The sequence below is a fragment of the Xenopus laevis genome, chromosome 8S (assembly GCF_017654675.1).
Source record: "Xenopus laevis strain J_2021 chromosome 8S, Xenopus_laevis_v10.1, whole genome shotgun sequence".
Lineage (NCBI taxonomy): Eukaryota > Metazoa > Chordata > Amphibia > Anura > Pipidae > Xenopus > Xenopus laevis.
The window spans coordinates 98,854,448-98,960,076 of NC_054386.1; the positions used below are offsets into that span (position 1 = coordinate 98,854,448).

General features: G+C 41.6%; 4 protein-coding genes across 8 annotated transcripts; 2 read left to right on the top strand and 2 right to left on the bottom strand.

The window, feature by feature from the left end:
* Positions 1-2,080: 2,080 nt before the first annotated feature.
* On the top strand, positions 2,081-29,001 carry LOC121397573 (CD48 antigen-like). The gene is made up of 7 exons (XM_041574485.1): positions 2,081-2,218; positions 7,701-8,027; positions 16,777-17,049; positions 21,329-21,433; positions 26,749-26,861; positions 27,339-27,453; positions 28,105-29,001. Coding segments are annotated over exons 1-7 (996 nt in total). The 5' UTR covers positions 2,081-2,157; the 3' UTR covers positions 28,107-29,001.
* Positions 29,002-41,838: 12,837 nt separating this feature from the next.
* Positions 41,839-51,537, top strand: LOC108700368 (SLAM family member 9). The gene is made up of 4 exons (XM_018233496.2): positions 41,839-41,944; positions 43,426-43,740; positions 45,838-46,095; positions 50,789-51,537. Exons 1-4 carry the CDS (start codon positions 41,899-41,901, stop codon positions 50,962-50,964), a joined length of 795 nt encoding a protein of 264 aa, XP_018088985.1. The 5' UTR covers positions 41,839-41,898; the 3' UTR covers positions 50,965-51,537.
* Positions 51,538-56,097: 4,560 nt separating this feature from the next.
* LOC108700607 (major histocompatibility complex class I-related gene protein) lies at positions 56,098-64,968 on the bottom strand. The gene is made up of 6 exons (XM_041574486.1): positions 64,846-64,968; positions 63,435-63,707; positions 62,915-63,199; positions 59,754-60,026; positions 58,067-58,174; positions 56,098-56,479 (listed from the first exon to the last, which is right to left on the bottom strand). The coding sequence occupies exons 1-6, from the start codon at positions 64,901-64,903 to the stop codon at positions 56,475-56,477; spliced, it is 1,002 nt and encodes a 333-aa protein (XP_041430420.1). The 5' UTR covers positions 64,904-64,968; the 3' UTR covers positions 56,098-56,474.
* A 15,905-nt stretch (positions 64,969-80,873) lies between these two features.
* Positions 80,874-99,806, bottom strand: LOC108700369 (major histocompatibility complex class I-related gene protein). 5 transcript variants are annotated; one of them, XR_005963767.1, is made up of 8 exons: positions 99,613-99,806; positions 92,641-92,904; positions 88,111-88,392; positions 86,525-86,797; positions 85,138-85,248; positions 82,592-82,682; positions 81,262-81,310; positions 80,874-81,116 (listed from the first exon to the last, which is right to left on the bottom strand). XR_005963767.1 is itself a non-coding variant. In XM_018233499.2 (7 exons), exons 1-6 carry the CDS (start codon positions 99,698-99,700, stop codon positions 81,303-81,305), a joined length of 1,026 nt encoding a protein of 341 aa, XP_018088988.1. In that variant the 5' UTR covers positions 99,701-99,806; the 3' UTR covers positions 80,874-81,116; positions 81,262-81,302. The 5 variants fall into 5 exon arrangements, 4 of the variants coding, with proteins under 4 accessions (XP_018088988.1, XP_041430421.1, XP_041430423.1 ...); XM_018233499.2 differs by lacking the exon at positions 82,592-82,682; XM_041574487.1 differs by having other exon boundaries at positions 80,874-81,310.
* Between the last annotated feature and the right edge of the window lie 5,823 nt (positions 99,807-105,629).

Sequence of the window (105,629 nt, forward strand, 5' to 3'; positions counted from 1 at the left end):
CTCACACAGGAAGGTAAAACAGTCAGTCACACAAGAAGGATCAGCAGTCACTCACACAGGGAGGTAAAACAGTCACTCACAGAGGGAGGTAAAACAGTCACTTACACAGAAAGTTACAGCAGTCACTCACACAGGGAGGAAAAACAATCACTCACTCAGGGAGGTAAAACAGTCACTCAAACAGGAAGGTAAAACAATCACTCACTCAGGGAGGTAAAACAGTCACTCAAACAGGAAGGTAAAACAATTACTCACACAGGGATGTAAAACAGTAACTCAAACAGGAAGGTAAAACAGACACTCAAAGAGGGAGGTAAAACAGTCACTTGCACAGGGAGGTAAAACTGTCACTCACACAGGGGGGGTAAAGTAGTCACTCACACAGGAAGGTACAACAATCATACAGGGACCTTCAACTGTCACTTACACAGGAAGGTCCAATAGCTGCTGCTACAGGAAGGTCCAACCATCAGTCACACAAGAAGGTACAACAGTCACTTACACAGGAAGGAATAACAGTCACTCACACAGTAAAGTCCAACAGTCAATGACATACATTTTTAGTAACGTATTTATATATATAATCTAGTGCTACCAATCTTTAGTTCTGTAGAGAAAATGACAGCAGAGCAGGCAGTAACCCTTCCAACATTCTCCTCAGAATTTCTTGGAAACCGATCACAATAATCAATTCTGAAGACGGCAGCCCCATATTGTCACTCGTTACTAAATAATGGAGAATTACACTTCCTCTTTAAGTGGCTGCCGTTGGCCAGGATTAACCGGGAGCTGTGCCAGCTGAACGCGGGGAGGTATCTGATGTGCCAGGGAATGCTCTGAGCACTTTGGGAAAATGAAAAAGAAATGCAGAATTATTATATTTCCCCTTAATCACTTCCATCCCAGAAGAGCTGACAAGTCTGGAAGAGAAGAAGCGGAAAATAAAGCAGTTCATGTAAATGGTGGCTGCCCCATAGAGATGACAGTTAGGGCCAACCTTACACTGTACATATAAGTGCAATACTGACACCTAGTGGCCACATTTTGAACTTCAGTTGTATAAAACACAGAAATCAGAGACAAAGAAGCAGTTGACAGTTGCTCGGATTCTTTTTTTTTTTTTTTTTTTATTCCATCTTTATTTAGGCACAATTATACAGATTTCCTTCTTTCCATGTAAAGGTCCACTACTATTATACATACAGGTGAACCAATGACACAGCCATGTTTTAGTCTATAAAAGACTTCCTTGTGCTTGAAATAAGCAGCATTAAAGGATAAATAAACCTTTAAAATAAGTGAAAGTAAAATTGATGAGAGCGCTATTCTAAAAATGAATTTTGTTACAACAGCGCCACCTGCTGGTCAGTTTCCCACCAGTCTGACCACCAAGTAGTCAAGGAAGTTGTCAGGAGAAAGAAAGAGGCTGATGTTCTTCTGCTTAGGAAAAAAATCTCAAATCTTTCAGAAGAACATCAGCCTCTTTCTCTCTCCTGACAACTTCCTTGACTACTTGGTGGTCAGACTGGTGGGAAACTGACCAGCAGGTGGCGCTGTTGTAACAAAATTCATTCATATTAACAGTACATGTATCCCTTAATATCTTGGAATGAAAAAAAAAATAATGAATGTAAATGACAAAAGTGCTTAGATTAGCACCCTCATCAATTTTACATTCACTTGTATTAAAGGTTTACTTTTCCTTTAAGGGTAAACAACCATATATATATACATTATACTCTCAGAAGTTAATTGTCCATAATTATCACTTTATGTAGTTTCCAGCCCTTTAACTTTCACAGTGTCATTCTGTAATTAACCCAAGGGATTATCTCAGGTTGGAAGTCCCCTGCGTGGTCTTTTCTTCGGCCCATGTAGTAACGGGGGCTCCCTATTGATTCAGTGTTGGCTGACTGTATGACTCACGCTCATTACAAAAGGACTGAGCAATCATTTCATATAAATGATATCACAGGTATTTCCTCTAATTATTTGATAAGGTGGAAGTAGCATGTGGGGAGAATAAAAGAAAGCATTTCATGTTTGTTTATGCAAAACTGTATCTGACATAATGGGACATTTTTTTCTCATACTTACAGGAAAAGCCTTCATAGCTGTTGTACAGAGCTCGGTGTTACAGCAGTTTGTGCCACAGTTATGTGTTGCTTCAGCTACTGCCTCCTCCTCCTCCTCCTCCTCCTCCTGTCTCTAGACTATGGTAAGTACCAGTCTCACTTCTTAATATTGTATAAAGCCCTTAGAAGAACACGCATGTTAATTGGCTAAACATAGATTAATGATCAGTAGAGCTTGGCTTAGACAGTACAGTATGAGGGTATAGCTTATTGTGTGCCCACAACATTCCTTCTCTGTATATTTGTATTTATACATATGGGAGGAGGGAGGTGCCATATTGATTCCCTTAGACAGTACAGTATGAGGGTATAGCTTATTGTGTGCCCACAACATTCCTTCTCTGTATATTTGTATTTATACATATGGGAAGATATGCTATATTGGTTCCCTATGATCCACTGAGGGTAATAATCTTTTTAAGAGGCCACTGTACCTTTAAACTGTCTAGTAGCGTTGTACTTTGTACAGCTGAATTACTGGCAGTGTTTTAAAGGTATCGCTGTGTGCAGGCTATGAGAAAACATCCCTAAATCTTATTGAATTGTGCTTAGTACAGGGAATACCTATGCTGTCATAGTTTTATGGGATCTCTCTGTACAGACTATGAGCAAACTTAGGGGCTGTTCCTGCTGAATTGTGCTTAGTACGGGGGAATACCTATGCTTCCATAGTTTTATGGGATCTCTCTGTACAGACTATGAGCAAACTTAGGGACTGTTCCTGCTGAATTGTGCTTAGTACAGGGAATACCTATGCTGCCATAGTTTTATGGGATCTCTCTGTACGGACTATGAGCAAACTTAGGGGACTGTTCCTGCTGAATTGTGCTTAGTACAGGGAATACCTATGCTGTCATAGTTTTATGGGATCTCTCTGTACAGACTATGAGCAAACTTAGGGACTGTTCCTGCTGAATTGTGCTTAGTACAGGGAATACCTATGCTGCCATAGTTTTATGGGATCTCTCTGTACAGACTATGAGCAAACTTAGGGGACTGTTCCTGCTGAATTGTGCTTAGTACAGGGGAATACCTATGCTGCCATAGTTTTATGGGATCTCTCTGTACAGACTATGAGCAAACTTAGGAGCTGTTCCTGCTGAATTGTGCTTAGTACAGGGGAATACCTATGCTGCCATAGTTTTATGGGATCTCTCTGTACAGACTATGAGCAAACTTAGGGGACTGTTCCTGCTGAATTGTGCTTAGTACAGGGGAATACCTATGCTGCCATAGTTTTATGGGATCTCTCTGTACAGACTATGAGCAAACTTAGGGACTGTTCCTGCTGAATTGTGCTTAGTACAGGGGAATACCTATGCTGCCATAGTTTTATGGGATCTCTCTGTACAGACTATGAGCAAACTTAGGGGACTGTTCCTGCTGAATTGTACTTAGTACAGGGGAATACCTATGCTGCCATAGTTTTATGGGCTCTCTCTGTACAGACTATGAGTAAACTTAGGGGCCTGTTCCCACTGAATTGTGCTTAGTACAGGGAATACCTATGCTGGTATATTTGTATAGTATCTCTCTGTACAGGATATGAGCAAATAGGGGGCTGTTCCTTCTGAAATGTTCTTAGCAACAAAAAATACACAGGCCTGCTTTCAGAAACCTTCTCTTTCCTGTGGGATTCACTAGAGTGGAACACGTAGGACCCCTGGGACATATATTGAATTTTGGTTAAAAGTGCTACAGAAATAAAGTGGCCCCAACAGCTGTTCCTCCTGTAGCGCACTGATGGTTGTTGTGGGAATACCTATCCTGACAAGGTCTGATGGTAAATGTACGTTCAGTCCATGAGTAAACTTAATATATTTATGGGATTTGGCCAGTCTATACTTTGTCTACTACTTTTATTTCTGAATGAAACTTATGACCTGTGTTATCCCACATACCTTGTTTGTATGGGAAAATGTTCATTCAAAAGGGATCCACTTCTGCCAAGAAGGCACTCAGCCCATAAAAGAATTACACCTCTTTGCTAGGGATGGGCTGCACCTCAATGATGATGGGGCAGCTGTTTTGGGAGAGAAGATGGCTAGAGGGTTGGAGGAGATTTTAAACTAGGTGTGGGGGGGGGAGGGTTCCGTAAAAGATTCAGTGGTAGACAGGTTAGATGAGATAGTGGGCAAAGAAAGGGAAAATGGGGGAGGAGATTTGGCTGGGGATACTGTTAAGGATAGGGAGGACCACATGTCATATGTTCAATATGGTGCCAGTATTAAATGTATGTTTACAAATGCAAGAAGTCTGACTGGTAAAATGGGAGAGCTGGAGCTGCTGGTGATGGAAGGAAAATATGATGTGATTGGTGTGGCCGAAACATGGCTGAATGAGTCGCATGACTGGGCAGTAAATATCAGTGGCTATACTTTGTTTCAGAGGGACAGAGGCAATAGAAAAGGAGGAGGGGTATGTCTGTATGTTAGGCAGGATTTAAAAGCTCATATAAAGGAGGAGGATATGTTAGAAAATGAGGGGCCAGAAGTCGTATGGGTGGAGTTCTTCACCAATTGTAAAGAATCCAGCAAATTAATTGTAGGAGTCGCTATAGACCCCCTAATGTAAGTGAGGAGGAAGAGACAAAGCTCCTAATGCAAATAGAAAAGGCTGCTAGTTTAGGTAAAGTAATGAGAATGGGGGATTTTAATTACCCAGATATTGACTGGAGCAACGGTACTGCCAGATCAGTTAATGGGAACAAGTTTATAAACTTATTGCATGACAGTTTTTTAGCACAGGTTGTTGAGGAGCCAACCAGAAAAAATGCTATTCTTGATTTAGTGATCTCAAATGACCCAGAACTTATAGCAAATGTGCAAGTCATTGAACCCCTGGGTAATAGTGACCATAATGTTATATCATTTAATGTCTGGTGCAAAAAACAAAAATATACTGGGGCAACAAAAACCATGAATTTTGCCAAAGCTAATTTTAGTGCCTTGAGGGCTGCCCTACAGAGCATTAATTGGGGCATTAGGTTTTCAGCTAAAAACACAGAACAGAAATGGTTGTCCTTTAAAATGATATTAAATCATTACTGTTCTCAATTTATTCCCTTAAGGACTAAACGTAGAAGCTCTAAGAATCATCCTGTGTGGCTTAATACAGAGGTAAAGATGTTAATGGGAAAGAAGAGAAAGGCATTTAAAAACTACAAATCTGTAGGGACAGAAGCTGCATTTAATGAATATAAACACTGTAATAAATGTGTAAATCAGCAATCCGGAAGGCTAAGAAAAGAAATGAAGAGTTAATTGCGGTGGAGGTGAAAACTAACCCTAAAAAGTTTTTTAAATATATTAATAGTAAAAAGTTGCAGGTTGAGAGTGTTGCTCCATTAAATAATGGTACCAGTATGGTTGTAACAGATACAGATAAGGCAAATGTGTTAAATCAGTTCTTTTCATCAGTGTATACAATAGAGGAGTGTGAGTTCACAGGCTCACTTAATAACTGCACGAATGGTTCAGCTCAATCTAGTCAGTGGCTGACTCAGGATATGATTCAAAAAGCTTTAATACAAATTAATGTAAACAAGGCTCCAGGGCCTGATGGCATACACCCCCGGGTTCTAAGAGAGCTTAGTTCAGTTTTAGACCAGCCCTTATTTCTGATTTTCTCAGATTCACTGTCATCTGGTATGGTGCCTATGGATTGGAGAAAAGCTGATGTTATTCCAATATTTAAAAAGGGATTACGATCTCAGCCTGGCAATTATAGGCCAGTAAACTTGACATCTGTGATGGGCAAATTATTTGAAGGCTTGTTAAGGGATCACATTCAAAATTTTGTCCTAATGAATGGCATTATGAGCAACAATCAGCATGGCTTTATGAAGGATAGGTCATGTCAGACGAATTTGATTGCATTTTATGATGTGGTAAGTAAGATTCTGGATAGTGGGGGGGCAGTAGATGGGATCTTTTTGGATTTTGCCAAAGCGTTTGATACTGTGCCCCACAAACGACTGCTTTCTAAACTAAGGTCTGTGGGCTTAATGAAGTCGTTTGCACGTGGATAGGAAACTGGCTACAGGATCAGGTACAGAGGGTGGTTGTTAATGGGACATTCTCTACTTGGAGTAAGGTTCTTAGTGGGGTCCCCCAGGGCTCAGTATTGGGTCCACTTTTATTTAACTTGTTCATTAATGACTCAGGGGAGGGTGTTGTAAGTAATGTATCAGTGTTTGCAGATGACACAAAATTATCAGCCCAATTAATTCCATCCAGGATGTGGCACTTGCAACAGGATCTTGACAAACTGGCAATCTGGGCAGCTAAGTGGCAAATGAGATTCAATGTTGATAAATGTAAAGTCATGCACCAGGGATGTAACAATATCCAAGCCACTTATACCCTTAATGGGACTGCACTAGGCAAATCCATTATGGAAAAGGAGCTTGGAGTCCTTGTAGATGATAAACTTGTCTGTAGCAAGCAATGCCAGTCAGCAGCATCAAGCGCAAATAAGGTCTTGAGCTGTATTAAATGGGGCAGAGAGTCACGGGAGGAGGGGGTCATTCTTCCACTGTATAGAGCACTGGTAAGGCCCCATCTAGAATATGCCGTACAGTTTTGGTCTCCATCACTCAAACAGGACATTATTGAATTAGAGAGGGTACAGAGAAGGGCAACTAAGCTGGTAAAAGGCATTGAAAATCTTAGCTATGAGGAAAGACTGGCCAAATTGGAGATGTTCACGCTGGAGAAGAGGTGCTTAAGGGGTGATATGATGACTATGTATAAATATATAAGGGGATCATATAATAATCTCTCTAATGATTTATTTACCAGTAGGTCTTTCCAGCTGACACGAGGTCACCCATTCCGATTAGAAGAAAAGAGGTTCCACCTAAATATTCGGAAGGGGTTTTTTTTACAGTGAGAGCTGTGAAGATGTGGAATTCTCTCCCTGAATCAGTTGTACAGGCTGATACATTAGATAGCTTTAAGAAGGGGTTGGATGGCTTTTTAGCAAGTAAGGGAATACAGGGTTATGGGAAATAGCTCATAGTCCAAGTTGATCCAGGGACTAGTCCGATTGCCATTTTGGAATCAGGAAGGAATTTTTCCCCCTCTAAGGCAAATTGGAGAGGCTTCAGATGGGTTTTTTGCTTACTTACTATGTTACTATGTTACTATGTTACTATGTTACCTATCAAGTCATTTCTTAGTATGGAGAGCCATAACTTGATTGTCCTTGCTGAGGAAGAGGTTCCAGGACTAGAAGCCCTGAGCCACTTTGGACCTTAAGCAATGGATTGGTGGTGGCCACCTAGAAAGCCATTTTGGTTAGGAACTTATATGATCTCCTGGATAGTCCTTCCTAAAGGTCAGTTAGGTGGATATTTAGGGAGAATACTTGTATACTTTACTGGCTATATAGAAAGATAGCTGATAAGACAACGCTTAATGTAGAACCTTGCTAGGACCTACAGGAATGTTGACCAAATGTTGGCCCAAAAAGGAAGCTTTAACCCAAAAACTCTCTTATCCCATTCCCTAGTCTTGCAATGTGGTTCTAACTGAGCCCTTTTTTATTCTTTCTCCCATAAAGGTTGTACTAATTACAATGGACAGGACAAAGAGTACAAGACAATAAAAGGGACCATCGGCAAGCCTCTCTATCTTCCTTCTAATATCACAAATCCCAATCTGAAACACTGGCTGAAGAAAGTGACGAACAATGCCAGGACCAAAATATTACTGTATGATCCAAAGAACAAGGAGAAATATGTTTCCAATGAGGTTCCATTCAGATTCAACACCAGTAAGATGGTATTTGAGATTCTCAGGGTGCAGAGAAAGCACGAGGGACGTTATATCATCATAGAAGAAGGAGATGGAGAACTTGAACTTGACAAATTCCATATAAAAGTTTACGGTATGTTTATTTGCTGTAATTACAAGATGATATGAGGAGGTGGGACTAAGAAATTGTTGTTGACTGAAGGCCTTCGGCCTTGTGCTTTTATATTGTCATGAAACTCCTTGGTGACTTATAACAGGGTCGGATTGGGGGTTTCGGGGCCCACCGGGACTTGCTTTCCAGGGCCCCCCTCTGTACCCCCTTTACCCCCTATCCCGACTCCACACAAAGCTGCACATGTGCACAAGAAGCGCATGCGCAATCGGAGCTGCACGGAGCACATATGCACACAGAGCCGCACACAGTTGTGTGGTGCCCCAGATTGGTTTTTATTTTAGGATCAGGAGATCAGGAGAGGGGGTCTGGCCCAGTGGGGGGCCATGAGGGCCGGGGCCCACCAGGGTTTTTCCCGGTATCCCGCCGTGCCAGTCCAACCCTGATTTATAATATCCTTATATTTTACAATAAGGGGTACTTTATTCACTATATATACAGTATATACTTTATATAGTATATAATACACAAAAGACATGAATATCTTGTAAATTATATCCTTATAAACGGTGAGTTCTGATGTCATCAGTTATAAACGGTGAGTTCTGATGTCATTTCTGTCACATGACTCACTGAAACTTGTGTATTATAATAAATAAAGTGCCCCCAGTTGCAAAATATGAGGATATTAGAAGTTACCTTGGAGTTCCATAGCCTCGTGTTTTTATATGGTCATGAAACTGTCAGGGAGCCGGGAGCTCCCTCCAGGGAGGTTGTCTGGATCAAGGAGGAAGCCCTCTTGAGGGAACAAGGTCGCGGTATCCAAAGGGTTAAACGGAGAGTAGTCAGGATCAGGCAAGAGTTCACAGGCAGGCAGAATACAAACAAAGTCCAAAGTCCAGGCAAAGGGTCAGGATACAAGGCAGGAACAAGATTAGGCAATAAGGCACACAGGAAACCCAGGATATGCTTCAGGAAAGTAATCCTATTCTTGGGCGCCATTCTGGCGTCTAGTTGGCGTTTTTATATTCAAATTTGGCGCCATTCTGACGTCATTGACGCTCTTGCGCCGACGTCGGCGCGCTGACGTCATCGCCCGGCGCCGCTACCCACGTGGCGGCCATGGGCGCCGCCATTTTGGGAGCGACGCCGGCGAAGATGGACGCGCCGCCCGGAGCTCCTGGGCCTGCTCCGGGCGGCGATCGTTACAGTACCCCCCCCCTCACGGGGGGCCTCTGGACCACCAGGACTTGGCTTCTGGGGAAACTTGGAATGGAACTCCCTCACCAGACGAGGAGCGTGAACATCACGGTGTCCTTCCCAGGAGCATTCTTCAGGGCCAAAGCCCTTCCACTGAATGAGGTACTGAAGGGACCCTCTGGAGATTCTGGAGTCTAGGATTTTCTCCACCTCGTACTCGAGTTGACCCTCCACTGAGATGGCAGGAGGAGGAGACTGACCGCCAGAGAACCGGTTGGTGATGGCGGGTTTCACCAGAGACACGTGGAACACGTTGGGGATTCTCATCTCTGGTGGAAGCTGGAGTCTGACAGCCACAGGGTTGATTATCTCCAAGATGGGAAATGGACCCACGAATTTTGGACCCAACTTGGGAGATGGTATCTTCAACCGGATATTCCTGGAAGAGAGCCAGACATTATCACCCACCTTGTAGAGAGGAGAGGATCTTCGACGACGATCCGCGAAAGTCTTATGAACAAGAGCACTCTTCTCTAGGTTCAACTTGGTCGCAGCCCAAATAGCAGACATATGGGCTGCGGAGTCGTCAGCAGCCGGGACGTCAGATAGCACAAAGTCTTGGGGAAAAGCTTGAGGATGCTGACCATACACCGACATGAACGGAGACCTTCCTGTAGAGGAATGACAAGCATTATTATGAGCGAATTCCGCCCATGGGAGGAGATCAGACCAGTCATCCTGGCAGAGGGATACGTGGTTCCTCAGGAACTGCTCCAGGGCTTGGTTGACACGTTCAGCTGCCCCATTCGTTTGCGGGTGGTATGCAGAAGAAAACTGAAGAACAATTCCCAGGTCTTTGCATAAGGAACGCCAGAACTTGGCAGTAAACTGGGTGCCTCTATCGGAGACGATCTCCACCGGGAAACCATGCAGGCGGAAGATGTACTGGATAAATAGCTGGGACAACTCCACCGCAGAGGGCAACTTCTTCAGAGGGATGAAATGGGCCATTTTGGAGAAGCGGTCAATAACAACCCAGATCACAGTATTCCCACCGGAGGGAGGAAGTTCGACAATAAAGTCCATAGAGAGGTGCGTCCATGGACGAGAGGGTACCGGCAAAGGCTGTAACAACCCACTGGGGCGGGAATGGCTAGGCTTAGAAGTGGCGCAGACATTACAAGCAGCCACAAAGTCCTTTACATCCTTGCGGATATCAGGCCACCAGACTAGGCGCCTCAAGAGTTCAAGGGTCTTAGCCGAACCAGGATGTCCAGCTTGCCTGGAGCAGTGGGTTTGTTGCAGGATGGCCAGGCGAAGTTCTGGAGGGACGAAGGCCATGCCAATCGGAGTATCTTGAGGAGCCGAGGACTGCCCAGCCAGAATCTGGTCGGCAAATTGGGGATACAGAGAGGCAATGATCTTGACTGGTGGAATGATTGGTTCCTGTCTCTCAGGGTCACGGTCCACCGGAGTGAAGCTACGAGACAAGGCGTCGGCCTTCAGATTTTTGGAACCTGGGCGATAAGTCAAAACAAAGTTAAATCGGGAAAAGAAAAGGGCCCACCTGGCTTGTCTGGGATTTAGCCTCTTGAGGGACTGTATGAACTCCAGATTCTTGTGATCAGTGAAAATCTGGACAGGAATTTCAGAACCCTCCAGGAGGTGACGCCATTCTTCAAGGGCAAGCTTGACTGCCAAGAGTTCTCGATTCCCGACGTCATAGTTCTGCTCTGCGGATGAGAACTTCTTGGAGAAAAACGCACAGGGGTGCAATTTTCCATCAGAGGAATGTCTCTGAGACAGGATAGCTCCGGCTCCGACTTCAGAAGCATCAACTTCGATGCAGAAGGGTAGTGCAGGATTGGGATGTCGAAGAACAGGAGCGGACGTGAAGGCCTCTTTCAAGGACTGAAAAGCTTCTATAGCAGATGGAGGCCACAGGCTGGGTTTACCCCCTTTTCGGATGAGGGCCAGGATAGGTGCAATGCGGGAAGAGAACCCCCGGATGAACTGTCGATAATAATTAGCAAATCCGATGAATCTCTGGATTGCTTTGGTACTCAGTGGGAGAGGCCACTCCTGGATGGCCGACACTTTCACGGGGTCCATCTCAAATCCCTCTGGAGAGATAATGTATCCTAGGAAGGGGATCTTGGATACCTCGAAAACACACTTCTCCAACTTGGCGAAGAGAGAGTTCTTCCTCAGACGAGAGAGTACCTCCTTCACCTGGGAGCGATGACTTTCAAGGTCCTTGGAAAAGATCAGGATGTCGTCCAAGTATACGACTACGAACCTTCCTAGGAGATCTCGGAACACATCATTCACAAACTCCTGGAAGACGGCAGGGGCATTGCATAGGCCGAAGGGCATAACGAGATATTCATAGTGCCCATCCCGAGTGTTGAATGCCGTCTTCCATTCGTCACCCTCCCGGATGCGAATGAGGTTGTAGGCCCCCCGGAGATCCAACTTGGAGAAAATCTTTGCCCCTTTCAGCTGGTCAAAGAGCTCGGCAATCAGGGGCAGAGGGTATCTGTTTTTCACGGTGATCTTATTCAGACCCCGATAGTCTATACAAGGCCGAAGGCCTCCGTCCTTCTTCTCCACGAAGAAGAACCCAGCCCCTGCAGGAGAGGTAGAAGGGCGGATAAACCCCCGCTGGAGATTTTCTTGGATGTACTCCTTCATAGCGGTAGTCTCTGCAGGAGAGAGAGGGTAGGTGCGCCCTCTGGGGGGCATAGCTCCAGGCAGGAGTTCAACCGGACAGTCGTAGGAGCGATGTGGGGGAAGGAATTCTGCAGACTTTTTACAAAACACATCGGAAAATCCCTTGTAAGTGGAGGGCAAAGTCTTTAATTCCGCAGAGGAGACATTCACCTTCTCGAGGGGCTTTGGCGGAAGGCAATGTTGCAGGCAAAATAAACTCCAACGAGAGATCTGCCCAGTGGACCAGTCTATGGTGGGGTTATGCAGACGTAACCATGGAAGACCCAATATCACTGGAGTAGAAGGACAGGGGATGATGAAGAATGAAAGTTTTTCTTGATGCAGCGCCCCAACTTGTACAGATAGTTCCGCCGTGAACTTTGTGACGAATTCAAACTCCAGGGGTTTGTCATCTATGGCAGTAATTCGCAGGGGAGAAGACAATGGAAGCAGAGGAATCTTCATGCGTTCGGCAAAAAAGGCATCCATGAAATTGCCATCCGCTCCGGAGTCAAGGAAGGCCCTTTCGAAGATAGACTTACTTGCCAGGTGAATCTGCAAAGGAAGGAGAAGCCTGCGTGAATTTTCTTGATACTTCTCCAGAGAACCTCGAGTGATGCCCCCTACATGAGAAACCTGAGACATACCTCGGGGTACAAAACTCTTGGCTTTGGCAGGACAGGCGTTGGCAAAATGGGAATGCCCACCACAGTATAAACAGAGACCTGCCATACGTCTTCGGAGTCTTTCCTGCTCGGAGAGGCGAGTCTTTCCTACTTGCATGGGTTCCTCCAAGGGAGACGTCGACACATGGGTCACAGGAACAGCGGGTGTTTGCAGAATCGGCCTTTGAAAGCGAGGGGCCAACATGGGAGAAAATCGTCTACTGCGCTCTCTCTCCACCTGGTGCTCTCTGAGACGAGTGTCCACCTTAATGGATAGAGCGATCAACCCTTCCAGGGTGTCAGGAGTCTCTCTGGAGACGAGATCATCTTTGATGCGGATGGATAGGCCTTGGTAGTATACAGCCTTGTAAGCGTCATCACACCAGGAAGTCTCCGCCATCAGTGTTCGGAAGTCTATAGCATACTCATTGACACTGCGGCTTCCTTGCCGGAGCTGCAAGAGACGGGCAGGGGCGTTCGTAACCCGACCTGGAGCATCAAAGACTATACGAAAAGCTTGGAGAAAGTCTTTAACATCAAAAGTCAGCGGGGAATTCTTCTCCCAAAGAGACGTTGCCCACTCCAGTGGCTTGCCTTCCAATCGAGACATCACATACCCCACCTTGGAACGCTCGCTTGGAAACTGTGTGGGTTGGAACTCAAATTGAATTTGGCATTGCGTGGCAAATCCCCTGCAGGCTTGTGGGTCCCCACTGAAACGAGGGGGAGGTGGAATGCGAGGCTCACCTGTCGGGTAGCTTGTGTTCGTGGGGGCTGCCGCCATGGGGGGATCCCCAGTAGGTGGAGCAGTGGAGGACGCAGAAGGCACTTGAGCCAGCAGGACATCGAGTGCTTGCCCAATGCGAACCTGCTGGTTTTCGTAGTCCTCCATGCGGGATGCCAGTCCGCGGAGCGCTCGTCCGACATGAGGTGTGGCTTCCTCAGAAGGATCCATGGCCCAAGAATAATGTCAGGGAGCCGGGAGCTCCCTCCAGGGAGGTTGTCTGGATCAAGGAGGAAGCCCTCTTGAGGGAACAAGGTCGCGGTATCCAAAGGGTTAAACGGAGAGTAGTCAGGATCAGGCAAGAGTTCACAGGCAGGCAGAATACAAACAAAGTCCAAAGTCCAGGCAAAGGGTCAGGATACAAGGCAGGAACAAGATTAGGCAATAAGGCACACAGGAAACCCAGGATATGCTTCAGGAAAGTAATCCTATTCTTGGGCGCCATTCTGGCGTCTAGTTGGCGTTTTTATATTCAAATTTGGCGCCATTCTGACGTCATTGATGCTCTTGCGCCGACGTCGGCGCGCTGACGTCATCGCCCGGCGCCGCTACCCACGTGGCGGCCATGGGCGCCGCCATTTTGGGAGCGACGCCGGCGAAGATGGACGCGCCGCCCGGAGCTCCTGGGCCTGCTCCGGGCGGCGATCGTTACAGAAACTCCTTGGTAACTTATAATATCCTTATATTTTACAAGAGGGGGTACTTTAATCACTATATAATATAAAGACAAATAAAAGTCATAGATAAAAGGCAGCAAACCTGGAGAGGTCTCATTCCTTCTTTCTCCCTAATAACACCCTTTGTTGTGACTGCTTTGTTTTAAAGATAAACAAAATTCCATTATGGACTATCTGTGCACTGGGAATCTAATTGTCTAGCCAAACTTGGAGAAGCTGAAGTTTTCTTGTTCAGTCTATTTAGCACAAGAGAACAAAAAACATACATTTCGTAAAACGTAAGTTTAGCACCAGCCTGATTCATTGCACTCGTGATTCACAACGGGGGTCTACTGTTTCTTTAAGCTTTTTGGTTGTTTGAGTATGTGCGATATAACTGAAGCGTGGGTCTTGTTTATCATGTCAGGAAGTACGTGCGGATTGCTCTACAGCACCGACATTAAACCACATAAAAGGATCCTGTTATTATTAGAAAAAAACATTTTCTGAAAATAATTTCCTCCGCACAAGTGGGCTGATTCCATCCGCGTCAGACTTGTTTGCTGAATGGCGTCTACGCTTTTATTTATCTTCACTCTTTATTTAATGTTTTTATACGGGTTACAGACAGTGATGGGCGGAGGTGACCCGTTTCGATTCGCAGGAAAATGCATGAAATTTTTTTTCAAACAACGCAACTTTTTTTTAACTATACAATAGAATCTATGGGGGATATTTTCTCGGGGCGAAACGCGGCAACATTTTTTTTCATCTCTAGTAACACAAACTATCTAAAAACAAGTATGAAGTAGTATTAGTTCTATGATCATTGCGCCATGTTTATTTTTAGGCCCCCCGTACTCCGCTTTATCTTTTGTCTATAATGTATTATTATTTGTCTTGTTTACATTGGGGCTTTCACACACTACTGTCGGGCTGTCAGATTGTGGATCTGAGGTGCATGATCCAAAGTCAGACTGTCCAATGGGTACCACTTCCATTCAGCACAGAAGAGCCCTTCAATATGGAATCTTAGGGTGTTATTTATCAAAATCCAAATTTTTTTGATTTTTTACATTAAAAAACTAGAATCCACAGTTTGATCTTATTAAATATTAAAAAAGCTTGATTTAATTGGTTCAGTTAAAAACTCAATTTTTTTCAGAGTTTATTCCCCCAAATTGCTCTATTTTTTCAGGCTTTCTCCTAACCAAAAAACCCAATTTTTTTTGATTTTTGTTCGGATTTTCTTGTTTTCCTATATCTTTATTCCCTATTAATAACATTGGGATCATATCACTGACCTTCATATATATTTATCTTTATTCCCTATTAATAACATTGGGATCACTGACCTTCCTATATATTTATCTTTATTCCCTATTAATAACATTGGGATCACGGACCTTCCTATATATTTATCTTTATTCCCTATTAATAACATTGGGATCACTGGCCTTCCTATATATTTATCTTTATTCCTGGGATCACTGACCTTCCTATATATTTATCTTTATTCCCTATTAATAACATTGGGATCACTGACCTTCCTATATATTTATCTTTATTCCCTATTAATAACATTGGGATCACTGACCTTCCTATATATTTATCTTTATTCCCTATTAATAACATTGGGATCACTGGCCTTCCTATATATTTATCTTTATTCCCTATTAATAACATTGGGATCACTGACCTTCCTATATATTTATCTTTATTCCCTATTAATAACATTGGGATCACTGACCTTCCTATATATTTATCTTTATTCCCTATTAATAACATTGGGATCACTGACCTTCCTATATATTTATCTTTATTCCCTATTAATAACATTGGGATCACTGGACCTTCCTATATATTTATCTTATTCCCTATTAATAACATTGGGATCACTGACCTTCCTATATATTTATCTTTATTCCCTATTAATAACATTGGGATCATATCCCTGACCTTCCTATATATTAATTTTTTTCCCTATTAATAACATTGGGATCATCCATCATTTTTACCGGCCAAATTGCTCTATTTTTTCAGGCTTTCTCCTAACCAAAAAACCCAATTTTTTTTGATTTTTGTTCGGATTTTCAGGCAATTTCCAGCGCAGGCCACAGAAACTTCCAAATAGGATAGGGACCTCTGCCATTGACTTATACACAACCTCACCAGGTCTGAGATGGTGGATTTTCATATTCGGAATTTTTGCTGCATCGGGCTTTAAAGGATAAATAAACCTTAAAAATAAGTGAATGTAAAATTGATGAGAGTGTTATTCTAAGCACTTTTGCCGTGTCCATTTATTATTTATTTTCTTTTAATTCTAAGATATTAAGGGATACATGTACTCTTAATATGAATGAATTTTGTTACAACAGCGCCACCTGCTGGTCAGTTTCCCACCAGTCTGACCACCAAGTAGTCAAGGAAGTTGTCAGGAGAAAGAAAGAGGCTGCTCTGATGTTCTTCTGCTTAGGAAAAAAAATTAGAAACCTCTCTCAAATCTTTCCTAAGCAGAAGAACATCAGAGCAGCCTCTTTCTCTCTCCTGACAACTTCCTTGACTACTTGGTGGTCAGACTGGTGGGAAACTGACCAGCAGGTGGCGCTGTTGTAACAAAACTCATTCATATTAACAATACATGTATCCCTTAATATCTTGGAATTAAAAGACAATAAATAATAAATGGACATTGCAAAAGTGCTTAGAATAGCAGTTTAGTACCTAATCCCCAATATCACTTGTTACAGAACCAATAACCAATGTATCGATTGGGCAGACGGAAACCCCTATGATGAACGACAGCTGTTTGATTACACTCAACTGTACGACACTGGGAGGAGATGATGTGATCTACAACTGGACCCAAAACCGGGAATATTTACAGAACAACAGCAGCGTCTTAGAAGTCACTCTATTACCTGACAGTGCCAGCGTCTCTTATACCTGCAGAGCCACCAATCCGGTCAGTCACGGCTTTGCCTCCATCAACCCCCTGGCAACCAGATGCAGCACTAAGTCAGGTAATGGGGGGGCTTCAATTCCTTGCATAAGCAGCAAATCTACACAACAAGGGTTAGTTGACTATACAGGAGAATTTATATGAGTATTAGCCTCTTTCAGTCAATAGAGTATAATGAGAACGAGCATCAAGCAATAGGTTTTAGATATGGTAATATTGGTTTAAGAGAAAAAAATTTGAAACTTTGGTCTCCCTACTTTAAAATTCTGGAGTCTGAAGTTTTTATGCAGTTTATGTATAATTCTAACATTGAGCTGTTTTAGCAATCTTAGGCTATTGTTGGGTGTGCTCTGACCTGGTGCCAATGTTTTCACCCTGGAATGTGACTGAGGGTCCAGGTGATCTCTACATATCGCCTGCATTGACCCCACATTTTGAAAGTATCGCTTGCAATTATGGCAGAATTATGGAGAAAAGTTGCATTGTGGGCAGAAAACATTGTTCAGATATTTCGCTTCCTTCGTTGAGGTTATATGACATTTCTATATTCCTGCTCACAAATATTTCCATCTAACCAATGAAACCTTCAAATTAAATAACCAGACTGAACAACAAAACTTGTGGAAAATAAAAGGGACCAGAGGTCACAGCTATATTAGAATATTTTATTACATTTATTAGAATATTAAGTCCCCTCCACCAAATGTGGCCCAGTTGACATCACATGTAATTTTTTTAAAGGAGAAGGAAAGCTACCAAAGCAGTTTATTGCCAATAGATTAGCCACAATAGTGCAAATTATAACACTAGATTTATTGTAGAATGCTTTACTATACCTGAATAAACAGCTCTAGAAGCTCTCTCTGTTTGTTTAGGATAGTAGCTGCCATATTAGTTTGGTGTGACATCACTTCCTGCCTGAGTCTCTCCCTGCCCACTCATAGCTCTGAGCTCAGATTACAGCACGGAGGGGAGTATAGGAGAGAGAGGAGCAAACTGAGCATGCTCAAGCCCTAGCCCTGGAGGTTTAAGATGAAAACAGGAAGTCTGATACAGAAGCCCATGAGTACACAATAGAAGGAAAGCAATTTGTCCTGCTCTCCCTCATTTCTCTCTTCTCAGGGCGCCACATACCCCAGGTTTCCGCACAAGCCTAACCGTACGATCACAGCCTGCTAGCCTGGGCATAGCCTCTACCCTCTGGTGCTTTCTCTGTCCTGCTGCATTCCGCCAATTAAAAAAGAGGGAATTCTTAAACCAGATCATGGTGCACACTCTTTTCTACCCCACTACCAAACCATTGCCATTGACCTCAATGTGCTAGCTGTGCCTCTGAACCCAAAACCTTCTCCATTCCATCCTGTAAACTGGCATTAAAAATATCAAAAACAAAAAAACGAAATGGTTATCTGGCCCCTCTCCTCCCCACCTCACCTTATAAACTTTAATCTCCTCTCCTCTCATACCTGCCTTGAGCCAAGGGTAGGGGATTGACAACAACCAACTAGACAGACCCCACCCCCTCCCACTTGCAGTCAGCAACCCCGTCCTACTTGCAGTCAGCAACACCTACCCAAAGAACAATGGGTCTCATGGGCCTCCATTTAAAGAATTGCAGCCTTCTTTATACACAGGCAGCTTGGGCCTCAAGCATGAAAAGTTCCAACAAGGTATTAACGCATGTGAATAAAATATATATTTTTTTAATTATACAATACAAGGGCTCATATATGATCCCTAGGAACAAACTGGCAGCCACATAAATCATATATATTATAGTGCCTACTTGAATTTGGTGTCTATGTTGTGCCTGTAGGTGCTTCTAAGATGTGCTGTTGAGATTGAATGCAAACACTCTCCCAGAACCCCCAGCTTGCACCTTGTTTACCATAATGGGACATTAAATTCTTAATTATAGTAGAGGCCCTAGAAGCCATGGTTTCAATGTTCCATATAGTTATCTTTTATTATAGCAGCTCATTCTTTGTTGAGAAAGGAGCATAATTCATACAAGATAACATATTTATATGTTTATTTATAGTCTCACACTTCCTACTGCTGGTAGGGTTGCCACCTTTTCTGTAAAAAAAATACCGGCCTTCCTATATATTTATCTTTATTCCCTATTAATAACATTGGGATCACTGACCTTCCTATATATTTATCTTTATTCCCTATTAATAACATTGGGATCACTGACCTTCCTATATATTTATCTTTATTCCCTATTAATAACATTGGGATCACTGACCTTCCTATATATTTATCTTTATTCCCTATTAATAACATTGGGATCACTGACCTTCCTATATATTTATCTTTATTCCCTATTAATAACATTGGGATCACTGACCTTCCTATATATTTATCTTTATTCCCTATTAATAACATTGGGATCACTGACCTTCCTATATATTTATCTTTATTACCTATTAATAACATTGGGATCATATCACTGACCTTCCTATACATTTATCTTTATTCCCTATTAATAACATTGGGATCACTGACCTTCCTATATATTTATCTTTATTCCCTATTAATAACATTGGGATCATATCACTGACCTTCCTATACATTTATCTTTATTCCCTATTAATAACATTGGGATCACTGACCTTCCTATATATTTATCTTTATTCCCTATTAATAACATTGGGATCATATCACTGACCTTCCTATACATTTATCTTTATTCCCTATTAATAACATTGGGATCACTGACCTTCCTATATATTTATCTTTATTCCCTATTAATAACATTGGGATCATATCACTGACCTTCCTATATATTTATCTTTATTCCCTATTAATAACATTGGGATCATATCACTGGCCTTCCTATACATTTATCTTTATTCCCTATTAATAACATTGGGATCACTGACCTTCCTATACATTTATCTTTATTCCCTATTAATAACATTGGGATCACTGACCTTCCTATACATTTATCTTTATTCCCTATTAATAACATTGGGATCACTGACCTTCCTATATATTTATCTTTATTCCCTATTAATAACATTGGGATCACTGACCTTCCTATATATTTATCTTTATTCCCTATTAATAACATTGGGATCACTGACCTTCCTATATATTTATCTTTATTCCCTATTAATAACATTGGGATCATATCACTGACCTTCCTATATATTAATTTTTTTTCCCTATTAATAACATTGGGATCATCCATCATTTTTACCGGCCAAGTGGCAACCCTAACTGCTGGGCACAATGCAGAGAAGAGGCGAGAACTATTTCATAATGTGGCAATTTGGTTGTAAGTCCCTATTTAGCTATTTTTGCCAATTTTAGATCAACATTTGGACAGAGGCACTATACAAGTCTATCCTTTGGTATAGAAATGGGTGAACCCACCCATGAATGCCTCTCTTGGCAGGGAATTCCTTAATCTGACAGCCCCTGAAGTAAATAACAAGCTGATGATGAAATCTCCTCTAGTCTCGGCAGATGTTCTCTTGACTGCCACAAAGTATAACATTCTGCACATTTGCACCTTCAATGTTGTTGATGATATAAAAGGCCTTGAAAAGGGAGATGTTCCTATTTTGAACATTTAATATCATGGCCCTTGGTGAAAAGGTTTGCTTACAGGCAGCTGCTTAAAACATACCTAGAGTTTGCATTTATATAGTGATACCTACAAGAAACTCCGATATACTGTACGCCTCCCTAACCCCTTCCTGCCTCCTCCAGTCGCACACTGTTTAAAAAGGGACTTTCTTTTTATAAAACCTCCAACATCCGCCCCAGGCAGAGGAACTATATGAAAGTCTTTTATTTCTTACCAAAGAAAACACAGCAGAGATGAGGGAAATTTCTGAGCTGATAAATTCAAGATAACAATCATTCTCATTCATGTAACACAATGTCCTTATCCTCTCCCCAAATTATATCTCCTTATAGCAATTCATAGATGTCAGACTAGAATTCCTTGAGCAGTAGGAACTAATGACCATTAAACAGTGCTGTTCATAATGTATCCATGGTAGGCTTTAGTCAGTTTAACAATGTAGGAAGTTAAAGGCAATAACAAAAAAAAAAAATTTTTACTTTGACTTTCACAGCTGTTGTGACACATAAACCACCTGCCCCACAATCGCTGTCTAACTGTACATTTATTTACATCTCCACAACCCACTAACATACATTTACTCCCAAACTCAACAAAAAGCTCACCTAAAGCACCCATGTCCCATTAAGGTTACACTGAAGCAGTTTTTGACTTCCCAACCATATTGTTAGGGCAGGGGAATTGTATTATAATGTATGTAGCAAGATAATATTTTGAAACTCTGTCTTTCTATCCCTAGAGCAGAGATGGGACATACTTCTAAAAGTGGTTGTTGCAATTCTATTGGCAGTTCTTGCGCTGACATTACTTACTGTCCTTTACATATATCAACCAACAAAGAAAGGTAAATTAAATGTGGGTGGGCTGTTTTGTGTCTAACCAGGTCTATGATACTGATAAATTAAAATGAAGAAATGAGTCAGTGGGTATCTTTTTAAAAGAGAACAAGTACTAGACCTGGTGCCAACTGTTCAACCATTGCTGGATTTTAAGGAAGGCCTAAACATCCCCAAACCTACACCAATTAAAGTTCTACAACAGAATATTATAGGTATTATACATGGAATTGGCACTGTATTTATCATGTTATGTGTTCTGGAGTATTATACATGGAATTGGCACTGTATTTATCCTGTTGTGTGTTCTGGGTATTATACATGGAATTGGCACTGTATTTATCCTGCTGTGTGTTCTGGGTATTATACATGGAATTGGCACTGTATTTATCTGCTGTGTGTTCTGGGGTATTATACATGGAATTGGAACTGTATTTATCTGCTGTGTGTTCTGGGGTATTATATATGGAATTGGCACTGTACTTATCCTTCTGTGTGTTCTGGGGTATTATACATGGAATTGGCCCTGTATTTATCTGCTGTGTGTTCTGGGGTATTATACATGGAATTGACACTGTATTTATCTGCTGTGTGTTCTGGGGTATTATATATGGAATTGGCACTGTATTTATCCTGTTGTGTGTTCTGGGGTATTATACATGGAATTGGCACTGCATTTACCCTGCTGTGTATTCTGGGGTATTATACATGGAATTGGCACTGTATTTACCCTGCTGTGTGTTCTGGGGTATTATATATGGAATTGGCACTGTATTTATCCTGTTGTGTGTTCTGGGGTATTATACATGGAATTGGCACTGTATTTATCCTGTTGTGTGTTCTGGAGTATTATACATGGAATTGGCACTGTATTTATCCTGTTGTGTGTTCTGGGGTATTATACATGGAATTGGCACTGTATTTATCCTGTTGTGTGTTCTGGGGTATTATACATGGAATTGGCACTGTATTTATCTGCTGTGGGTTCTGGGGTATTATACATGGAATTGGCACTGTATTTATCCTGTTGTGTGTTCTGGGGTATTATACATGGAATTGGCACTGTATTTATCCTGTTGTGTGTTCTGGGGTATTATACATGGAATTGGCACTGTATTTATCTGCTGTGGGTTCTGGGGTATTATACATGGAATTGGCACTGTATTTATCCTGTCTTGTGTTCTGGAGTATTATACATGGAATTGGCACTGTATTTATCCTGTTGTGTGTTCTGGGGTATTATACATGGAATTGGCACTGTATTTATCTGCTGTGGGTTCTGGGGTATTATACATGGAATTGGCACTGTATTTATCCTGTTGTGTGTTCTGGAGTATTATACATGGAATTGGCACTGTATTTATCCTGTTGTGTGTTCTGGGGTATTATACATGGAATTGACACTGTATTTATCCTGCTGTGTGTTCTGGAGTATTATACATGGAATTGGCACTGTATTTATCCTGTTGTGTGTTCTGGGGTATTATACATGGAATTGGCACTGTATTTATCTGCTGTGCGTTCTGGGGTATTATACATGGAATTGGCACTGTATTTATCCTGTTGTGTGTTCTGGGGTATTATACATGGAATTGGCACCTTATTTATCCTGCTGTGTGTTCTGGGGTATTATACATGGAATTGACACTGTATTTATCCTGCTGTGTGTTCTGGAGTATTATACATGGAATTGGCACTGTATTTATCCTGTTGTGTGTTCTGGGGTATTATACATGGAATTGGCACTGTATTTATCCTGTTGTGTGTTCTGGGGTATTATACATGGAATTGGCACTGTATTTATCCTGTTGTGTGTTCTGGGGTATTATACATGGAATTGGCACTGTATTTATCTGCTGTGCGTTCTGGGGTATTATACATGGAATTGGCACCTTATTTATCCTGCTGTGTGTTCTGGGGTATTATACATGGAATTGACACTGTATTTATCCTGCTGTGTGTTCTGGAGTATTATACATGGAATTGGCACTGTATTCATCCTGTTGTGTGTTCTGGGGTATTATACATGGAATTGGCACTGTATTTATCCTGTTGTGTGTTCTGGAGTATTATACATGGAATTGGCACTGTATTTATCCTGTTGTGTGTTCTGGGGTATTATACATGGAATTGGCACTGTATTTATCCTGTTGTGTGTTCGGGGGTATTATACATGGAATTGGCACTGTATTTATCTGCTGTGCGTTCTGGGGTATTATACATGGAATTGGCACTGTATTTATCCTGCTGTGTGTTCTGGGGTATTATACATGGAATTGACACTGTATTTATCCTGCTGTGTGTTCTGGGGTATTATACATGGAATTGGCACTGTATTTATCCTGTTGTGTGTTCTGGGGTATTATACATGGAATTGGCACTGTATTTATCCTGCTGTGTGTTCTGGGGTATTATACATGGAATTGACACTGTACTTATCCTGCTGTGTGTTCTGGAGTATTATACATGGAATTGGCACTGTATTTATCCTGTTGTGTGTTCTGGGGTATTATACATGGAATTGTCACTGTATTTATCCTGTTGTGTGTTCTGGAGTATTATACATGGAATTGGCACTGTATTTATCCTGTTGTGTGTTCTGGGGTATTATACATGGAATTGGCACTGTATTTATCTGCTGTGCGTTCTGGGGTATTATACATGGAATTGGCACCTTATTTATCCTGCTGTGTGTTCTGGGGTATTATACATGGAATTGACACTGTATTTATCCTGCTGTGTGTTCTGGAGTATTATACATGGAATTGGCACTGTATTTATCCTGTTGTGTGTTCTGGGGTATTATACATGGAATTGGCACTGTATTTATCCTGTTGTGTGTTCTGGAGTATTATACATGGAATTGGCACTGTATTTATCCTGTTGTGTGTTCTGGGGTATTATACATGCAATTGGCACTGTATTTATCCTGTTGTGTGTTCGGGGGTATTATACATGGAATTGGCACTGTATTTATCTGCTGTGCGTTCTGGGGTATTATACATGGAATTGGCACTGTATTTATCCTGCTGTGTGTTCTGGGGTATTATACATGGAATTGACACTGTATTTATCCTGCTGTGAGTTCTGGGGTATTATACATGGAATTGGCACTGTATTTATCCTGTTGTGTGTTCTGGGGTATTATACATGGAATTGGCACTGTATTTATCCTGCTGTGTGTTCTGGGGTATTATACATGGAATTGACACTGTATTTATCCTGCTGTGTGTTCTGGAGTATTATACATGGAATTGGCACTGTATTTATCCTGCTGTGTGTTCTGGGGTATTATACATGGAATTGACACTGTATTTATCCTGCTGTGTGTTCTGGAGTATTATACATGGAATTGGCACTGTATTTATCCTGTTGTGTGTTCTGGGGTATTATACATGGAATTGTCACTGTATTTATCCTGTTGTGTGTTCTGGAGTATTATACATGGAATTGGCACTGTATTTATCCTGTTGTGTGTTCTAGAGTATTATACATGAAATTGGCACTGTATTTATCCTGTTGTGTGTTCTGGGGTATTATACATGGAATTGGCACTGTATTTATCTGCTGTGTGTTCTGGGGTATTATACATGGAATTGACACTGTATTTATCCTGCTGTGTGTTCTGGGGTATTATACATGGAATTGACACTGTATTTATCCTGCTGTGTGTTCTGGGGTATTTTACATGGAATTGGCCCTGTATTTATCTGCTGTGTGTTCTGGGGTATTATACATGGAATTGGCCCTGTATTTATCCTGCTGTGTGTTCTGGGGTATTATACATGGAATTGACACTGTATTTATCCTGCTGTGTGTTCTGGAGTATTATACATGGAATTGGCACTGTATTTATCCTGTTGTGTGTTCTGGGGTATTATACATGGAATTGTCACTGTATTTATCCTGTTGTGTGTTCTGGAGTATTATACATGGAATTGGCACTGTATTTATCCTGTTGTGTGTTCTAGAGTATTATACATGAAATTGGCACTGTATTTATCCTGTTGTGTGTTCTGGGGTATTATACATGGAATTGGCACTGTATTTATCTGCTGTGTGTTCTGGGGTATTATACATGGAATTGACACTGTATTTATCCTGCTGTGTGTTCTGGGGTATTATACATGGAATTGGCCCTGTATTTATCTGCTGTGTGTTCTGGGGTATTATACATGGAATTGACACTGTATTTATCCTGCTGTGTGTTCTGGGGTATTATACATGGAATTGACACTGTATTTATCCTGCTGTGTGTTCTGGGGTATTTTACATGGAATTGGCCCTGTATTTATCCTGCTGTGTGTTCTGGGGTATTATACATGGAATTGGCCCTGTATTTATCCTGCTGTGTGTTCTGGGGTATTATACATGGAATTGACACTGTATTTATCTGCTGTGTGTTCTGGGTATTATACATGGAATTGGCCCTGTATTTATCCTGTTGTGTGTTCTGGGGTATTATACATGGAATTGGTCCTGTATTTATCCTGTTGTGTGTTCTGGGGTATTATACATGGAATTGACACTGTATTTATCCTGCTGTGTGTTCTGGGGTATTTTACATGGAATTGGCCCTGTATTTATCTGCTGTGTGTTCTGGGGTATTTTACATGGAATTGGCACTGTATTTATCTGCTGTGTGTTCTGGGGTATTATACATGGAATTGGCACTGTATTTATCTGCTGTGTGTTCTGGGTATTATACATGGAATTGGCCCTGTATTTATCCTGCTGTGTGTTCTGGGGTATTATACATGGAATTGGCCCTATATTTATCTGCTGTGTGTTCTGGGGTATTATACATGGAATTGGCACTGTATTTATCCTGCTGTGTGTTCTGGGGTATTTTACATGGAATTGGCCCTGTATTTATCCTGCTGTGTGTTCTGGGGTATTATACATGGAATTGGCACTGTATTTATCTGCTGTGTGTTCTGGGGTATTTTACATGGAATTGGCACTGTATTTATCTGCTGTGTGTTCTGGGGTATTATACATGGAATTGGCACTGTATTTATCTGCTGTGTGTTCTGGGGTATTATACATGGAATTGGCCCTGTATTTATCCTGCTGTGTGTTCTGGGGTATTATACATGGAATTGACACTGTATTTATCCTGCTGTGTGTTCTGGGGTATTATACATGGAATTGGCACTGTATTTATCTGCTGTGTGTTCTGGGGTATTATACATGGGATTGGCCCTGTATTTATCCTGCTGTGTGTTCTGGGGTATTATACATGAAATTGCCACTGTATTTATCCTGCTGTGTGTTCTGGGGTATTATACATGGTAACATAAAGTTTTTTTTCCATTTAAAGGATCATTTTCGTTGGATCCACAAAGACAACATCCAGTGCCGGAGCCATATCCAGAGCCGGAACCTGTGCAAACAGAAATTAACACAGTCTATGCGGCTGTACAGAAAATGCAGGTAGGCTTTGCCAGCAGAGAAACTTAACAGGAGGCCATTCAAACCCATTCATTATTGCTACCAATCTGTATTTTGACTCTAGTGCATAATGTAAATACGGTGCTGTGCTGCAATGTATATTGCTGCAATATAAATTCCTGCAGATAGCAGCTCTGTGCGCAGCATTTTCCTTGCTTTCAGTTCAGACTCAGCCAGAGATAAATAAACCCACCTCTTCCTGTTATTGATTAAGCATTAATTCTGAGGAATTAATTGATTTTATTTTTAAAGGACCACTGTGCCTTCATTTTCTTCCCTATTTCTACGTATATATATATATGTATAGGGATACTTAAAGACTGCTATAATACAGCAGATATTCTCCTGTTTGTCTAGCAGTTCTATAGAGAATCTGAGGGTATAGTATCCCTTTAAGGATTTATATTATAAATGTTTCCCACCAATGATAATAAGTTCTCATTATTTTGTTTGCTGAAGGCTCCAGTGCATTCACCAACTGCAGGACCTTGTACTATATATGAGCTTGCAGGCCCAGTGGGGAATCATTCTCACCAGTCCGCGTACCCTGAAAGAACCAGCGGCTTCAACTCATGTAAGAAACTTGTTCTAGTCTATTGTAAAATGTCTAAAGAGAATCCAACAGTTATTTTATTTGAGTGTGAAGGTGTCAGGCTCATAGCAAAGGTGATGCCTCAGTAGAATAGCTGAGCTGCTACTAAAAAGCCTACCCAGCAACCTCCTGCTACAAAATAATGCTTGGGGCTGTTTTTAAAATACCAACTTTATTTTTTGTTGATAGTGTCCCTTCAATGATTCATGCTTTGCCTTTAAAGGATTCTCCCTTGGTTCCCGCTCATTGGAGCATATAAAAGCCACAGATATAGCAGAGGAGGGAGTGACACATCTCTTGGAATCAGTGAATGTTTATAGTAAGATACATTTAAGATCACCAAAAATAAAACTTCAAAGGCAAGTTAAATGCTAATCTTTGTGCTCAAACCCTGGTGGAAATTTAGAGTTGTTATAAACAGGTGGCAATCCCTAGGAACCTTTTTTCATGCTTCTGTTGCTTCCAAACTTATTGCTATATTTTAATGTATTTCATATATTTTAATGTGGCTCATGGTTTAAAAAGGTTGGGGACCCCTGGACTAGAGCCTTGCTCTTACTTGGGCTTGATTTGAGCCAAATTGGTCTCATATACTGTTTCTATATTTAAAAATACTAATGATGTCCCTTGCAGAACTGGCTCTCTGAACAACATGTCCAGGTCAAGACACACAACTGGTATTTTCTTCCTTCTGAATTTTGACTTCTTCTGACTGACTTCTTCCACCGACAATTTTGGGAATCTGATCCGTTCTGAACAGGATTTACCCAATGGCCTATAAGAATTGGATGCAAGAGAAAGAACTGGATTACCCTGATTGGATACTCAATATCCAAAAGATCAGCAGAGGTTGTTTAGGCCCCAGGCCTAGAACTTGAGCACCTGTATGAAGTGCCTACTTGTGCATCCATGGCTTCAGTACTGTACCCCCTGGTGTTCAACATACACTGTGTCCTGTGGAAATACTGTACATAATTTAGGCACAACTCTCTTACAAACACTCTGAAATGGCCGGGAAGGTTTCAGTTCACTAATGGTGGTGTCTTGTTGTCCCCATGTAATGCGACTGGTGTCATATGGTCTTCTTTGCCTCTACTGGGATAATGGTGGGGTGGTACACAGGGGACAGTAATCCAGAGGGACTTTCCTGTACTTTACTTACTGGGAGTTGTGTGCTTAATCACATGGCAATATATGGGATAAATTTAGGGATTCTAGTCACTGAGCCACACTGAGGCCATTCATGAGATGCCTCTTTTCAACCTCCAAGTGCTGACCTTTCCTGTCCCAGAGTGGTCCGGTGGGGGGGCTCTTTTAAGAGGGCTCTTAAAGTTTTTTTGCTGACCCTGGTAACTTGTGGGGCACTGCCACCTGAGTCATGGCAGGAGCACCCTTGGATGGTAGTGATGTGTGGGTCGAGTTTTTCACGACCCATACCTGACCTAGACCCGACCTCCCTCAATCCCAGCCCTACTTCCCCCTTCCTTTTATAGACCAGCGATGACATCACAAAAGGGGCAGGGCGAGCAGGCGCACGTCTATAAAACTGGAAGTCGCAAATGGGGGAGCGAGGTCGGCTCGAACCCACCGACCCACTGGTAAACCCGCAAGTATCGGCCCGGCATGCACATCACTATTGGACAGTTTAAACAAACAGAGCTCTTCCAAATGATTAAAACTAAAAGGTTTCTATTTCTCGGAGATCTTATGGTACTTCAGACAAAAATGCTCTACCTTTAGCTCACATCAAAATTTGCCCATGTTCTAGACATTTGTGCATGGGCTAATGGTACCAGTGGCAGAACTAATGAAGTCTGGCTTTGGTTCAGGATGTGCTACTGTCGGGGCCCCTAACTGCTATACTCATGACACTTGCGTTGTATAAACGTCAAAAATCCCAGGCCCTCCCATCTGTGATTTGTCTATTCCAGTGGGCCTCAAGTAGGTGTGGGCCCAGGTGCAATTCCACCCCAGATAATTATGCCATTGGGTGTACTGCAAGTTGTAGCACTGTGTGTTTTCAGCTTTAATAACTTCAATGAGTGGAGCATCTCCCAGAAATGATAGACTTTATTTTAGCTGGAGGAAGAAATGTGTATATATGTGTGTATTGCTTTTCAAGGGTCAACCCAACTCTTTCAAACAAATGCAGCTGGAAAACCTGAAGCATTACTCATTAGGAACCACATTGTGCCAGATGCTTCACCAAAAGTCGCTACATCATTACTACCTCATATTTTCTCTATAGATTTTTTACGAGTCCAATTCTTGATTAAAATAGTTTTTAATATAGTTGACTGTACAAATGAGTGACCCATTCTTAAAAGCCGACACTTGTTAACCTGTCAGTCTACAGCTATTCGTTAGCATGTGGCTCTGTCTGGTGCATAGGACTCAACCACCTTATTTTTAATGCAATGAACGAGTTTAGGACCAAAACAAGAACAAAGATAAAATGTTGGTGACCTCCCTTTTCATAAGATCCATCAATCTTCAAGCTTCTTGGCTTTGGTCCTAATGCATCACCTGCTTTCCCTCTAGAAGGGCAGCACTGTTGCCCTTAAAACAAAATTCCTGTTGGGATTTAATATGGGCAGAAGGCCGATCTACTCTCTTAGATAAGCCTTAAAGTCCAGCTTGAAGGAAATTTAAAGTGATATTTTTGGCTGAATATGTTTTTTGCTCCCCTGGATTCATGAAACTATGGTTGAATGACTAATTCAACTGTACTAATTATACAATACTGTCCCCTTGTAGGATGAATCACATTCTATTTTATCCTGTAGGTAGAAGAGAAAATCGAATTGCATAAGGCAGTAGGTACCAGGAAATGTAAGTTTCATATAGAATATATACATTACTAGTATCTCAAGTAGAGACAGAGAACATCAAGGTCACGAGCAGTAGTACTATGAACCAGTGCATTGCCCCAGTTTCTCAATATCATTTAAGATCATTTACGTTTCAACATGTGTTACAGTGACTTGTATAAATTTTATTATAATGTGTACTTGCTTTTTAGTTCAAGCCCCCCTTTAACGTCCAACATTGAGGCAGGGCCCCCTTTAATTTATAGTTCCAAGAACATTTAGGTCAGGAGGGAAGTTTTCACTCTAAATCTCACCCTAATTGACCTTTAAGGTGGACTTTCAGATGTATCTAGCAGGCATTTTCCCCAAATATCACCCTAAGTGTCATTAAGACAAAGTCCCTCTTGCTACTACTGCAAGTCCTCTAGTTTGGGAACCACTGACTTATACATTAATTAAATAAATAATCATAGCAATGTATACGCTAAGTCTACTTGATGTTTTTTTCTGTGCTACGACTTAGCGGTTGTCTTCTCTGTCTTGGCCATGACCTTGTCTAAGTCCAGAAGGATTTAATGTGAGATTAGTGGGATAGGGCCGTGTTTGGAAATATAAAACTCTAGGAGGAATAATTCACCATATATCTAGCATCCCAAGGTTCCCTCTGCCCATTTATATCTTTTAAAATAAGGATGGCATGACAAAGCAAACGCTAGCCTTGCATCTTGGTAGGGTGGTGTCCATGGTATGTTTTTGACTAGGGATCTATTTGAGTGGACTTTATATGTTCCCCAGCTAGGGTTTCTTCATGGTGCTTTGGTTTCTTCCTACAGCCTAAAATCATACTGATGAGGATGTTGCTGAACTGCTGAGACTGTATTTAGTTATATGCACTCGAACTCTCAAAGGTTGTAATTGGTATGGTGGCATTTCCCAGACATTGAATGCATTAGTTGGTTGCACAAGAGTGAAAATGTTCCGTATCACTCTGGTGTTGTAAATATCCAACCAGACTTTGTAGATTTTTGTATTTAAGTCATCTGCCCTTTAGATGGATGGAATTAGAGGCTGAGCTAGACTTCCTTGGGTGACCTGTCCTAGACTCCATGACCAACCCTGTACCATGTTTCCACTATAAATGAGCTACAGAATATAAGCTACAATAAGACGGTGACTGTGTAGGTCATGTTGGTGTCAGAAACACTTTATATTAGTGTTGCCCAACCTGTGGCCCATCACTCATTGTTAAAGATCCAATGGCAGGACAGTCCTTTTCCTTCCAAAAGCCTCAATAACACACTGTTACGATTGGTATCCCAAACCCAGAACAATTCCCAAGGTCCCGTTGCGGCTCAATCTTCCGCCTATAACAGTCACCTTTGGCTTCAGGAGGAGCCATCTGCTACTCGGGTGCTACCATGTCTGAGAGGACCAGGGAGAGAGTTCTGGCAAGGCAACAGAACCTCATCCTTGCACGGAAGCGGATTGTTGCGGCACGGGGGCCACAGGATGCTTTACTTCTGGGGTATCTGACACTGCATAGATGCCCTTGCTAAAACACAGATTATTTTCTCTTCTCAACAAGAGCTGAGAACTAAACCCCACCCCACATGCACCCTGGGTGCTACTCCGCGCCTGATAAGCACAGATGTGCACATGTTTTGAAGTCAAGTGATTTCTGATCAGCCCCGAGGAAACAAATCAAGATACACCATGTGGGGAATCCACAAAATTATAGAAAGCATTCCTCTGCAGTAGTCACCCACAACAACCAATCAGGACTTGCCTTTCATTGGTATTACTGCAATAAAACACTCAAAGCTGTGTCCTGATTGATTGCTGTGAATACTCTTGAGCAAAGCTCCACCCACAGGTAGTGGTCAGCTCTACCTATTGTCCGGCCCATGAGGAGCAGAGGGGAGGAAGTGTTTGGTGCAGGATCAAGTTCCAGTCCTGTTGCAGACTTGAACACATTTCCAAAGGGTCTTTATTTTCCAGAATAGTTGCTGTATCCAGGGCTTCTTCTACTGTATCGGAGATGCTACTACAACCTTCAATTAACAGACTGGTGCACAGAATATAATATAATATTAGGGCTGTTTAATGCAACATAAAATGCTGAATACAGACCCAGGGACTTTCCGTCTGAGTGAGTGTCTGGGCGGCTTCCAAAACTCAAAGGCGAGAAACCAATGTAACCCAGCAGATATCCTGCACCTGCCACTTGTTTGATGGAGCGAGTCGGGGGGGGGGGGGGGTCTGGGGGATAAACTCAAACACTGCCGCTAACTTAAAGGGAAAGTATCACCTCAAATATAAATAGGTTGCAGAAATTCCCCCTGGTATTTACAATCCATGGTACCTGGAAGAGTGAGACAAGTGTTTGTAAATGTTGATCACACTACAAAGTTTTTTATAGGATTATATTCAAAGCTGGGAAGGGAATCTGTTCCTCAAACATATATTTAAAATTGCACCTCTGTTGTTCTGTTGCTGTTGATGTAAGTGGTTTTGCTGCCAGCGGTGGTGGAAAGCGGTACTGCACGTCAAACAGGTATCTTTCAAATATTATGGACAGAACAGCAGGGAAGCATTGCTAAGCAACAGATCCCCTTTTTTTAATGAATAATAAACACATTATCAACTGGTTTATCAATATAGGGGGCTTAATAGCATAAGTGCAGTTGCAACTGTAGCACCAATCAGATCATTGCTTTGATTTCTTGTGCATGTACAACCTACATACTAGGGATCATTTATGAGCCAATTACAGTCATGCAACACTTGCAATCAGCACCAATGCATCTGTCCTGCCTCTGCTTCTGAATCACATGTAATAGCACCAGGGCCGCCATCAGGGGGGGATAGGGAGGACAAGCGTACCGGGCCCGGGCATGAAGGGGGGCCCGGCAGTGCAGCATTTTTTGAAGATCGGGGCCCCCCTTACGAGAGCCCGAGCCGTAGGTCTTGCCTCTGCGTTGCCGAATGCGGAAGTGCCGAAAAGCCGATGCGACAAAAAGACCCGAAAACAGCCGAAGTCCTGAAGCGGCTCAAAGACCCGAAGTCACGAAAGGAGGCGAAGTTGATTTTTTAACTTTTAAGGGGACCCCTGCCACCAATGTTTTTTTTTTCCAAAAAAAAAATGTTTTTTTACATTTTTTTGGGGGGCCCCAATTTGTTTTTAACTTATAAGGGGGCCTCTGCCACCAATGTTTTTTTTTTTTCCTTTAATTTTTTTTTTTTAATTTTTTTTGTTGGGGTCCCAAGTTTTTTTTAACTTATAAGGGGGCCCCTGCCACCAATGTTTTTTTTTTAAAAAAAAAATTTCACTGTATTAGCGCTGATGTCTGTGTGGTCTTTTAACTGCGATGTGGAGTGGGCGGGATATGGGGTGGAGCTTGGGCATCAGTGTGGGCGGTGCCCAGGGGGCCCAAAAAATTTTGTTGTACGGGGCCCCGTGATTTCTAATGTCGGCCCTGAATAGCACCAATTCATGCAGGGGAACCCTGGAGCAACTGCCACCTTTTAGCTGCCAGTAATTCTAAGGTTCCCTTTCAATGGGAACAGCAGACTTTTGCTCAGAAAATCACATGCAAACGTCATAACTATGAGCCCTAGAAATAATGCAATCCACTCTCAGACTAATGACAATTAAAGGCACACACAGTGGGAATATTATAGGTGCAGGACACCGTCTCCTTCGGGTCTGGACTATTTTGGCCAGAGAATCAGTTTCATAGGCAGCAGGCTGACCCCAAATACATGCTCAAAATAAATGAGCCACTAATAGAGGATAAAAAGAAACAAAAATGTAAAATACAGGTATGGGACCTGTTAACCAGAATGCTCGGGACCTGGGGTTTTCTGGATATCGGGTCTGTAATTTGGATCTTTAAACCTTAAGTCGACTAGAAAATCATATAAACATGAAATAAACCCAATAGGCTGGTTTTGCTTCCAATAAGTATTAATTATGTCTTAGTTGGGATCAAATATAAGATATTGTTTTATTATTACAAAAACAAAAGTAATCATTTTAAAAAAAAATTGGATCGTAATGGAGTCTATGGGAGATATCCTTTCCGTAATTCAGAGCTTTCTGGATAACAGGGTTCCGTATAACCGATTCCATATCTGTATTGACTATTTGTTGCTTCTTGATGATTTGACAACCTCTGCAGTTTCATGTTTTACCACTAGATGGCCTGAGATACCTGCACTTGTATTTTTCTGTACATAGTAGACTAGTACATTTTATTATGACTCTCACTGATGTCTATTCTGCCCTGAACAACAAGGTGTTCTTTTCAGAGAGAATTAATGGAAAATCTGTTTTTAAAGGGGAAGTCCAAGTTAAAATGGCATTGTGTTTAGAGAAAGGGATTCAATTATGATCTGCTAGTAAATTAAAATAGGGGACCAAGGTTCAAATAACACTGTGGCCCCCCAGTTTCTAGTTACACCACTGCTCTGGGGCAGTAATTGAGATGGATAATTAACAGTGGAGCAGATGGAGCTGCAGCTTTAGATTTGGATCTAAAAAGCCTGACACTCCCAGGCACAGGGGGTACAGAAATCAAAGGGGAATCAGGGGGAGTGTGTGGTGCAAAGAAGAGCTGATTACTACTAACGTATTGTTCCAATGGTGTATGTAGTCAGAACCAGCAGTGCAAGGAATGGCACAGGACACACAGATGCCACAGTCGGTGGCAGCTGAATACAGTGTTTAAAATAAAAGAAAATTCTAGTCATATAATTTTATTCCATTCAGGTAGGGCTACTGGGCCGGTTTCTCCTCTGACAATAATGTGAGAGGATTTGTTACACCAGGGCCCCCCAACCTATTGTACCCATGAGCCACACCGAAATGTAAAGAAAGTTGGGGAGCAACACCAGCATGCCAAATGTTCCAGGCTGTGATTGGCTGGAATTAAAAAATAAGCACCTGCTTTGAGGCCACTGGTAATAACATCCAAGGGGTTGGTGAGGAACATGTTGCCCACGAGCTACTGGTTGGAGAAGAAACACTGGTTACACCATTAGAATTCAGCCTCCTGTGTAAGAACAGACCTAAAATCTCTCCAGTGTCGACCTCAAGGAGCTGAAATATGTTTTTCATCTTGGCTGGTTTGTCAGTATAAAAGGGGGGTTGTGGGAACAATCCGAAGGCTAAGTAAAAATGTATTAAAGTATAAAGGAAGTGCGACTGATTTGGCCAAATTAACCTGTAATACAGAATATATGCCGTGTCCGTGTGCTCACAAAGACAGGGGTTTTTAGTTATGATCATAAAGTTGATAAGTCACCATATCACATCAAGGTAAACCCCACACGGTGGTCCCTAACTTGTTTACCTCTAGTTAGTGTATAAAGGGTCTTGTGCCTCTCTGCATAGTATAGTAGCATTCATTGAAGTAAATGTCTGCGGAACGTTGGTTTCAGCAGGTTTCATGAGCACTTCCATTATACTTTAATACAGTTTTACTTAGCCTTAGGAGAGCTCCCACAACCCTCCTTTGGTTTGTCAGTCGGCAGCTCAGCTTACGTGAATATATAAATGGATATCTTAACAAGCAAGGGAAAATTCTATGTATTGGAACATTTAGGGATTATTTAGTAGCAATTAGTTCCTGGAGGAGCCAGTGCTTCATGTGGTGTCAGCGGGTGGGGAAGGATGTTGTGGTTCATTTATAAACCCGTTTTCTTTGCAGAGCGAGTCTGAGTAAGAGAAAGACATTCACAGAAATATCACCCCCTGATGTTTTCCGATTTCAGAGTCTTTATCTGGCAAAAACAAAGATTTCTAGTCAAGTGTGAGGCTTTCAGTTTCACGCAATACACCATCCAATAGAGTGCTAGCCTGCAGACCACAGACGGAACCTGTCATTTATGAGCAGTCACTCTTGGCAAAAACAAAGATTTCTAGTCAAGCTTTCAGTTTAATGCCAGACACCATCCAATAGAGTGCTAGCCTGCAGACCACAGGCGGAACCTGTCATTTATAAGCAGACGTTGTTGCTGATAAGAAGGTGAGAAGGTGACACGTGATAGTGAAAATAATACTTAATACTGGGTCTGGGTTTGGCCACAGGTGGAAGCAGAATTTTTAAGTTGAGGTCCCCAAATGAGAAGATCTCTCCCCGATATGCCCACCTTGAGGTGGGCAATATGGGGCTGTCCTGATTGTGGGCCCTAGGGCCCAATGCTTGGATCACAATGAGCAGAATACAGTCAGTCAGGATTGAGGACCTTCACAATCACGGTACTTCCAGCTGCAGATGATTTCAGTGAGTCGCTAATTCATTCTTTCACACAGGTTTGACTAACAAACCAGCACCCGCAAACACCAACTAACACCCCGAAAATTCATTCTCTGCCCCCATCTATCATTAACCGGAAATATGAACCTAATATGGTTATTCCCCATCTCTCTCTAACAGGTCCCAACTCACAATACACCAATGGATCATTGTAATCAGGGTTAGTTCCTAGTACTCCAGCACACAAAGAGTTATTCAGCACACACACAGATTAGCGTTTCCATTCAGCAGGCAGAGGGTTAAGGCTCACAGTTACACACATCTGGGCTCGGTTAGTTTAGAGCATCAATGACAAACTTATTCCATTTTATATTTAATATTATAAAAGATATAACAGTGCATTTATACAAAATAATGACACAAAAAGAACGTACAGTAAAATACAACAAACAGTTAATAAAATAAAATGGACAAAAAGCTGAAAATCTATTCTAAATATAGAATTTCCCGGTCCTGGAGGCAAGTGGAAACAAACTGAATAAATCCCCCATGGAAATGGGTCCTCCTAAGTAAATCCAAGGGTCTAGTCAGAAGAGCTGACTATTTATCAATGAGTTTGGGGTATCAGGTAATCAGGCACTCCCCTTTCCCTCGAGAACGTCAGGACACAGACTGAGCTTTTTATAGCCTCCTGTGAATAGGAACTGGACCAAACATATAATTGCCATAATCCTTACAGGAACACTGAAGAAAATGATATAATATGTAGTGGCCATATTTCTTCCTACTAGATACCAAAAATCAATACTGTGTGACCCGACCCTGTTCAGATATTCCCATCTGATAAACCAAGAGCCAAACCTGGTCATGTTTTGGACTCGTTTGGAAGCTAAAGTGGCACATTGAATCCATAACCAGTTTCTTATGGTGTTGGTACAACAGGTCTGGATTCTGGGCTGATAAATATGTTTAGGTTATAGTGTGACCTTCACTTCACCTGTGAGGGGCCTTCCTGTGAATTTTAAGTTCCCTATCCTTGGCTTTCACCCCTCCACATGGAATGTCTCCTATCAGCCAGGGCTTGGAGCAGTGCATTACAGACTGTGACCCCTTTACACATGGTTGATTCCAGACCTTAGTGAACAGAGGCCCGTTACTTACCATATATACTCGAGTATAAGCCGAGTTTTTCAGCATCCAAAATGTGCTGAAAAAGTCTACCTCGGCTTATAATCGGGTCAGCGGGCAGTAGCTGAGATTGCAGTCACTTTTAATCATTCCTATACCAACAGTTCACTTGGGGAGAGACTGCAATATCCCACAATGCCCTCTGTTGGTTATATGAAAGAATAACAGTGATGGCAATATCACACAGCACCCTCTGCACATGGTAGTGGGACAGTGGGACAATGCACACAGTAATCCGTTTGGCAATTCTCTGTCACCATCAACTTTGCAAAGAAGTCCGGTTGATTGCTGGGGGGGGTCGCTTTGGCAGAATGTGTGCTGCTGGGAGACAGGGCTGTAGTTGTGTCTAGGCTTATACTAGAGTCAATAAGTTTTCCCAGTTTTCGTAGGTAAAATTAGGTACCTCGGCTTATACTCAGGTCGGCTTATACTCGAGTATATACGGTATCTGATTTTGGAGACTACATGTTTTTTTCACTCTAACAGGCCTGTATCATGACAGGACCGCATCAGAGAACCAATGTGGAGCAAACTTGGATACTGCTTCTCCCTCCTACTCCTGAAAAGGGAAAAACAGGTATTCAGAAACCCGTTACCCAGAAAGCTCCCATAGACTCCATTTCATCCAAATAATCCATATTTTCAAAAATGATTTCCTTTATCTCTGTAATAATAAAACAGCACCTTGTACTTTATCCAGACTAAGCAAAACCAGCTTATTGGGTGTATTTAATGTTTAAATATTTTTATTAGCAAACTTAAGGTATGGCGATCAAAAATATGGAAAAGACGCCTTACCTGGAAAACTCCAGGTTCTTAGCATTCTGGATAACAGGTTCCATACCTGTGAAGAGATTACTCTGTAAAGTGTTTATTATGCAAGCACTTACAATTATAACAATCTGCAGTCCATATGAAGACTAAAGTGGGGCTGGTGCCATTAGGAAAATGTAATATTATATATATATATATATATATATATATATATATATATATATATATATATATATATATATATATATATATATATATATATATATATAGTCATATTGTTGAACCAGCACTCACCATTAACTAGTCATATCCCGGGTGCTTCTTCAAGAAAGAGCATATAGAATGGTTAAGAGCACTCACGGGTATTGTGACAAAAAGCTTTTATTGGAGTATTACAATCTACCCCACATCAACGTGTTTCGGTTCTCTCTGAACCGTCGTCAGCCAGAACCAGTTCTTGTGAAACTGTCCAAGCTGTTGCATCTGTAGAAGTACAGAGAGAGCCCATCCTGTTCCCTGACAAGCTGCTAGAGACTCAGGAGGTGAAAGGTGCCACTGGTGAGATTGATCCTGCTGCAGAGCTGCCTGTAATCTCCAGTGTGACTGCATCTGAGGGCACCCCAGTGAGTGAGCCACCCAAGGGAGTATACTGGCATGGATACACGCATGGGGCTCCAATTTGAGGACAATTCTTGTGCATTTACCTGCTACGTGGGAGCGGCTTTTAAGTTCCAAAGGGATAGGTACTTTTGGGAAAGGTAGCGCTACCTGGGGTATAAGAGCTCTGGGGAAGGGACATTCTATTTGAACTGAACTGTCTGCTTATTAACCCCTTCCAGAGGATTGGGACTTTGATAATAAAAACTGTATTGGAGAAGCAGTCAGGTACCTAATAGTGAGTTAGGTAGGTCCCACATGTCCCCAGTGCAGGAGTGTATTGTGTATTAGATTGTCCAAGCTCTTTCACAACTGTTTTATATAATGTTTATATCTGTTTCATTTTCAAATTGTGTGTTTTATTTTTCCTAGTGGAAATTCCCTGAGGTGTGCTCCTCAGTGCTCCCTAGGTAGAAGCACTGCACTGTAAATCCCAGTTCCCAGTACTTTTCATACGCAAAAGGGACTCAGGGCCCCTAGATTGCTACGGGTTAATTGCAATTTAAAGAGACAGCAACCAAATTAGGATTACATATGTATGCTACAAAGAGCTCATGTCTTTATCATGGTTTGAGTATGTTATTATGGCTCATCTTATCTGAATTCAGATCAAAGGAAAAGGAAGCAATACCCTGCCTAATAAGCACTGAAGGTGCCAGCCGCAAAGAGAGCACAAATAGAGATAATTAGGTCAGAGGCCCACTGTGCAGGGGGTGAATAGAAACAACATCTTTAAAATATCTCATCAAGCCTTGCCTACATTAAAAAATAAACAAGTGAAAAGGGAGGTATATGTAAAGATGAGGAGGGCCCTTTAAATGACATGGAAAATGTTAGAGGCTTGAAAATTGTTCCACTTTAAATAAGATAAAGCTAACTGATATCAATATTTGGGTTGTACACATTACTTTTTAATCCCTCACTGCAGTGCTTAGCATGAAAAGAAGTGTTACAAAATGTTTTACAATAACCAATAAATAACCGAGAACTAAGAAAAGTCTCATATGGGAACCCCAAGCTCCACTTGCAGAAGGACACTTCCCTCTTCAGCTCCAAAGATCAGTGTTTTATTTTGCTCACAGTGTATAGAGCAGATGTCATCTTACCAGCGCCGATCCGCGCCTTTATGCCGCCTGAGGCGGCCTTCCATTGCTGCCCCGACCCCTCCTCACGGCGCTCACATTTTCTGCGCAGGAGGGGGTCGGGGCGCTGCACGACGCTAGTGCAGAGAGCGCAATTGCGCTCTCTGCACTAGAAGAGCAGAATTTTGGTAACCAGGGGGGCGCTGCCGCCTGAGGCGAGTGTCTCAACTCGCCTCATTGGTGGAGCGCCCCTGCATCTTACCATTACTGGGAACAAAGCTTTATTAGGCTTGATATATATCACCGCCATATTCCCTAGTGCAGGGAATAGTAGCGCTGCATGGACTGGCCCAAAACTAGTTGGTGACAGGCCAACATTTTTCCTTGGCCCCTTGTTACCCCACAATGTCAGCTCCATCTGATTCCCCTCTTGTTCTGATGGCTTATTTATGCTCGAGGTGAGAACATTGCCCCACTGAACCAGCGTAATCCTGTTGCATCCATTCCTGTACAAAAGTCAAATATTCAGTTTAATATGCATTATCTGTTTAGCATTGGGCAGGGTATTGAGAGAGGCTGAGGAGGAGGAGGAGGATTTTTAAAGAGGATACCCTTCTAAAGCAAATTAACCACAGTCAAACCTGTTCCAAGGCACAGTCCCCACTGGCACTTCCCTGGCTGCATAAACACATGAATCTGTCCCACTGTAAGTGAAGCACTGTTTTTTTAACTTGTAGGCAAGCCTTGTCAAAAAAAAAAAATGAAGAAGCCGCGTCAAAAAAGAACAAAGGAGGCCCGCTGGAAAAGAATGAAGAAGCCATGTCGGAAAAGAATGAAGAAGGCACGTTGGAAAACGAACGAAGAAGCCACGTCGGAAAAGAATGAAGAAGGCACGTTGGAAAAGAACGAAGAAGCCACGTCGGAAAAGAACAAAAAAGCCACACCGGAAAAGAACTAAGAAGCCGTGGCAGAAAAGAACGAAGGAGGCCCAATGGAAAAGAATGAAGAAGCCACGTCGGAAAAGAATGAAGAAGCCACGTCGGAAAAGAAGGAAGAAGGCATATCGGAAAAGAACAAAGAAGCCCCGCCAGAAAAGAAAGAAGAAGCCCACGACGGAAAAGAACAAAGAAGGAGGAACTTTAAAGGCTAAGTTTCACTGAACACCAATGCTTTTTTTAGTTATTTTTTTAGTTTGTAGGTTTTTATTTTTTAGTTTGTAGGTGGCCCTAGCCACCAATGTTTTTTTTCTTAACTTGGAGGGGGCAGGAAACCTGGCACCAATTTTTTTATTAGAATGGGTGCCCTTAACATGCCACTAAAAAACTGTATTTAAAGTTTCAAAAATAGACAAGTCCCTTTCTTGTTGGAGATCTGGTTCCTTACATTTCCATTTCTGAATGTAGAACTGTAAGAATTTATTGCCACAGTTGAGAAAATAATTTTTGGAATCAAGAAAGTGGGGCGAAAAAAGGTGGTAACGAGATTACTCCGCTGCAAACCTATTTGCTGTCTCACCTTAATCCTGTCGGACAAACCCTGAGAGCCAAACAGCTATTAGAGTGAGATATGAGGCAAGTGTTATATCCTGTGTAACGCTACTATTTAACTGAACCACTCACTTCTTCTGGTCACAGTGCAGATCAGCAGAACAACACCATGAAGGTTCCTTTCTCCAGTCTCCTCCTGCTCCTACTCCAGGAAAGTAAGTCCTCCTCGTCCTGTTACCCCTGGGGTTAAACATTGTCACACTGAAAACACTATATCAGTCTGAAATTAGAGAGAGATGGATAGATAGATAGAGAGAGAGAGAGAGAGAGAGAGAGAGAGAGAGAGAGAGAGAGAGAGAGAGATAGATAGATAGATAGATAGATAGATAGATAGATAGATAGATAGATAGAGAGAGAGAGAGAGAGAGAGAGAGAGAGAGAGAGAGAGAGAGAGAGAGAGAGAGATAGATAGATAGATAGATAGATAGATAGATAGATAGATAGATAGATAGATAGATAGATGATGGATGAGAGAGAGAGAGAGAGAGAGAGAGAGAGAGAGAGAGATGGATAGATAGATAGATAGATAGATAGATAGATAGATAGATAGATAGATAGAGAGAGAGAGAGAGAGAGAGAGAGAAAGAGAGAGAGAGAGAGAGAGAGAGAGAGAGAAAGATACATAGATAGATAATAGATAGACAGACAGACAGATAGACAGATAGATAGATAGACAGACAGACAGACAGACAGACAGACAGACAGACAGACAGACAGACAGACAGACAGATAGATAGATAGATAGATAGATAGATAGATAGATAGATAGATAGATAGATAGATAGATAGATAGATCATAGATATTAGATGGCAAGTCAGATTAATTGAGAGATAGATAAATAGATATTATATAAACAGATAGATATTAGATTATCTGGGTAGTAATTGAGAGATAGACAGATAATAGATATCAGACAAGTTAAATTAATAGACAGAGATGAAAGAGAAAGAGTGAAAGTCCTACTTAATTGTATTTCTCCCTCACATAAAATAATGCTGAAGGTGAATAAAGCAAATGCTTGTTAAAGAGGAACAGCAGCAGTGTTGGCACCCATTGACTTTGGCCACGTCATTCCCTTTCCTTGGTGACTGGGAGTCATGAGCGCTAGGGTGGCGTCCAGTGCCCGCACTCCAGCTTGTTCATCACTGCCATAAATCTTGAGTATTGAAGTGAGCTGCTATTTGTTCTTCCTGAAATAAGCCCTTTTGGAATAAAGGCCTTTTAAGAATTTACCTCAAGTGTGGTGCTGTCTGTTTATCGAAATTGTTCACAGAACGGGTGGAAGTGGCCACCTCAGACCTGCACCTGCATCCAACATACCCTATGGGTGAGTGCTGACTTCTAATCCTCTTTATTGAAGTGAGGTGGCCATAGATGGCAGCTGCAAACAAGGTGGAACAGATAAGAGTTTCACTAAGAGGTACAAGTGCAGTTGGGGAAATGGCAATGGGGACTTCACCGTTGAACAAACTTGAGGTTTGTTTGAATTGTGCCGAGTGCCAGGGAACTATTAGCAAGTGATAAGCCATAAGCTCTCAGGGCTGTTCCTGCAGAATTGTGCTCAGGGCACTACATGCATGGAACAGGTATGTGTTATACAGAGACTAACAAAGCATTGTTTCCTACATTGTGCAGGTGGCATCTACTCCATATGCTGTGAGCACAATAAAACACTGATCTTTGGAGCTGAGGAGGGGAATGTCCTTCTGCAAGTGGAGCGTAGGTTTCCCATACGAGACATTTCATGGTTTGTTGGTGAAAAGATGATTGCGTCAACGTATCTGAATGGCGAGATGCACATTCCTACATTCACAAACAGACTGAGCAGCACGACGGATGGATCTCTACGCATTCACTCCCTAGGAAAGAAAGACCAGGGGGTCTATACGGCCTATATACGGCAAATGGATAAAGAGATCTGTTCCCAAAAGTACGAGCTGCAAGTGTATAGTAAGTGATTAAATAAATAACGATAATGTCCTGTATGTAATTGTGGTAATAAGCCCATGACTGACAGCCCTGTACTTTGACCTGACCTCTTGCTCTCACATTGGTTGGGTAGAAATCACACACTTATCAGGACATTGGTAGAGAGCAGTCCCAGTGCTGTGTCATTCCTTGGCCTCATATCTTGTAATAATTGTTCTGCACCAACTATGCCCCAGTTATGCCCTGGCACTCTGCTGATCTTCCCAAACTCTGTCCCCAAGCCCTGGTCCTTTTCAGGTTGGAGATGCAGGACTGTCTTGTCTACAACAAGATTGTTGGAAGTTATGATGTTTCCAAGTCAGGACCCTAAGGCTCACTTGCACTCTTTGCACTAGCGATGCAGACCCCCCACTCCCCAGTCCAGTTGCAGGAGAGGTAAGAGCAGGGGTGTGTAGAGGGGCTGCATTTTCCCTGGTAACCCCTCCATAAAGTCCTAGAATGGATTGAATAACATTGAAGCTCACACTGGATACGGTTGGAAACCACTATGGGGTACCCAGGCCACAGCAGCTGATGCACACCTATACCCACCTCACATCTCCTGAACTCTTTACTCTTACACTACTCCTATCACTTATTTGCACTTAACAACCTCCCACTACAGCTAGTGAGCTGACCACTAGTACTGGACCAGACATACTGTCCTTAGAATCCTACCACCCTTAGAATCCTGCTGCCCTAGGTCCAGGTCTTTGAGGTCTTCCCTCAAATCAGGGCCTGACTCTGGGCACAGTGATGAATTCAGTGGTGCCATTGATGGTGCAATTCAGATGCACTAGGGATCACTAGGGGCACAGGACTGGTTTTGTCAGTGGTTTTGGGAGTGGGTAGCAGGCCCCCTTGGCATCCAGTGGCACGAGAGTGACAGTACTGCCTAAATGTCATGGCCGATGGGTTGCCTACCATATAGAGGTTGCTTGGTGCATGGCCAGTGTCGGACTGGGATGCCAGGGGCCCACTTTCCAAACTCTTATTACTCCTCTCCACACTCAACTTCTTTATTCTCCTAGTCTTCTTAATATATTCTTCCATTATTGAGCAATTGTCCCCATAACGAACTAGGGAATGACCATGAAATAGACTAAATGGTTACTAGCAAGAGGGCCAACTGACACCTGGGCCCACCGGGAGTTTTCCTGGTATCCCGGTGGGCCAGTCCGACACTGTGCGTGGCTACTGCTTAGTGATCTTGTAATTTGATAACTGAGAGATCACAATTTGGGCATAAAGTAATAGAATGCTTGCCACTCTTCTGTTTTGGACTATAAATCCCAGCATCCCCTTTGACTGGCTGAGGACTTCCGGGTATATAGGAACAAGAGCTTTTTCTTTCAGATAGAGTTGGAGCAGTGCCTGGTAGGCTCATATGTAGCTAGAGAATTAACTACAACTTCCTGAGAGGAAACCATAGACTGCCAAAAGGACAGATGTCACATGCAGTTCAAACCATATAGGTGTATTTGCCATGTCATGTTTATTGATGCCACATCCAGTTACAAACCGAATATATGTATGTTACAAATATTTAAAGGCATCTGCCATGGGGGCAGCCATTCATTTTAAAACAGGACAATAGGGAGCACTTTACATAGCAGATAATCTGTGTAGATTACAATGCTCCTTAAAGGATAAGTAAACCTTTAAAACAAGTGAATGTAAAATGTATGAGCGTGCTATTCTAACCCCTTTTGTAATGTACATTCATTATTTATTTTGTTTTAATTCCAAGATATTAAGGGATACATGTATTGTTAATATGAATGAATTTTGTTCCAACAGCGCCACCTGCTGGTCAGTTTCCCACCAGTCTGACCAGCAAGTAGTCAAGGAAGTTGTCAGGAGAAAGAAAGAGGCTTCTCTGATGTTCTTCTGCTTAGGAAAAATAATTAAAAACTTTTCTCAAACCTTTCCTAAGCAGAAGAACATCAGAGCAGCCTCTTTCTTTCTCCTGACAACTTCCTTGACTACTTTGAAAAGGATCCAGAATTTCTGTTGTCATTCCTATGGGATATATTTTGGAGGTTATTTAATTTCTTAATGTTTGTGTTTCCTATAAAGGAAATTTATCTCAAACTGATATCCACATCAACCATAGCGTATCCATAAAGGAAACATGTGACGTCACCTTGTTTTGTGTGGTGAATGGAACTGACGTAACGCTTACTTGGCTTAACGTAGGGATGGACCAGACTGTATCAGTGAACAGGGATCTCCATGTCTATGATGCTCATCAAGGGGAAACCTACATCTGCACAGCAGGGAATCCTATCAGAAATGTTTCCAAAGCACTAACGCCTTGGGATCTCTGTGAGCAAGGTAATTATATCATCTCATGTCAGACCTTTTATAGTAAATCTTTGGTCAAACAGTAAGGCACTCTTTATATCTCCTGCTGGGCCTGCAAATTTCAAGGTAAAATTGCAGAGAGCTCTGCAGCTCCCACCTGTGATCAAATCCAGACCCAATATTAAATATTATTCTCAATATTACATGTTGCCTTCTCACCTTCTTACCAGCAAGAACGTCTGTAAAGGTGTAAGAATAAAGAATTTATGTTTATTATGTAAATAGTTAAGCCTATATAAGACAGTTCCTTGCTGAGGCATTTCCTATTTAGGCCTATAACATAAAACAAGCAGCAGCAGACCCAAGTGGACAGACCCTTGAGAAGGTTGGTGCCACTTCTAGTGTATATCAGTGGCAAGTGAGTTCACGTTATGAGGACTAGCGAACACGGAGAGCCTGTTGTCCCAACAAGGAGTTGTACTAGAGCCCTGAGGCAATTGTGCACCAGAGTAAGGCAATAGAGTCTTCAGGGATACATTAGTGCAGGGTCAGACTGGGCCTGGACACCTGGAAAATATCCAGATGGACCCCGGCCCTCATGGGCCCTCCGCTGGACCAGACCTGCTCCCCTGTCTGCCCAATAAAGACCTGCTCCGCATCACTGTGCACATGCATGTGTCACGTTTGTACATGCGAGTGGCAGCACCAAAAGTTTTAATGTTGGGAGTGGGTCGCCGGGGACTGCCAGGAGTGCCCTTGTTTTGCAGCCCTGGTGGGCCTCAAAGCTCCAGTCCAACCCTGGGTTAGTGAAGAGCTTACTGGAGAAGCTTGGGCCTTATAAGAGAGGTTGTAGCAGAGAATCGGGGGTAAGTCTTCCTTAGCAGACCAGCCAGCCAGGTCGCCCCCATCCCCGTCGCGCAGTAGCTGCTTTCACGCGCATGCATGGTAGCGGCATTGGGACGTGTCTGTTTGGTATAGGCGTTTGCGCAGTAGAGGCTTTTGCGTGCATGCCGTAGGGCGTTTGCACGCGCATGCACATAGAGGCGCAGTACCAGCGTTCGCGCACAAGTCTAGTGCCAGGTCCAGTCTAGGGGTAGGCAGAAGAGGTAGCTGCCCAGCGCCCCCCCCAATCGTTGCTACCTAGGCAGCTGCCTCTTCTGTCTACCCCTAATTCCAGCCCTGGCCCTGTACAACAAATGACACTCTTACCAATACGTCTTACATGACAAGGGTCCTGGAGGCTTCAGATGGGAGAATGCTGTGTATGTGTGTCAGTACCGGAAAAAACTTTTGGAGCAGGCACTCAATAAAGGCAATCTTCCACCAGTGCCTGCTCCCAAAAGTTTTTTTCGGTTTGTCCGCTCCCCGTGCTGAGGGCTCTGGGCCTCTTCCCTTGTGCGGTGACTTATCAATTTCTACTTGCAGACCCCAAACTACAGATTTATTATTGATATGTGCGTGAGTAGCCACCATTAGAGATGTCGCGAACTGTTCGCCGGCGAACTTGTTCGCGCGAACATCGGGTGTTCGCGCTCGCCGGAAGTTCGCGAACGTCGCGCGACGTTCGCCATTTTGGGTTCGCCATTGTTGGCGCTTTTTTTTGCCCTCTCACCCCAGACCAGCAGGTACATGGCAGCCAATCAGGAAGCTCTCCCCTGGACCACTCCCCTTCCCTATAAAAACCGAAGCCCTGCAGCGTTTTTTCACTCTGCCTGTGTGTGCTGAAGAGATAGTGTAGGGAGAGAGCTGCTGCCTGTTAGTGATTTCAGGGACAGTTGAAAGTTTGCTGGCTAGTAATCGTTTTGATACTGCTCTGTTATTGGAGGGACAGAAGTCTGCAGGGGTTTGAGGGACATTTAAGCTTAGGTAGCTTTGCTGGCTAGTAATCTACCTTCTACTGCAGTGCTCTGTATGTAGCTGCAGTGGGCAGCTGTCCTGCTTCTGATCTCATCTGCTGACTGCTGCAATAACAGTAGTCCTTGTAAGGACTGCTTTTATTTATTTTTTTGTTGTTTTACTACTACTACTACTACTACTACTATAAGAGCCCAGTGCTATTAGTCTAGCAGTGTTGGGGAGTGGGACTGGTGTGCTAATCTGCTGCTCCTAGTAGTTCAGCAGCACCAACTTTAATTTTTTTTTTTTAATATTCATTTTTTTTTTATTTTACTTTTTTTTATTTTACTACCGCTGTAGTAGTGTATAAGTTGACCTTTTAGGCATTATTTGCCCTGTAGGCATTATTTGCACACTGTTTTCTTCAACCCGCCATCGAGCTGTGTGACCTTGTTCCCATTCTGTCTAAATATCCATAATATTACCGTCTCCAGAAAAAACACCGGAGTCACTTTTTTCAAGCAGCCATAATATATTTTACGTAATCCGTATCCACCGCTGTAGTAGTGTATACGTTGGCCTTGTAGGCATTATTTGCACACTGTTTTCTTCAACCCGCCATCGAGCTGTGTGACCTTGTTCCCATTCTGTCTAAATATCCATAATATTACCGTCTCCAGAAAAAACACCGGAGTCACTTTTTTCAAGCAGCATTCATATATTTTACGTAATCCGTATCCACCGCTGTAGTAGTGTATACGTTGGCCTTGTAGGCATTATTTGCACACTGTTTTCTTCAACCCGCCATCGAGCTGTGTGAGCTTGTTCACATTTTGTCTAAATATTGATAATATTATCGTCTCTAGAAAAACCACTTGAGTTACTTTTTTTCAAGCAGCATTCATATATTTTACGTAATCCGTATCCACCGCTGTAGTAGTGTATACGTTGACCTTGTAGGCATTGTTTGCCCAGTTTTTTTGGCCGCAGCCACTGAAGCACAGAGGCCAGAAAAAATATGCCATATAAATGCTGAAAATAGTCATTTTTTGCCATACGTTGACTCAACGTATATGGCAAAAAATGACTATTTTCAGCATTTATATGGCATATTTTTTCTGGCAACTGTGCTTCAGTGGCTGCGACCAAAAAAATGCATATTTTCTGCATTTATATGGCATAATTTTTCTGGCCTCTGTGCTTCAGTGGCTGCAACCAAAAAAATTTATATTTTCAGCATTTATATGGCATAATTTTTCTGTCAACTGTGCTTCAGTGGCTGCGACCAAAAAAATGCATGTTTTCTGCATTTATATGGCATAATTTTTCTGGCCTCTGTGCTTCAGTGGCTGCAACCAAAAAAGTTTATATTTTCAGCATTTATATGGCATAATTTTTCTGTCAACTGTGCTTCAGTGGCTGCGACCAAAAAAATGCATATTTTCTGCATTTATATGGCATAATTTTTCTGGCCTCTGTGCTTCAGTGGCTGCAACCAAAAAAATTTATATTTTCAGCATTTATATGGCATAATTTTTCTGGCAACTGTGCTTCAGTGGCTGCGTCCAAAAAAACTGGGCAAACAATGTCTACAAGGTCAACGTATGGCGAAAAATGACTATTTTCAGCATTTATATGGCATATTTTTTCTGGCAACTGTGCTTCAGTGGCTGCGTCCAAAAAAACTGGGCAAACAATGCCTACAAGGTCAACGTATGGCAGTTGTTTAAAGAGAACAGTAGATTACTAGCCAGCAAAGCTACCTAAGCTAAAATGTCCCTCAAATCCCTGCAGACTTCTGTCCCTCCAATACAGAGCAGTATCAAGCAGATTACTAGCCAGCAAACTTACTATCATCTGTCCCTGAAATCACTAACAGCTCTCCCCCTACACTATCTCTTCCAAGCACACACAGGCAGATTTTTCAGATACATTTTTGCCCTTGATCCCCCTCTGGCATGCCACTGTCCAGGTCGTTGCACCCTTTAAACAACTTTAAAATCATTTTTCTGGCCAGAAATGTCTTTTCTAGATGTTAAAGTTCGCCTTCCCATTGAAGTCTATGGGGTTCGCGAACCGTTCGCGAACCGCTCGCGTTTTTGCGCAAGTTCGCGAATATGTTCGCGAACTTTTTTTCCGACGTTCGCTACATCCCTAGCCACCATTGTATGACCAAGCTCCTTGTGGGCAACCAGAGCCCCGGTCTGACTGGAAGCTGTTTCCCTGCTACGTGAATACAAGTGTTTGAGTCAATTTATTGCGGAAGTGGATTCTTCGAGCAGGAAGGCCTAAAATAGAAACATCTTAACGTGACAGGTGCACGAGTGGCTCTGTTATACGTCTGCTCATAAATGATGGGTTCCTCCTGTGGTCAGCAGGCTAGCACTCTATTGGATGATGTCTGGAGTGAAACTGAAAGCTTGACGCTTAACTAGTTATTTTTGTCAGATAAAGACTCAGAAATATGATGAAAACAATGAGAGGGTGGGGAGATAATTCTGAGAAAGTATTTCAGACAGGTTTGTAATTTAACTCCAGCAATGAACGGCCCAATATATTTATTATCAGCTGTTTTGCAGTGTAAAGTTATCTTGGTTCTAGTACGGAAGCCTCTGAATTCTGGTGGTGAACAACAGATGCCCCTAGTATTTTACATTCATGACGCCTGTGATATGATGAAATAAATAAACCTGATGCTGGTTTAAAACAGGGCCCCATAGTTTCTATATATGAAAAAGGCTCTATGCTAGGACTGACTGTTTTATAAAGACTTTTATAAGATATAAGACCTAGCAGCCCCTTTCTCTAAATGAATTGGCAATTGCTTTATTTGCAAAAATATTTCAGCATTTTATCTGACGTTAAATTTGCAAATTTCATTTTCCAGCTAAAGCCCTGAACCACTGCAGACTACAAAATATAATAAAGCTGGTGCTGCTCATATGGATAATGCTACAGGCCATTTGCCTCCTTATCCACCAGAGGGCAGCACAGCGCAGGAGGCAAAGGGCCAGAGGACTCGCTCGTACGCACTCAGGTCACAACTGGATGAAGATTCCATAACAAAGTAAAAATGTTGGAGTTACTTAAAAAATGAAATGTAAATGATTTGTATTCTTATTGATGAAACAGGGGGTATAGTAATAGAGCTAAGTGTTTCTAATATGAAGGGAAGAGCTAGAAAATAAATGGGGTATAGAATACAAAATGAAAGAGAACTTTTTGAAGAATAGACACTGAAAAAAGTGTCGAAGAGCAACACAAGCATGAAAATGATCTTGGAGGTTATCAAATAAGCCCTATGTTTTGTTATTTGGTTGCCCATATGCACTGACAGTCTGTATGAGGCTTTGTGTGGGGTAAACTTGTGTCATTAGGTCTCCAAATCTTGCCTCCAACCCCGGAGTGTAAAAATAATAAACCTGCTTTGGAGCCACTGGGAGCAACATCAAAGGGGGGAGTGAGGAATATGTTGTTTATGGGCCACTGGTTGGGGATCACTGGTATAGAGTAAAGGCAGACAAGATATAGAGTTTTCTTCCTACATAATAAAGAAAGACAAGCGATGGAATTGTATTAATATGGTCACAGAACAACCCCTCGGTGACTTCTAATATCCTTATCATTTACAGTAGGGGGTACATTATCCTTTATAATACATGAGTGATACTCAGAGTTCCCTGTATAACTCAGCCTGCAGCCTTGTGCCTTTATATGGTCACAGAACAACCCCTCAGTTATTTCTAACATCCTTATCATTTACAGTAGGGGGTACATTATCCCTTATAATACATGAGTGATACTCAGAGTTCCCTGTATAACTCAGCCTGCAGCCTTGTGCCTTTATTTGGTCACAGAACAACCCCTCAGTTATTTCTAACATCCTTATCATTTACAGTAGGGGGTACATTATCCCTTATAATACATGAGTGATACTCAGAGTTCCCTGTATAACTCAGCCTGCAGCCTTGTGCATTTATATGGTCACAGAACAACCCCTCAGTGACTTCTAATATCCTTATCATTTACAGTAGGGGGTACATTATCCCTTATAATACATGAGTGATACTCAGAGTTCCCTGTATAACACAGCCTGCAGCCTTGTGCCTTTATATGGTCACAGAACAACCCCTCAGTGACTTCTAATATCCTTATCATTTACAGTAGGGGGTACATTATCCCTTATAATACATGAGTGATACTCAGAGTTCCCTGTATAACACAGCATCCCCCAGCACATGATTAAACATCTTGGGGACCTCATAACAAGTATTTCCAAATGGTAACAAACCCCACCAGGTTCACCTCCCACAGGCAGAGCATGGCACACAGAGAAAGCAGGCAGAATATGGCATATACAAGCAAGCAGAGTATGGCACACACAGGCAGAGTAGCGTAGGCAAAATGTGGCACACACAGACAATGTAGGAAGACAGTATGGCACACACAGGAAGAATACGGCAAGCAGAATATGGCAGACATGGACAGAGTAAGGTAGGCAGAGTATGGCGCACATACAGGCAGAGTGAGTATGGCACACACAGGCAAAGTAAGGCAAGCAGAGTATGGCACACACAGGCAGTGTAGGGCAGACAGAATATGGTACACACAGGCAGGGTAGGGCAAGCAGAGTATGGTACACACATGCAGTATAGGGCAGGCAGAGTATAGAATATACAGGCATAGTAGCATAGGCAGAATATGGCACACAGTGTAGGGAGACAGAGTATGGCACACACAGGCAGAGAAAGGTAAGCAGAGTATGGCAGACACAGGCAGAGTAGGGTAGGCAGAGTATAGCACACACAGGCAGAGTGAGTATGGCACAAACAGGCAAAGTAAGGCAAGCAGAGTATGCCACACACATGCAGTGTAAGGCAGGCAGACTATGGCATATACAGGCAGAGTAGGGAGACAGAGTACAGCACACACAGGCAGAGTAAGGCACACACAGGCAGAATAGGGTAGGCAGGGTAGGCAGAGTATGGCACACACAGTCAGAGTACGGCACAAACAGGCAAAGTAAGGCAAGCAGAGTATGGTACCCACATGCAGAGTAAGGCAGGCAGAAAATGGCACACACAGGGAGCATAGGGCAGGCAAGTATGGCACACACAAGGAGCATAGAGCAGGTAGAGTATGGCATATACAGGGAGTGTAGGGCAGGCAGAGTACTGCACACAGAGGGACTGCAAGTGTTAAAATAATCCTATAAAATGTTATCTTGTATTTTGGACTAAATACTTTTAAAGGATAGGTAAACCCTTAAAATAAGTGAATGTCAAATTGATGATGGTGCTTTTCTAAGTACTATTGCAATGTACATTCATTATTTGGTTTTTTTCATTCCAAGATATTAAGGGATACATGTACTGTTAATATGAATGAATTGTTACAACAGCGCCACCTGCTGGTCAGTTTCCCACCAGTCTGACCAGCAAGTAGTCAAGGAAGTTGTCAGGAGAAAGAAAGAGGCTGCTCTGATGTTCTTCTGCTTAGGAAAGATTTGAGAAAGGTTTCTCAAAAACTATAGAATCATAGAACAAAGAAGGGTAAATACAAAAACAGAATATAAATGAATGCAAAAATATATTTATATTCAAATTCTTTGCATCAAGATTTTCGAGATTTATCATACTATGGCCTAAGAATTCAAATTTGACTATTCGCCACCTAAAACCTGCCGAATTACTGTAGAAGTCAATAGGAGAGATCCAGGGATCAATTTGGAGATGTTTGCAGCCTTCCTGAAATTCCAGTTTTTTCAAATTCGATTCGAGTTTTCGGGTTGTTTCAATTTCCCCGTGTTTTAAAAATTTGATTTTATTAATAAATTTGATTTATTAATAAGATTTTATTATTAAATTCAGATTTCAAATTCATTCAAATTTAAGGGAGTTTAAAAAATTTCACATGAATTAGAAATTCGACTCTTGATAAATGTGCCTCTAAGGGGCTGATTCACTAAGGGTCGAATATCGAGGGTTAATTAACCCTCAATATTCGACTGGGAATTGAAATCCTTCGACTTCGAATATCGAAGTCGAAAGGATTTAGCGCAAATAGTGCGATTGTACGATCGAAGGATTATTCCTTCGATCGAACGATTAAATCCTTCGAAACGAACGATTAAATCCTTCGAAACGAACGATTCGAAGGATTTAAATCCAACGATCGAAGGAATATCCTTCGATCAAAAAAAGTTAGCCAAGCCTATGGGGACCTTCCCCATAGGCTAACATTGAGTTCGGTAGCTTTTAGATGGCGAACTAGGGGGTCGAAGTTTTTTTTAAAGAGACAGTACTTTGACTATCGAATGGTCGAATAGTCGAACGATTTTTACTTCGAATCCTTCGATTTGAAGTCATAGTCGAAGGTCGAAGTAGCCCATTCGATGGTCGAAGTAGCCCAAAAAATACTTGGAAATTCAACGTTTTTTTACTTCGAATCCTTCACTCGAAGTTAGTGAATCGGCCCCTAAGTGTTTCAATAGAGTTTAAAGCATTGTCCCCAAGGCATCAGGATTGAGTTAGTGCTGGGAGATTTCTGAAGAGATGAAATCAAGGAATAGTGTCTTTAAATATGAATAAGCAGATATGAATCACTTCAATATTTTCTGTAAAAATTAATGTATTTTTACTGCTTAGGATGTTTCTTCTTAAAAGTTTAATTTTACATTTGCCGAATAATTTGGTGGTGTTTACAGAACCAATAATGGAGGATTCCCAGCAGTTCAGTCAGTTTTTTTTAGACAATCAAACATTTTAACCAATTGTCACTTTTGTCAAAATCCTTTTTATTTAATTTAATGTGGCAGAACTTGTTTGAGAGCACAGAGTGACGTAATTCTGCTTTCCTAAATCTCCAGCCTAATTGCAGGCATGGCAATTCTAGTCTCCAGTCATTATCATTACCATAGAAGCCAAATGTCACAAATAACATTGATCCTTGGTGACACCTAGGGGCAGATTCACTAAGGGTCGAATTTCGAAGTTAAAAATACTTCGAAATTCGACCCTCGAATTGAAATCCTTCGACTTCGAATATCGAAGTCGAAGGATTTAGCGCTAATCCTGCGATCGATCGATCGAAGGATTTTTCGTTCGATCGAATGATTAAATCCTTCGAATCGAACGATTCGAACGATTTTAATCCAACGATCGAAGGAAAATCCTTCGATCAAAAAAAGGTTAGCAAGCCTATGGGGACCTTCCCCATAGGCTAACATTGACTTCGGTAGGTTTTATCTGCCGAAGTAGGGGGTCGAAGTTTTTTTAAAGGGAAAGTACTTCGACTATCGAATGGTCGAATAGTCGAACGATTTTTACTTCGAATCATTCGATTTCGTTCGAATTCGAACGAATTTAACCAATTCGATGGTCGAAGTACCCAAAAAATACTTCGAAATTCGAATTTTTTTCATTCGAATCCTTCACTCGAAGTTAGTGAATCTGCCCCCTAGTGGTGACATTTTCATTGAAGCTTTAGTTAACTAAATGTGATATTACAACTGATTCTAAACAGACACCTTATGGCAGAGATCCCCAACCAGTAGCTCGTGAGTAACATGTTGCTCCCCAACCCCATGGATGTTGCTCTCAGTGGCCTCAAAGCAGGAGCTCTTTTTGGAATTCCAGGCTTGGAGGAAACTTTTGATTGCATAAAATCAGTTGCATTGTCAAATAGAGCTTTCTGTAGGCTGCCAGTCAACATAGTTGATTGTAGTTCAACAACATCAGCACGTGTGTTTCCAGTTTTGCGAAAGCCCATCCTTGAGGACGTGTGTAGCCCATGCTCTATCAAACTAGTTGGTATTTGACTAAATACAGCCAAATAGGTGCTACACTTCCTTACTAACCCTGTATACCTGTCAATATACAGTACTTCCACCATAGCCACATCATTTTATACCAAGTATCCCCTCCCTACAGATTGTAAGTCCCATAGTCCCCCATTACCTATCAATTGTTTGATAGGTAATGTAGGGGTAGGCAGAAAAGAGGTGCATGCCTAGTGCCCCCCCTACCGTTGCACCCTAAGCACGTGCCTTTTCTGCCTATCACCAGTTGCAGCCCCTGATGTGTCCAGCCAGTGCAACTCATGCAAGACTAAAACCATCACTCTATATAAATTCATCTTTGCATCTTTCACATCACCATATAAAAAAAAAATTAGACGTTTTATTTTTTCTACACAAATGTACAAACCTATATTTCAAATATATACAAACACAAAAATAAAAAACAGAAATAAAGTGGACCCATATTTTATCAACAGTCCTTGGTGGTGCTGCTCTTGCTCTTGCAGGAAAGAAACTGTTTCTTGCACAATGTAAATCATTGTACTTCAGCCAAACTAAGAAAAATTAATGGAGGCAAAACAATTCAAGAAAACACTGTGCCGCAAGCATTCCTGATACCTGTACCATAAATTCATCTCATTTATTATCACACACACACTGCAGACTATATCAGCATTTATAAATCAGCTCTTATATATTTCCAATATTTCATGTTATTTGGAAGGCTCATGACTTCTCGCCTCTGAGTGTAAACTTTTTGTTGGCTGCTTTCTTATCCTAAAAGGAAAGAAAACATTGATGTTCATTAGCCATGAAAGAAATTCCCATAAACAAGACAAAAAAAAACTGTAAACCAAACTTTAGAGCCATTTAAGAAGATAATGGTGTTATAAAGCTGTCAGTTAGGATGTTTAGGCAGACCCGTTTGTAGCAGACAAGGTATTGGCTTTCCATTTATTTTTGACTATTTCACTGGCGAGTGGCTAGGCCAGAGCCTCTACCCAATTCCCCTATCTGGACTTTAATGAGCATTCGTAGAACCACCCATCTCCAATAATATCCCTTTTAAAGGATAAGTAAACCTTTAAAATAAGTGAATGTAAAATTGATGAGGATGCTATTTGTAATGTAAATTTATATTTTTTGATTCCAAGATATTAAGGAATACATGAGCTGTTAATATGAATGAATTTTGTTACAACAGCGCCACCTGCTGGTCAGTTTCCCACCAGTCTGACCACCAAGTAGTCAAGGAAGTTGTCAGGAGAAAGAAAGAGGCCGCTCTGATGTTCTTCTGCTTAGGAATAAAATTAGAAACCTTTCTCAAATCTTTCCTAAGCAGAAGAACATCAGCCTCTTTCTTTCTCCTGACAACTTCCTTGACTACTTGGTGGTCAGACTGGTGGGAAACTGACCAGCAGGTGGCGCTGTTGTAACAAAATTCATTCATATTAACAGTACATGTATCCCTTAATATCTTGGAATGAAAAATAAATAAATAATGAATGTACATTACAAAAGTGCTTAGAATAGCCCCCTCATCAGTTTTACATTCACTTATTTTAAAGGTTTAGCACTGGAGACCAAAACTACATTGCATATTTTAGATGAGGCCTTACCAGTTACTATGACTTAAATTAAGTTATTTAAATTTACTGCTACACATAGCCCCATTGCTTCGACCACATACCCCCATTACTGATAAGTCAGCTGCTCCTCTTCCAGATGCCTCAGAATTTGGCATCAGGCTTGGAGAAGTGGGCAAAAGTTCTGTTAGGCTAAGGACAGATGTCAAAAATAGCCCAGCCTATCAGGAGTTTTGCCTGCTTTCAAAATAAAGCATTGACTGCTGGGACATTGTAAAAAGCAGATGATCAATGATACAGCATAGGCTAGACAGAGTTGTCACAACCAGTGGCGTAATGAGATATTACTGGGCCCCACAGCAAATTATTTTTCAGGCCCCCAAAATGTTTAGAGGTTGACTTGTTTCTCCAATATTTATTGAAATTGTATATGAATTAGGGCCTCATGGGGCCCCTATACCTCCTGGGCCCCCCCTGCAGCCGCAGGGTCTGCTTCCTCTATAGTTACGCCCCTGCTCACAACTTCTCTTTGTTTTATGGAAAGATATATATCCATTTAATGTATTAAATAAGCTAAGATCAACTAATGAGATATCTTTGGTGACCCTTGTCCCACTGTTTAAACATATTTGTCCAATCATTATTTCACAAATTGAACACATTGGTTAATACCAATAACTGTAACACTTCATTATTATACACTACAAAATACAGCCTCAGTACATTTTACATTACATTATGATCTAAATGAACAATGATAGAAAATGACAATACAAACCATTATTCCTTCTCGTTCTAATTGTCAACATTCCCAAAGCAAGAAGAGCGACGAAGAAAACAGCCGTGATGGGGATTGTGATATGTATCATGCGTCTATATTTCGATTCTGTTTTTTTGGGTTTGGGAAAAAGAAGATAAATATAGAAATGTAGTAAAAAGGATAAACAAGTATAAAAGCTGAACAGAAGAGGAATTCTGTAAAAGTAAGATTCAGTCTAAATCAGCTCTTACAGGTTAGAAGAGCCCTCCAAGAGTTTTAACACTGTAATTTGCTGCAGGTTGATTATCATTTTAATCACTTCAAAGATTGTTAGATATTTCAGTTGCAATAGATGAATATAAAGTACCACCGTGGAAATGGCAAAACATCATCCATAGTTCAGTTTAGTCGGAGATCAATAACCTTCTGTACATATGTCTTCTTATATGCTTCGTTTATTTCGATTTTCTTATAGTTTTCTATACAATAAATGGTAGTATGTTTGAGGTATACTCTATGTAAAAAATGTATTCTACCTTGCACTAATACTTGCTCTGCCCTGCACAAACTTTACTATCTTAAATTCTTTATTAAAAATAACTTACTAAGACTATGCTTCCGGTCTATTCAGAAAGGCAAAAGGGCAACATTCACTGTGCAGGATCCAATATGCAATGCTCAACTTCTCCTCCTAGCCCGAGCAAGTAAGTAAAACCCAGAAGTCAACTGTTGTGGCTGTGTAAGAGCTGTGAGCAGTGAAGAGTGTGCTGACTTTATGGGGTCATGTGTAATCCTTCAATTTATAATTGATTTTTTTTACTTAAATTTTTTTGTGTTACTTTTCCTTTAATTTGAAAGTATTTGAGGATTTCTGTGGATAACAAGCTGTGTAATTGTAGGTCACTTGGTGCCTACTAAAGCAAATAAAGTTCTGTCTTGCATAAAAAGGGCATTAACTCAAGGGATGAAACATAATTGTGTCTCTTTATAGGTCCCTGGTGAGGCCTCATCTGGAGTATGGGGGCAGTTTTGGACTCCAGTCCTTAAGAGGGATATAAATGAGCTGGAGAGAGTGCAGAGACTAAGTGCAACTAAACTGGTTAGAGGGATGGAGAATATAAACTAGGCATGCACTGAATTCATTACTTTTCGATTTGGCCGAATCTATCTGAGTCTTTCAGGAAGGATATGGGCAAATACCCATACTGAACCCTTATTTGCATATGAAAATTAGGACAAGAAAGGGTTTTTAAAAACCATTGATACAATGTGTAGGAATAAACGCAATTTCTTTGTTCGAGTGACAAAAAGTCACATGATTTTAAGGATTTAGATTTGGCCAGGTGCTTGGATTCGGCCGAACGATGATGAAAAAAGGCCAAGATTATAATAATCTCAAGATCTATGTTAGTTTTACATATGAATGTATATGTGTCAAATAGAATGTATTACTAATGATATCATCTAAAAATATAAGGGTTGGGAAGCACCCCATTGAAGGTAAAATTCTTTTATTGACACAAGCAAAGAGTAGCAATGTTTTGAGCCTCAGAGCCAATAGAGGCTCGAAATATTGTCAATAAAAGTTTTTGCTCTTCAACCTAGAGAAGATATTCTGCTCCTATTTCCTGTTACTAATTAAATAAACCACAACATTTTATATAATACGTATATATAATGCTCTTGTTTTTGACTAGACACTCACCAAAGGGAAAAACCAATATCTTCTCCAAACTGCTGTGATCCACATGGCAGGAGTAAGTGGCGCCCTCCTCTGGTGTTACCTCCACACTGACTCTGATCTGATAGGTGCCATCAGGGTTTGGCAGGATCTCTGCTGATTCCTCTGAGTAAATCTCATCTCTCCCATTTTTTATCCACTTCACTTCCACATCTCGGGGGTAGAACCCATACACCCAGCAGTGCAGTTTTTTACCCCTGTCTAATTCTAAGCTGGAAATCTTCACTTTAGGGAGAACTGACAAAAGGTTGAGAGATGTTATAGTTATAAGCTAAGTGAAATAAACTCATATACAATTCAATAAAATGATAGGGGGAACATCTAATGCCACTAGAGCATTATGGGTAATTATGACTCATGGCCCTGGGAAATAGCATATAGCAACTTTTTTTTACAACTGATTCTAGCACCATATACTGTGGGTCCATCTAGCCCTAAATCATGCAATTTATAAGATACCGTATATGCTCGAGTATAAGCCGTCCCGAGTATAAGCCGAGGTACCTAATTTTACCTCTAAAAACTGGGAAAGCTTATTGACTCGAGTATAAGCCTAGGGTGAGAAATGCAGCAGCTTCTGGTAAGTTTCAATCAAAAAATTGAGGGTTTCTGCTCCCATTGGAGGTGCCGGTGTCTCGTTTTTGGATGCCGGCGACCATTCTTGGAAGCCGGCGACGTTTTTGCGCATGACCCGAGTATAAGCCGAGGTAGAGTTTTTCAGCATATTTTGGGGGCTGAAAAACTCGGCTTAAACTCGAGTATATACGGTAATGTAATAATAAATTGTTAAACTAGTAAGCAATAAAAGTTACAATATTACTTGCTTCCTCTTTTAAAGTAGAATTCAACCGTTTTAAAAACAAAAACCCTTCCCCCCACCTCACTTAGACCCCCCTTCCCTCCAAATGACTGCGTGGAACTCCGATGCCTGAATCTGGGTCAAGGGGTAAGAATAAAGTTTGGGGCATTTCCCCGGGGGGCAGCTATGCTGGAGGGAGGGGAGGTCTACGTGGATGGAGGGTAGGGTTTTTTTGAAAATGGTTGAATTCTCCTTTAAGGCTGCTGCTCTAGATTTGAGTCTACTTGGCCGCTATGGTAAAAATACCAATGTGGCTCAGGTGTATAATGGTTCAATTATAGGCATAATGATCTTTTGCCAATGAAAAGTGGGAATTTTTTTGGTCAACATCTGTTCATGTAGCAGAGAGAGTTAAGACACAATGCTCATCTGACCAACAGAGGAAACTACAGCTTAGAATCACATTGTCTAGAACTGTCTTAATCTACAGTAGATACCATGCCTAGATAGCTCACAATGTTGCACTAATTAATTATTCCATCTTTTGCTAGGAAAATAAGTGCAGTGATGTGCTGTGAGTTTTCACCTTATTTCTTAGCAATTTAACATTTAGAGCTTAAAAGGAAAGTGTATATTATAATTAAATTCTAGTATGAATGACAGATAGTATGCTGACACAGCACTGTCTTGGGTTCAGTTCTTCCCAGGTTACCATCTTCATGTAGTGTATTTATTCCTTCTATGTTTGTTTTTATTTCTTTCTGCAATCCATGTAAATACTGTTAATTGATTTCTGATTTGAATTTCACTAAATTGTGCACATCCAAATAATGCTGGGAAATACCAAGCATTCTCCAACATATTATAATCAGCTACAGGATGCTGGAAGCTCTCAAGGGGCATTGGACAGCTTAATGCAGGAAGATCCACCAATGAGACTCAGGCAGGATTCGCCATGTTCAGATACAAATCACAGTGATTTTATAAGGGATGTCAACCCTCAATTTTTTTTGCCCAATAAAAGAAAACATAATTCTGACCAACATTGCAATAAACATTCATTACAAAGGTTCTATGGTTTTTAAGTTATTTGTATATGATTCTTGTGTGATCTCCTGGTATTGACCTTGACCTGTTACTTGGCTTTGCCTCTGTCTGTAGCCTTCCCTGGCCTTAGGCTGCCATTTTGTGTGACAGGTATGAACTTATATCCTGAAAAAATTCACAAAAACAGTGTACAAAACTGTAGGAAAAGTCAAAATACTTGCTAGTGGCTGAGGCTTGTAGCGGGCAAAACCAAATTCCAATAACAGGCTGGTGGTCAGGGCTGGCAGGGTTGCTTGCAAAATGCTAAGAATTGGCCATTCTATAACTATTTCCTTAAAAAGTAAATTACCCCTTTAATGGAAACAGAAGATAGTTGTGTGCATGCTGCCAGCAGAGAAATCAAAACCTCCAACTTCATTTGACCACAATGGCCATATTACCCATGGATCAAAAGGTTAGTAAGGAGAATTCAACCTGAAGGGGAAAAAACCCTGTACCCCCACCCCAGGTAGACCTCCCTCCCTCCTCCCCCAGGCTAACTATCCCCCCCCCGGGGAAATGCCCCATACTTAGCCTAGTTGTGTAGAGCGCCCCTTGGGACTCTAATATGCACTTTTATGTCTTTGAAAAAACAGTAATTTTAAAGGAGATCCTTAGTTTTGTTCTGTAAGGAGAATTCAACCTGTGGGGGGAAAAACCTGTACCCCCCCACCACAGGTAGACCTCCCTCCCCCCAGACTAACTACCCCCCAGGGAAATGCCCCATGAGCAGTTGGAGCAGTTTGCCGGTTTGCGACAACTGCGCATACGCGGAATTACACGAAAATTGCTAATCTCTCAGTCAAGTTACCGAGGAGCCAGAATATGGATGCCTGCAACTCCGCTGGAAGAATCTGCGCCGAGGGGTAAGTACAAAGTATGGGGCATTTCCCCGGGGGGTAGTTAGTCTGGGGGGAGGGAGGTCTACCTGTGGTGGGGGGGTACAGGTTTTTTACCCACAGGTTGAATTCTCCTTAAAGAACAAAACTAAGGATCTCCTTTAAAATTACTGTTTTTTCAAAGACATAAAAGTGCATATTAGAGTCCCAAGGGGCGCTTTACACAACTGGGCTACCTAGCAGCCAGGCATTTTTTTCTAATCAGAGGAATATTTAGGTGAACAGTTCATGGTTTTATAAAAATACTGTAACTGCAATCTTTAACATGCATCGAAGCATTTTGGTCATCCTGTGAAACTGGAACGTTTCATAAGTGCCCTAAGACAAGCATATGATCTGACCTTTCCTCTCCAAGTCAGTTGATACATAAGGGAGATACATCTTCATGTGTTGGATACAATCATTCTCCATGTATAATTTATTTATCTTGGCATAATCATAGTGCTGATTCCATTGCTGGGTCATAATCAGAGCCTCTTGTGTTGCAGGAACATACACCACCCTCTCTTTATCCTGTACCATAACCTCCTTGCCATTATATGCAATCTCCTCATATCCACCAATGGTACCATCCTCATTCAGCTTGCAGGCAAACCTCCTCTGGTAGACATGGAAGTCTCTATTACCTGCAGATCAAAGAAATTATGTATGACTTGTGTTGTATGTTTCGTCAAGTGTCTACTCCAGAGTTTCTTTTTGTTGTTTTTCTGTTTTATATTTAACAGTGGTGGCCACCTTCTTTCTCATACAAAACTGCTCTTGCCGTCATTCGCTATGGTGTTCCACAATGTAGAAAACGTATATCTTATACTCATATAGTCAACTCAGAATTTAATCAGATTTGCATTTCATTGTACTTACCAAATGTCTTGTTTAAAAACCCCATTACAAATTCCATTTTATGTTTTTCAATGGCCTCCTGTCTCTGAGCAAATTTTATCTGCATTAGCAGGTGCTTAGCATGGGTACTGAGTGATGGAATAATCATTGATGGTAGCAAGACCTGACCCCGGCGTGTGTCACTGTCGTATCTTCCATACTTCAACCCATCTATATACGCAGTGATTGAATATTGTGGCACATCATGATTATAGAATGATACCAGTTCTATGTCGTACTGTAGAGAATGAAGGCCTATAATAAAATAAACCACAAAGGGAACAGAAAAGATTACATTAATCTGCTTTACAGCAAGAATAACTGTGATGAACCCCCTACTCTGTTCCTTTAAATGAAACTTCTTTTCTTCTAGTCTGAAGGGGAGGCCTCTGGTACGTGATTCTCTTTATGGGTAAAAAGGTCCCCTGCTATTTGTCTATAATGTCCTCTAATGTACTTGTAAAGTCTAATCATGTCCCCTCACAAGCGCCTTTTTTCCCCCAGAGAAAACAACCCCAACCTTGTCAGTCTCCCCTCATAATTTAACTCTTCCCTCCCTCTAACCAGTTTAGTTGCACTTAGTCTCTGCACTCTCTCCAGCTCATTTATATCCCTCTTAAAGGAGAAGGAAAGCCCCAGGGCGCAAAACCCCTCCCCCCCTCCCCTGTGTTGCCCCCCCTCCCCCTCCCTCCTCCCCCCTGGCCTACCTGTCCCCCTGGGCAAATGCCCCTAACTTGTTACTCACCCCTCTGCGCAGGTCCTGTCCACGGAGTTCACAGTCGCCATCTTCTCCCACGCGTGTCTTCTTCCTGCTCTGACCGGCGTCTTTTGGCGCATGCGCAGTAGGAACAGGTACCGGTACAGCTCTATTGCGCATGCGCTGAATGTCACGAAGTGAAATCGGAAAACTTCGTGACATTCGGCGCATGCGCAGTAGAGCTGTACCGTACCTGTTCCTACTGCGCATGCGCCAGAAGACGCCGGTCAGAGCAGGAAGAAGACGTGCGTGGGAGAAGATGGCGACTGTGAACTCCGTGGACAGGACCTGCGCAGAGGGGTGAGTAACAAGTTAGGGGCATTTGCCCAGGGGGACAGGTAGGCCAGGGGGGAGGAGGGAGGGGGGCAACACAGGGGAGGGGGGGAGGGGTTTTGCGCCCTGGGGCTTTCCTTCTCCTTTAAGGACTGGAGTCCAAAACTGCCCCCATACTCCAGATGAGGCCTCACCAGGGACCTATAAAGAGACACAATTATGTTTCATCCCTTGAGTTAATGCCCTTTTTTATGCAAGACAGAACTTTAACATATGAGCATAATATTCAGTAACATGTAAGTGGGCTCTATAAGAGAGAAAAAAGCAGAAAGAGAATACAATGCTCAGGATATTGTTTCTCACCGGCACAATCTACTGCAGAGACCCCGAGGCTGAACACCAGCAACACAATGTAGTTCATTGTTCCCTTTATCCTTTACGCAGAATTCAGATGTTTTCTTACTTCAACTCTGCTCACAACAAATGTCAATGTTTGTGTCAAATATTTTTTGTACTGTTTATTTTGTCAGTTTAACTGGGCAGGGCTTAATGTTCTGTCCAATAAGAAGAACCTTAGGCAGAGTTGCCAGGCAGAAAAAAGAAAGGTTATCTACAGTAACTGGGATAATACAATTTATATGACACCCAATAATGCTGTACAGTGCAAAGCCCATTAAAAGTATATATAGTAAAGGATATACTGTAAGGTACAATAAATAGTCTTTTCAAATTCTATTTGATATGAAGGCATGCTGTTACCAGGCTAAACATTCCACCATCACCCTCACAGGAAGGAATAATTTAATTAGGTAAAAACTTTAATTTGATAAAGCAGTCCCAAAACCTAGGGGCCCATTTACTTAGCTCGAGTGAAGGAATAGAAGAAAAAATACTTCAATTTCGAATGGTCGAATATGGCTACTTCGACCATCGAATGGGCTACTTCGACCTTCCACTACGACTTTGAACCGAACGATTCAAACTAAAAATCGTTCGACTATTCGACCATTCGCTAGTCGAAGGGCTGTCTCTTTAAAAAATACTTCGACCACCTAGTTCGCCACCTAAAACCTACCGACGTCAATGTTAGCCTATGGGGAAGGTCCCCATAGGCTTCCTAAGCATTTTCTGATCGAAGGAAAATCCTTCGAACGATGGATTAAAATCCTTCGAATCGTTCAATTCGAAAAATGTAATCGTTCTATCGAATGATTTTTCCTTCGATCGTTCGATCGTAGGATCAGCACTAAATCCTTCGACTTTGATATTCGAAGTCGAAGGATTTACATTCGGCAGTCGAATAATTAACCCTCGACATTCGACTAGGAATTTAAATCCTTCGACTTCGAATATTCGGATTCGGATTATTCCTTCGATCGAACGATTAAATCCTTCGAATCGAACGATTCGAAGGATTTTAATCCAACGATCGAAGGAATATCCTTCGATCAAAAAAACTTAGGAAAGCCTATGGGGACCTTCCCCATAGGCTAACATTGAGTTCGGTAGCTTTTAGCTGCCGAACTAGGGGGTCGAAGTTGTATTTAAAGAGACAGTACTTCGACTATCGAATGGTCGAATAGACGAACGATTTTTAGTTCGAATCCTTCGATTCGAAGTCGTAGTCGTAGTCGAAGGTCGAAGTAGCCCATTCGATGCTCGAAGTAGCCCAAAAAATACTTCGAAATTCAAAGTTTTTTTACTTCGAATCCTTCACTCGAATTTAGTGAATCGGCCCCTATAAGTGCAATATATTTTTTAAGAGTCATAAAACGTTTCTGCACGTACTACTCTTTATTGTCCAAAGGAGGATTTCTGGGCACAACCATACAGTTGAAGAGTGAAACATAACACGTGTCTGTGAGTATAATCGACCACCAGAAAGAACGCTATCTGGCGTGTGGGTATTTACCTACTCTATAAAAAAACTTTTTCCTTATCTAAAAACACGCACAGTTCACTATATTTGATGGTGTATGATTGAATTGATTCACTTGCATATTAAGGTTACATTCCTCTGAATTTTGTCTGTATGTTACCCTCCCATTTAGACTGTAAGCCCTACGGGGTAGCCTTTTGTTTCCTTGACACTGAGCACTTAATCTGTATTGTAATTCTCTTTTTTATATTTATGTGAATTGTATTTCTAATAATGCACTTATTACTTTGTTGTGTGTAGGAATTTTTATCTGAATGACACAAAGTTGGGAGCTGGTCAGGCCCGGATTTGTGGCGAGGCCACATAGGCCCGGGCCTAGGGCGGCATGCCGCCCAAGCCGCATTATGGGGACCTGTGCGTCCCCATTCAATATTGTCGTTTGCCGGCACTAACGCGCAGGTGCGTGTGCACTCGCAGCGTACGGGGGGAGTGTGGGCGGGAGCTAGGCCTAGGGGTGCCCGCTTGGAGCTGGTCTATTGGAGGGCTTTCTCTTCCTCTGTAATTACCCTTAGAGAATAATTAATATAAAAGAAAGGTTTTGTATTTGTATCCTGGATACAACACATGCTGTACTGTCTGATGCAGCTCACCAGGACCGTGCCAAGTCAATGAAAACTATTTGAGTCGAGTAAACATAACAGAACAACATTAATAATAGCTGCAAATGCCAAATTTTACTGACTCTCTGTCAATTTTGGGATCTCCACGAGACCGAAAATCACCAAGAATGTTAGTGGCATGAACCATATTTACAAATGTCCATATACCAAGAGATTCTATTTACCAATAGAGTAAGTAAATGTGCAGATAGTAACAAAATGGTTATTGCGGTCAAGCAAACTATACAGTTTCCGCAAGAGAACACTTTACTAAACATATGAACAACAATGAAAGTTTATTCATTGAGTGCTGGTTGCTGAAGGAGGTGGTCAGCAACCCCTTTTAAAATACTTAAAAAAAAGTTAATTTAAGGTAAACAAACCCTTTAAAGGATTTTGCAGAATAAACAGTAGCAGGGAGAAATAATCACAGAGAAGTGCCAGCAATCCACATTCATTTACACAACATAAATCATATTGGCAGCCAATACAAATAACACTATACAAATTAATAGGGACAGCTGGGGAATGCCCAGTTGCCCACTAGTGCCGGAAATTGTCTGCCCTTGATTCTTTCTCCCCACTGCCGATCTATGCAAATTTTTATTCTCCAATTTCCTTAAAGGGGTTGTTTACCTTTTAATGAACTTTTAATATGAAGCAGAGAGGGATATTCTGAGACAATTTGCAATTGGTTTTCATTTTTTATTATTTGTGGTTTTTGAGTTATTTTGCTTTTTATTCAGCAGCTCTCCAGTTTGCAGTTTCAGTCATCTGGTTGCAAGAGTTCCAATTCCCCTAGCAACCATGCATTGGTTTGAATAAGAGGCTGGAATATGAATAGGAGAGGCCTGAATAGAAAGATGAGTAATAAAATCAATAATAACGTTTTAGCCGTCCAGTGTATTTGCTTTGAAGGCTGCAAAGAGTCAGCAGAAGAATCATTTAAAAAACTATAAAATTTATAATAAATCCAGATTCAAAAATGGGCAATTTTATAACATAGTAAAAGTTAAGTTAAAGGTAAACCACCCCTTCAGCATTGTTTAGCATGTGGACAAATGCTTTAGGACTCTTCCTAGACCAGTGATCCCCAACCAGTAGCTCGTGAGTAACATGTTGCTCCCCAACCCCTTGGATGTTGCTCCCAGTGGCCTCAAAGCAGGAGCTTATTTTTGAATTCCTGGCTTGGAGGCAAGTTTTTGTTGTATAAAAACCAGATGTACTGCCAAAAAGAGTCTCAAAGTAGGTTGACAATCCACATAGAGGCTACTAAATGGCCAATCACAGCATTTATTTGGCACCCCAAGTACATTTTTCATGCTTGTGTTGCTCCCAAACTCCTTTAACCTGTCGATGTTGCCCACGGGTTCAAAAAGTTGGGGATCCCTGTACTAGAGTTTAAGGCTGTGTTTTCCCTGCATTCCGGTTCAATCCATTCAACTGCAGGGGAGCACAGGTCCAGACACAATTTTTCTTTATAGGCCCATCTTTATGGTGATACAAGTAAGATCCGAATGCAGGGGGAACACTGCATATAAACAAACAAATACAAGAGTCCTCTGCACTCAACCGATTATCAATTTATTTAAGACATTGAGACATGTGCATACAGCTATTAAAAAATGCCTTCCAATTTAAACAAAACAGGGATTGTTTGTCCATATATTGCAATATATTTAAGTTGGCCAACTTCGTCAGTCATCCCAAATCTGGCCAGTAGTGATGGGCGAATCTGTGGTGTTTCTCTTCGCAGAATAATTTGCGAAAAATTCGCAAAGTGGACACCGGCTTCCGTTTTTGATGCTGGCATCTGTTTCTTTTTTACGCCGGCACACATTTGCCGGCGTAAATGCGCTGATGTCCAAAAAAACGGACGCGGGCAAATTTTTGCCAACAAATTTTTTGCGCTGGTTCTGCAAATTATTCACCGGCGGCGAATCAATAGAATTCGTAGCGAATTCGTGCCTGGCCAGTCCTACACACAAATTTCCTCTGATTCATTAAGAATTCTATTGCTTCATTATACATTTTACACAGGGACTAAATTTTACCTGCAACTTACTTGCTTTCAAGGTTAAAACTTCCAAACATGGCTGCCCTTTTTATTGGCCACCACTGGGATCACGTGACTGCTGCTGGGAAGGGTGGGAGCTACAACATGGAGCTGGCAGCCGAATAAGTATAATTCTTAATCTAATATTGCATTATTCCCCTCCTGCCTCTCCTCCACTGTATCCAGTTCTGTCTCATCCCAAGACGCTGTCATGTTCATGGTGAGATGCATGAGATGGTCCTAAACTTCTGAGCACTGTATTCCAGGTACATTCCTGACAAATTATACAGTGAAAAGCAGAGGGTAATGACACCTCAAACACCCACTAAATACATTTAAAGGCACCAAATACATTATAAGCAATGAGAGGCAGTGTTTCCTAACAACACAGAAAGCACCTTACCCTTCCCAAACGCAGGTAACCTGAGAGCTGGAGTAGGTTTACAGCATTCTGCTCAAAAATTATCTGCATAGAAAAAAATGCTCCTACACCCAAACTAATGATAGATATGAGAATAGAACCCAGCAGCAGAAATAGGAACAGCTGCATCATATAACTTGTGGATAAGAATGAGAATCATACCATTGATAAAAATGTTGTAAAATATTAGTAGTTTACAAACAAAACTTTAAAATTATAAGGTGTGCTTGTTTGCAAGGCACACAATATACATGTATGGGATCCTTTATCCAGAAACGTGTTTTCCAAAAGTCGTCTCCTATAGACTCCGTTATAATCAAATAATTAAAATTCTTAAAAACGATTTGCTTTTTCAGTGTAATAATAAAACAGTCGCTTGTACTTGATCCCAACTAAGATATAATTAATCCTTATTGGAAGCAAAACCAGCCTATTGGGTTTATTTCATGTTTAGACTTAAAGGATAAGTAAACCTTTAAAATAGGTGAATGTAAAATTGATGAGGGGGCTATTCTAAGCACTTTTGTAATGTACATTCTTTATTTATTCTTTTTTCATTCCAAGATATTAAGGGATACATGTACTGTTAATATGAATGAATTTTGTTACAACAGCGCCACCTGCTGGTCAGTTTCCCACCAGTCTGACCAGCAAGTAGTCAAGGAAGTTGTCAGGAGAAAGAAAGAGGCTGATGTTCTTCTGCTTAGGAAAGATCTGATAGAGGTTTCTGATTTTATTCCTAAGCAGAAGAACATCAGAGCAGCCTCTTTCTTTCTCCTGACAATTTCCTTGACTACTTGCTGGTCAGACTGGTGGGAAACTGACCAGCAGGTGGCGCTGTTGTAACACAATTCATTCATATTAACAGTACATGTATCCCTTAATATCTTGGAATTAAAACAAAATAAATAATGAATGTACATTACAAAAGTGCTTAGAATAGCACTCTCGTCAATTTTATATTCACTAATTTTAAAGGTTTACTTATTCTTTAAGTTATGAAGATCGAAACTACAGAAAATCCCTTATCCAGAAACACCAGTTCTTGAGCATTCTTGATAATTACTAAAAGGACGAATTTGCGCTGTTTCGCTGAAAAATTTGCAAATTTCCAACGAAATTTGTGAAACGTCGCCGGCGTTCTCGTTTTTGACGCCAGTGTCCATTTTATGGACCACGGAGCAAATTCGCAGACGAAAATGCGCCTGCATCCAAAAAACGGACACCAGCGAATTTATCGGCGCAAATTCATGCCTGGCGAATAAATTCGCCCATCACTATTGATAACAGGTCCCAACAGGCAATGAGATTTTAGGTAATTTGTCTCCCAAGCTCTTTTATTAGGTACTTGTACTGGTAAATCCAATTAGTAGATTTAAATAGATTAATAGATTTTTCATAATTAAAACAATAGGCACAATGTATGTTCAGCATAAGAATATCATTGCACTTTTGTTGAACAAGGGGTATGCTCCTCCTTTAAGAAGCATATAAAAGATAAATGAACACACCAGTTAAAAACAAACACGTTAAAATAAGAAGGTCTGCTTCTTTAAATGGTTACTAGTAGTGATGGGTTAATTTGCCAAACAGCGCCGGCGTCTTGTTTTTGACACCGGCGTCCGTTTTTGATGCCGGCGTCCGTTTTTGGCGAAATTGCCCCGGCGTCCATTTTTTATAAAAAATCTCGGGAATTCGCAGTGAATTTGCACCTGGCGAATGAATTCACCCATCACTAGTTACTAGCAGAGGGTAGAAATAAATTGCATGTCTGGTTGGTACCAACTGTCATTAGGTAACTGGCACTCTTGAAACACGCCCAGTTTGGGTCATTTAATAACCTTATCACAAACTAAACAACATAAATACAAAGGATACAAACAAGTCCTTGGTGATAACATTTGCTTTTCCGCAAGAAATACTTCAGTGCTGCATCCAAATCAAACATCACTTTGTCACGGAGGCACCTACAATTTATATGATTTTACTGGGACAGTAAAGAAATTTACAACATAAAAGTAAATAAAATTCTCATTTTCTTCTGTGTCCCTTTCATGTCAATACAGATGGAATCTGCCAAGCAATGCCCCAAAAAACAATAAGGAGTGGTAATAAAATAACATACAACTTGCTATAAAGGCCATGACTAACAAGGCCAGCACACAGCCATAAAACAGAGAAGCTGATATCACACATAGATCTTGAAAATGTGAGCTGAAAACTACAAGCCTCAGTACAAGAATGGTGAGCAATTAACAACAAGAGTTACAAATACCAAACTCTAAACTACTAAACATGGCATATGATGAGACCCAATCATCACTAAGCAATTAACATCCATTCCCTGCTCAAAGGGTAACTTCACCATCTAGAGGGACTACCATCTGACAAGACACAGGTAGCCACAACCAGAACCCTGCCACTAGCCAGATTGCTAGTATAACCAGTTTAGCAACCACCAGCAGACCAGAATATCTACACCAGAATCTGGCAACATATTGGATACATCTACAATTTAGGCTGGGGCTATATACCCAATCCTCAGCAAGAATCTGTGGTCCTAGAAAATAAGGCTTGGCCCTCACTAGCATCTAGTCCCACATCTCACTGGTAACAGTTCAAACCAGTGTTGAAAGCAAACAATCCTCATCACCAGAGCACAGTAAAAGATCAGCCAATATATGCTGATACAACCCACAAGTGAAGATGTCCTACATCAGCAAACAAAGCTACAGCACATGCAAGGCTGGCAATACTCACTACCACACGTAATCATGAACTCAAGAGGCTACTGAACCAGCAATGTCTGCTGCCAAGCTCAGTTGCTACTCAAGCATAGGGTTGCCACCTTTTCCTATATTTTTTACCGGCTGGTGGGGGCGGGAACAAAAAGGGGCGGGGTGTGATGTCAAAAGGGGCGGGCCATGATGTAAAAGAGGCGGGACCATGACACGGAGAGCCAAAGACGTAGGACTTAAGCTAAGTCTACAGGGGATTGGGGGCAGGCTGGGGGGGTCTTTTTAAGGGTATTACCTACATTGCCGGTAAATTTGTAATACCGGCCCCAGCAGGTGTTTTATTGTCTAGGCCGGTAAAATACCAGCTGGGTGGTAACCCTACTCATGCAAATTGCTAATGCTAGGTCAGCTAACCAGCTTGCAAACAACTGATGCCAACAAATAATCATGCATGTAAACACTGATACACAAGGCAGCCACCATGTACACGACCTGAGCACAAGCCAACCAATAAACATGCTACAGGTGTTGTTCAAGTTAGCCACCCAGGTACGGACTGGCATTTCAGGTACACAGAGGCCCAAACAGCCCAGATAGAGGCCCAAACAGCCCCCACCAGCCCACTAAATATTGACTTTCTATGGGACCTTATAGCAGCCCCTCTGGCATTTGCCAGAACCCACAGATTGCCAGTCCGGGCCTGTAGCCACCACTAATGCAATTCAACAGAACATACACTTCACCAGAACACACGCCCAATAGCACTCATGCAAACCATTGGTGTACAAGCTAGATACACACACACACACACACACAAAACAGCTGCCAGACCCACTGACACTGTTTCTAAACTTTGCTCCAGTCTTATCATGCTCTCCAGCTGGCTTGAGCATCAAACACTGTGCAACCAACAGCTGCTGTATGCCAGGCAGCACAGAAATTGGCTAACTTAGAGCAACGACCAGCTGACATGTTAACCCTCACTGAAGCAACACAGCTGCCATGCCAAATGCTGAAGCAACCATGCATGCAAGGACCATAGCCAATAGCAGAAGCCCAGAAAAAAAGACCAGCAACTATATGTGCCAATGGCCACAGCAAAGGCTAACAGCCGCAGACAACAAAAAAAGTCAACTGCCACAGACCAAACAAAGGTCAGCAGCCAAAGGGCAAAGTTTGGTGGCCACATGCACCGAGGGCTACAGAAAAAGCCAGAAACCACAGACCATAACAAAGGTTGACAGCTACATGCTCCAATTGCCCCAATATAGGCTGGCAGTCACATGTGCCAAAGGTCACAGCAAAGGCCAGAAAAGGGCTACGAGCCATAGATAAGGCCAGCAAACACACAATAGCAAAGGCCAGCAGCCATAAAAGTCAAGGGCAATAGCAAAGCTCAGCAAGCATTAGAGCCAAAGGTCACAACAAGTGCCAGCAGACACCCGAACCAAAGGACATAACATGGCATAGCTGGCACCAAGCCCAAAAAGCCATAGCAAGGACAGCCACCATCAGAACCCAAATTTATAACAAGGGCCAATGCCCACAAGAGCCAGAGTTCATAACACGAGCCAGCAGCCACCAAAGCCAAAAGCTATAACACGAGCCAGCAGCCATCAAAGCCAAAGGCTATAACAAGGACATAACAAAGGTCATTACAAGGACCAGTGGACTCTAGAGCTAAGGTCCAATGGCCATGCAAGCCAAAGGCAATTACAAGGGCCAGCATACACACATATCAAGGGCCAAAGAAATGTGGCAGTACAAGCCTAAATCCATAACAAAGGTTAGCACCATTGCCTGCTGAATGCTTGTCAAATGATATTGGCCCTTAATGTGCTAGCAGATGCTAGAGAATGCCGCTGTCAATTCACAAATTAACAGAAAGGGACCCTGCAGCCAATATAACTCAGTTGGTGTATTTACACTACAACTTGGATTACACCGAAACCCACCAGAAATTAATTACATTTCTAAATAGAAATCCTATATATCACATAAATGCATGACACATATAGGAAAACTGCCTGTTATGTACAGAATCATAATAAGAAAGTAAGGAGGTACAATGTTGCCTCTGAAGTGCAAACCCCCAGCCAGTCCATGAAACACCTGGAGTAATAATGAACACAAAAAACACTGTGTCTGCACAGAGGACACAAATAAAACAGCATGTAAAGAAGCCAAGAGGAACACATGCACCTTATGTACAAGCCGGAGGAGTCTTTAGGATCTGAGCCATCCATTTAAGGCGATGGGTGAATTTGCGCCGTTTCGCAGAAAAAAAATTTTTTTTACGCCGGCGCCCGTTTTTTACGCCGGCGTATGTTTTTTTTCGATGCCGGATAAATTTTTTTTTTGATGCCAGCGAATTTGTTCGGGCAAATTTTCACGGGCGTTTCGTGAATTTATTCGCTGGCGGCGAATCGCGCAAATTAGCTGCGACTTACTATTTAAGAGTGATCCCTTTATGAAAACACCTGAGGGTTAACCCGCCAGAGGTGTGGGCTGGACATCCAAGGGGTGTTTTAAGGGAATGAGCAGCAGGTGTGGGGGGAGTAGGAGCTGCCCTATATTTTTCACCAGCTGAACTTTCTGAGACCAAAGAGTTTGGGTCTGAAAACAAGGGGATTTCCTAAGGGACGAAGCCTGGTTAGAGGGAGGGAAGAGTTAAATTATGAGGGGAGACTGACAAGGTTGGGGTTGTTTTCTCTGGGGGAAAAAGGCGCTTGTGAGGGGACATGATTAGACTTTACAAGTACATTAGAGGACATTATAGACAAATAGCAGGGGACCTTTTTACCCATAAAGAGAATCACGTACCAGAGGCCTCCCCTTCAGACTAGAGGAAAAGAAGTTTCATTTAAAGGAACAGAGTAGGGGGTTCATCACAGTGAGGACAGTGAGGTTGGGGAATGCACTGCCGGGTGATGATTCAGTTAATGACTATAAGAGGGACTTGGATGATTTCTTGGACAGACATAATACAAAGGCTATTGTGATACTAAACTCTATAGTTAGTATAGATATGGGTATATAGAATTTATGTGACAGTAGGGAGGGGTGTGTGTATGGGGCTGTGTTTTCATTTGGAGAGGTTGGAATTTACGGACTTTGTCTTTTTTTAACCCAATTAACTATGTAACTATGTTTAGTCTTTTGAGTTACTAAACGCTAAAACTGCTGAAGTAAGCTATTTCTGGTATTGTTGCTGACTGAAGCTGTCTTTTCTAGGGATGGGTGAATTTGACCCGTTTTGTTTCGCCAAACATTCGCCGGCGGATAAATGTTGCTGACACCCATTAAAGTCTATGGGTGGCAAAATGTTTTTGACGCACGTCTTTTTTTTTATGGGCGTCATTTTCGTGTCTAAACAAGGCAAAAAAAAAATACGCCCATCCCTGGTCTTTTCTGTTGCTATTGATTGCTGCTGGAAGCTGTTTGATTTTTCCTTTCACCTTGGAGTCGCCTGCATTTATGGGGCAAACCCTGCTGTGACCCCCCTAACCTTCACACTAGATTTCATGGACTTGTCAGCAGGGTGAAAACTCCAGTCGGAATCCCCGGAGAAAGGCTCCAGAATAATTGTAAGAAAGAAATGAGCAAACCCCCAGCAGGTCCTGGAAGCACCTTGTGTAATAAAGAGCACAAATACCCACTGTGTCTGCTTAAAATAAAAAATGTTAGGCCTTTTCCATTACATGGGTGACTTTCCTCTGTGGCTACATAAAAGTAAATAAAAATAAATAGACAAAAAATTATTTTCACCAAAAGAGTGAGGAGGGAGCTCCTATCTCCCTGTCCAGTAGCACAAAAAATAACAATGGAGAGGAGGAAGTGCTATATATACCTATATATATATATATATATATATATATATATATATATATATATATATATATATATATATATATATATATATATATATATATATATATATATATATACAGTATATATATATAGTATAGTATGTCATGATTCATTTTGATTGGCTTTGGTATAGGTCCTACAGTAAATCTTTGGCAGTACTGGCCATCTGCACTGGAATGGAATGGATGCAAAAGAAAAAGAGATATCACTAAATAAATTACCCATTCTGTAGCATAACAAAGTACAATATGATGAATGCCCATTCATGAAGTTACTAAGCAAAATGCAGAGCTTAGCAGAAAACAGAACCATTTTCAACGAGGAGATTATTTTATAATCAATTATATTCCGTATTGGCCTAGGATAAACTCTGTACTCAAATCTAGTACATTGTACGGGTCATGTATGACTTCAAGTGCAAGTGATGTTAAATGTACGCAATTTGTGTACTGACTGTATTCATTACATGTACTTGTGTACAAACATACTCCTTTCCACTGAGAGTTGTTGCTTCATTCTGCCTCTTCTGATGTGCAAGTGTGAGTCTTCTTCATGTGTGCAAGTTAGGGTTGTCATCCGACCGCTATTTTACTGGCCTAGTCGGTAAAACACCTGCCAAGGCCGGGGCCGGTATAACAAATTTTCCAGCAATGTAGCTGCCGGTAAATTTGTAATACCCTTAAAAGAAAGCCCGTGGCCCCTCCCCAAGTCACTCAGAACTTACCTTTTTTTCGGCCTTCTTGACATCACGCGATGTGGCTCCGCCCCCTTTTGGGTAACTGTACATGGCTCTGCCCCTTTTTGTATTGCCCCTTTGTTCCCGCCCCACCGGCTGGTAAAACCTTTAAGAAAAGGTGGCAAACCTAGTGCAAGTGTGTCTATTAGGAGGGGAACCCTGGGCTACCAGCAACCTAAATGTGGTGGTAGTTTCAGGGTTCCTGAAGTTGACTGCCATCACTAGGCACACCAAACTTGCACTAATAACAGGCCCCACCTGATGATTTTTTTTATGGGGGTCCCAGTTATTTGTATTTATGCCACTGTTTATGGTTCTTTGGCGGGAACATCTCATGCATTTTTCTGCAATTACTACATTTGAAAATTAATAAAAACAGTTGAATAAAAAAGGAATATTAAAAGAAAACTATACCCCCAAAATTAATATTAAAGCAACAGATAGTTTATATCAAATTAAGTGGCATATTAAAGAATCTTACAATACTGGTATATATTTAAGTATGTATTGCCCTTTTACATCTCTTGCCTTGAACCACCATTTAGTGATGGTCTGTGTGTTGCCTCAGAGATCACCTGACCAGAAATACTGCAGCTCTAACTGTAACAGGAAGAGATCACCTGACCAGAAATACTGCAGCTCTAACTGTAACAGGGAGAGATCACCTGACCAGAAATACTGCAGCTCTAACTGTAACAGGAAGAGATCACCTGACCAGAAATACTGCAGCTCTAACTGTAACAGGAAGAGATCACCTGACCAGAAATACTGCAGCTCTAACTGTAACAGGAAGAGATCACCTGACCAGAAATACTGCAGCTCTAACTGTAACAGGAAGAGATCACCTGACCAGAAATACTGCAGCTCTAACTGTAACAGGGAGAGATCACCTGACCAGAAATACTGCAGCTCTAACTGTAATAGGAAGAGATCACCTGACCAGAAATACTGCAGCTCTAACTGTAACAGGAAGAGATCACCTGACCAGAAATACTGCAGCTCTAACTGTAACAGGAAGAGATCACCTGACCAGAAATACTGCAGCTCTAACTGTAACAGGAAGAGATCACCTGACCAGAAATACTGCAGCTCTAACTGTAACAGGAAGAGATCACCTGACCAGAAATACTGCAGCTCTAACTGTAACAGGAAGAGATCACCTGACCAGAAATACTGCAGCTCTAACTGTAACAGGAAGAGATCACCTGACCAGAAATACTGCAGCTCTAACTGTAACAGGAAGAGATCACCTGACCAGAAATACTGCAGCTCTAACTGTAACAGGAAGAGATCACCTGACCAGAAATACTGCAGCTCTAACTGTAACAGGAAGAAGTGAGGAAGCAAAAGACACAACTCTGTCTGTTAATTGGCTCATGTGACCTAACATGTATGGTTTGTTGGTATGTATGTGTGCACAGTGAATAGCAGGATCCCAGGGGGCGGCCCTTATTTTTTAAAATGACAATTTTCTATTTAGGATTACCCAATGGCACATACTATGAAAAAATACATTATTATAAAAATGGTTTATTTACATGAAACAGAGGTTTTACACATTTTTTTATGCAGTATGTTTTATAGAGACAAACATTGTTAGGGGGGTATAGTTTTCCTTTAATGAAACAGAGAGAGTCCAAAGAATGGCAATGGGAAGTCTCAGCAAGTTGGGGCTGTTCACGCTGGAGAAGAGGATTGGGGCACAGGAAATTTAAAAAACAATTGTATCTCCTGCGCATCCCCATTGTTTCTGAGTTACACTGATAACAACTGAGCAATCTGAGGAGGTTGCACACTCAGAGATCACCCGTAATATTATAATGTATTATGGTTACAATTTTACATTATGCAACTATGTTGTAGTATGATATTTATTTTTTGTGGTGTCACAGTGCTGTGGTACCTGGGTTTGATTCCAACCAGAGCCCTTTTTCCGTGAAATTTATATGGTCTCCCCAAAGGCTTCTGATGGAAATGCACACACTAATTCTATAATAATATATTAGTAGTAGTAGTAGTAGTAGTATTGTTTTACTTTTATTAACAGGTATTTAAAATGTAACAACATATTCTGCAGGGCTGTACAATAACTGGTTGTACACATTAAATGCACAGATTATGTACATACAATTAATAATCTATACAAGAGGTAAAGAGGGCTGTGCTCAACAGAGCTCACAATCTAAAAGTTCTGAAAGTCTGTGTTAAATCATGGTGATTGTTGCTCATCTGTCGGATGACAAACTACTCAAAAGCAACTGCATTTACACATAACTAAAACCAGAAGAAATTTGTAAAAACAATATATTGGTAAATTGCTTAGAATAACATAGGGCTTACGTTTACTGGCAACCTAGATGTAAGTGCCCCTTAGTGCTCACTTAAAAAGCACTTGCATACAGGGTTTGGCTGTGTTCTGCATTGTGAGTGCGGCTCCAGTGGGCACAAGGCATTCCTTATGGCCCCTAGGGCCCCTGCATGTAAGGGCCCCTCAGCGAGTTAAAGGCACAGTACACCAAAAATTCTATAATATAAACTTTTATTTGTTCACATCATCACTTTAAACTACTCACAACATTGTTTCTTCACATTCTTCCTTTAATGTACAGATCCTTCATCTGCCTCACCATAAACCAGACTTGTGAACACAGCTGAAGGCCTTCTACCTGCCCACCTACCGGTCAGGTAGTCAATCGTACATTCTATGATCCTCCACCTCGCTCCAGCAGGCCTTTTCTTTGTGCCACCCCTCTGCTTCAGCCAGTCCGACACCACGTCAATGCCCACTGAACTTTCCGGGTAGGCTTTTCCCGTCACCTTGGCCTGGGTTGTCCACACTGTCCTAACCTCACATTGTTTCCTCACTGTGGCTGAGCCATGGCTGCTAAGCCACTTCCTCCTGGTTGGGGCACCAGCTACCCTTGCTAACTAGCCCTAACTGACTAAGACACCTAGGGGCTCATTTATCAACACTGGGCAAATTTGCCCATGGGCTGTTCAAGAAGAACAATGAATGCGGCAATCTGATTGGTTGCTATAGGTAACAGCCCATGGGCAAATTTGCCCAGTGTTGATAAATGAGCCCCCTAGTGTCATGCTACACTTGTCAAAGACCTGTCTCTTTAAACCTATCCGATCAGAAGAACTCCTCCCTGGGCAAAACCTGCCTTTTTATAACTTTTTACCACTGCCCTCTAGTTCCCTGGCTAGGGAGGAAATTATACTTTACATAACACTATTACATAACCTTTATATAACTGGTGAGAACCTACACCATTTTCATCCACCTTACATGCAGCCTGAACCTGTCAGCACTCCCAAACTTATGAGTTTGAGTGCTGCTCAAATTAGGAGACAGTAGAGGGAAGGATGCCTATGTGCCACCTCCTACTTCCCCCTTATTATTACAGTGCTGCCAATCCCAGGCAGTGCCGTGTTCATTCATTTTTTAATGTGTAGGGCAGGGTGCAATGTGCAGAAGAAAACATGTACATCTTATGTTATATTTATTCCTTATAATAAAGGGGGTTGTTTGTAAGGTAAATGGCTAAATGCTTAAAAGAGCTATTGGGCTCTCTGTACCGTACCTATATTCTAACCAGGGGGTCCAAACTTGTAGATATTTTTGGTGAGAGTCTAATAGAATACTGGACATCTTCTCTTGAACCATAATCCAATAAAAGGAGTTTTTTAGATTTAATTTTGAAATCTGACATGGGGCTATACATTGTCAGTTTCCCAGGTGCTTCCAGTCATGTCACTTGTGCTCTGATAAACTTCAATCACTCTTTACTGCTGTACTGCAAGTTGGAGTGATATCACCCCCTTCCTTCCCCCCCAGCAGCAACAGAACAATGGGAAGGTAACCAGATAGCAGCTCCCTAACTCAAGATAACAGCTGCCTGGTAGATCTAAGAACAGCACTCAATAGTAAAAATCCATGTCCCACTGCGACTCCTTCAGTTAGGAGAAACAACAGCCTGTCAGAATCCAATTTGTCAGATTACTGAGAGAAAGCAATCAGAGCAGAACTTGCTGCTTAGTGTTCTTTATTAGACACAACATGTTTCAGGCAAGTGCCCTTTATCAAGTGTACAAATAGTCAGTGTTAACAAACATTTAAAGGGTAAAACAGGAAGTGAGGTCACGTAGCAAGATAAGTGGATCCATAAAAAGTGCAAGCATTAGGGGTAATTAGTGAGTCCTTTATGCATAATGTCCTTGATTAATTCAGTCCACAGTGTGACATTTTCTGGAAGCATTTCCAAATAGTCTCTTCAAATAAATGTTGAAAAAATGAAAAAAATGAAAAAAAGGGTATAATACTCAAGGAACTGCCCATGTTTTGGGCCTACCACAAAAACATCCTTATAAATTACTCAATTATTATGGAAGGAAAAGGTATGCCCATTATTCTTACCATTAGCCGTACATATAATGTAAATATCTTGGGCTCAGAAATCAATTATCTGAAAAAGAAACAAATCAAGCATCAGTAATAGTGATGGGCGAATTTGCGCCGTTTCGCTTCACCGAAAAATTTGCGAATTTCGCGCGAAATTCGCGAAAAATTCGCGAAATGGCGCCGGCGTCTCGTTTTTGACGCTGGCGCCCGTTTTTTGGCGCCGGCGTCCGTTTTTCGAAAAAAACATTTTTGACGCGGGCGAATTTTTACCGCGAATTTTCGCGGGTGTTTCGCGAATTTATTCGCTCGGCGCGAATCGCGCAAATTCACCGCGAATTCGCGCCTGCCGAATAAATTCGCCCATCACTAATCAGTAACAAGGAAAAGTAACAAAAACTTTTTGTACACTGTACAAGTAAAACGCAACATTGTCACAGTGTTAAAGGAAGCATTTCACACTCCAGCTGTCATTCATGCCTTTAGGGTACATTGTATCTAACTTCTTGATCCAGTATGCTTCCCTCTGTAGTATTTTCTTTTTAGGGTTCCTACCTCTCTGTAAGGGGCTAATCACTTCTAATATGGCCCATCTTAACTGTGACTGATTATGGTTAGCATCCTTAAAATGCCTGGACACTGTAGTGTCTGTGGCTGTTCCTTTCTTATAATTTCGTATGTTTCCTTTGTGTTCTTTAATTCGAGTTTTCACAGTTCTTATGGTCTGGCCAATGTAGGCCAGTCCGCACGGACATTTTAATAGGTAAATCACGTTGCTTGTATCACAGGTGGCATAGTGTTTTAGTTTTACTGGTGTGCCATTAGCAGGGTGTCTCAAGGTATCTCCTTTGATGATGGAGGAGCAACAGTTGCAATTTAAACAAGCAAATGTGCCCATCTTGGGTTGGCCTAGGAACCTCGTGGCCCCTTTCAATCGTGGGGGATTGATCTCAGAAGGGCATAATAGATCACGGAGGCTTCTCCCTTTCTTGTAGCTAAAAATTGGAGGTTTTGCTAAGGGACCTCTGAGTGTTTTTTCTTGTTGTAGCAGTGGCCAAAATTTGTGAACAATCCGTTCAATTTGTTTACTCTGTGCATTATACTGGCTTACAAATGGGAAAATGTCCTTTCTTTCTTTGGGTTTGTATTTGAGTAACTCGTTCCTTGGAATTGTACCCAGCCTGTCAGAAAGCAGTTCCATAGTGCAGCACTGGCTCTCCTATGAAATGCATCACAAAATTGACATCATAGGGAAAGAGTTGTCCATACCTATGTCCCATCCCTCTCCTGATCTTCCTAAACCCTACCCCTGACAGGAGTTCTGTCTGTCATTGATTATGAATCATACCTCCATAGATTCATCTATTGCAAGTTTTGTGTATATTTGGATTTTAAATCTTTGTTTTCTGTGCTAACGCGCTTATGTTTGTTCTTATGGTCTGAAAATGAAACAAAAATCATTATTACTGAAAGAAGTCTCTTTCTCTTACAAAAATAGTTACATGGCACAAACCAATACAGGGAGGAAATATTGATGTTATAAAGAAACCAAAGCTAAAAGTAGATACTCTTATCACTGGTCGCAACATTTGTGCTTAGTACAGGGCCAGCAGGACACTGAGAAAAATTCTGGTGGCCCCTGCTTTTGGGGGCCCAGATCCGCACACTGCACTTCTTCCTGCCACAACCTCCCTTCTTTTTCATGCACATCAGTGTGGTGGGGGCCCTGAGACAGCAGCCCACTGGGCCCCGGGCCCCCCAGTCCGACCCTGATGGGATCTCTCTGTACAGTCTATGAGCAAACTTAGGGGACTGTTCCTGCTGAATTGTGCTTAGTACAGGGAATACCTATGCTGTTATAGTTTTATGGGATCTCTCTGTACAGACTATGAGCAAACTTAGGGGACTGTTCCTGCTGAATTGTGCTTAGTACAGGGAATACCTATGCTGCCATAGTTTTATGGGATCTCTCTGTACAGACTATGAGCAAACTTAGGGGACTGTTCCTGCTGAATTGTGCTTAGTACAGGGAATACCTATGCTGTCATAGTTTTATGGGATCTCTCTGTACAGACTATGAGCAAACTTAGGGACTGTTCCTGCTGAATTGTGCTTAGTACAGGGAATACCTATGCTGCCATAGTTTTATGGGATCTCTCTGTACAGACTATGAGCAAACTTAGGGACTGTTCCTGCTGAATTGTGCTTAGTACAGGGGAATACCTATGCTGCCATAGTTTTATGGGATCTCTCTGTACAGACTATGAGCAAACTTAGGGGACTGTTCCTGCTGAATTGTGCTTAGTACAGGGAATACCTATGCTGTTATAGTTTTATGGGATCTCTCTGTACAGACTATGAGCAAACTTAGGGGACTGTTCCTGCTGAATTGTGCTTAGTACAGGGAATACCTATGCTGCCATAGTTTTATGGGATCTCTCTGTACAGACTATGAGCAAACTTAGGGGACTGTTCCTGCTGAATTGTGCTTAGTACAGGGAATACCTATGCTGTTATAGTTTTATGGGATCTCTCTGTACAGACTATGAGCAAACTTAGGGGACTGTTCCTGCTGAATTGTGCTTAGTACAGGGAATACCTATGCTGCCATAGTTTTATGGGATCTCTCTGTACAGACTATGAGCAAACTTAGGGGACTGTTCCTGCTGAATTGTGCTTAGTACAGGGAATACCTATGCTGCCATAGTTTTATGGGATCTCTCTGTACAGACTATGAGCAAACTTAGGGGACTGTTCCTGCTGAATTGTGCTTAGTACAGGGAATACCTATGCTGCCATAGTTTTATGGGATCTCTCTGTACAGACTATGAGCAAACTTAGGGGACTGTTCCTGCTGAATTGTGCTTAGTACAGGGAATACCTATGCTGCCATAGTTTTATGGGATCTCTCTGTACAGACTATGAGCAAACTTAGGGGACTGTTCCTGCTGAATTGTGCTTAGTACAGGGGAATACCTATGCTGTCATAGTTTTATGGGATCTCTCTGTACAGACTATGAGCAAACTTAGGGGCTGTTCCTGCTGAATTGTGCTTAGTACAGGGAATACCTATGCTGCCATAGTTTTATGGGATCTCTCTGTACAGACTATGAGCAAACTTAGGGACTGTTCCTGCTGAATTGTGCTTAGTACTGGGAATACCTATGCTGGAATAGTCATATGGTCTATCTGCCGAGGCTGTGAGCAAAATTAACTCCTGCATAATGGACTTCTGGCTTCTAATAAAACAAACAAGGGAAATATATTGCAATATATAGACAAACAATCCCTGTGTTGTTTAAAGGGTAAGGCATTTTTCAGTAGCAGTAGCACAAATGTCTCTGTCTTAAATAAATTGATATTGGGTTGAGTGCAGAGGACTCTTGTATTCTAATAAAACACTCACAGCAAAAGGTGAAGGGAGTGGGTTGATCACTGGGAATCTACTTATCTACCTCACAAGGACAAAACATGGAGTGGCTTTAATCTCCCTGTTTACCTAAAAAAAAACAATAATACAATAGGCAGAAACTATGTTCAGTACAAGCACTATACATTGCACTCATGTTGCACAAGTGGGTGTATTGCCCTTTTAATTGACCAAGGCATTTATTCTCTGACCCCTGCTAGAAGGGTTTCGCTAATGTTTAGGCTGGATCCAAAGGCTGTGCTGCAGGTCCCTGCATGTGGAATTTATATTAATGACATTAATATTTTGGTTTGAAAGAAATGAAAACATAATGAAACTACATGAAGACTGATATATCTATTAGTCCTCCCAGGATCTGGAGCCAATTGTAACATCATATACTGCTCTACATTTAGACTGATCTCCTGCCAAACTATAATCTATATCCAATATACAAATATTATAAAAGGAAAAAAATGACATACCTTTTTTTCTCTTTTTGTATACAAATACACACACAACAACAATAACGAGGAGGCTGAACAGTGTCGCGCAGACAGGGATGATGATGAAGAAAATGCTTCTCTTGTCAAATTCTGTCATAGATAAGAGTTTAGTGAGTTTAATGAATGCACCATAAGAAAACAATAACTTAGGAGAACAAAATATTAGGTTACTAAACATAAAACTATTTACATACTTACAGTCTCTCAATACAAAAACTGTGATAAACAATCCAGTGAACTAAGAAAACCCATAACATTATAGCATTAAAATTTGACAATTGTTATAGTCCCTTTCTTTTAGGGATGCTCCTAATCGACTATTTTGGATTTGGGCGAACCCCGAATCCTTCACGAAGGATTTGGCCAAATACCGAACCGAATCTGAATCCTAATTTGCATATGCAAATTAGGGGTGGGAAGGGGAAAACATTTTTTACTTGTTTTGTGACAAAAAGTCACGTGATTTCCCTCTCCACCGCTAAATTAGGATTCGGTTCAGCCGGACAGAAGGATTCGGTCAAATCCTGCTAAAAAAGGCGGAATCCTGGCCGAATCCCGAACCGAATCCTGGATTTGGTGCATCCCTACTTTCTTTACTCTCTCTCTCTGTGACTGCAGTGGGAATATGATTAAAAATTGGATTTCCTTCACTATCTGGCCTCCATCATCCAGTGATGATGGAGGCATCTTCTGATGTGAAGGAACAGATTAGAGTTCTTCAGAAAAAGCAGCTCAGGGTTATGGGTAAAATAGTCAACACATTTGCAGGCAGCTTTAATAAACAATTATGGGATGGAAGTCAACCAGACTGATGGACATTAGTGATGGGCGAATTTATTTACCAGGTACAAAATTTGCGGCGAATTCCCGCTTTTCACCGCCAGCAAATAAATTCGCAAAACCGCAGCGAAAATTCGCCCTCCGGCGCCCCGTTTTGCAAATTTTTCACCATTTCGCGAAAAAAAAGAGGCTGCTCTGATGTTCTTCTGCTTAGGAAAGATTTGAGAGAGGTTTCTAATTGTTTTCCTAAGCAGAAGAACATCAGAGCAGCCTCTTTCTCTCTCCTGACAACTTCCTTGACTACTTGGTGGTCAGACTGGTGGGAAACTGACCAGCAGGTGGCGCTGTTGTAACTAAATTCATTCAATTAACTGTACATGTATCCCTTAATATCTTGAAAAATGATGAATGTAAATTACAAAACTGCTTAGAATAGCATTCTCATCAATTTTACATTCACTTATTTTAAAGGTTTACTTATCCTTTAACAGAATCTACTCTTGAACTATGTACAACTGAATTAAAATAACCATTGTGGGTTAGTAAAATATTCCTTCCTTACACCCAACGGCCTAAAGACACTCACCAAAGGGAAAAACCAGTGGATTCTCCAAACTGCTGTGATCCACATGGCAGGAGTAAGTGGCGCCCTCCTCTGGTGTTACCTCCACACTCACTCTGATCTGATAGGTGCCATCAGGGTTTGGCAGGATCTCTGGTGCCTCCTCTGAGTCAATCTCATGTCTCTCATTCTTTATCCATTTCACTTCTACATCTCGGGGGTAGAACCCATACACCCGGCAGTGCAGTTTAACACCACTCTCTGACTCTGAGCTGGAAACCTTCAGTTTGGGGATCACTGGCAGGAAAAGTAAGAAAAGCCTATAGTTTTTGTCCCACCAATTTAACCTGTATGGTATGCACAGTATCAAAGCAAAGTAATGAGCCTAGGTCAGGCCAGCAGGCAGATTTGTTGGTGGTCTTGGCCTTTACTGGAGAGATTCGCTACAAATAGTTAAAAAAGATCAGTTGTCTAGCGCCCATCTGTAACACAATTTAATGATAACATTTTTTAATGTGAATAATGTGAAGATGGAACATTTGGGGGTGCAGGGTTTAGCATTGAAGTCTTTTCACCTGACCATTTTCTGTGTAGGGTTTATGTGCTGCTTTGCTCCAGTTGCTTCCCTGACTCTAAATATATACATAGCTGAAGAAACTTAAAATATTTAGAGGGATGTTATTTTAAGTCTTGACCACCAACTGAAGCCACCTACCTGGTGGTCTAGTGGGGTGGTGGGGATGCCCAATGCGTTCACTGCGGAGCTGCTCCTCACTTTTTGTTGCCGCTCATGTGCTCCAATTCCGGGTTCTCACGGCGTTCAGGTAAACTCGACTTTCCTCGTGTGCACCGCGTGACATCATCTCAGTTGCCACAAATTTGAATATTTAAAGGCGCAAATGCCCTATTCCCATTGCCCAACGTAAAGGTCCTTTCCTAAATTCCTGGGTGCAATTACTAAGTTGTGTCATCCGGTTTTTGATTATTCTTCGGGTGCTGACTTGGTGCTGTGCTACTCTGAGTTTTGACCTTGGCCTGTGACCCCGACCTTGCTTCTGTTATCTGATTTGGTACCGCATTGCCTGTCTGGTATTGACATTGCCTGTTTCACGCCTTGCTGACTGCTCCTCCAGTTTTATACATACTCCCGAAGATACATAAGAATTTGGACAAAGCCCCAGGGAGGCCAATTGTGGCAGGGGTCAATTCAGTTTTTTGTCCTTTGGCCAAGTTTTTGGATAGAATTCTTCGTGAGTATGTATTTCAAATAAAATCCTATATTAGGGATACCAGTGACTTTATTGAGAAGGTTGACTTGATAAAAGAACTACCAGTGGATGCCATTTTGGTCACACTTGATGTACAGGATACCGTACGTGATACCCAGCATTTCATGACACAGTAGATCCAGAACTTTATAACATTGTGCCCAAGCCTTTTATAACACAGTTGCCTCAGGATTTCATTACACAGTGAATGCATTATTTAATGTACTTTCTTTACTTCTCCTGACTTATTTTGGAGGTCAAAATAATGAAGTATTGAGATTTTTTTCTGTTAAAAATTACAAGTTCATTAAAACATATACAAGCATTGTTCTACAATCTCACCTTTCTTCTCCAAGTCATTTGATATGATAGGGAGATACAGCTTCAGGTGTTCAATGCATTCATTCTCTATATACTCCTTACTATCAGTTGCATCATAACGTATATTCCATAGACGAGACACCATCACAGCATCTTGTGATACGGGCAAATACATCACCCTCTTCTTATCAAAAATGAAAAACTCCTTCCCATCAAAGGCAATCTCCTGGTATCCACCAATGGTGCCATCATCATGCAGCTCACAGGCTGACTTCCTCTGGTAGATATGGATATCCTCATTACCTGCAACATAAAACAAAAGACACTATGTGATTTAGCACTCATTTCGAACATTTTTTAAAAATAATACATTTGTTAAAATTTTTGGACCCATCACAAGGTTACCAGATCAAGGATTTTCTAATAAACACAGGTCAATGTACTGCACTGGTTGCAATCAGATTGTATTTAATGCAAATACAATCAGCATAGTCCTTCTAGCTGCATTATCTAGAAATGGCCTTGACTTGTAACATGATCTGGTATTCTTAAAGGGATACTGTCATGGGAAAAAATTGTTTTTTCAAAATGAATCAGTTAATAGTGCTGCTCCAGCAGAATTCTGCACTGAAATCCATTTCTCAAAAGAGCAAACAGATTTTTTTATATTCAATTTTGAAATCTGACATGGGGCTAGACATTTTGTCAATTTCCCAGCTGCCCCTGGTCATGTGGGAAATTGAAATCAGAAAACAAAGAGCTCCGAGTGCCTGCCCCCAGGCGATTTTCATTTACTTTACCTTCCCCTAAAGATTGTACCCAAAGTGGACCCTTATTCTAAGGAAGGGAGTAATTTTCCACTTCCTGGGTCATAGTATGACTCATAGCTATCCCTGGTGCGCTATAATATACAATGCCTGAGCTATTTGGCTTTATGGGATTCTGCTAGAGGCTTTGGTTAGGGTTGTTACCTGAACCTCTCCAAAGTGGATTTGAGCCTTCCGTGAATCCTTCATTAGTCAGGACTAGTAAAGGGTAGCTAGACTCTGCAATAGTCTCTTTAGGAGAGAAAGCCAGATTAGGGCTACCTATTTTGAGCAGTTTTGGGCTCCATTGAGGAGTGATAGAAGGGATTAGATCCCAAGCCCATTGTGGAATAGTAAAAACTAGGAAACCAGAGACAGGACAATAGGAACTGAGATAGACCCCCCTTTGGTTTCCCATAAGAATTGTCCTTAGAGGAAACAAGACAAACTCTGGGTAGACAGATATGCCCCTCTCAAATGCTATTAGAGGGAAGTCTCTGCTATTGGTCTGCATTATGAATATGCATTGACCTTGCAATATATATATACGCCCTTCTAGAGAACTGTAATGCACCAGACATTGGGAGTAAAGCTAAGGGGAAAAGGACTGCATACATTCTGCTTTTGTGGCAACATTTTAAAATCACAGTATTTGAGATTTAGCTTTCTTTGCAACTAGGGAACATTATGAAGAGGTTTTATTTTTTGCCTTTACATCCCATTTAATAGGAAAGAAGAGAAAGGCATTTAAAAACTACAAGTCTGCAGGGACATAAACTACATTTAGGGGCAGATTTACTTAGGTTCGAATATCGAGGGTTAATTAACCCTCGATATTCGACTGTCGAAGTTAAATCCTTCGACTTCGAATATCGAAGTCGAAGGATTTAGCGATATTCGTTCGATCGATCGAGCGATTAAATCCTTTGAATCGAACGATTTGAAGGATTTTAATCCATCAATCGAACTAAATTCCTTAGATCAAAAAAAGCTTAGAAAGCCTATGGGGACCTTCCCCATAGGCTAACATTGAGGTTCAGTAGGTTTTACTTGGCGAAGTAGGGGGTAGAAGTTTTTTTTTAAGAGACAGTACTTCGACTATCGAATGGTCGAATAGTCGAATGATTTTTACTTCGAATCATCAGATTCGAAGTCGAAGGTCGAAGTAGCCAATTCGATGGTCGAATTAGCCCAAACGTTTTTTTTATTCGACTTCGATATTCGAAGTCGAAGGATTTTCATTCCCAGTCGAATATCGAGGGTTAATTAACCCTCGATATTCGACCCTTGATGCATCTGCTCCTAAGTGTTGTAAAACTGCAATCCGGAAGGCAAAGATAGAAAATAAGAAGCGCATTGAGGCTGAGTCTAAGACTAACCCAAAAAGTATATTAATAGTAGAAAAATGCAGGTTGAAAGTGTTGCTACTTTAAATAATGGTACCAGTATGGTTGTAACAGATACAGAAAAGGCAAATGTGCTAAATCAGTTCTTTTCTTCAGTGTATACAATAGAGGAGTGTGAGTTCCCAGGCTCACTTTATAGCTGCACTAATGGCTCAGCTCAATCTAGTCAGTGGCTGACTCAGGATATGATTCATAAAGCTTTAATAAAAATTAATATAAACAAGGCGTCAGGGCCAGATGGCATTCACCTCTGGTTTCTAAAAGATCTTAGTTCAGTTTTGACCAACCTCTATCTCAGATCCCCTTTCATCTAGTATGGTGCCTACGGATTGGAGAAAAGATGATGTCATTCCAATATTTAAAAAGGGATTACAATCTCAGACTGGCAATTATAGGCCGGTTAGTTTGATATCAGTGGTGGGCAAATTATTTGAAGGCTTGTTAAAGGATGACATTCAAAATCTTGTCCTAGTGAATGTCATTATGAGCAGCAATCAGCATGGTTTTATGAAGGATAGGTTATGTCAGATATATCTGATTGCTTTTTATGATGGGGTAAGTAAGATGCTGGACAGTGGGGGGGCAGTAGATCTATTTGGATTTTCCAAAGAGTTTGATACTGTGCCCCACAAACGACTGCTTTCTAAACTAAGGTCTGTTGGGCTTAATGAAGTCGTTTGCACATGGATAGGAAACTGGCTACAGGATCGGGTACAGAGGGTGGTTGTTAATGGGACATTCTCTACTTGGAGTAAGGTTCTTAGTGGGGTCCCCCCAGGGCTCAGTATTGGGTCCACTTTTATTTAACTTGTTCATTAATGACTTAGGGGAGGGTATTGTAAGTAATGTATCAGTGTTTGCAGATGACACAAAACTATCAGCCCAATCAATTCCATCCAGGATGTGGCAACTTGGATCTTGACAAACTGGCAATCTGGGCAGCTAAGTGGCAAATGAGATTCAATGTTGATAAATGTAAAGTCCTGCACCTGGGATGTAACAATATCCACTTATACCCTTAATGGGACTGCACTAGGCAAATCCATTATGGAAAAGGACCTTGTAGATGATAAACTTGTCTGTAGCAAGCAATGCCAGTCAGCAGCATCAAGGGCCAATAAAGTCTTGAGTTGTATTAAATGGGGCATAGAGTCACGGGAGGAGGGGGTCATTGTTCCACTGTATAGAGCACTGGTAAGGCCCCATCTAGAATATGCCGTACAGTTTTGGTCTCCATCACTCAAACAGGACATTATTGTATTAGAGAGGGGACAGAGAAGGGCAACTAAGCTGGTAAAGGGAAAATCTTAGCTATGAGGAAAGACTGGCCAAATTGGGGATGTTCACACTGGAGAAGAGGCGCTTAAGGGGAGATATGATAACTATGTATAAATATATAAGGGGATCATATAATAATCTCTCTAATGATTTATTTACCAGTAAGTCTTTCCAGCTGACACAAGGTCACTCATTCCGATTAGAAGAAAAGAGGTTCCAGCTAAATATTGGGAAGGGGTTTGTTACAGTGAGAGCTGTGAAGATGTGGAATTGTCTCCCTGAATCAGTGGTACAGGCTGATACATTAGATAGGTACAAGGAAGGGTCGGATGCTTTATTCACCAGTAGCTCCTCCCAGCAGACAGGAGGGAGCCAATGAGATTAGAGGAGGGAAAGGGGTGTTACAGGGAGAGCTGGGAAGTGAATCAGGGGTACAGGCTGATACATTAGATAGGTATAAGAAGGGGTTGGATGGTGTTTAGCAAGTGAGGGAATACAGGGATATGGGAGATAGCTCATAGTACAAGTTCATCCAGGGACTGGTCCCATTGCATCTTGGAGTCAGGAAGGAATATTTAACCTCACTGAGGCAAATTGGAGAGGCATCAAATGGGTTTATTTAGCCTTCCTCTGGATCAACTGGCAGTTAGGCAGGTTATACAGTATAGAGTTAAAAGGTCAAACTTGATGGACTTGTTTCTTTTTTCAACCTAAATTACTATTTTACTATAATGGGCCTCATGGTTGTGGTGGGTACTTTAGAGTATTCCTAAATCAGCCAAAACTGTGCTCAACCAGTATCTGTCATCTATTTTCATACCACTCCTATGGAATTCCCCCCCAAAAGAAGAATGCACTGTTGTTTGAAAAGAAGAGGCCACTTTCCAACCACAATATAAGTATTCAGCTAATGGGCCAGAGGAGAGGAGCTGAGCTTGCCATGGAGAGGAGGCAGCAAGAAAGAAAAGGCAGGAGCCAGGAGGACCTACTCGACGTGATAGGGACATCCTCCTTAAGTGTGGCTGATTGTGTGCCCTGGTAAAATATAGATGTAAACTTACCTTTACTATTTGTCTTGTTAAAAAATCCCATTAGAAATTTCAGCATGTGTCTTTGCCAGACTTCATATTCCTGAGCATATTTGGTCTGCTTTTCTATGTGCTCAGAAAGAACATTCAGTGATGGAGTAAAAGCCTGGGCATATTGTACGTCACTGTTGTATCTTCCATACTGTATGCCGTCCACATACATAATAACTGAAAACTGAGGAACACCATAGATACGGTTTGATACCAGGGCTATATGATACTGCAGAGAGTGACTTCCTAGGAGATAGAAGTATTTACAGTTTATAATGATAATATATAAGGAAAACAAGTATTTAACTTATGTGGGACAAACAACAAAATGTGTGCAATTACTTAATTTGAGCTGAAAAAAGACAAGTCTATCAAGTCCAACCTTTCCAAATGAACCCCAGTGCACATACATATATACATACATATATAGACATGAAAGGGCACAGATTTACAGTTAACAGCAGGAAAGCAAAATGGTCCAGTCGCAGCACATTTCAACAAACCACTAGTTATGGGTGAATAAATTTGCTGTGAATGTCCGCGTATCGATGCCAGCAAATAAATTCACGAAACTGTGGCGAAAATTCGTCTGCAAAAATCCCGATGTTTAGGCCTAAGGACTCCAGATCTCCGAAAGGCTCAACCAAAGCAGCAATGATGCCAGGCCTGCCCAGATTTCGGTGGGATGGAGATTATTAAAATTCGTAAAGGTCTGGGCAGAAGAAACAGAAGATGTTTGGGTGAAGGCTGTGACTTTAAGAGGATACAGAATAGAATTCTTTTTAACACCTTCACACGATCATTTTGTGCAGACTCAAGTTCCATTGGAACTAGACAAGAGACTTTTTTTGGAAGAATACATTCAAAAACTTCAGATCACACAGGCTGTGGTGCAAGTACCAGTGAAGCAGCAAAGAAGGGGATTTTATTCTCCATTATTTTTAGTCCAGAAGAAAACAGAAGACATGAGACCGATTTTGGATCTCATAGAATTGAACAGGTTTATAAGATCCCGTTTATTCAAGATGTAATTTATCCAGACAATCAAGAAATTAGTAAATCCTGGGGACTGGCTCGTTTCTATAGATTTACGGGTTGCGTATTTACAAGTCCCCATTGCCTTCAACATCAGCGTTTTCTCAGATTCTGCTTCCAAGGGATACATCTTGAATTCAGCTGTCTACCTTTTGGGCCTCTCCACACCTCCCAGAACATTCTCAAAGGTGCTGGCAGTGTTAATTGCAAAACTAAGAAAACAGAGCATAGAGGTATACCACTACTTGGACAATCTTCTGGTCATAGCCAGAGATCCGACTACATTAGAGATACATCGGGAGAAACTGATCACGAAGTTGCAGAGATTCGGTTGGTTAATAAACTTCGAGAAGTGTCAGTTAGAACCCTCACAGAGACTGGTTTACTTGGGGGCCCAAATAGATAACAGAATAGGAATGTTCTCTCTACCACTAGAGAAGATATCCAAGATAATCAAGATGATGATAATCGGAGGTCTCTCAGGTTCAATGTATCTCTGCAAGAAAGTTCATGACTTTCCTAAGTAAATTGACTTCAACAATTGGAGAAGTTCAGTGGGCTCGATGGAATATGAGAAAGATTCAAGATGTATTTCTGACACAGTGGAATTGACAGAGAGAGGACTGGGAACAAAAAATGTTTTTCTCAGCGGAGGCGAAGCAGCAGATGGAGTGGTGGAAATATCCAGTAAATCTTCACAGAGGGTTTCCTCTGCAAGAAGGAACCTTACTGCATATTTACACAGATGCTTCAGGTTCCGGCTGGGGAGCACATTTCCATGAATGGTTAGAGCAGGGTCGTTGGGGTGAAGACTTGTCTGCTCTGCAATCCAACCTTTTAGAGCTAAAGGCCATCATGCAAGCCCTAGAGGTCCTCAAACCAATAATATTGGGAGAAAACATTTGTATAAGAACAGACAATATGGCAGCGGTCTCTAATATCAGACGACAAGGCTGCACCAGAAGCCCGGAATTGATGAAACAGCTAGAACCTGTTATGAATTTTGCTCAGATGTTTTTGGCAAGCATAACAGCGGTACATATAACAAGAGATCAGAATTTGAAAGCTGACCAGTTGAGTCGTCAGAGTATTGATCAGGGAGAGTGGAGTTTGAACAAGCACGTTTTCAAGTCAATATTGAGGAAGTGGGGAGAACCGGAATTAGATCTTATGGCAACAGCAGAAAACAGCAAGCTTCCAAAAAATGTTTCCAGAGTCCCTTGTGTAGAAGCTGTGGCAGCAGATGCTTTTGCTCACATTTGGGTGTTAAGGAAGATCCTTCTCTCCAGAATTGAAGTCATTGCCATTCTGCCATATTGGCCAAGGAGGCCTTGGTATCCTCTCTTGAGGAGACTGTTGGTTGACGAACCAATGAAGTTTCCGAACAGGAAGGACTTGTTAAGCCAAACATCCCTGTTTCATTCATCACCTCACCAGTTAACAGCATACTTAACAGCAGGATGAGAGACATAGGTTGTTCAGAAGCAGTCATTAGTACTTTGTCTAAGTCAAGGAAAAACAGTACCATTACTAGATATGACAAAATTTGGGATACTTTCTGCTCTCGGGCTCTACGGGAGAGCGGTAATGATGGAGATCCTTAGATTCCTCAGGTGTTGGAATTTCTTCAAGGTGGCTTGGATAAAGGCCTTAGTGCTAATACACTTAAGGTACAGGTATCGGCATTGTCAGCAGTGTTGGGTCGACAGCTTACCAACCATCCATTGGTGGCAAGATTTCTGAAGGCTACTATGAGAATCAGACCTCCGGGGAAAAATTAGTACCTTCTTAGGATTAACCTTTAGTCCTGAGGGCAGGCCCGGATTTGTGGCAAGGCCACATAGGCCCGGGCCTAGGGCGGCAAAAAATAGGGGCGGCATGCCGCCCAGCCGCATTATGGGGACGTGTGCGTTCCCATTCAATTACACCAGCTGCGTCGGTGCTTTTTCGCCGGCGTGCTGGGAAGTGTAGGCGGGGACTAGAACGGCACGGCCGCCTGGTCGGACCTCGCGGCCTAGGGGCAGCCGGCAAACAAATCCGGCGCTGCCTGAGGGCATTATATAGAGCACCCTTTTTTGCAGAGACTGAGTCTACATTGTGGAACTTAAACCTTAAAGTGTTTTTTTAATAGCGATTGCTTCAGGAAGCAGAGCATCAGAGCTCCAGGCTCTGTCAGTCGAGCCTTTCATACAGTTTTTAGTGCTGAAGCCTGAAGGCATGACACTTTTGCCGAAAATTGTATCCAGTTTTCTTATAGATGAAGAATCAATTTTTCTCCCAATGGTCAATTCTGAAGCTACTTTTGGTTATGAAGTTACTCGATCAGCGGTTGAAGCTGAATAAATTATACAGCAGTTAGTAGTCTCCCTCCCTTATTTATTGCTTGGGTCAGGGGCGTAACTACAGAGGAAGCAGACCCTGCGGCTGCAGGGGGGCCCAGGAGGTACATTGGGCCCCATGATGAGCAATTTCAACATATATTGGTAAAACAGGACAAACACTGGATATGTTGGGGGCCCTAAAATTAATTTGCTGTGGGGCCCAGCAACATCTAGTTACGCCACTGGCTTGGGTATTTACCCGATTAGTTAATGCTGATGGCGGATGGCCAGGGAAAGTAGGAATCCTATCATACTTACCGTGATTCTCCTTTCCTGGCCATCCCCCTGTCAGCATTCCCATCCTATTAAGGGAGCTTTGTTACATTGACAAGGCAGGTTGTAGGGGATGGGTTTAAGAAGGAATTGCTTGGAGACGCATCTGTAGGGGGAGTGGTTACCCGATTAGTTAAGGCTGACCAGGGGGTGGCCAGGAAAGGAGAATCACGGTAAGTATGATAGGATTCCTCCTATCCAGGCAAATTTCACTAGGATATTCATCTTGCAGAATGGTTTCACAATCTGCAGACTAAGTGCTTGGTTTTTAATGTTCTTTTTCCCCTAACTTGCTCCTAGGGTTGCCACCTTTTGCAACGGTGGAGACCGCTGCCTGGGGGGGTGGGGCTGTGACATCATGGGGTGGAACCGTGACATAGGTGGTGTTAAATATTGGGTATTGGAAAAAAGGTTATATTCCAGTATTGATTAAGTTTGAATACGTTTCATTTGTGCACTCATGACTTGTCATTCACACATCTTTCACACACTGGTTCCCATACTCCATTTGTTCCTCAAGTCTGGAGGGATTAGGTTACAATTAACATATGGAATTTATGGGTAGGCTGGGGGAGGTGTATCCCACAGATTTTGAATATATCCCTGGACAAAGAGAAGTTTGCTCTCTCTCACACTCTCACACACTGGACACACACACAGACACACAATGACTCTCACACAATACAGACATACACAAAACTTTTATACAACATATTGATACATACATATTATTTTGGTAGGCTGTCAATAGAGTATTTGACTGGCTAGGTATCTGTTAATTTGTATGTATTTTCTGCAACACATTTTTACACATTAAATACATTTAAATATCACCTTGGTGAGTGGTGTTTGTTGACAGTAGTTTCTAACAGGTGGGTGTGTCCATGACATCAGGGGCGGGACTATGATGCGGCTGTCTGCGTTTGCCAATTGCTTTGTCAATCAAGGGAATCCTGCCTGGTTTTCTTTGTTTGGAAACCCGGGCAGGAAGTTTTGACCCGGGCAGCCCTTCAAAATACCGGCTGTCAGGGTCAAAACCGGACAGGTGGCAACCCTACTTGCTCCTGACTTAACATCTGTAAGAAAAGAACAAAATAACACACACTCCTGATACCAGAAGATTAGAAAACAATGAAAAAGAACCGCTGGCTGATGATGCTACTATTTCAGCAACACCTCCTGATGGCCATCGGCAGCATTAAGCCCCTGAAAAAGAGGATTCCTAAAGTTCCTTGCATGTCTACCATAAGGTAAGACAAAAAATACACCAGGTGGTAATGTGGTTTTACCATAATTTTGGTTGATAATTGGTTCTTGCCTGTCTTATCAGTAGAGTGGGGGCATTAACCCTCCCTGATGCTGGAGAAAACATCAAGGAAATCATATTTTTTAGCACCTTGTCCCCATGGGATTTCCATCTGCACCCAGAACCCAACTTATCCAAGAACAGTGTTACACCTCTTTGTGTGCTGCATATAGGAGGAAAAGAAGTTGAATACAGAAAATGGAGATCTCTTAACTCTTAGAATGGGGATGCGGAGCACTAAGAAATCTGACCACCAAGTAGTCAAGGAAGTTGTCAGGAGAGAGAAAGAGGCTGCTCTGATGTTCTTCTGCTTAGGAAAGATTTGAGAAAGGTTTCTAATTTTATTCCTAAGCAGAAGAACATCAGCCTCTTTCTCTCTCAGACGTGAGTGAATCTGCGCTTTTGAGAGAACATGCCGTGTCCTTCCAATAATCATCTGGCAACCTTCTAGCTGGGCAGAAAATAGAGCGGCATGTGCAGTATCGTTTAAAAAAGCTGTTTAATAAAAATATAAAATACACTCACAAACGCCTCTTTTAAAATCGCATGTAAAATCTGTGAAGTCCGCTTTTCAAATGAAACCGTAGCGTCCTTTACTTTGCTCTGCGCATCTCAGTCTTGCGCTGCAGCTCCAAACGATCTGTCTCCGCTCGACGCGTTTCGCCAAGAAGCTAATTAAGCAATTAAACCAAAACTCTCTATGCTTGCTACCATTTGGTGTCTTTAGAATTAATTTGTTAATATATTAACTATAAGAGGTGTCTGTGAGACAAGGGATTTTTACACATTATTATCTTTAAAATTTTTTATTTTTTATTTTATTTTTTCACTGGTAAAAATTTTTTTTAAGTCACTTATATTATTTCTTACACTAATGTATAAACTAACAGTGGTGTATATATATATATATATATAAAATAGACACACAGTCGCACAATCGAAGTGTTTTAATTTTGTCACACATTGTTTGCACTATTATACACGTCTAATCACGCACAGTTAAAGGTGCATTTATATAAAAAATAGCAGAAAATACTGCACCATATTACGCATATCTGTTTTTGTTCCCCTTTTCCTTTGCTTTGTCAGGAAATACAGCGATTCCTCTTTACCTATATTTGAATTTCCTACGGGCCCGGGAGAGCCCTTGATAAGGACTCGCTGTAAGTTGGAACTTCACTGCCCAAAAGACTCAAAAACTTTTTCTGTGGTCTTTCTCTCTCCTGACAACTTCCTTGACTACTTGGTGGTCAGACTGGTGGGAAACTGACCAGCAGGTGGCGCTGTTGTAACAAAATTCATTCATATTAACAGTACATGTATCCCTTAATATCTTGGAATGAAAAATAAATAAATAAACATTGGAAAAAGTACTTAGAGTAGCATTCTCATCTATTTTACACTCACTTGTTTAAAGGTTTACTCCTTTCAGTAGTATTAACGATTAGCTATTAACTTACTGTAAAATGCTGCTTGGTTGCTCCCAGGCATTGATAAAAGGAGTATTAATAGTCATAAAGGAATTGCCTTTCAATATAAAAGGTAAGCATACTAGCAGTGTTGACCCCTGAATCTCCCAACAAGCCAGATACTGTGCAGTCCTGGTTAAAAAAACAATTTTTTAACATTTCTATCAGACAGATTTTAGTGCTTCTCTGCTAACACTGGAGCTCAATATGCACAGGTGCCATGACCCATAATCACCTGTTATTCTACTGTAATTATTTGACTGATCAGAGCTAATTGCTGACTAATTGCTGTGAGTATTTTTACAGGGGCAGTTTTGCCTTTAGGCTAGTGGCTAAACACTGCTACAGTATTAGACATTGCATTTCCTTTGAATTTGCAGTAGCAGAAATGCAGTAGCAATTATTTATCACTTGATGACTAATGTCCTTGTGGACCACCACCCTAAAAAAGAGAAGTGAGAAAGAATAAAGAGCACAGAATAAAACTTACCACAATATACTGCCGGGACTGCAAAGCTGAATAACAGAAGAAAAGCGTTCACCATTTCTACAATATTATTGCTCGAAGAAAATCGCATATTTTGCTTTGTTGAAAAAAGATTAACTTTCTGTCAGTAAAAACAAGAGAGACCATTGTTATCGGGGAGACCAGACAGAACTGCCGCTTACTTTCAAAATGTTTCTTTCTAAACACATTCTAAATCTGACTCCTCTCTGTGTCCTGTCTCCTGGTAACAATGAGCAAACCAGTATTTCTTTTTTTTAATTGGTCCAATGCAATAAAATGAAACTGAAAGTTTCTGAAAGAGTCAACAAATAAAAAAAAAAACATGTTCAACCCGCAGTCAAGGATTTATACTAATAGGCCCCGAGTTTCTTTGATCTCCAGCACTGAACAGCCAGAAAAAGATACAAAGTTTCTAATTTAATTAGCTTTTAGCAGAGAGTCCTAAATAGTTAAAATACTTTTGTAACAGTTTTAATTAAAGGGATACTGTCATGGGGAAAACTTTTTTTTCCAAAATGAATCAGTTAATAGTGCTACTCCAGCAGAATTCTGCACTGAAATCCATTTCTCAAAAGAGCAAACAGATTTTTTTATATTTAATTTTGAATTCTGACATGGAGCTAGACATATTGTCAGTTTCCCAGCTGCCTACCAGTCATGTGACTTGTGCTCTGATAAACTTCAATCACTCTTTACTGCTGTACTGCAAGTTGGAGTGATATCCCCCCCCTCCCTTTCCCCCCCAGCAGCCAAACAACAGAACAATGGGAAGGTAACCAGATAGCAGCTCCCTGACACAAGATAACAACTGTCTGGTAGATCTAAGAACAACACTCAATAGTAAAAACCCATGTCCCACTGAGACACATTCAGTTACATTGAGAAGGAAAAACAGCAGCCTGCCAGAAAGCATTTCTCTCCTAAAGTGCAGGCACAAGTCACATGACTGGGGGCAGCAGAGAAATTGACAAAAATGTCTAGCACCATGTCAGATTTCAAAATTGAATATAAAAAAATCTGTTTGCTCTTTTGAGAAATGGATTTCAGTGCAGAATTCTGCTGGAGCAGCATTATTAACTGATGCGTTGATGTTTTCTGATGACAGGATCCCTTTAAGAGATGTGAGCCCTTAATGAAGGTGGGGAACAAGGCCCCATAAATGAAGTATAGATAGAGGTAGGTGAGCTCATAGTACCAATCTAGGGTGTAAGTCAGTTAGGGTTAAGCTATAACATAGGAGTGTAGATTGGATATATCTCTCCCGGGGGATACTGTCTGTTAGAATAGGGATAATAGTGGAAAGGGAATTAGGTTAGATTTCCCTGGAGGTTGCACTAGAGGTGATCCAAGCCCACTATAGGGTGTCACACATGTGAAGAGGGATCCTGACAAGTCTGTCTCCAGAGAGGAGTGTCAGTGTGAGAAAGAAAGAGGCTGCTCTGATGTTCTTCTGCTTAGGAAAAAAATTAGAAACCTCTCTCAAATCTTTCCTAAGCAGAAGAACATCAGCCTCTTTCTTTCTCCTGACAACTTCCTTGACTACTTGGTGGTCAGACTGGTGGGAAACTGACCAGCAGGTGGTGCTGTTGTAACAAAATTCATTCATATTAACAGCACATGTATCCCTTAATATCTTGGAATGAAAACAAAATAAATAATGAATGTAAATTACAAAAGTACTTAGAATAGCACTCTCATCAATTTTACATTCACTTATTTTAAAGGTTTACTACCTTTAAGGAAGGCTGTACACTGATTCGTTATTGGGTCCTTCTTTGGCTAGTTGGCAGGAAGAGAAACCACAGGGTGCAGATCTGGGATGGCCAGTCCAACCCTGCATGCCAGTCTTCAGTGCTCATATTTGGATGCGGCTATGGACAGTGCTGGGAGCTGTGTAGTATTTACTAAAGGGGGTTTGTCGTGCTCACAATGTTGATAGTGTTGGGAGCAATACCCAGAAGATTAAAAGCAAGCTGCAGGAGCTTGGTTCAAAGGACTTCATCGCTGTGGATGCCTGTTCCAGCTCTGGAGGAGCCTACCCATCTATGTGAATCCCCCGAGTGAGTTGTGCCTGAGGGAGGGTAGAAAAAGAAAAGTATTCAGTGTGTCTCTTATTGTGATACAGGCTTTGTTGTATGCCTGCCACGCGGGAGCAAATACCTTGTCCAGCGGGAAAGGTATTTGGATAGGTAGCGCTACCAGGGGACACTGGTATTCTTTGGGGAAAAGGGACTGAGACTCTTTGTCTGCCAAAGGAGTAGTGTGGCACTTTGCCTGGCAAGGGTTTGGACTGCAGATATTCCCAGGGTAGTGGGTCATTTATTAATGTGAATGAACAATTACTTTGCCTTTAAATTTTGCATAAAGTTATATTGTTACACAATAAAGTGTGCAATACCTTGAATAATGTTGTGCTGCTGTGCATTTTTTGTTATTAGGGAGACAGGGATTTCTACCAACCTCCAAGTTCACTGCTGTTTCACATCCATTGCCGACACCTTTATAATATTTGATATACCGTATTGACTAGATAGAGAAGAGGAATAGCCCATATCTCGACACCCCTTCAGTCTGTGTTACACCCCACGTGTGGCGATTACCTGATGACATGGTACAAACCTGAGCCACTACACAGTGATATTGTGAGAGACTGGTACCTGGTACTTACCAGCGAAGTGCCTCCACCTAGTGGGACCTGGGAATGCACCTACGGGTGGCCCCACTAGGAACACAGTAATAAAACACACACCCAGGGTCATTTATGAACTTTGCGCATGGCAAAGTGAATATATTTGCCCTGTGCATGGTTATATTTCTAAAGCTGAATAAGTGTGGTAGAGTCCTGCAGAGGGTCGGGTACCCGCGGGTACCCATGGGTTACCCGCAAAAACCTGCGGTACACTGCGGGTTGTGGGTAGAAATCCCGGGTGCGGGTATAGATGCGGGTTTGCAGGTCGCTGGTCGGGCTGCGGATTTTCTCAATAGCGATTTTTACTCCTTTTTTCTGATCACGCCTACTTCAGATGATGTCACTTCTGGTTTACAATGATAGAACTTCCTGTTTTACTCCTTTTTTCCTGAGCAAGCCTACTTCTGATGATGTCACTTCCGGTTTACAATGACAGCACTTCCTGATTCTTGATGGTCAGCGGGTCGCGGGTCCGGTTTGTGGATAAGGTACTTGCGGGTCGGGTAGAGGGTCCAAACGGGTAAGAATGTGGGTTGCGGGTCCGTGTTGTGGATTCATACCTCCCAACATTTGAGAACAGGAAAGAGGGACTCTTGGGGAAACTGTGACTTGCAGATTAAAGGCCAATTCAGCTTCATTAGCAAAACTGTAATAACTGGGGGAAAAAACACAGAAATGTGTTCAAACTTTCATAACCTGCCAAATTTTGTAAAATGAACATGGTAATTAGGGGGTCTGACCACAAAATGGTTGTGGTCAAAAAGTTTCCCTGCACTCCACGCAACAAATCTTTTTGTCCCTCTTTCTATTTCCAAAATGTTGGGAGGTATGGACTACCAGCCCCTTTGGATGTTCAGATGGAAATCCCCTGCTGATTCTGGTTTCTCCACTCTGGATTTTTTTCACACTTTCTGTCACTCCAGGTACAGTATACTGAACTTACTGTTTTAGGCCAGAGATTCATTAGCCCTATAGTAGTAATGGTTCAGGCCTTTAAACTTGCCTAGGGCATCCCACAGGGATACCAGGAAAACTCCCAGTGGGCCCAGGTGTCAGTGGGCCTCTTGCTTCTGTCCATTTGGCTTATTTCATGGTCATTCCCTATTTCTTTATGGAAATAAAGAAATAGGGAATGACTGGGTTTGAGGGGTCCATTTACAGTGGCTGGGAGGGATACAGTTGGGTGGGAGGGATTTGTGTCAAGATGGGGGTCCTTTGTTTCTGGTGTTGTAGAGCCTTGCGATGGCCTGGTGGGCCCAGGACACCCAGTCTGACGCTGGCTGCCAATTCAGATAAACGATTATTTTGAGCTAGTGCAGCATCTCTGGAGGCACAAATCTTCCCTCATAATGGGCTGTAAATGAACTTGGTGCAAGAGTTCTATGCATAAATATATATATAATATATTTAAAGCTGTATTCTTTTTTATTCTTTAGTTCTCCATGGATGTCCAGTGGCATGTGGTTAAGTACTTGCACCTATAGCACAGTCCCTTCCTCCCTTGGCAGTTCAGCTCATTCATTTTAGTGGTTCCTGAGATACAGTACAAAAGGTTCAGGCAGATGGGAAATAGATGTTGTGAAGACGATAGCAATGTTTTTCTTAACTATGACATTTTACATATAAATATTGGAAATGTATATTTGGATGTGCAGTCTTCTAGTCTTATGTCTCTGAGGCCAAAACATATATTTATTACCATGAAAAATAAATCTCTAGGAAAATAAACAACAACAGCACAATTTGAAGATTCTCCAAAATGCTGTTTTCCACATGGCAGGAATAAATGGCACCTGAAAAGCTGGCAGGCAGTATGGAGATGTTTCAGTTGGAACTACATATTCTAACAAGGCACTGCTCTCTAAACCAGAGGAACAGTTTACACTTTGGTGCATGTATGGAGACAACATAGAGACTGGCAATAGAGTCGGCTCTGCATGATGTGGGATAAAACCAAAGACAGAGCATCCATAAGTGATGTCTGGCCATACACGGGTTCTACCCAACTGCCTCCCTGACAGATATTTGACTGAAAGCTCGGCAGATCTCTATCTGGTACGTTTAGAAATTCCACTGAGTGGGGACCATACTATATAGATATGATACTCTCCTGGCACTCCTGCATAGACTACAATTTGACGTATTCATTGGCCCAAGGGCGAAATGATCAAATCAACACAATCTGGCTCAAAATGTAGGTGGTGGGATTGGGCAGATCTACTCATTTGTCAACCTTATGTACTTCACATGTATGGCCAGCTTTAGTTAGTCATTTTCTATCATCTACATCTTTTTAAAATGTTTCACAGCCGCCCACCAAAGTAGATATAAGGGGCTCACAAGTATAAAATGCAAAAATGCAAGGCAAATGCAACTCATTGATTATTCCAACCTGACTTCATTGATCTGTCAACAATTTTCGAGAGTCTCCTAATTTTGCCACATACCCTCCTGGAGTCATTGCACAGTGAACGTTCAGTGGCGTCAATATACATTCCGGACATCTGTGGTGGCATCTCACGGGGCACACCGATGACCGATCCACTTTAGTATCAATAAAAGGCTAGACTCTTTTCTAAACATTTCCAAACATTTGGCTTACGCTACAATAAAATAAAATAAATGCTATTCTGACTTTACCTTTTGGAAAAGACCTTTATCATAGCAAGCAAGTCAATTTGTTTGCCATGAGCTGTCCTTCCTAAATCCATTCTGATGCTGATTAAAAGTTATTCTGCTATTTTGAGATCTTGCATCTAGAATGTAACCATTTATCCCATTCCACTGTTGCTCTACATTTACTTGAATGGGAAAGTGACACATGGCTGGCTCTATTCTGCAAATGTCCACTTTCCGGTGCTGCCATATATTTTAATTTCAAGTGAATGGGAAGACAGGGTTGAATTGCTGGATGAAAAATTCTGGTGGTGAATACACCTCATGTGCTATAAGCCTAAACATTAAAATTCTGCACCATTCTTTATTTCTCTGCCTTTTCCCCCTATCTCCTTCTGTAGTAAAATGAAATCACTCTTCTACAAGACGAATGGAAGGCATAAACACTATAACTCGAATTTCCAATTGTTAAATCCCTCCAGTGAGTATAACAGTTTACCAGAGACCCTATGCTGGTGCTTCTATTTGCTTAAAACTTGGGAACTATTGTTGGAATGCCATGTCAGCATCTTCTTCCACTTTCTTGGATCTTCTCTATGCATAGGCCAGGTGCAGGAGAGAGTAATGCCAAAAAGAATGAATGAAAGTCTTTCAGTCTACTTCACACCCAGCCTGGTGCTGTATAGAAGATCCA

What these genes read in the sequence shown, in the direction of transcription:
- LOC121397573 (XM_041574485.1), top strand. Translation starts at nt 2,158, where the DNA reads ATGTGTTGCTTCAGCTACTGCCTCCTCCTCCTCCTCCTCCTCCTCCTG. An exon ending in CCTCCTGTCTCTAGACTATG is followed by an intron (nt 2,219 to 7,700) that starts GTAAGTACCAGT and finishes TCTCCCATAAAG; the next exon opens with GTTGTACTAATTACAATGGA. An exon ending in ATATCAACCAACAAAGAAAG is followed by an intron (nt 21,434 to 26,748) that starts GTAAATTAAATG and finishes TTCCATTTAAAG; the next exon opens with GATCATTTTCGTTGGATCCA.
- LOC108700368 (XM_018233496.2), top strand. Translation starts at nt 41,899, where the DNA reads ATGAAGGTTCCTTTCTCCAGTCTCCTCCTGCTCCTACTCCAGGAAA. An exon ending in CCTGCTCCTACTCCAGGAAA is followed by an intron (nt 41,945 to 43,425) that starts GTAAGTCCTCCT and finishes TACATTGTGCAG; the next exon opens with GTGGCATCTACTCCATATGC. An exon ending in TTGGGATCTCTGTGAGCAAG is followed by an intron (nt 46,096 to 50,788) that starts GTAATTATATCA and finishes TTCATTTTCCAG; the next exon opens with CTAAAGCCCTGAACCACTGC.
- LOC108700607 (XM_041574486.1), bottom strand. Translation starts at nt 64,903, where the DNA reads ATGAACTACATTGTGTTGCTGGTGTTCAGCCTCGGGGTCTCTGCAGTA. An exon ending in GTTTTTAAACAAGACATTTG is followed by an intron (nt 63,200 to 63,434) that starts GTAAGTACAATG and finishes TTTGATCTGCAG; the next exon opens with GTAATAGAGACTTCCATGTC. An exon ending in GATATTGGTTTTTCCCTTTG is followed by an intron (nt 58,175 to 59,753) that starts GTGAGTGTCTAG and finishes CCAAAAAAACAG; the next exon opens with AATCGAAATATAGACGCATG.
- LOC108700369 (XM_041574487.1), bottom strand. Translation starts at nt 99,700, where the DNA reads ATGCGATTTTCTTCGAGCAATAATATTGTAGAAATGGTGAACGCTTTT. An exon ending in TAACAAGACAAATAGTAAAG is followed by an intron (nt 88,393 to 92,640) that starts GTAAGTTTACAT and finishes TTTATGTTGCAG; the next exon opens with GTAATGAGGATATCCATATC. An exon ending in AAATGACTTGGAGAAGAAAG is followed by an intron (nt 86,798 to 88,110) that starts GTGAGATTGTAG and finishes TTTTCCTGCCAG; the next exon opens with TGATCCCCAAACTGAAGGTT.